The sequence below is a fragment of the Heterodontus francisci genome, chromosome 9 (assembly GCF_036365525.1).
Source record: "Heterodontus francisci isolate sHetFra1 chromosome 9, sHetFra1.hap1, whole genome shotgun sequence".
NCBI classification, from domain to species: domain Eukaryota; kingdom Metazoa; phylum Chordata; class Chondrichthyes; order Heterodontiformes; family Heterodontidae; genus Heterodontus; species Heterodontus francisci.
The window spans coordinates 32,112,481-32,256,659 of NC_090379.1; the positions used below are offsets into that span (position 1 = coordinate 32,112,481).

At 42.6% G+C, this 144,179-nt stretch overlaps 2 protein-coding genes across 2 annotated transcripts; one reads left to right on the top strand and one right to left on the bottom strand.

The window, feature by feature from the left end:
• Positions 1–20,415: 20,415 nt before the first annotated feature.
• LOC137373443 (ankyrin repeat and SOCS box protein 2-like) lies at positions 20,416–64,515 on the top strand. The gene is made up of 9 exons (XM_068038266.1): positions 20,416–20,735; positions 22,232–22,330; positions 23,267–23,433; positions 29,337–29,492; positions 31,995–32,240; positions 42,723–42,894; positions 49,814–50,369; positions 60,165–60,318; positions 63,781–64,515. Exons 1-9 carry the CDS (start codon positions 20,500–20,502, stop codon positions 63,924–63,926), a joined length of 1,932 nt encoding a protein of 643 aa, XP_067894367.1. The 5' UTR covers positions 20,416–20,499; the 3' UTR covers positions 63,927–64,515.
• Positions 64,516–72,618: 8,103 nt separating this feature from the next.
• On the bottom strand, positions 72,619–73,717 carry LOC137373444 (protein FAM181A-like). Its single transcript, XM_068038267.1, has 2 exons — positions 73,666–73,717; positions 72,619–73,579 (listed from the first exon to the last, which is right to left on the bottom strand). Exon 2 carries the CDS (start codon positions 73,501–73,503, stop codon positions 72,619–72,621), a length of 885 nt encoding a protein of 294 aa, XP_067894368.1. The 5' UTR covers positions 73,504–73,579; positions 73,666–73,717.
• Between the last annotated feature and the right edge of the window lie 70,462 nt (positions 73,718–144,179).

Consider the following 144,179-nt stretch of genomic DNA (forward strand, 5'->3'; position numbering starts at 1 on the left):
AGAGCAAACCCCCTCCAAGTGTAAATTGGCATCCTGGGGCCTGTGGAGCTAATTCCTAACCTTGAATTTCATTAGAAGGTTACAGAAAACCTGAAGCAGCCATGTGACCGCCCATCCATCTCGGCGGAAGCTGGTTTTTTTCCCTTGGACAAAGAGACAAGCAGTAACTCAAACTGTGCAGTGGAAAAAAGCTGCCTGCCTCCCTTTCTCTCTCTTTCTCTCTACCCAGATAACACAAGTTTGAAAACCATCTGTGACTGTGAATTCCTCCAAGCCTACAGATTGCTACAGACAGAAACCAGGGGAAGAGAACCAACTACAAGTCTGCCTCCAAGAAAGCCTTGAGCCAAGAGGGACAACCACAAAGTGCACTTTGACCAGCCGAGGACTTCAAAAATACAGCTTCAGCTGGAAGCCTACTGGAACATCCACTCCAATCCAACCACCAAATCTATTTTTCCCTCTGTAATCTATTTGTGTATGTGTGATTCTCGTGTGAATGTGTGTGTGAATGTGTATTTTGTTGTTATTTTTAAATCAGGGTTAGATTGTTAAGTATAATAAACTTACCTCTTTCTTATTTAAACTCAAGAAAACCTGTCCGATTGGTTCTTTCGCAATCACAGTAAAGGTAAAACGGTAAAACACTCACAGAGAGGGTAAGCACAACTACTGTTTAAAAGGAATAAACTTTGTTGCAGTCAAATAAGAGGAAGAGGGGTGACTGTGAGCACCTCCTCACTTGGCTGTAACAGAACTTTGGGGGCTAGAGTAACCCAACGTCAAATGAGAAATTGGAAGTGGAAAACCAAATTGATGCCACGTTAAAAAAAATTAAACTTGAGTACAAGTTTTCTTATGGTTTTCACTACTAGAATACTAATATGTCCACATACATGTCAGTACCTTCATAAGCCAGAGCGAAGTAACTTGGGATAGGTTAAATGCCCTATCTATTGAAGAGTTGAAGAATGTGTCTGAGCCGTTAGGGATTACTCCCATTCGAAAGCTAGGAAATCCGAAATCCTAAGACTTTTGGCCAACCATTTTTCACTTGAACCTGAGATTCAAAAACAGGGTTAGAGTCAGAAACAGACAGGATAATGTTAACAAACATACAATTAGAACATAGGAGACTCAAATTAGAATTCTAGAGAGAGAAAGAGCAGAGAGAGTATCAAGAAAGGAAAAAAGGGAAGAAAGGGAAGAAGGGGGAAAAGAAAGAGCTTTCCAAAGGGGGTTAAGGCAACTAGAACTAACTAGGGGATGACCCAATACCCCCTGTGAAAGCACGGCTAGCAAGGGAGCTACCCCTAGCTAAGGGCCGTATGCTGAACTCTTAAAGTTCTCCCAGTTGATTCCAAAGTTCAATGAGGGGGATGTGGAAGCATTTTTCATCACTTTTAAAAGCTTGTAAGACAGCTGAAATGGCTGGCAGAGAGCTGGACCCTGTTGTTACAAAGCAAGCTAACAGGAAAAGCCCATGAGGTTTATTCACTGTTGCCAGATGAAAGTTCATCATACTATGAGGTGACTAAAAGTGCTATCCTGGGGCCATATGAGCTAGTACCAGAAGCATATCCCCAAAAATCCTGAAAGCTCTGGAAGCAGCCTGACCAAACTTACCTCGAGTTTAAAAGAGTTAAGCAGCTTGCTTTTGACCAGTGGGTAAGGGCACTTAAGGTACAGCCCACATATGAAAACCTCAGAGAGGTGATCCTTCTCAAGGAATTTAAAAACTCACTTCCCCTTTCTATTAAAACCCACATAGAGGAACAAAAAGTTCAAAGTTCAAAGGCAGGCTGCAGTTCTGGCTGATGAATTTACCCTTGTACACAAGTCCTTACCCCAAGGGAAACCCTTCCCCAGTGTTATGACCGAGACAGGAGGAGTGCACTGTTTTTTCTAGTTCCACTTCTCCACAGGTCACAACATATATTTAAATGTTTACCCAGTTACCGATATGGTCAATCATAGACTATTTTTATCCCAGAATAAAATACACCAACCAGGTTTCTTTAATAAGCGACAAAATGATCCATTTATTATAAAACAATACTTAATCAGTAACGAAGCAAAGCATTAACACACATTGAAATATGAAAGTTCCCTTTTTACCTTAGTACCACCACCTCCCCCCCCCCAACCCCCTCCCACACACACACACTGGTTAACCGAAAAAAAGAGATTTTCTTTTTTGAGAACTCTGTTACAAAAAAAACCAAAAAAGAATACTTTGAACAAATACTTGCTAATTCTTGAAGAAAAAAGAGAAGATATGGAAAGATGTCAATAGTCTTTTTTTGGTTTGGCGTCCCAAATTCGCATATATGGCTGTCACTGGGATCTTTCTCTGAAGCAATTAAGTCAGGCTGTGTCGGGGATTTATCCAGCAAGTTTTTCCAGCACCTCAGGAGAAATGCAGCAACTGGGGTTTCAGGCAGGCCTTTCAGGAGGAATGCATTATCAATTTCTCTATTTCTTACACTTGCTTCTAAGAGCTTCTCAAAGAAATGGAAAAGCTGGTAGGCTTTTCAAACAGATGGAACAGGCTGAGCTGGGGTTTTGTCCTTCAGGTTGATTTTTAAAACTCCAACTGACTGTCCAAAGCAAAAACAAAACAATATCTCAACAGTCAAGCCTCCTAACCCCTATAAACCTTGACCTGTCACCTCTCTGTAAACATCTCCCCCAAGTCAAAAAGCCCCTGCTGGGTATTTATCTAAAGACAGGTGACTTCCAATATATACAAATCAAATCCAAAAGACCTTCCAATGACCCCTTTAAAAAAAACATGAAGTCCAGCATCTTTGGAATCCTTTTTTCAGTTTCAAAACACAATTCCTCAAAATTTAACAAAAAATGGAAGTACTTTCATAACACTAGTCACCCCCACAAACCCAAAAAGGATAAAAGGAGGGAGGGTGATAAGAGCCTGAACAGCTATGGGCAAGAAGGGAAAGCTGGACACACAAGGTGCCCTCCTCAGGCCAAAAAGGACAGTGCTGAGAGTAGCAGCAACACCCAAAGACCTGTGTGTTTCCATGTAACAAGGCAGGTCACCTCTGAGCTGACGGCTGGAAATTACAGGGAAAACCTGTAGGATTAATCAGAGCACACCAAACCAGTGCAGGAGAAGAGGCCCTGATGGAAAGCACAGCAGATCAGGTTGTGGCTTTAACTGCAGCAATAGGACCCGGTAAACCTACTGCTATGAGTGCGGAAAAACTTAACAAAATCCCTGAAAGTCATCAGGATACTGTATCCCAAGGAAAAGTGACCCCATACCCCTCAAGTGGGGAAAACAAGCCAATAGATATTCAGGGATACCAGGGCCACCCAATCCCCTCTGCTGGGAAAAGGCATGGCCTTTGCCCCAGAGAGTGCATTGAATGCTAGAGTGCCAGTGAATGGGATTGGAGGGCGGTATATGTCCATACCTTTATATCGGGTGCACCTGGAGTGCGACCTGGTTTCAGGACCGGTAACCGCGGGGATTGTCCCTAGTTTGCATGTGGAAAGGGTCAATCTGCTCCTGGGTAATGATCTGGTAGAGGCAAGGGTGGTAGCTTCCCCAGTGGTTTTACAGAGACCGAAAGAGGTCAGGGAAACAAAACAGTTGCAGGAGAAAGTCCCCTGCATTTTCCCTGATTGTGTGGTTACTTGGTCCATGGCCAAACATGCTCCATGAGAGGATGCTGAACTGGCACTGCAGCCAGATCACTCTTCTGTCTGATTATATGAAACCTTCTTTGGGACGTTAGAGGACCCAAAGGAGGGGTTAAACAGATCTTCCCTAGTTGAGGCTCAACAAGCTGTCCCAGTATTAAAGAAGTTAGCAGAGACTGTCCAAACTGAAACTGAAGCATAGGGAGTCCCAGAGTGCTACCATTTAAAGAATCAGGTGCTGATGAGTAAGTGGAGGCCTCGTCTCAGACCTGCAGATGAAGAGTGGACAATGGTTCACCAGATAGTGGTGCCACTGAGGTACCATAGGGAAATCCTAAAAATAGCCCACGAACTTACAATGGCTAGACATGTCGGTGAACGAAAAACTCAAGCCCGCATAAGACTGCATTTTGACTGGCCAAAGCTCCACAAGGATGTGGTGGAGTTCTGTAAAACTTGCCACATGTGCCAGGTTGTGGGGAAGCCCCAAACTGCAATAAAACCTGCACCCCTAATTCCTATACCGACTTTTGGGGAACCCTTCAGCAGAGTGCTGGTGTAATGTGTGGGACCCCTGTTGAAAACAAAAGGGGGCTATCAGTATCTTCTCATTATCATGGATGTGGCTACCTGATTCCCAGAGGCCATTCTCCAAAGAACTATCTGTGCCAAGGTAGTGGTGGAGGGGTTAACCCAATTTGTTGCCAGACATGGGCTGCCTGCTGAGATCCAGTCGGATCAGGGCATGGATTTCATGTCTAGAATCTTTCAAAAAATTATGGGTAATCTGGGCATAACCCTACCTCAGCCTACCACCCACAGTCACAAAGGGTTTTAGAACGGTACCACCAGACTCTAAAGAAATGATCAGGTTAACTTTCTGTGTTTCATGTACGAGAACACACAAATCCCTCTAACACCAAGATTGAATAATTTCTTACCATTTAAAAACATTCTGTTTTTCTATTCTTCCTATCAAAATGAATAACCTCACATTTGCCCACATTATATTCCATCTGCCTCTTTCTTTCCCATTCACATAACCTATCTATATCCCTTTATATACTCACTTAGCCTATCTATATCTCTTTGCATCCTCCTCACAGCTTAATTTCTCACCTAGCTTTGTATCATCAGCAAAATTGGATTTATGATGCTCGGTTCCTTCATCTAAGTCACTAATATGGATGGTAAAAAGCTAAGGCCCCAGCACTGATCTTTGTGGCACTCCACTAGTAGCATCCTGTCATCCTGAAAATTACCTGTTTATTCCTACTCTGTTTTCTCTCCTTCGACCAATCCTCTATCCATGTTAATATATTACTTTTCCAAATTACTTTTCCTTGTTACTTGTTCACTTTATATGAAGATTAAAATCCCCCATGATTAATGCATCAGCTTTGTTACAAGCTCTTCTTCTTTCTTGATTAATACTCTTCCAGCAGTATAGCTACTGTTAGGGAACCTATAAACTACTCTCATAATGCCCTTGTTATTTCTTATCTTCACCTATATTGATTCTACTCCCTGCTCTTCCAAGCCAAGATCCTATCTCTTCCTGTCCTTATGGCATTCATTATTATCAGGGCTAGCCCTCTCCTTTTCAGTTTTGCCTATCTCTTTGAAACATCAAGTACCTGGGAATATTTAGTTCCCAATTTTGGTCACTATGCATGCACGTCTCTGTAATGGCTATTCGATCAGCCCCATTTATCTCTATTTATGCCATTAATTTAAAATAAACACAGAAAATGCTGGAAATACTCTGCAGGTCCAGCAGCATCTGTGGCAAGTCAGTCACCTTTCATCAGAACTGCTGAGAATTACTTTCGAATACTATCTGTCTAATTTGTCTATCTTGTTATGACTGCTTTGTGCATTCAAATAAAGTGCCTTTAAGTTTAACTTTTTACCATTTTCCCCCAATTTGACTTTATTCACTGATGCACTATTACCATTAAACTCTTTGCCCCTTCGTGTCACATTTGCTTATCTTTACACAAATTGCTATACTGCTCTGTGGCCTTGACTTTTCTCTTTAGATTAAAATAATTCCCTTTACCTAAACCCTGCCCCCACCCAACTCTTTTTAACATGTGTAGTACAAGTCCTGAGACAGCCATTTCCAACATTATTTCAAGAGATCCTCAGCTGCTTATAGATTTTCAATCTTAAAGGATTTCAAACTGCCACTGTTGGTTCTTCACTGTGTGTTTCTTGCTGGGGGTCCTTCTAGAAGAAAGACGAGGAAGGGTAGGAGGAAGTTGCAAACAGCTGCAACTGGAGAAAAAGTAAGCAAGAGCCATGGTTTGAGGAATTCTTAATCTCCCAATAGAGATTATAAACCAGATTAATACACCTGGGGGCCATTTTGACTTTAGAGGACACTGCAAACTTCAATGGAAAAGAAAATTAGGAGAAGTGTTTTAAAGGGTGGCTGAGCTGATAGCAGGTGTTTTATAATGCACAACCAATTACCACAGTGTGACCTTTCTGGGGAAGAACAATAATAAATCACAGCCAATTACAAGTCACTGCTCTAGGCAGTGCTATTTCTCTGAGGATTGACCATAACAAACCAACAAATTACTATATGTCACCTCTCTGAGAAAGAATGATAACAAATCACAATCAGTTACTAGAGCATCATTACTCTGGGAAATGATAATGTCAAACTGCAAATGAGTACTGTAATACTCCAAGGATAAATGATAATCCAGTTGATGATCCTTTCTTTGGAAAGCATCAAATATTTCCTGAGGCTGTGTTTATACTGTAACTACCTGTCTGAGACTATTGGCTATACAGATGATCCCTACCTGGCAGTGCGTAGTTTCCACCTGCTGGAGAGCTCTGCACAATTGCCTGAACCAGTAAATATTGAACGTTTTGAGAGTACAGGTAGGAGCACTTGAAACTTCAAAACATTGCAGGGAAAGAAACTTGGCTTAAGTTTTAAACCTGGTTAGATGACGAGCAGAATTTATACTTAGGTCAGCCAGTTCTATCACATGTGGTGTAAGAGAGCCTCCCGCAGGGAATCTCACATCACTTCTCTCTGGAATCAGACCAGAAACTGACCATGAAGATATTCCCTCACTTTTGCATCACTGTGAGGTGGAAACCTTGACAGTAAGCGAAAGTGACAGTATGACTGCACCTTAAGTGATCGGATTCTGTGTTTTATACAATACACTGTTCCTACTTAACAACCCCTGCCCCCTATTCTTATCCAGAGGTGTTTCTGGAATTCATGGCTGCTCTTGGAAAGTTGTCAATAATTCTCAAAATGCCAAGGCCATGACGCATTGCAGTCTAGTCTCTGCTCTAACTTTAGAATCTTATTGCTCAGTCCACAAGCAATCAATGCTTAATAGATATAAATATATTGCATCAGATAATGCCTACATACAAAATCATTTAACTTCGAATTTATCTATTGTTACGACCGAGGTGGGAGGAGTGCACTGTTAATTTAGTCCCACTTCTCCATGGGTCACAGCATATTAATAAATGTTTCCCACTTACTTAAACAGCTAATTAGATGCTCCATTTGTCCCTGAATAAAGCACACCAACCAGGTTTCTTTAATCAACAACAAAATTAACTGTTTTTTATAAAACCAAGTCTTAACCAAAAATGATGTAAATCTATATGCAAATTGAGATATTAAAGCTCCTTATTTTCCCTAGCCCTCATGCACATGCACATACATCCAAAACTGGTTAACTGGGGGAAAAAAAGGATTTTTGTTTACAGCTGTTTCATGGGAATGAAAGGAATAAAAACACTTAGTCTGTCATGATCTGGAAGAAAGTTATTCGGTTTGGTGAGGTGTCCCAAAGTCAAATAATTGGATCCCACTCGAAGTCTTTCCAGGCAAGGTTGATGAACATTCTGTGATGGGTAGGAGTTCAAAAAACTTCAACAGTAGAAGGCTTCACATAAGGTCTTCCATCAGGTGTGCAGCAACAAGGATCTTTTTAGGTCTTACAGCAGCAGTATAACAGCAAAAAGTTTCTTCCAATATTCTGGATTTCTTAAACCCAGGAGGCAACAGTACAGCTTGATGCAGGGATTCTTCAGACACAGGAAGCAATAGGAATCTGCCACATTCGAAATGCAGAGTTTCTTCTCAAGAGATGCAGGATTCCTTTTTCTGGCTCTTCTTCTGATCTTCAGGCAGGTCAAAATCAAATTTCAAATGCCTGATTTTTGACCAAACTCACTGGCTTTTAAAGTTCAAAACTTAAAGCAAAGCCTTTTATAAACATATCACACGCCCAGTCATAAATTCACTCTTGTCATAACAGAGGGTAAGCTTTGAGATCAACCTCCTGCTGGTTTCCTTGAAAATACCTGCATTCCAGTCCTTGTTTACCAGTTCAGCTTCTGTTGAACTTCCTTTCAAAACATCCATAAAGTTCAACTATTTGCAGGTGTCTCAATGTCCACTGAAATCCTTTTTCAGTTTTTAAAAACACAGAATCCTAAGTTTGACTACAAAAAAAAATCCTCATAATAATATGCAGATTTTTTAAACTGCTAAAGCTCCTATAAGTGGCCCACATTTACCAGCTTGTAGAGTATGATATACCGTATCAAAGAAAAATAATAGGAGACCCTTCTCAACTGAACTGAATTTTAGCTAATAAATCAAAATCATGAGATTGTGTCTAACAAATCTGATTGAATTTTTCAAGGAGGGGACTATAGGTGTAGATGAGGGTAAAGCAGCTGATGTAGTCTACATGGACTTCAGTAAGGCTTTTGATAAGGTCCCACATGGCAGATTGGTTAAGAAGGTAAGAGCCCATGGGATGCAGGGCAATTTGGCAAATTGGATTCAAAATTGGCTTAGTGGAAGGAGGCAGAGGGTAATGGTCAAGGGTTGTTTTTGTGAATGGAGGCCTGTGACCAGTGGGGTACCGCAGGGATCGGTGCTGGGACCCTTAGTGTTTGTAGTGTACATTAATGATTTAGACGTGAATATAGGAGGTATGATCAGTAAGTTCGCAGAAGACACGAAAATTGTTGGTGTCGCAGATAGTGTGGAGGAAAGCCTTAGATTACAGGACGATATAGATGGGCTGGTGAGATGGGTGGAGCAGTGGCAAATGGAGTTTAATCCTGAGAAGTGTGAGGTGACGCACTTTGGGAGGACTAGGACCCTAGGGGGTACAGAAGGTCAGAGGGACCTTGGCGTGCTTGTCCATAGATCACTGAAAGCAGCAGGTAGATGAGGTGGTTAGAAAGGCATATGGGATACTTGCCTTTATTAACCGAGACATAGAATATAAGAGCAGGAAGGTTATGATGGAGCTAAATAGAATGCTGGTTAGGCCACAGCTGGAGTACTGTGTACAGTTCTGGTCACCACACTATAGGAAGGATGTGATTGCACTGGAGAGGGTGCAGAGGAGATTCACCAGGATGTTGCCTGGGCTGGAGCATTTCAGCTATGAAGAGAAACTGGATAGGCTAGGGTTGTTTCCTTGAAGCAAAGAAGGCTGAGGGAGGACCTGATTGAGGTATACAAAATTATGAGGGGCATTGATAGGATAGATAAGAAGAAACTTTTCCCCTTAGTGGAGGGGTCAATAACCAGGCGGCATAGATTTAAGGTAAGGGGCAGGAGGTTTAGAAGGGAGTTGAGGAAAAACAATTTCACCCAGAGGGTGGCTGGAATCTGGAACACACTGCCTGAAGGGGTAGTAGAGGCAGGAACACTTACAACATTTAATAAGTATTTAGATGAGCACTTGAAACACCATAGCATACAAGGCTATGTGCCAAGTGAAACAAAATGGGATTAGTTTGGACGGGTGCTTGATGGTCGGCACAGGCGTGTTGGGCCGAAGGGTCTGTTTCTGTGCTGTATAACTCTATGACTCTATAATCCTGACTATTATTTCAGACTTAAAATAGAGTAGAATGAAAGTAAAATGAGGAAAGTCTCACCATGTGAAAATAATATAGAAAGACCATTTACTTTGCATACTGTCAGAATTGCATTTCTTATTTGTTTTTGAGAAGCAACAACAACAATTTGCTTTTATATAGCACGGTTAATGTAATAAAATGTCCCAGGACTCTTCACCGGAGCCAAATCAGACAAAATTTGACACTCAGCCAAAGGAGGAGACATTAGGATAGGTGACCAAAAACTTGGTCAAACAGTTTTAAGAATGGTCTTAAAGGAGGAGTAAGAGTTAGAAAGGCAGAAAGAAAGAACGACTTGCATTAAATAGCACCTTTCATGACCTCAGGAAGTCCCAAAACACCTTACAGCCAATGAAGTACTTTTGAACTCTAGTCACTGTTGTAATGCAGAAAACATGGCAGCCAAGCACGTACAAACAGCAGTGTGATAATGACCAAATAATCTGTTTTTGCGATGTTAAGTGAGGGATAAGCATTAGCCAGGATACTAAGGATAACTCCCCTGCTTTTCTTTGAAATAGTGTCATGGGATGTTTTACATTCACCTGACAGGGCAGGCAGGGCCTGGGTTTAATGTCTCATCTGCAAGTTGGCACCTCCAACAATGCAGCACTCCCTCAGTACTGCACTGGAGGGTTAAGCTAGATTTTTATGCTTAAGGCTCTGGAGTGCGACTTAAAGCCAGAACTTTTTGACTCAGAGGGTGAGAGTACTACTGACTGACACAAAGGAGGGAATTTCAGAGCTTAAGGCCGAGGCAGCAATGAAAATCAGGGATTTCACAAGAGGCCAGAATTGCAGGAGTACAGAGATCTCAAAGGGTTGTAGGTCTGGAGGTGGGTACACACATAGGGAGAGGTGGGTCCATGGAGGCATTTGAAACAATGATGCAAATTTTAAAATCGTGATGTTGATGGACTGGGAGACAATGTAGGTCAGCAAGCATAGGCGTGATGGGTGAACAGGACTTGCTGTGAGTTAGGATATGTGGCACATATGGGTAGCACAGTGGCGCAGTGGTTAGCACCGCAGCCTCACAGCTCCGGCGACCCGGGTTTGATTCTGGGTACTGCCTATGCGGAGTTTGCAAGTTTTCCCTGTGACCGCGTGGGTTTCCGCCGGGTGCTCCGGTTTCCTCCCACAGCCAAAGACTTGCAGGGTGATAGGTAAATTGGCCATTGTAAATTGCCCCTAGTGTAGGTAGGTGGTAGGGGAATTGAGGAGATGTGGTAGGAATATGGGATTAATGTAGGATTAGTATAAATGGGTGGTTGATGGTCGGCACAGGCTTGGGGGGCCGAAGGGCCTGTTTCAGTGCTGTATCTCTAAATAAATAATAAAATAAATAAAAATAAATGTGCACAAGAGTTTTGGATGAGCTCAACTTAATGGAGAGCACAAAATGGGCGGCTGAAAATGAAAACATTGGAATAGTCAAGTCTGGAGGTAACAAAGGCATGAATGAGGGCTTTAACAGCTGATGAGCTGATACAACAACAACAACTGATATTTATGTAGCACCTTTAATGTAATGAAATGTCCCAAGATGCTTCACAGGAGCATTATAAAACAAAATATGACATAAGGAGTTATTAGGTTAAATGACCAAAGGCTTGGTCAAAGAGCTGGATTTTAAGGAGTATCTTAAAGGAGGAAAGCATGGTAGAGAGGCAGAGAGGTGCAGGGAGAGAATTCCAGAGCTTAGGGCCTAGGAAACTGAAGGCACGGCCCCAGTGGTGGAACAATAATAAGCACAGATATCTCAGGGGGTTGTAAGGCTGAAGGAAATTACAGAGATAGGGAGGGGCGAGGCCATGGAGGGATTTGAAAGCAAGGATGAGAATTTTAAAATCAAGATGGTGCTTGACCGGGAGTAGGTCAGCGAGTACAGGGGTGATAGGGGAACGGGACCTGGTGTGAGTTCAGATATGGGCAGCCGAATTGTGGATGACCTCAAATTTACAGAGGGTAGAATGTGGGAGACCAGCCAGGAGTGTGTTGGAATAGTCATGTCCGGAGATTTCAACGGCGTGAATGAAGGTTTCAGCAACAGATGAGCTGAGACGGGGGTGAAGTCGGGCAATGTTATGGTGGTGGAAATAGACGGTCTTAGTGATGGCACAAATAGGTGGTCGGAAACTCATCTCGGGGTCAAATGTGACACCAAGGTTGCGAACTGGTTTAGTCTCAGACTGTTGCCAGGGAGAGGGATGTAGTCGGTAACTAGAAAACGGAGTTTGGAGCAGGGACCGAAAACGATGGCTTCAATCTTCCCAATATTTAATTGGAGGGACAGAGTCGAGTGATAGTACACTTACGGATGATGTTGTGGAGGGACAGGATGTAGTTGAGAAATAGGAGGAGGCCAAGGATAGATCCTAGGGAATCTCCAGAGGGAGCGGGAAGAGAAGCCATTGTCAGAGTTTCTCTGGCTACAACTGGAGAGATAGGAACGGAACCAGGCAAGTGCATTCCCACCCAGCTGGGTAATAGAGGAGAGGTGTTGGAGGAGGATCGTATGGTCAACCACGTCAGAGGCTCTAGACAGGTCGAGAATGATGAGGAGAGATAGTTGAGCACAGTTAAATATACTTTCCAGTCACACTCCAGCTGACCTATCATGATTGGTCATGAACTGGTACAAAAATAGATCGGCTTCACTTGCATAAAGGGCAGGGAGAGGGGCAGGCAGACCAGACTGGGAAAAAATCAGGACCAACAAGAAAGCTCAAAAGTCTTCGGATAGGCTGTTAAACTAAAGATCAAAGAGGGATATTGAACTGTTGATTATAAGAAGCCCCGTGACGGATAAACGGTAATATCATTGCCAGAGTTTCTGATAAGATCATTGCAACCATGTGCTTGGTTGCATGCTTTTATTAATAAGAGTAAAGTGAAACTGTAAATTAAGAGTTTTATAAAACGCAAATGCCAACAAAAATGACGAGGCTGCAAAGATTTCGGCTTTAGCATTGTTCACTAAAATAGGGTTTCTTCGATCGAGATATCTAACTCCTAACTTTAGCGAAAACTTATCATTTAAATCCGACTGGTTAGATACTACATGCTTGTATTTTCACCATGTACAGGAGGCTGGGTATATCTGCTGTACATGGACATGTACCCAGGGGTCCGCGCCAGGCTCTTCAGCTGCAGCTTTACTTCTGCACTGTTTTCTTACTCTTGTTAAGTACATTTTGCAAATCCAAGCCGGCCACAGGATAGCCTAATGAGAGTTGGAAAACATTGCAGTTAAAATCTACTTCTATGCTACTCTGTGCATTCATTTCTAATATAGACAGCCCAGATAATTGCCAGCATTGAACGGTGATTGTTAATATTGAACCATTTCTTATAAAATAGTTTCCTGGTGAGATAGAGCTGAATACATTTTTTTATAAACCTTGTTTACCCCCGTGGTCCCGTTACGTAACACAAACATAGTCAGCAGCTTGAAACCTGAGGCAAGACGGATTGTACAGCGGTGATAAACTACTTCAGCAAAACCCTTTACTTAGGGACGACGATCTGTGTGTTATTTTTGTTATCTTGACTGACCTCTAGTTGCTGGGTTTATCTTTCCTTTTTTTTTGAACAGGGGTGTAAACATTTGCAATCCTCCAGTGCTCTGCACCTTCCCCGTATCGATAGAGGACTGGAAAATTGTGGACTGAGCCTTCAATTTTCACTCTGACTTCCTTCAGCAATCTAGAATGTGGAGGGGGTGACTTTTCAACTTTCATCACTGCCAACCTTTTAAGTACCTCATTATTTTTATCCCATGCAGTTTCTCAACTATCTCCTTGCAACATTGGCATCATCCTTTTATTTAGTGAAGACAGATGCAAAGTACTAACTTAGTACTTCAGACATACCCTCTGCATCCAGTCTGATTAGTCCCTAATCAAACCCACCCTTTTAAACCAAACATTTTCTTTAATAAAACTTAGAAAGAAAAATGTAACCCTGGCGTTCTACCAAAATATGGATCTGACATTAATTTTCACAGTTCTGAATAGCTTTCCCTGAAAGACAAAATTTATGTTGCAGACCGTGCAAGAATATCTCTCCCATAAGAATCTTTTTGAAGCATCCTCTTATTTTTCTGTTTTTGTGAAAGGGATTTGGTAAATATAGCTTTGCATCTCTGCTTCAGGTCCTCCTTCAAATCTAAATCTGGTACCTCACGTGCTAATTTTGAACCAATGAGCTGTTGTCAACTTAAATTCCTACAAAGAACACAGCTGTTCTGTTGGCAATGATTTTTGAATAGATGCGTTTGCAGGATTCAGGCACTTGAAATTGAGCATCCAAGTTGGCTTGAGGACAAAACGCTGCTTCAACATCATCCAAAATCTCTGCTTGAAGTAGTTTGTAAATTTCATTTGTAGCAGGAAATTCATAGTTATCCATCTCTGCATGATTCTGATGAGGATTCAGGAATGACAGCTTCACTGTTCAAATACTAAAAGAGTTCTAATGATCATCTGTCCATAGAATTAAAAGCCCTGCATCTAGCAGGTATGTGCCACATTTCAAAGTATCACATATGCAAAGTGTCTGTCATGCTTGGACCTGATAAATGCTACCTGTTAAGATAACCATGCTGACTTGCTCAAATATGAGTAGGTTCAAGCCAACCTTCTTTCAAGGGCCTGGGGCTCGAATCCCAGAATTAGCTACATCTTTGATCCCAATAGTTCCCAGGCTCTGTCCATAGGTGAGCTATCAAACTACAGCTTTTAAATACATGATTGAGCCCTGTAATTTCCTGGTCCTCATTGGCTGTATGATCCCCCCATATTGCCCCTCAATAAACTATGGCACTGATGCATGTACAGAGAGCCAGCATGGCCTCAATGGGCCGAATGGCCTCCTTGTGTTCTCTAATGGCACTATGATGCTATGACAAGTACTTGAAGGTGAACACAAAGTAGAAAGTGAACACAATGTTTTCTAATGTTATACAAATCTCTTTCAAAGTTTATTATAATAGGACAGTAATATTGGGATCTGGTTACACTTACAGGATACTTCAGAGCAAAGTTTCCCATTGTAATGTTACTGTAGAGGAGGTACACGTCATGCTGATGTATGCTGGCCTTACCGTTCATACAGTATTCACTGTCTAATGACAGACCAGACAACCAGCTGTCAAAATAGTGCATGCTAGTCTATTCGGGAAAATAAGACATTATGTTAGTCATTATCAATTAATCTTTTCTAAAAATGTAGCTTCACCCACCTCCAAATTCACAACCGCTAGAAAAGTTGGCACCTGTCACTAATACATCTGCATTAAGTAAACCAACTGTTTTCTTCCAGATAGAAATTATGATTTGTCAGTTCCGAGTATTGGTATATCTTGTGTCAGTTTGGCACAGTGGTAGCACTCTTAGCACTGAGTCAGGGAGCTTTGGGTTCACGTCTCACTCCAGGACTTGAGTAAATAATTTAAGTGCAATTCAGTATTGCAGGAGTGTTGTCTTTGAGATGTTAAATCAAGGTTCTGCCTATCTGTTCAGCAGGATGTTAAAGATCCTTTATTACTATTCAAAAAGCAGGGAGTTGTCCCTCAACCAACACCATCAAAATATATTAACTGGTCATTTATTGAAAATAAAAGTAAGGATCTTATGCTTCAGTTATAGAGGGCATTGGTGAGACCACATCTCGAATACTGTGTGTAGGTTTGGTCTCCTTATTTAAGGAAGGATGTGAATGTGTTGAAGTGGTTCAGAGGAGGTTTACTAGATTGATACCTGGAATGAGCTGTTTGTCTTATGAGGAAAGGTTGGACAGACTGGGCTTGTTTTCACTGGAGTTTAGAAAAGTGAGGGGAGACTTGATTGAAGTATATAAGATCCTGAACGGTCTTGAAAAGGTGGATGTGGAAAGGATGTTCCCTCATGTGGGTGAGTCCAGATATAGGGGGCACTGTTTTAAAGTTAGGGGTTGCCCTGTTAGGACAGAGATGAGGAGAAGTTTTTTCTCTCAGAGTGTTGTGCGACTTTGGAACTCTCTGGCTCAGAAGGTGGAGGATGCAGGGTCATTGAATATTTTTAAGGTGGAGGTAGATAGATTCTTGTTAGGCAAGGGAATCAGAGGTTATCTGAGGTAGATGGGAGTGTGGAATTCAAAACACAAACAGTTGTACTGGGCTTTAGTGAGACCCAGCTGGAATACTGTGCACAGTTTTGGTCTCCTCACTTAAGAAAGGATAAAATTGCAGTAGAAGCAGTTCAGAGAAGGTTCACTCGACTGATTCCTGGGAAGAAGGGGTTATCTTATGAAGATAGTCCAGGTAGCTGTGGGAGTCGGTGGGTTTATAATGGATATTAGTAGACAACCTATCCCCAGAGATGGAGACAGAGAAGTCGAAGAAGGGACGGGAAGTGTCAGAGATGGATGGGCCATGTAAAGGTGAGAGAAGGGTGGAAATTGGAAGCAAAGTTGATAAAGTTTTCCAGTTCGGGGCGGGTGCAGGAAACGGCACCGATACAGTCATCAATGTACCGGAAAAAGAGTTGGGAGAGGGGGCCTGAGTAGGACTGGAACAAAGAATGCTCGACATATCCCACAAAAAGACAGGCATAACTAGGACCCATGCGGGTACCCATAGCAACACCTTTTACTTGAAGGAAGTGAGTGGAGTTGAAGGAGAAGTTGTTCAATGTGAGAACAAGTTCAGCCAGGCGGAGGAGGGTGGTGGTGGATGGGGACTAGTTGGGCCTCTGTTCAAGGAAGAAGCGGAGAGCCCTTAAACCATCCTGGTGGGGGTTGGAGGTGTAGAGCGATTGGACGTCCATAGTGAAGAGGAGGCGGTTGGGACCAGGAAACTGGAAATTGTCAAAATGACGTAGGGCGTCAGAAGAGTCACGGATGTAGGTGGGAAGAGACTGGACCAGCGGAGAAAAGATAGAGTCAAGACAGGAAGAAATAAGTTCCTTTTGGAACGGTTACCAATAAAAGCAAGTCACGTTGTTGCTGAGGTTAATTTTAAACACGCAAGCAAAATAAGTTTACCCTGAGGTTCATGACATCCCATCAATTTATGTACTGTTACAAAGTGATAAACATATCAAAATATATTGGCTGCTGTTCCTTCTACACGTATGATTAATTATGTCACTGCAAAAAAATAATTTCTTAACCATCAGGCGGTATCAAATATCCTCTCATTGCCCATGTTTCTGAGTAGCGAGATGTTTAGCATTATTAAATGACACATTTGGCAATTGGTGAAATGAAAAACTAGTGCTAGTGCACTAATCTTAAAACAATAAAAACAGACAAACTTGTTTTTACCATTATGATCCAGTACAAACATTGTTTTATCCAATCTCCCAACTTTTTGGTGCATCAAAACAGTCATTTTTTGGTTAATAAATTGTCTGTATACTGCCTGATTTCCAATGTGAATGGAGCAGTGGGCAGATGTAGATGGACAATCTCCTTAAATAACGTACAGAAAGGTGATGAGAGGCAATTTTCCTGGGGTTCTTTTGAACCTAGTAGAAGGCTATGCTATTTTGCTTCTGGATTTTCTTTTGCCAATGGTAGATATTATGGCAGACAACAACAACTTACATCAGTGGGAGTGGGAGATCCACAAGAGGCCTGAGTTGGAGGAATGCAGAATTCTTGGAGAATTGTAGGGCTGGAGGAGGTTATAGAGATAGCAAGGGGTGTGGCCAAGAAGACAGTTGAACATCAGGTTAAAGCATTGGTAGGCCAGGGGCCAATGTAGGTCAGTGAGCACAGGGGTGATGAGTGAAAGGGTCTTGACGTGAGTTAGGGTACAGGCAGCAGGACAAGTTTACGTTTATGGAGGACAGAGGATGGGAGGCTGGCAAGGAGAGAATTGGAATACTTGAGTCTGGAGGTAAAGCTAGACAGGGTGATATTATGGAAGTGGAACTAGGTGATCTTTGTAATGGAGAGAATTTGGTTTTGGAGGTTCAGCTCAGGGTCAAATCGGACACTGATATATAAATAGTCTGGTTCAGCTTCAGACTATGGAGGAGGGTGGAATCTGTGGCAAGGGAATGGAGTTTGTTGTGTGGGACAAACATAAAGGCTTCAATCCTCGCAATGTTTAATTGGAGGAAATTGTGGCTCATCTGGAATTGGAGGGCAGACAAGCAATCTGACAACATAGAGGCAGTGGAGGGGTCGAGAGAGGTGGAATTGATGTAGAGCTGGGTATCATCGTCATACATGTGGAATTTGGCGTTTTTTCTTCAGATGATGTTGCTGAGGGGCAACATACAGATGAGAAATAGGAAGGGGCAAAGAATAGATCCTTGAAGGATACCAGAGTTAATGGTGCAGGGTTGGGAAGAGAAGATATTGCAAGAGATCCTCTAGCTAAGACTGCATAGGTAAAAGTGGAATAGGAAAAGGCAGTCCCACGCAGCTGAACAATGAGCAGAGTCATCAGAAGAGGATGTTGGAGGATAACAGACATGACTTATGGCAAATTATATGAATGGCCATATAAATTGTTGTTCTACCACAGGATTGGCTTTGATATTGAAGACAGGCGATTGTAACTGTGTGCTGTAGGGTAATAAAAACAAGCAACATGTACTGCCAGAATTCTAGTCAGCAAGAATGCAAGTCATAAATTCCTTCCTGTCATGCTCAGTGTATTTTTATGAGTAACACTGTGTCTCTAATCTCCAAGTGATACAACATTTCAAATAAGTACAGCAAGGGGGGAATTTGAATTTAATTCCAAATTTGAAGCGAATTGGTTGCTTCAGATTAATTTATAAAAATCCAAATTTTGCATAATCCATTTAATTTGGAATTTGCTTGTCTCTTTTAAATTGGCATTGCACATATGCAGAGAGTACAATTGCCCCTGCTGTGCAAGTAAACTTCTTCACCATTCAGCTACACAAGGTGAATGATGGATAAGATGGTGACAGCTGTGATTGGGCGATGACAACACATGATTTTATATATATATATAAAATAATAAATTCACTATTAAGCTGTGGCATTGTGGGTCCAAGGTCTGATACTGCATTTTCCCCCATGACTAGGAAAAGTGTGTGTTTATGGAGAAGATGCAACTTGCCAAGGCTCCTATGACAGCACCTTCCAAACCTGCAACCTCTACCACCTAAAAGAACAAGGGCAGTAGGTGCATGGGAACACCACCACCTGCAAGTTACCCTCCAAGTCACATACCATCCTGCCTTGGAAATATATCCCCATTCCTTCGCAATTGTTGAGTCAAAATCCTGGAACTCCCTTCCTAACAGTACTGCTGGGTGTACCTGCATCACACAGACTGCAGTGGTTCAAGAAGGTGGCTCACCACCACCTTCTCAAGGGTAATTAGGGATAGGCAATAAATGTTGATGTCTAGTGATGTCTACATCCCATGAACCAATAAAGAGGGGGTGTAATGGATCCCTCGCTTTGCTTGCCAAAATGATCAATCTGTATGGGATCCTAGTTCCTTCGAATGGAGAGGGGGAGACCTAGGAAGATTCATACCTGAGGTTTTTGGTTTCCCACGCCGAACTGATTTCTGGCTGCTAATTAGCATAAACCTATGTGAAGGTGCCACGATGTTACAGCTCCAAGACAATAAGATGATTAAATCATAGAACGTTTATGGTTCAGAAAGAGACCACTTGGCCCATCGTGTCTGTGCCAGCCAAATAATGAGCCACCCAGCCTAATTCCACCTTCCAGCATTTGGTCCGTAGCCCTGCAGGTTATGGCACTTGAGGTGCATATCCAGACACTTTTTAAAGAGTTGAGCGTTTCTGCCTCCACTACATTTTCAGGCAGTGAGTTCCAAACCCAATCACCCACTGGGTGAAAAAACGTTTCCTCATCTCCCCTCTAATCTTTCTACCAATCACTTTAAATCTATGCCCCCAGTCACTGACCTCTCTGCTAAGGTAAATAGGTTCTTCACATCCACTCTATCCAGGCTCCTCACAATTTTGTACAATTCAATCAAATCTCCCCTCAGCCTCCTGTGTTCCAAGGAGAACAACCCCAGCCTATCCAATCTTTCCTTATAGCTGTATTTTTCCAGTCCTGGCAACACCTTCATAAATCTCCTCTGTACCCTTTCTAGTGCAATTACATCCTTTCTGTAATGAGGTGGCCAGAATTGCACACAGTACTGAAGTTGTGGCCTAACCAATGTGTTATACAGTTCCAGCATAACCTCCCTGCTCTTATATTCTATACCTCGGCTAATAAAGAAATGAATTCCATATGCCTTCTTAACCACCTTATCGACCTGTCCTGCTACCTTCAGAGATCTGTGGACATTCACTCCAAGGTCCCTCAATTCCTCTACACCTCTCAGTATTTTTCCATTAATTGTGTATTTCTTAGCTTTGTTTGACCTCCCCAAATGCATCACCTCACACTTCTCCCAGTTGAACTCTATTTGCCATTTTTCTGTCCATTTGACAAGTCCACTGATGTCTTCCTGCAGTCTCCAGCTTCCCTCTTCATTATCAACCACGTGGCCAATTTTCGTGTGATCTGCAAATTTCTTGATTATGCCCCCTACATTTATGTCCAAATCGTTAACACCACAAAAAGCAGGCGACCCAGTACCTAGCTCGGCGGAACGCCACTGGAAACAACGTGTTAGCAATCTAGCAAATGTCTCAAATCTTGCAGCTCTGTTAATGGAATAAACACGCTGCATGAAGCAATCCAAAATAATCATATGCACCCACCAGACAAATTAGATCACGTTCATTTCTCTAGGACCTCCCAGATTCTTTTGTGCAGAACTGCACATAAATGGCAAGGAATGTGACAAAATAAACTTGGCGAGCACTGGCTTTTTAAAGCTTGTATATTTCTCCATCCACAGTCCCCCGACGCTGCGGGAGAATGGCGGCCGGAGTCACTTCCACTCCAGATTCGCGACGCACGTTTGGCCAAGAGGAATACAGTCTATACAGCAGCCTGAGTGAAGACGAACTCATTCAGATGGCAGTCGAGCAAAGCTTTGCGACGTCTTCTTCCTCGGGCCAGCCTCCTGGTTCAATCGCCCAGACTCCCCCCAGAACCCGAGGGCAGCCCCAGGTGGTTCAGAACGCTGTCTCACAGCCGTGTACCAAGAACAGGTAGGCGTCAATTCAGGCACAGTACTTCGGGCCAACGAGACCAGCACACACACACACACACATCCCAGACTGAGCGCCCCAGAGACCAGTTAATCCAGCACTCGCCTGCCTCATGCTTAAAATCCCAGGGGCCATGTTGGAAAGGGCACGCCTATTTGGATGGACATCACTAGGGCAAAGCCAGACTCGGCACGATTACTCCAAGCACTAGGCAGGCAGTCTGTGTTCTCTGGTCTTTCAATGTGTGTGTATCTGTGTGGTGCATGTGTGCAGTTAAAGTGCCCGTCTCTTTAGGTAAAGCCAATAGTAATAGAGACGAAGAACCTTGGCAGAAAGTGAACTTTTTAACTCTTCATAGGTTGCTATCTACTGGTCAGTCTCATGTTTGTATCAGACTTGCTGCTGATTCTGTCTAATTTAGCATTCATGTACTAATAGCGTTTGATGTGAAAGAAATGCAACATTTATAGACGGAATATAAAAGCAAAATACTGCAGATGCTGGAAATCTGAAATCAAAACAAGAAATGCTGGAAATACTCAGTAGGTCTGGCAGCATTTGTGGAGCGAGAAGCAGAGTTAATGTTTTAGGTATGTGACCCTTCATCAGAACTGGCAATCAAGACACAATCCTGGCACAGTACTGTCTAACAGTATTAGAGGACAAGGGATTGTTCAGCCAGTTTGAAGGAGGGGATTGAGCCGCTGACCCTGTGTGCCAGGCTGTTTCTTCTGGTGTATTTCCAGCGTTTCAGACCTGGATTAATCCAGTTCACCTTTTTTCTTTGGGGGGGGGGGGGGGGTCCTCTGGCTGTTTTAGTTCCTCGTCATCTTTTGTTTCTCCTGAGCAAATCTTGTTCACCATCTACCAACCTGTTGTTTATTTTTAAGCAAACCATTCAAGCCATGAACTCCCTCTCCGTCATGCGAATTTATGTTGTTCTTTATCCCGTCACATCCACTTTCTGATCCCATCGAGGCGCTTGTTTGTCTTTTCTTTGTCAGATCTGTCCCAAACCTCATCCTGTCCTGTTCACACAAACTCTGTGATCTGCTGTGCATTTCCACTCGTTTCTCTTGTGTTTCTGATTTTCAACATTTGCAGGTTTTCCTTTTTTTTTGCCTTGTGCGATTCATGTTTGCTTTGGGTTCCCAATTTCTTTTTTAAATAATAGGCCATCCTATAAGTAGGATTCAATAAATTATAAAGATACCATAAGCCAAATTCCGAAATGGACTGAATTAAAGTGATCGGAATCACTTGTAGATTCATTTTTCTGAGGCTCTGAGATGTGCCGCTCTCTTTGGAAGCCGCTTACTCTCTATTGTCTTATATGGTCAAATAGTCCCTCGGCGTCTCCGAAGCCAAAAATAAACACGTGCGAGAGCAGATTGGAGCCCAGCGACTTACACTCACTCCAAAAAGACTGCGGGCAAAATGACGGGCTTCTCTTATTCCGAATATTTTTCACAGTTTCACTCCCGTCGTTCTTCTAGGTCGCCCATGAGCAGTGCTGCTCCGACAGCGAACCCTCCGAGAACAACCTACTACAGAAGATACGATGGGAGGCTGTTTCGAACCACCAAGCCAGTGGTGTAAGTTTGTCTTTGTTTACAGCCGCGGGATGTCCTCGTTTATTGAGGGGCGGGGGGGAACTCTCCCCATCCTTTCTTTTTTAAAAAGCAGAACGAGTTCCAAGAAACAGTGTGTTAAACAAAATGAAGCGGAGAACTTAAGGGATCTAGCGATGGGAAAATAGATTGTAATAAACTGGTTCGGTTTATGATATATTAGATAACTGGCAGTCTTACAATTGCACTATTACTTTCACTTACAACACAATTCAGACACCTTTTACCACAGGCTTCTAAATTGATCTTTAACCAAATGGTCCCATTAAATAAAATTATACGACAAGGAACATAGGGAAGCAATGAAACAAGAAGATGGTACTTGACGGCTTCAGGCCGGGGTCAGTCTCAGGTCCACATATAAATAGAGAGATGAGGCTGTAGATGAAACTCACTTCTGGGTTGAAAGCGAAAAGGCATCGGGCTCTGAAATGTGTGCGTGTTTATTTTCCAGGAAATGTTTTGAATTTCTCTTGGTTTATTTTGTGCGGTTCCTTTCTCTCTACTTGTTGTGACATCGCGCCCCGAATGAATGACATTAGTCTTGTAGGTGGGGGGAGGGGAATCTGGCAATGCCTCTCAGCCAATCAGAAAGTATTATTATATGTGCCTACAGTTTAATCGAGGGAATAACTGGGGTTCCAGCAAAATGTTCCATTTCTAAAGGATGCGCGTTATTCATCTCAGCAAGGAGTCTTTGTCCATAAGTAATTATTTAATGACTGAATATGTCTCTTCAAACCTGAATATTTTACCGAGCTGGAAATACTCAGCAGGTCTGGCAGCATCTGTGGAGAGAGAAACAGAGTTAACCTTTCAGGTTCACCACTGGACATTTCTGGTGTCTGCTTTAAAGATTGCACTGTGGCGCATATTACATCGAGCCTGCTTTTCATCTAGGGAGCTTGATCCTGTCGTCATTGCGATCAAGAATGGTGATGAAGAAACCTTGTTAAATATGATCAAAGCCGGAAAAGCACTTTCTGTGCCAAATACGGAAGGCTGGATCCCTCTGCATGAAGCGGCCTATTACAACACACCCGGCTGTGTGAAATTGTTACTAAAAGGTTAGTAAGCGATCGGATAGCCGTAGGAACCAGTATACTGTACGTTATAAAAGATTAATCTGCATGGTATGCTTCTTGCCTATGGTCCAATAGTGCAATGAAGAGATTGTTAGACTTTTAATTCAGTTTGGGGAAGTGCAGGAACTGGGAAACAGCACAGTTGTCCTATAGTACATTTAACAGGATACTGAGTTTTCTCAAAATGTTCAAAAGCTGTAAACTGGTTTTGTGCAAGTTGTTATCTTCCGATATCTTTAGACTTGCAATTAGGTCATTGTAAACTTATTACTGGTAATTTTGTTGCTTGGCACCAGTTCTGTTAGTAACTCAGTTACTGATAAACACACCTATCAATTTGAATTGTTGTAATATGTTTGATGCATTGTGGCTTTTTTTGTCGAGCTGGCATTCATATCATTTCTCATTCTGTTGCTCTTGCTGTGTAATCTCAAGCTGGCCTAAACTGGGCAGCGAAGATAATTTAATAAATATGCCACTGCCCAGTGGGTGAACACGCCATTTGGTTGGTTACAGACTAGGAAGGTGCTGGCTTAAATCCCTGGTCTGAGCTGATTCAGCTGATGACAGTTGGGTGACAAATGGCCTCAGAATCATATGACACAGAAGAAGGCAATTCGGTCTATCGAGTCTGAACCAGCTCTTTTGAAGAGTAATCTAGTTAGTCCCACTCCCCACTCTTTTCCGGTATCGCTGCAATTGTTTTCCTGTTACCTGAACTGAGCTGATGTCCCTTTGTTTCTCATGAAAATCTTATAGTTCGTGGCAGCAGAATTGTACTCAGTCACAATCTGTAACCTCATGGCCCGGCATATCCCCCACTCTACCATTACCATCAAGCCGGGAGACCAACCCTGGTTCAATGAAGAGTGCAGGAGGGCATGCCAGGAGCAGCACCAGGCATACCTGATAATGAGGTGTCAACCCAGTGAAGCTACAACCCAAGACTACTTGCACGCCAAACTGCATAAGCAGCATGCGATAGACAGAGCTAAGCGATCCCATAACCAACGGATCAGATCTAAATTCTGCAGTCCTGCCACATCCAGCCGTGAATGGTGGTGGGCAATCAAACAACTAACTGGAGGAAGTGGCTCCATAAATATCCCCATCCTCAATGATGTGGGAGCCCAGCATATCAGTGCAAAAGATAAGGCTGAAGCATTTGCAACAATCTTCAGCCAGAAGTGCTGAGTTGATGATCTATCTCGGCCTCCTCCTGAAGTCCCCAGCATCACAGATGCCAGTCCTTTCAGCCAATTTGATTCACTCCTCGTGATCTCAAGAAATGACTGAAGGCACTGGATACTGCAAAGGCTATGGGTCCTCACAACATTCCGACAATAGTACTGAAGACTTGTGCTCCAGAATTTGCCGCACCCCTAGCCAGGCTGTTCCAGTACAGCTGTAATTCTGGTATCTACCCGGCAATATGGAAAATTGCCCAGTTATGTCCTGTACACAAAAAGCAGGATAGGTCCAACCAGGCCAATTACCGCCCCATCAGTCTACCCTCAATCATCAGTAAAGTGATGGAAGGTGTCATCGACAGTGCTATCAAGCGGCACTTGCTTAGCAATAACCTGATCAGTGACACTCAGTTTGGATTCCGCCAGGGCCACTCAGCTCCCGACCTCATTACAGCCTTGGTTCAAACATGGACAAAAGAACTGAACTCAAGAGATGAGGTGAGAGTGACTGCCCTTGACATCAGGGCAGCATTTGACCAAGTATGGCATCAAGGAGCCCTAGCAAAACTGAAGTCAATGAGAATCAGGGGGAAAACTCTCTGCTGGTTGGAGTCATACCCAACGCAAAGGAAGATGGTTGTGGTTGTTGGAGGTCAATCATCTCCATTCTAGGACATCACTGAAGGAGTTCCTCAGGGTAGTGTCTTAGGCCCAACCATCTTCAGTTGTTTCATCAATGACCTACCTTCAGTTATAAGGTCAGAAGTGGGGATGTTCACTGATGATTGCACAATGTTCAGCACCATTTGCGACTCCTCAGATACTGAAGCAGTCTGTGTAGAAATGCAGCAAGACCTCTACTAGCACCAGGCTTGGGCTGATAAGTGGCAAGTAACATTCGCGTTACACAAGTGCCAGGCAATGACCATCTCCAACAAGAGAGAATCTAACCATCTCCCCTTGACATTCAATTGCATTATGATCGCTCAATCCCCCACTATCAACATCCTGGGAGTTATCATTGACCAGAAACTGAACTGGAGTAGCCGTATAAATAATGTGGCTACAAGAGCAGGTCAGAGGTTAGGAATCCTGCGGCGAGTAACTCACCTCCTGACTCCCCGAAGCCTGTCAACCATCTACAAGGCACAAGTCAGGAGTGTGATGGAATACTCTCCACTTTCCTGGATGGGTGCAGCTCCAACAACATTTAAGAAGCTCGACACCATCCAGGACAAAGCAGCCTGCTTGATTGGCACGCCATCCACAAACATTCCACCACCGACGCACAGTGGCAGCAGTGTGTACCATCTACAAGATGCACTGCAGCAATGCACCAAGGCTCCTTAGACAGCACCTTCCAAACCCATGACCTCTACCAACTAGAAAGACAAGGGCAGCAAATGTTTGGGAACACCACCACCTGCAAGTTCCCCTCCAAGCCTCACACCATCCTGATTTGGAACTATATCACCGATCCTTCACTGTCACTGGGTTAAAATCCTGGAACCCCCTTCCTAACAGCACTGTGGGTGTCCCTACCCCACATAGACTGCAGCAATTCAAGAAGCTCACCACCACCTTCTCAAGGACAATTTGGAATGGGCAATAAGTGCTGGCATAGCCAATGACGCCCACATTCCATGAATGAATTTTTAAAAATGCATGACTCTGTGGTGGCGCTCCTGTATGTGACTATTTTGCAGAGTTATTGGGAAAAAGCTGGGCTGTGGAACTAAATTAGACTGCTCTTTCAAAGAGCCAGCACAGGGTCAATGGGCCGAATTGCCTCCTTCTGTGCTGTATTATTCTAAGTGGCACTTCTTCATTGAGAGCCCTCACAGCTGAGCCAGAAGGCTGTGATTCCAAGCTCCACTCCAGGGCTTGAGCCCATAATCTGGGCTGACATTGTCGTAGTACTGAGGGAGTGCTACGTGTGTAGTGTGATTTAGATAAGAAGAGCAGTGAATCTTTTCAAAGTCCTGGCCATGATTTATTCCCCCAATCAAACCATGAAAATACACTAACTGATCAATCATTTCATTGTTGTCTATGGGATCCTGCTGTATGCAAATTGACTACAGCATTTGTCTACAAAACTCTGTTTGTCTGTCAGAGGAAGGAGACTGATTCCACTGATGTTTCTGAGGAGTGTTTTGTGCTTTCTGAACGGTGAGCATTTAGGGGTGAAGGGAAACTTTGTAAATGCTGTGGGGGAGAAATTTGTTTACGTAGAACTGCCTCCAGTAGCAGGTTTACCTCAATTTCCCAGGCAGAGGCAGCACCCCGATCGCTACCCTTGTGACCAGTGTGGTATTTTTCAATGATATTACCGCCAGAAGTGACACTAACAAATTTCACCCTTATGACTCTTATGTGCATTTCAGAGGCAGCTGATATGGAGGGTCATGTCAACAGTTTGGGGAACTCTTAAAGACTTGCTTTCTGGTTCCCCTTATATCTTTGTTAACTATTCATTTTCTCCTTGTAATTTTGTCTCTGCTACTGTCAATTTTAAATTGTTTCAGTCTTTCATTGTTTCTCTTTGTTATTCTCTTACTGTCTCATGATTACGTACTCTTTCTCATGTTCTTCCTCTGCTTGTTACTCTCTCTTGCTCCCTATGTTTATCTCTGTTAAATTGCCCCTGTTACTCTCTCTTTCTCTCTGTGTTTCTCTCATTGCTGCTGTCATCCAGACCAGATCCAGAGAAGCAAATAGATGGGAGAGAGGCAAGCAACTGGGGCTGCTGTAGAGGGCAGGAAGAGATGGTGTTATCAGTGACAACATGTCTTTGACTGTTGCACATAGGTGTATGTTCTTCATGTTGGCCTAAGGACATTAGGCTGGGTTCTGGGTGCAGGCTGTGGGTGATTGCAAGGCTATCTGCTAGCTAGCTGAGGCTGTTGATTTTGCATAAAGAAGAGAAACACTGGAGAAATTGGTAAGTGGGATGAGGAAGTTTATTTTTGCAGATACATAGTGGGATGGCTGTATTTCAGAGATTCTTTTGCTGAAATGTGTTTGAGCAGAATTTTTTTCTTGCAATGGGATTGAGCAGATATTCCTCAGATATGATCAATGACTTACAAAATAGAAAATAACTAATTAGAGAGAAGAAATAGACTGTGACTTGACCAAGAACAAAATTGATGACACTAATGTCATGACATTTATTACAGACAGAAAACAACTTCTTTGTGTAGAGAGGGAGTGCGCAAGAGAGATAGATAATGGATATTTAGTATCAATGCCCAAGATAAATATTTAATATTCTGTCATTGGTTCTAGTTTATATGTGTATTAATGGCTGAAATGAGAGTGCCAGACTAATACTATTGTGTTATGGAGTGATCAGTTTGTGGTTGCAATTGTTAGTGTACTTTATACATTTAATTTTATTTTTAAAAAATGACAGTGGTACCTCTTCAATGGACTTTGAGTAGCGTTGAAGATGAAATGAAGTCTGCAGTAATGGCAAAGAAATTACTTAATGAAATACTGGAAAAATAGCTACAAATATTGTGACGTTTTGTTTACTAAGCAGAGTTGCATGCTACTTTAGTCTAGTGATACAATCATTTAAAACTAGCATTGAGCCTCCCAAGTTTAAAAAAATAAAAATCAGTGTGCCAGATTGCTAGGATGTTTTAAATTAATATTCTTTGCTTTCTATGAAGGCTGGCAAATATTTTTAAATAAAGCTAAGAGTAATTAAAATCTTGAACTGACAGGATATGTCAGAGCTTTTATTTGGTGGAGAAAACATGCTGTGTAGCCCTCAGGAGAATGTGGGGGACCATTTCCGTCGTGATGTTGTTATCAAATAAAAGATGTTTATTGCAAGATGTTGTGAGCAGATGTTGGCTATCTTTGTCACTTTGTTTCTTGAAGAATATTGTGTAACACTTGTAGAAGTTATTTAAAGTTGGCTCCCACTTCAATATCTATCTGAGCTAAAAAAAAAGTCCAAGTTCTCATGCAATAGCAGTCCTCCTTTTAAGTAAACAACCCAAGAAAACATGAAGTGATTAAAAAATATAAATGGAAAATGAAAAGTCTTGCTGGAAATCTGGAATAAAAATAATAAATGTTGAAATGCCTAGCCAATCCATCAGCATTTGGTAGAAATCATTTTTTGTTGGTGTGTTAAGGGTCACAGAACTAAGGCAGGCAGATGGACATAAGAAACAGACCAGCCATGATCTAATTGTATGGTGGAACAAGCTTGAGGGGCTGAATGGCCTTCACTTGTTCTTAAAGGTTAACATCTCAGGTGTGAGGCATCTGAACTGATCAGAATAGGGAAGTCCTTTAAGTTGCATAAGAAAAATTCAGGACAAGTTAAGAGAAGAACAGCACAAACATGAAATCTGGCAGTTCATGGGTTTGACAACCAAACAGATGTTGCAATACAGGAAAGAAGTGTAAAGAGTTGTATGCTATACAAATGTCATCTCAGCTGGTAGTCAGGTACACAGACCAAGTCATTGGATAGGCAGAGGGATGAATCAGACATGGTTCTAAAAATAGAAGGGAAAACAGATGAAATGGAGTAAAAGTGGAAGTAGTAAGTAAGAAAATCTGGATAGAGCTAAAGTCTGAAATGATTGAAATCAATGCTTAGCTGCAGAATGATGTCCAGAAAATGAGGTCCTTAAGTTTGCATTGAAATGTTTCTTTATTTTCTAATAGCTTATCCTGGAACTGTAGACTGTCGGACACTAGCAGAGGAAACTGCTTTATACTTAGCAACATCCAAAGGGTACTTGGAGTGCATGACTTATTTACTGGAAGCAGGAGCAGAATGCGACATCACTAGTAAGACAAAGGAAACTGCACTCTACAAAGGTAAAGTAAAACTGATGAAATGTAACTGCTTGACCTCAGTTAACTTACTGTGCAATACAATACATTCATGTGCACAGATCACAGCTGCTAGTATGGTAAATGCTTGAGATTTATATGGGCTGTGCCGGGAGCACAGATAGCAAAATTGTGCACTTCCAGATCACAATTTCCCATGCTAAAATCATCATAGAACCATAGAATCATAGAAAAAGCACAGCACAGAAGGAGGCCATTCAGCCCTTTGTGTCTGCGCTGGCCAAATAAACTATCCGCCCAAACTAATCCCACCTTCCAGCACCTGGTCCATAGCCCTGCAGGTTACAGCACCTCAGGTACATGTCCAGGTACCTTTTAAAAGAATTGAGGGTCTCTGTCTCCACCACCATTCCTGGCAGTGAATTTCAGACACCCTCTGGGTGAAAAAGTTTCCCCTCATGTCCCTTCTGATCCTTCTACCAATCACCTTAAATCTGTGCCCCCTGGTAACTGACCTCCCTGCCAGCGGAAACAGGTCCTTCCTGTCCACTCTGTCTTGACCCCTCATAATTTTGTACACCTCAATCGAGTCACCCCTCAGACTCCTCAGTTCCAGGGAAAACAACCCAAGCCTATCTAATCTTTCCTCATTTCTGCAACTTTCAAGCCTTAGCAACATTCTAGTAAATCTCCTCTGTACTCTCTCCGGGGCAAATAGGTCTTTTCTGTAATGTGGTGACCAGAACTGCATGCAATATTCCAACTGTGGCCTAACCAACGCTCTTTACAGTTCCAGCATCACATCCTTGCTTTTGTACTCTAGACCTCGGCCCATAGAGGAAAGCAATCCTTATGCCTTCTTCACCACTCTATCCACCTGTCCTGCCACCTTCAGGAACATGTGGACATGCACGCCAAGGTCTCTCACTTCCTGTACCCCTCTCAATATCCTCCCATTTATTGTATATTCTCTCGCTTTATTTGCCTTCCCCAAATGCAATACCTCACACTTCTCTGGATTGAATTCCATTTGCCACTTTTCTACCCACTCAACCAAAACATTGATATCATTCTGTAGTCCACGGCTTTCCTCCTCACTATTAACTACACAGCCAATTTTTGTCTCATCAGCAAATTTCCCAATCATGCCTCCCACATTTAAGTCCAAATCATTAATATATACCACAAACAGAAAGGGACCCAACACTGACCCCTGTGGAACACCACTGGAAACCGTTTTCCATTCACAAAAACATCCATCGACTGCTACCCTTTGTTTCCTGTCACTGAGCCAATTCTGGATCCAACCTGCCACCTTCCCCTGTATCCCATGGGCTTTTATTTTACTGACCAGTCTGCCATGCGGGACCTTGTCAAATGCCTTACTAAAATCCATGTAAACCACACCCACTGCACTACCCTCATCAATCCTCCTTGTCACTTCCTCAAAAAATTCAATCAAGTTAGTAAGACATAACCTTCCCCTAACAAATCCATTCTGACTATCCCTGATTAATCCATGCCTTTCTAAGTGACAGTTTACCCTGTCCCTCAGAATAGATTCTAACAATTTACCCACCACCGAGGTCAGACTGATTAGCCTTTAAGTACCTGGCTTATTTTGCAATTTTTCAGTGTACAATTTTACAATATGTACTATTGGAGCAGGTTAGCAGAATTTCTACACATAAACTATGGCTGGAATTTTACGGTGGATGGATGGTAGCTGGACTCCGATGTGAAGGTCGGTGGTGAACCTGCTTCCGCCGAGCCTGGGGATCCGTCCCGCATTTTACGGGTCCCTCAGGCTTTAGCTGTCTCAAGGCGGGACTTCCACCCACTTGAGGGAGGAGATCCTGCTCAGGGTGCATCCGGCCAATCAGCGAGCCGGTAGCTCTTAGTCCCAGCAGTGCCACCGGGAGCGGTGGCCACTGCTGGGACTGCAGCCCAGCCGATGCCATGGATCGTGGAGGGAAGGTAAGTAGGGGCATGCCTCACCAGTGGGATTGGTCCTTCCCTGGTGAGGCTGGAGTGGTCATTTGGGGGGAAGGGGGAGTCTTGGGTCCCGGGGTCAGTGGAAGGCGGGGGCGGCCCTCAATCGGGCAGCCTGTGCCCGACTGCCATGCCCCCCCTCCCAGGGCGTGGAAAGGCCAGCAGCTATCGCTGGGTGGCCTTTCACGTCCCCAGCACACCCACTTGCCACGGGTAAAATACCCGTGGAGGCAGGCGAGGGCCCTTAAGTGGCCATTAAGTGGCCACTTAAGGGTATTGATTGGCCTCGGGCGGGCGGGCCGTTTCCCACCATCCCCCGCCTGACGCCGTAAACTTGTCCAGAGGCGGAAGCGGGGCGGGTAGGCCTCCCGGAGCCAGCCGCTCAATTTTACGCCGCCCCCACGCCACCATCCAACCTGCTGGGGCGGCATAAAATTCCGGCCTATGCAACTATACAATTTGATCCTGAACCCTCAAACAAAATCCAAATTTCCTAAGCACATGATTTAAATTTAAAGTTACTTCTTTTAACAGCCTGTGAAAATAAAAATGTGGAAGCTGTTAAACTTCTGCTGAAATATCAAGCCGCTGTGAATCACCGTTGCAACCGTGGGTGGACTGCTCTTCACGAGGCTGTGGTACGAAATGATCTGGACATCATCGAAGCTCTAATCATGGCTGGTGCCAAGATTGAGGCATCAAATGTTTATGGAATCACACCTTTATTCGTTGCAGCTCAAAGTGGACAACTGGAAGCCTTGCGCTTCCTCACAAAGTGTGGTAAGAACAATTGCTTCTTGATGGTAAATTTTTAAGAAGTTGCCAATTGAACCATTGTATGAAAGGATGCTTTATTATGAGGATTTTTGAAAAATAATTCAGGAGAAATTGTTTTCAGTGGCAGGTGCTGTTCCAAAGGACACAGACTTAAGATCACTGGCAAAAGAACCAAAGGCATGATGAGGGGACTTTTTTAATGCAATGTTTTGTTATGATCTGGAATACACTGCCTGAAAGGGTGGTAGAAACATGTACAATAGTATCTTCCAAAAGGGAATTGGATATATATTTGAACAGGAAAAATTCCAAAGAAAGCTATGTGGAAAAGCAGGGAATTTCAAATAACTGATACAGGTGTGATGGGTCATGTGGCCTTCTTCCATGCTGTATCATTCTATGATTCCATAATTCTACATACATGCTGGCCCTGGACGGGCACGATACAAATCTGATATTATTTGTCCATAATCTGATGTCATGGAGAGATAAAAGTATTGGACTTAGGAGAGCTAGAAGGGGACATGAAAAAGTCTTGGCGGGTAGGATTAAGGAAAATCCCAAGGCGTTCTACACTTATGTGAGGAACAAGAGGATGACCAGAGTGAGGGTAGGGCCGATCTGGGATAGTGGAAGGAACTTGTGCCTGGAGTCGGAGGAGGTAGGGGAGGTCCTTAATGAATACTTGGCTTCAATATTCACTAGTGAGAGGGACCTGGTCGTTTGTGAGGACAGCGTGGAACAGGCTGATATGCTCGAACAGGTTGATGTTAAGAAGGAGGATGTGCTGGAAATTTTGAAAGACATCAGGACAGATAAGTCCCTGGGGCCAGACGGGATATACCCAAGGATATTACGGGAAGCGAGGGAAGAGATTGCCGCGCCTTTGGCGATGATCTTTGCGTCCTCACTGTCCACTGGAGTAGTACCAGATGAATGGAGGGTGGCAAATGTTATTCCCTTGTTCAAGAAAGGGATTAGGGATAACCCTGGGAATTATAGACCAATCAGTCTTACGTCGGTAGTGGGCAAATTATTGGAGAGGATTCTGAGAGACAGGATTTATGATTATTTGGAAAAGCATAGTTTGATTAGAGACAGCCAGCATGGCTTTGTGAGGGGCAGGTCATGCCTCACAAGCCTTATTGAATTCTTTGAAGATGTGACAAAACACATTGATGAAGGAAGAGCAGTGGATGTGGTGTATATGGATTTTAGCAAGGCGTTTGATAAGGTTCCCCATGGTAGGCTCATTCAGAAAGTAAGGAGGCATGGGATACAGGGAAAGTTGGCTGTCTGGATACAGAATTGACTGGCCCATAGAAGACAGAGGGTGGTAGTAGATGGAAAGTACTCAGCCTGGAGCTCGGTGACCAGTGATGTTCTGCAGGGATCTGTTCTGGGACCTCTGCTCTTTGTGATTTTTATAACTGACTTGGATGAGGAAGTGGAAGGCTGGGTTAGCAAGTTTGCCGATGACACGAAGGTTGCTGGAGTTGTGGATAGTGTGGAAGGCTGTTGTAGGTTGCAACGGGACATTGACAGGATGCAGAGCTGGGCTGAGAAGTGGCAGATGGAGTTCAACCTGGAAAAGTGTGAAGTGATTCATTTTGGAAGGTTGAATTTGAATGCAGAATACAGGCTTAAAGACAGGATTCTTGGTAGTGTGGAGGAACAGAGGGATCTTGGGGTCCATGTCCATAGATCGCTCAAAGTTGCCACCCAAGTTGATAGGGTTGTTAAGAAGGCGTATGGTGTGTTGGCTTTCATTAACAGGGGGATTGAGTTTAAGAGCCGCGAGGCTATGCTGCAGCTCTATAAAGCCCTGGTTAGACCACACTTGGAATATTGTGTTCAGTTCTGGTCGCCTCATTATAGGAAGGATGTGGAAGCTTTAGAGATGGTGCAGAGGAGATTTGCCAGGATGCTGCCTGGACTGGAGGGCATGTCTTACGAGGAAAGGTTGAGGGAGCTAGGGCTTTTCTCATTGGAGCGAAGAAGGATGAGAGGTGACTTGATAGAGGGGTACAAGATGATGAGAGGCATAGATAGAGTGGATAGCCAGAGACTTTTTCCCAGGGTGGAAAGGGCTATCACCAGGGGGCATAATTCTAAGGTGATTGGAGGAAGGTTTCGGGGAGATGTCAGAGGTAGGTTCTTTACACAGAGAGTGGTGGGTGCATGGAATGCACTGCCAGCGGTGGTAGTAGAAGCAGATACATTAGGGACATTTAAGCGACTCTTGGATAGGTACATGGATGATAGTAGAATGAAGGGTATGCAGGTAGTTTGATCTTAGAGTAGGTTAAAGGTTCGGCACAACATTGTGGGCCAAAGGGCCTGTACTGTGCTGTACTGTTCTATGTTCTTTGTATTGCGCAGGAAAAATACTGGGTGAGAGAAGCTTCAGTCCTGCTCCCTTTTGTAAGTGTGGCTGAGTGGTTGCCAGTGGCCTCCACCCTTGACTGCTGGAATTCAGGGTGGACTTAAGTAATTTGAATGTTTTCAGTGTGTACTCGCACCAGAATGGACACATCTTGGGTACCTACAACATCTTCAGGATGGTGTGGGGCTGGTTTGTTCAGTAAAATGGCATTAGATGACCACTTGCGTTGGAGTTCCAGTGAGGCCCCTTCTCTGTCACGTTCCCCACCCTCCCCCCACCCTAATTCCTCAGAAATGTATTCCAGATTGGCCTTTGTTTTTGGAGGGCAGAGCAAAACTGCAAATGACTGCATTTTTGGAGGTCTCACAGGGAATGACACCGGCTTGGAGATCCTGGTGGGCGCCACTTCCTCCCCGGGTTGATCTGTTGCCAGGCATTAGGGAGAACAATACTGAGAAAATTGCCAACAGGGGAAAACCCACACCTCTGCACTGCCCATTCTGACATTGTCAGCCCACGAAAATTTCCCCAGCTTGTGCTGCATTCCTTGATGACATCTGCTAGAGTGTACCTCTGGGCTCAAGGAAATTCAGGGCCACCACCTTTGATTGTAAAAGGACTAAATCTGAATATAGTCTTTGATGGTTGTCATCTCTGTGAATGTGAATTCCTAGAATCGATGCACATTTACCTTTTTGGTTTCTGATCAGAAAGTGATCTTCTAAAGTTGATTTTAGTGTGCATAACTGCTAACCTAAGTGTAGGTAGTAAAAGAATAACCTGAGATTTAAATTTCTGGAAGTCAGAATTTTCTGTTACTTTTGACTTGTGCTAAATTTCTCAAATTCCCTTCTTTTCCTTCCATTTCCCCCTCTTGGGTCTTCCAACACCTAGCAGCATCCCTGTCCTTAAAGTTGTGCCAGGCCTCTGATAATGCCACCTGAAACTAGCCACTGGGAAGTACACAAAAAGGTGCTGATTTTTCCTGTGTGGCAGAAGCTTCCTGTTTCTTTTGGGTGCTTCCAGACAGTAGTAGGGCTAAAGTTAATATATCATCTTATAATGAGACTTAGCCACAAACCCAAGTCCTTCCGCCCTGTGGCAACAACAACTTTGGGAAGCCACTTTACCACTGGGGAATGAAAGGGCAATCCGAGCAGTGCTTCAGAGGGATGCCAGGACAACAGTGTAGCTGCTCAGTTACTAACCTAATACCAGCAAGATGCCACTGAACTCCTCCAATGGCAAGAGAAAAGTGAGTCCTCACATGCCTTCTCCCTGAGTGGGGTAAGGTGTTTAAAGGTGTGGCCGCCCCTTTGGTGGTCTGCCTCTGCTGGGTATTATGTGCCAATTTGTCCTGCAAGAAGACAGAGTAAATGAGTTATGGGCTGAGTATCTGCCAAGTGGCTAGAGAAAGGTGAAGTAAGGGATGTGGGTGGAGGAAATTGTCAAAGTGGAAGAAGATGGTTTTAGGGTTGTGTATGTAAGCAATTGCTGTGAGGAAGCTGGGTAACCATAGTCCAGATACTGATTTACAGCTATCCCGTAACCAGAGTGGAATGTTAGTTGTGTGTTGCTTTAAGAGGGTAAAAAGCGTGCTGGTGCTGAGCAATGTTTACCTTGCCATCCCTAGGCAGATCATTGACTTTTTTCCAATTTTGGTTTGCAGTCTTGCAGGTGAGGGAGTTGTTTGCTCAGCACGAGTGCCATCTCCCTCCAGGTCGCACAATAACAACAACTTTCATTTATATATTTTTTTAGAACATTACAGCACAGGACAGGCCCTTCGGCCCTCGATGTTGCGCCGACCTGTGAAACCATCTGACCTACACTATTCCATTTTCATCCATATGTCTATCCAATGACCACTTAAATGCCCTTAAAGTTGGCGAGTCTACTACTGTTGCAGGCAGGGCGTTCCACGCCCCTACTCTCTCTGAGTAAAGAAACTACCTCTGACATCTGTCCTATATCTATCACCCCTCAACTTAAAGCTATGTCCCCTCGTGTTTGCCATCACCATCCGAGGAAAAAGACTCTCACTATCCACCCTATCTAACCCTCTGATTATCTTATATGTCTCTATTAAGTCACCTCTCCTCCTCCTTCTCTCCAACGAAAACAACCTCAAGTCCCTCAGCCTTTCCTCGTAAGACCTTCCCTCCATACCAGGCAACATCCTAGTAAATCTCCTCTGCACCCTTTCCAAAGCTTCCACATCCTTCCTATAATGCGGTGACCAGAACTGCATGCAATACTCCAGGTGCAGCCTCACCAGAGTTTTGTACAGCTGCTGCATGATCTCGTGGCTCCGAAACTCGATCCCCCTACTAATAAAAGCTAACACACCATATGCCTTCTTAACAGCCCTATTAACCTGGGTAGCAACTTTCAGGGATTTATGTACCTGGACACCAAGATCTCTCTGTTCATCTACACTACCAAGAATCGTCCCATTAGCCCAGTACTCTGCATTCCTGTTACTCCTTCCAAAGTGAATCACCTCACACTTTTCCGCATTAAACTCCGTCTGCCATTTCTCCGCCCAAGTCTCCAACCGATCTATATTCTGCTGTATCCTCTGACAATCCTCATCACTGTCTGCAACTCCACCAACCTTTGTGTCATCCGCAAACTTACTAATCAGACCAGCTACATTTTCCTCCAAATCATTTATATATACTACAAACAGCAAAGGTCCCAGCACTGATCCCTGCGGAACACCAGTAGTCACATCCCTCCATTCAGAAAAGCACCCATCCACTGCTACCCTCTGTCTTCTATGACCGAGCCAGTTCTGTATCCATCTTGCCAGCTCCCCTCTGATCCCATGTGACTTCCCCTTTTGTATCAGTCTGCCATGAGGGACCTTGTCAAAGGCTTTACTGAAGTCCATATAGATAACATCCACTGCCCTTCCTTCATCAATCATCTTTGTCACTTCCTCAGAAAACGCAATCAAATTAGTGAGACACGACCTCCCCTTCACAAAACCATGCTGCCTCTTGCTAATAAGTCCATTTGTTCCCAAATGGGAGTAAATCCTGTCCCGAAGAATCCTCTCTAATAATTTCCCTACCACTGACGTAAGGCTCACCGGCCTATAATTTCCTGGATTATCCTTGCTACCCTTCTTAAACAAAGGAACAACATTGACTATTCTCCAGTCCTCTGGGACCTCACCTGTAGCCAATGAGGATGCAAAGATTTCTGTCAAGGCCCCAGCAATTTCTTCCTTTGCCTCCCTCAGTATTCTGGGGTAGATCCCATCAGGCCCTGGGGACTTATCCACCTTAATGCTTTGCAAGACACCCAACACCTCCTCCTTTTTGATAATGAGATGACTGAGACTATCTACACTCCCTTCCCTAGGCTCATCATCCACCAAAGTCCTTCTCTTTGGTGAATACTGATGCAAAGTACTCATTTAGTACCTTGCCCATTTCCTCTGGCTCCACACATAGATTCCCTTCTCTGTCCTTGAGTGGGCCAACCCTTTCCCTAGTTACCCTCTTGCTCTTTATATACGTATAAAAAGCCTTGGGATTTTCCTTAATCCTGTTTGCCAATGACTTGTCATAACCCCTTTTAGCCTTCCTGACTCCTTGCTTCAGTTCCTTCCTACTGTCTTTATATTCCTCAAGGGATTCGTTGGTTCCTAGCCTTCCAGCCCTTATGAATGCTTCCTTTTTCTTTTTGACGAGGCTCACAATATCCCGTGTTATCCAAGGTTCCCGAAACTTGCCAAACTTATCCTTCTTCCACACAGGTACATGCTGGTCCTGGATTCTAATCAACTGACGTTTGAAAGACTCCCACATGTCAGATGTTGATTTCCCCTCAAACAGCCACCCCCAATCTAAATTCTTCAGTTCCTGCCTAATATTGTTATAATTAGCCTTCCCCCAATTTAGCACCTTCACCCGAGGACTACTCTTATCCTCATCCACAGGTACCTTAAAACTTATGGAATAATGGTCACTGTTCCCGAAATGCTCCCCTACTGAAACTTCGACCACCTGGCCGGGCTCATTCCCCAATACCAGATCCAGTATGGCCCCATCCCTAGTTGGACTATCTACGTATTGTTTCAAGAAGCCCTCCTGGATGCTCCTTACAAATTCTGCCCCATCCAAGCCCCTAGCACTAAGTGAGTCCCAGTCAATATAGGGGAAGTTAAAATCACCCACCACTACAACCTTGTTACCTTTACATCTTTCCAAAATCTGTCTACATATCTGCTCCTCTACCTCCCGCTGGCTGTTGGGAGGCCTGTAGTAAACCCCCAACATCGTGACTGCACCCTTCCTATTCCTGAGCTCCACCCATATTGCCTCGCTGCATGACCCCTCCGAGGTGTCCTCCCGCAGTACAGCTGTGATATTCTCCTTAACCAGTAATGCAACTCCCCCACCCCTTTTACATCCCCCTCTATCCCGCCTGAAGCTTCTAAATCCTGGAACATTTAGCTGCCAATCCTGTCCTTCCTTCAACCAAGTCTCTGTAATAACAACAACATCATAGTTCCAAGTACTAATCCAAGCTCTAAGTTCATCTGCCTTACCTGTTATACTTCTCGCATTGAAACAAATGCACTTCTGACCACCAGTCCCGCTGTGCTCAGCAACATCTCCCTGCCTGCTCTTCCTCTTAGTCTTACTGGCCTTATTTACTAGTTCCCCCTCATTTATTTCACTTGCTGTCCTACTGCTCTGGTTCCCACCCCCCTGCCACACTAGTTTAAACCCTCCCGAGTGACGCTCGCAAACCTTGCAGCCAGGATATTTGTGCCCCTCCAGTTTAGATGCAACCTGTCCTTCTTGTACAGGTCCCATCTGTCCCTGAAGAGAGCCCAATGGTCCAGATATCTGAAACCCTCCCTTCTACACCAGCTGCTCAGCCACGTGCTTAGCTGCACTATCTTCCTATTTCTAGCCTCACTGGCACGTGGCACAGGGAGTAATCCCGAGATTACAACCCTAGAGGTCCTGTCTTTTAACTTTCTACCTAACTCCCTAAACTTCCCCTGCCGGACCTCATCACTCTTCCTGCCTATGTCGTTGGTACCGATGTATACCACAACCTCTGGCTGTTCGCCCTCCCCCTTCAGAATGCCCCCTGTCCGTTTTAAGGAACATCTTAAAGGAGGAGAGAGAGCTAGAGAGGCAGAGAGGTTTGGGAGGGAATTTCCAGAGCTAATGACCTAGGTAGCTGAAGGCACAGATGCCAATGGTGGAGCAATTAAAATCAGGGATGCACAAGAGGCTAGAATTAGATGAGTGCAAAGATCTCAGAAGGTTATAGGACTGAAGGAGGTTACAAAGAGAGGGAGGGGTGAGGGCACAAAGGGATCTGAAAACAAGGATGAGAATTTTAAAATCGAGGTGTTTCTGGACCAGGAGCCAATGTAGGTCAAAATGCACAGGGTGATGGGTGAACTGGACTGAGATTGAGAAAAGACATGGGCAGCAGAGTTTTAGATGAGCTCAAGCAACACAGGTGACCTTTCTGAGTGGTTTAGTGGCACTCATACCCAGGGGTCTGTGGGCAGAATCTTACCCACTTTAAACATAATCGCTGGTCGGAACCATTTCTGGGCCTCGACCTCACACATGCTGGCAGCGCACCTGCCAATGTGAACCTTATGGTAGGCAGCCTCCTAATTGGCCGCCTCTGGTGTCTGCTGTCCAATTAAGGATGGGCAAGCGGATTTTGCAGCTACACACCCAATCAGAGGGCCTGCAGCCTGGGAAGGACGGCAGCCCCACTGGCAGATTCGGGCGTAGCTGCTGTAGGATGGGGTCTGTGAGGGTGCCTCCATTCTGAAAATTGATTCCAATTTCTAAAAAATAAACTGTGGTCACAACTGCCAGGAAACCCCTCCGCAGGATGGCCTGTGGCCGTAGCTGTGGCCCGCTGATCCGTGTGGCTCCAGTGTGGGGGGGGTGGGTGATGGAGGGTGGTAAGTATAGAGGTATAGACAGGTTGGATAGCAAGAAGCTTTTTCCCAGAGTGGGGGATTCAATTACTCGGGGACACGAGTTCAAAGTGAAAGGGGAAAAGTTTAGGGGGGATATGCGTGGAAAGTTCTTTACGCAGAGGGTGGTGGGTGCCTGGAACGCGTTGCCAGCGGAGGTGGTAGACGCGGGCACGATAGCGTCTTTTAAGATGTATCTAGACAGATACATGAATGGGCAGGAAGTAAAGAGATACAGACCCTTAGAAAATAGGCGACAGGTTTAGATAGAGGATCTGGATCGACGTAGGCTTGGAGGGCCGAAGGGCCTGTTCCTGTGCTGTAATTTTCTTTGTTCTTTGTAGGTCTCATGGGCCCCCTGCCAAGCCAGGCACCTGCCGTCTTTGGCTTCAATGGGGGCAGCAGTGACTGTCGCCGCCGTGAAGATCCTGGTGGCATCCCCAATCTGCCTACAAGTGGGCACTTACATATTTCAAGTTGGCTACCCGGCAGTGCCGGGTGGATAGCCCTTGCCGCTTCCACCTCTCAGATTGGCCCGAGGCGGGAACTTGTCGGCCCACCAACCCGACACCCTCCCATCCTACCTTCCTTCAGGTCCTGCCATCAACGTCGCCTCAGCAGGACCGGTAATATTCCGCCCTGTGTCTCCTGCCATTGATTTCCTCAAAGAGGTCTCGGATATTTGTATCAGTGAAATTCTGTGTTCTTCAATGGCTTGGTGCCGTGCCCTGCTGTCCTCCGAGTCCAGGTGGTGTCGGTGTACTCTTAATTCTGTACAAATATATAAAAGTATTGCTCACCTGTGCAGCAAAGTTATTAGAGAGTGAAATGAAAGCATTATTCCTCTCTCACCTGTTTGTTCCCACCCCCCAGTCTGCTGCTGAAGAATACAGGCTGAATTGTTTTTTTAAAAGCTGCACAGGAGTTTCCATGTAGTTCAGCTGCTTACACCTGTTTTACACAGGTTTTATTATGGCCCAGGTCATTGAGCTTTTGCCAGTGTTGCCACCTCCCCCCACGTGGCTTCAGAGACAGTTTCCTAAGGTTTCCTCCCACGGACACTCAGCAGTGAAGGTCAGACTCATTGAAGTTTTGTGCTCTTTTCTTCCTCCTTCCAATGGACTTCCCCCATCTTTAGGTCCTGTCCCTCCAGTTGAAAACATTCTTTAATATGGTCACCAAGTTACTAATGAGACACCAACTGATATTTTCACTTCAATCCAGTAGTCACTTCATTATTTTGCCACTGCTGCACTGTTCAGTGAACCTTGTTTTTTTTAAAAGGCTGCACCTGGAATTTGCCTCCCCTCAGTGCAGTATTCCTACGATACGTGGGAGTTGTGTTCCAGCAATGGCAGTGGATATCTAAATAAGCTGATCCCTGCCTTTTATTTCCCAGCTGAGGAGTGGATCTTTGGGACAACTGGCCTTATGGATTTTCTCACTGTGATTGTATTGCTTCAACTTACACTGGGTGCTATATTTTTTTTAGATAAACCTGATTTCACTGATGTGTTGTCTGCGAACGAACACAATGTGCTATATTTTATTGTCTCGGTGGCATGCAAATGAATTCTAGTCTGTCTTCTCATTTGCATTGTGCCTCGGAGCTTCGATTGTGCCACTCAGGAGGTGGCAAAGGGCAGCATGAATGCCGCTGTGATTTTAATTGTGGTTAACAAGGTGAGTTGGCATGGGCTGCCATGTACACATTATGCGACTTCAAAGCAGCATAACATTTCAGTCCAAATGACTTAAAAAATATCTTTTAAACAAATTATTTACAGCTCAGAATCACCTTGTTTAAAGATGTGACCACTCTAAAAGGAGTGGATTATTTATAGTTCTAGAAAATAGGTATTTTGAGATAGCTTTATGTTGAATGTATCAAATTGTCTTCTTGAACTTACAAATGGTAAAAATGGTGCAATTTTAAAAGAACAATCAAAGTTGTAAAATAAATAGAACACTTTAAGGAACTGCTACCATTTATGTTTTTCAAATATATATAGGATAAGATTAGTAAGGTATTTGACAAAATATTTTATCTGTTGAGTAACAATGCTCTATACTTTCTGGTAATAGCTGTATATTACAGTATGCTGTGCATTATAATCCTCAGGTGCAAATATCAATACCCAAGCCAGTGATAATGCCTCAGCATTGTATGAAGCTAGCAAAAATGAGCACGAAGACATTGTGGCATTTCTTCTTTCACAAAACGCTGATGCAAACAAAGGAAGTAAGGATGGCTGGCTGCCCCTTCACATTGCAGCTGCAAGGGGCAATATGGAGTAAGTTGTACAGGACATAACTTCCTGAGTTTAAAATGTTGCGCACGTTTCAATAACCTAGGGTTCAGGCCTCTGAGACTTAATTTGAACCTTGCCATTATAAGAAATAGCAGCTGAGGACTCTCTTATTGAGCTCCTTGATGTGGATCTGGTTTAGCAACTGTGTGGATTCCTGAATATATATGCTGACTTATATTAAAGACTTCCAGATCTTACCAATATTAAACACTTGCACACACGGCCATATACTTTGTACTGCTGGCTACTCTGTAAGTATCTAAGAAATAGATATATTGTACACTTCAGTGAATCTTATTGCTACCGATCCAGAACTAGTATTGGGTAAAGTCCTCACCTAACCACCTTAACTAATTCTATAATAATCTTAGCTCGAAGCGAGAATCAATGAAGAGGAGCTGGAAGTGCAATTCCCTGAGGCTCATGGCTTATATAGCCTGCTATTTAAGTTGGAAGCATTGGTCTCAAACCATACATTAGAAGAGAACATAAGGAAATTCTACCCTTATACCTGTTGCTTGGAATCACTGGCAATGAAAGTACTGTTTACCTGGGTTTTTTAATTTATTAAAGTTACAAATCTGAATTTGTACACCAGATGAAATCTACCAAATGCAGCTTTTTCAACTAAAAAAAAGCATTCATGACATAAACTTGTTTCATTGATACTGTGCTTTTGAGAGATAAATTATCTTCCAGTCAATGGCTTACCTCTAATTCTTTTCTTTTGGGCCTCCTTATCTCGAGAGACAATGGATACGCGCCTGGAGGTGGTCAGTGGTTTGTGAAGCAGCGCCTGGAGTGGCTATAAAGGCCAATTCTGGAGTGACAGGCTCTTCCACAGGTGCTGCAGAGAAATTTGTTTGTTGGGGCTGTTGCACAGTTGGCTCTCCCCTTGCGCCTCTGTCTTTTTTCCTGCCAACTACTAAGTCTCTTCGACTCGCCACAATTTAGCCCTGTCTTTATGGCTGCCCGCCAGCTCTGGCGAATGCTGGCAACTGACTCCCACGACTTGTGATCAATGTCACACGATTTCATGTCGCGTTTGCAGACGTCTTTATAACGGAGACATGGACGGCCGGTGGGTCTGATACCAGTGGCGAGCTCGCTGTACAATGTGTCTTTGGGGATCCTGCCATCTTCCATGCGGCTCACATGGCCATCTAATGACCTCTAATATCGTATATATTACTTGCATATAATTCCAATGAGACATCAATAGAGGAATCTATTATTCTAACTGCTGGACAATTATTCTTTGGGGACAGTGCAAATGTATTGGTGACATGATGAAATGTTTTTTCTAGGTATGCCATATTTTGGTATAGTTTATGTTGGCCTTTCTGAGTAAAAATAGATTTTGAGGCTTTCAGCAAAAAGTTCCCTGTGGTTAGTTAATGCCCATAAACTTGAACATACAAATCTAGAATGAACTGCTGCACCTTTTCCCCATTCCTGCCACTATTTGTTCTAAATGCAGAGCATCAGTCACCGAGTGGCATGATCCAACCACAGAAACACGTCCCTTGACTGACTCATTAGAAGTGTTACGACCAACCGCTCTGGTCAAAGCCCCCAATCAAAATATACGATTCTGATTGTGGTGAGAGAAACGCACTGTTAATTCAATCCTGTCCCTCCACAGATCGCCTAACATATAATTTTAAACTTTCTAAATTAAAGAAAGACCCAGCCAAATTGTACCATCCATTAACCCCCGAATGAGGCCAACCAAACCAGGTGTCTTTAAATCAACAAATTAACTATTTAATTAGAAAAACTAAATTCTTAAACACTACGAAGATTTAAGAAACATTTAAAATAGAAAAATTAGAGTCCTTGCAAATTTACGCTCCTGCCAGAGGTGAAAAAGTCCAAGGTTGCTTGAAGTCTTCACTGCTGTCCGATGGGGAGAAAACAGGTTCTTCAACAGTCGAAAGTCTGTAGTCTATTTCCAGCAGTAAGTGATGCTTCCCTTCTCCAGCGATGACCACAGTAGATCAACAACTCGCAACCACTTTCAATAGAATCAATCTGGTTTTAGAATTTTTGAGGGATAAAAGATTGTCACAGTCTAACTTCCCTTCCTTCAGTTTAAATTATCAGAGATCTCTGTTTTGGCTTGACTTCTCAGAAGTTTGAGAGAGAATAACAAATAAACAGTCTAAATTCTCTTCCTTCAATTTAAATGGGCTGAGAGCTCTCCTTTCAGGTGCTAACACACAGCTGTCTGTCCGTTTTCCTCTGTTAGAACTGGCTGTTTGCACTATAAGCCAGTTCAAAATTAAATTGTAACAAATGTATCTCTCGATGCTCAGTCCGAGTGGCTGTATTCAAGGTAACGAGAATGCACCCTTTGTATCGCAGTCTCCAAATGGCTGTATACAAGGCCACGAGAATGCATTCTTTGACTCAGTCTTTAGAGCTTGCTGCCTTAAAGCAGTACGGCTCTTTTTCCAGCCTTAAAGACACACCACATTCTTCCCAGAAAAAAACCTACAAGATCATAACAGAAGAGAAAGGTGGGGATAAAAAGAAAAATCAGTGCAAATGCTGGAAATTTGAATCAAGTGCTGATAGACCTGCTGTGCATTTCCAGCATTTTAGTTCTGATTTCATAGGGATGAATCTTATGTCTCAAAACAGGTGGGTTGCGGATGGGTCAGAGGTTAAAATTCCGAAAGTCTGGAACAGGAACTGAATCCGCCTCAAACTGACCACTTCCGGTTTTAACAGAGGCAGAACGGGAGGTGGATTGGTCATTTAACTATTATAAAGATACTGCCTGCCTTCATTTTAAGTCATTCTATTTTTTACTCATGTTGTCTGGGTTTCCCAGGCCTCCAGGAACCTGGCAACTGAAAGGAGGTGAAAATGGCTGAATCCATGATGTAATTGACTTTATAGCGCTGCTTGTGAGCTAGGAGAAGCAAGAGTGTTTCCTTTATCCCCAACATGGTACACAGTAAATCCTATCTCCAAGATTTGTCTGCGCCCCCCCTGACCACCATCAGACCCACCCCAACTACCATGGGACCTAACCTGACTATCACCAGATCTTTTCTGACCACATCAGACCACCACCACCCCCACCTTCCCCTCAATCGAAACCCCATCAACCAATATCGGACATTCCCCCCACTGTGGATGGGCCCCTCTCCCAACCATGATCCGGTTCCCCCAGCTACTGGGGTTCCCCACACCATATTTCCCAGTCCATCGCTGCACCCACCTGATCTCTTTGGCCGCATCCTTGTGTTGCAGGCATTCTTGCCCAACAAGCCTCAAACCTGCCAATCAGGCTGCCTGTGGGCGGCACCCAACGGAAAAAATGTAAAGACGCCCTGCAGTTCTTCCAGGTTTCCTGGTCTTAAAGCACGGCCCCACATGAATCTTAACTCTGGGCTAAAATCCAGGCCATTAACTCTACTTGGCTAACATTTCTTGAAAACAAAACGTAGGGTAATTTTAGCTGCATAGATACAAAATATTGTAGCTCAACAATGCTAAAGGCAAATCTATGAAAGATTGTGAGATATGCAAATTGCTGGAAGTGACAACTGCACAGCCATAGAATTCCATGGGGATTTGCAACAAAGATTTACTTTCAATGTTGAGATTTTTTTAAGCAAAGATGGTTAAAATGCTAAATGGAAGTTATTTTTCCCAGAGTCTAAAGAACAAGCAATTAATGAGCTGGTCCAGGCAATAAAAAAAATCACATACCCATTGTTTTGGAAAGACCTTTGATCCTTGTTTGTCTATGACCGAGATAGATAAAAACAGAAATAAAAGCACTGATAGGGAGACATTCTGAAATTGGAAGTCTATGATGCAAGCTGAACTTTTAAAAAGAGAGCTGTGAGACCTTTAGGCAGGCTCAGAAAGGGAAAAATGCTGGAGGAACCATTAGAAGTCAGGATGGGCTGGATTTTGTTCCCAGCCTGACGTCGGGTTCCGTGGCGGGGGGGAGCCGGAGAGTTGGAGCAGCAGCGGCCGCCACAGAACCTGGTGCCGGGACTTCCGGGCCGATCTTCCCAGCGGCGGGGATGCTCTGTGGCAGCCCCTCCATCGCTCTGCGACGGGACCCTGCTTTCCATATGCTAATTAGATCTTTGCATTAATTTAAATGTAACCTGCAGCAATCTTACCTCCAGTTGCCGATCTTCAGAGCAATGTGCAGCACTCACATGCCTTCACTTTCCCGTCCAGGGAAAGCTGGCACCACTGAGGTGGGGAATGGGTCAACTCTGCAGTATTTGTATAGGGAAGGGGGGAAGGGGTCAACTCTGCATTTGTTTGAACTGTCTGCAGGGCCGGCAGCCTTTTAAAAAGGACACGTTTGCTGACAACGCAACCACTAGGTGCTGCAGTACTGCAAATGCAGCCTCATCGAGTGAAATGTCGCTGCGACGTCTTAGGCAGCTGCCAGTAATAAAGATGGCGCTGCTGAATTTGACATAAAAAACCCAATTGAACCCAAACCCCCTCAATGGCCGTGATCACCACCTCCACGCCACCCCCCACCCCCCAACAACAGTACCCCACTCCCTCTCGCGATCGCCACTTCTCACAAGAAATAGGAGCAGAAGTAGACCCTATGGCCCATCGATCCTGCTCCGCCGTTCAATACGATCATGGCTGATCTTGGGCTTCAATTCCACTTTCTTGCCTGCTCCCCATATCTCTTGATTCCCTGCGAGACCAAAACTCTATCGATCCCAGCCTTAAATGTATTCAATGATGGAGCATCCACAACACTCTTGGGTAGAGCATTTCAAAGATTCACAACCCTTTGAGTGAAGTAATTTCACCTCATCTCAGTCCTGAATGATTGACCCCTTTATCCTGAGACTGTGTCCCCGTGTTCTAGATTCCCTGACCAGTGGGAACAATCTCTCAGCTTCTACCCTATTCAGCCCTTTCAGAATCTTGTATGTCTCAATTAGATTGCCTCTCATTCTTCTAAACTCCAGAGTATATAGACCCAATTTACTCAGCCTCTCATCATAGGACAACCCCCTCATCCCAGGGACCAATTTAGTAAATCTTCACTGCACTGCCTCCAGTGCAAATATATCCTTATTAAATGTGGAGACCAAAACTGCACACAGTATTCCAGGTGCAGCCTCACCAAAGCCCTGTACAATTTTAGTAAGACTTCTTTATTCCTGTGCTCCAATCTGCTTGCAATAAAGGCCAACATGCCATTTGCCTTCCTAATAGCCTGCTGCACCTGCATGTTAACTTTGTGCGTTCCTTGTATGAGTACGCCCAAGTCTCTCTGAACATCAACACTTACCAGTTTCACACATTTGAAAAAATATTCTGCTTTTCTATTTTTATGACTAAAGTGAACAACTACACATTTCTCTAAATTATACTCCATTTGCCATCTTGTTGCCCACTCATTTAATCTGTCTGTATCTCTTTGCAGCCTCTCTACATCCTCCCTGCAGCTTACCTTTCCACTGAGCTTTGTATCATCAGCAAACTTAGTTACATTACTCGCTCTCTCTTCATCCAAGTCATTAATATAGAGTGTAAATAGTTGATGCCCCAGCACTGATCATTGCAGAACCCCACTATTCACTGCCTGCCAACTTAAAAATGCCCCATTTATGCTCACTCTCTGCTTCCTGTCTGTCAACCAATCCTCTATCCACACTAATATATTACCCCCAACACCATGAGCCTTAATCTTGCCTATTATTTTTTTATGTGGCATCTTATCGAATGCCTTTTGAAAATCCAGGTATACTACATCCACTGGTTCCCCTTTATCTACCCTACTAGTTCAATCCTCAAACAGGATCTCCCTTTAGTAAAACCGTGCTGACTTGTTCGAATCATACAATGCTTTTCCACGTGCAATGTTAAGACTTCTTCAATAATAGTTTCCAGCATCTTCCCAATGACTGCTGTTAGGCTAACTGGCTTGTAGTTCCCTGTTTTCTCTCTACCTCCTTTCTTGAAAAGCGGCGTAACATTTGCCAGCTTCCAATCTGATGGGACCAGTCCTGAATCTAAGGAATTCTGGAAAATCATAGCCAGCACATCCACTTCCCTGCAGCTGTCTCTTTAGAACCCTAGGATGTAGGCCATCAGGTCCTGGGGACTTGTCAGATTTTAGTCCCTCAAGTTTCTCCAATGCTTTTTTTCGACTGATATCAATATCCTTAATTTCCTCAGTTTTTAGCTCCTAGGTTACTGCCTCCTGCTATCACTGCTTCTCTTCCCCGCTCCCTCCTATGCCTGTCTGCTTGCCGTTCCCTCCTGCTGCTCGCTTCCAGCCTGTGAATATGCTAAGTAGCAGCCTGCTGCAGAATCACAGTGGTACAGCGGCGTGGATCCCGCGTGGGGTGGCCGCCATTGCTCCCGGTGGCAGGACAACAAAAGCCAGCCCATTGTTTCAATGAAGTAAAATAATCTTCTAATGCAGGGCAACATGTTTTACTTTATTTTGTATTACACAAAGGTAAGTTGTACTGATTGAATTAAGTCGCTCTTATCTTAGCTGTTAGATTCTGTGCTCATTCACAGTTAAATAAAACAGCTTAATGATTTATTTCGTCAAGGGTTTGCTTGCTCAGTGCAAAGGACACAAAATCCAGTTCAGGTGACAAGGGGCTTTGTTTTACAACCCCAGTCCTTTTATCGTGCAAGCTGCATTAGGACAGTGTGAATCAACCTACATAACAGTGATATGATGACATCACTTCTAGGCACAACTGGTACTACTAAACCTGTGAATGCAGACACAAATTAATCACACCAACTACGTGTTGATATTCACACCTACTGAAAATGATATAATTTTTTTCTAAAGTGCTTGATTTTTCTGTCGCAGACCATTATCAATGCTTTAGCAGTAACACAAATGTGGTTTATTCTTACCCAGGATAGTTCAAATGCTGATTCCAGTTACCAGCAAAATCCGGGTGAGGCGCACTGGAATTAGCCCTCTTCACCTTGCTGCTCAACACAATCGGAATGATGTCATTGAAGAGCTGATTGAAGCTGGCTACAGTATCAATGCCCTTTTGTCACCTGAAAGATCTCGGCTTTTTGAAGACAAACGTACTTCTATTTTGTACTTTGCAGTTTACAACAACAACATAGAAGCCACGGAAATGCTGCTGAAGGCTGGGGCAAATCCTAATGTTGATCTGATAAATCCCCTTCTAATCTCCATTCGACATGGCTCCATCAGAAACATGCAGCTGCTCATAGAACATGGAGCTAACATTAATGCCTATATTCCGACACACCCTACTTCCTTCCCAGCAACAATCATGTTTTCTATGAAGTACCTCAGTTTGTTAAAGTTAATTATGGATTTTGGTGGTGATGGAGAGTCATGTTTTAAGTGTGAATATGGCAATCGTCAACATCCAGAACAAGAGCAGAGAAGAGACGAGGTACAACTGGAGCGTAAAATGCCCAGAACTGTACAAGTAAGTTCTGAAACTAACTTTACTTTTTCTATTGTCCTGAGGCACATGGATTGGCACATGGATTATAATTACAATATATGCGAATCTTTACGATAAATACACAAGTTAATTGTTATTCTGTAGTATGGAATGTAGAGCACTATTCTGCACTGACTGGTAATTAGTAGTGTTAGGAAAACCATTAATTACCAGTCTATACAAAATAATGCTATAAGGGCGCTTCAGAGGTGCCCACATCAATAGGGGCCGTGAAAATTGGAGTGGTACAGCAATGCTGCATGGGTGGACTGGAGACCTCGGAAGGTTGAAAGAGAAGGAGGTGAAACAATTGTAAAATGCTCTTACTGGAGCTTTTCCTTTTTAAGGTGATCGATCCCCAACCAGGTTTGATGACCTTTGGCCTGGACAGCCGTGGGGCCTTGTTAGGGCCTTCAGTGGACCTAGTGGCAGTTCTCAGCTGGCAAGAGAGCCTAACAGGGCATTTATTGGTGGAATTCCCAGATGGGTTGGGAACTCCCCCAGACTCGCACCCCCTTGATGTGGAGGAGCCATATAGGAAAATTGTCCACTCATCCACCCCCACCCCAGTTGGAATTTGAAGACATATTTAAACAAGATAGAAACTTAAGAGAAGATGGAGATTTTGTCCTAAATTCCACCCCTTCCCCTCTCCTCCAGCTGTGAGAGTTCTTCCCTCTCTCTGCTCTCCATGCCCCAAGAATTGCAGAATCTGTAACTTTGAGAATTAATCTAATCTATTACATATAGAATTTAAATATACCCAGTATTTCTAAATTCCCATATAACTGACTTCTGAAATCCTTTAAAGTAATGGCCAAAACGGATTCCATAACTGTTGCTCATAGGAACTTTGAATGAATTCTTTTCAACTCACTCGGACGTTCAGAAAGGTTCCTATTGTTTAGGTCTTCACATTTCCCATTACTAAATAAACATAGGCCACCCTTTGATTTGTAACCATCCTAGGTTTTTTTGCCAGCTTCTTAAACCCAGGTGTTTCATTTGTCTTGCATTTAAACAATTCAATTCCCAAATTAAAAGTTACTTCTAGAAAATTAATACAAACCATGGACTAGGTGATCGTAACAACAGTCAAGCAAGATGGTCAGACAGGATCTTCCCCATGTTGACCCTTGTTTACTAGGTTGTTATTGTACAAATAATCTTCAAGTTTACTCCTGATAATTGATTCCATTATTTGATATGATATTGAACTAAGACTGATAAATCAATAATTACCTATATCTCTCTTGTTATCTTTGTTGAAAATGGGCACAATGTTCTTCAAGGGTCATTCAAATAAATCACACAGGTGCTGAAAATGCAAAGGCTTGATTTCAGTGGCTATGTCAGGATTGTGTCTGTTAATGCTGTCCAGCACTGACTTTGCTGGAGGTTGTATAGTCAGCATGGGGCTGATGGGCACCTGTGCCTCTATGGGTGCATCTGTGGCATCTGCTGGTGCCATGCAGTTGGAAAATCTAGTGCCTGCATGGTATTGAGGGTGGAGGAGGGAGAATGCCAGGCCACCCTAATACACCTTGTGTTAGATGATTCAGTTTTCTTTTTAAAAATATTTATATATTTTCAGCAGCCTAAGTTGCTCGCTTTAGCTCAACCCACCCCACACCACCCACTGGGGCCCATTCAGGTCTATCTGTAGACCTGTACACCTCCTTGCACTCAGCATGCCATCCTCCAGGCCTAAGCTAAGGAAGTCGGAACTCCCACTGTGGGGAATGTCTGCTCCCCAAGAGGCAGCACTCTGATAAAATTAACCTTATAAAGGGAGGGTAGAAGCTCCTTCCCTTACAAAGCTGATTAAAGAATGCTGGATTTGGCCATTTTCCGATGGGTTTTCCAGTCCCTTGTCAGAGTTACAGAAGGAATCCATCAGAATCCCAATGAAATTCAGGCCAGATTGCCCAGATTGTGACAGACATGTTACTCTGATCAGTCCCTGGCTCTCACAATCCAGATTTGATCTTCCCTTGCAGAGGTAATGTGGGCCCAGAATAACAACCATCATGATTGCAGGAAAATACGCACTGGTATTTAATAGCTCCAACATTGCAAGGTTGCTGCACCCAGTACAGTGTCTCATTCAGTAGCACTCCCAATTTTCTGGACATTCAGTTTATTGACCCAGGAATCAGGAGCACTGTAAGTTAGGTATTGTGACTGCTGTATCAGATTCTGCAGTCTGTATCCTGCCAAGTAAAGGCCTGCTCGGGTCTGCATAAAAATCCCCACCCGAGCCCGACAGAACCACATCCGATCCGACCCGAGCCCGACCCGGCCAGAGTCCTTCCATTTCTTCCCACACCTGACCCAACCATCAGTTAACTTGCCTTCCGTTTTTCACTTTGTTGCTGATCTGCACGAGCTTAAAATAACTGTAACAAAACCACCTTGCTAGTCCAAAAATTAAATTAACATTGGAGCCACTTACCTGTGATAGAGCGTGTCTGACCTGGCCCGACCCGAGCCCAAATGCCGGACCTGGAAGTGCAACCCGACCCGCACCAGACATATGTCGTCGGGTCCCGTTGGGTTCGGGTCGAGTAGAAGGCCTCTACTGTCAAGTGAATTTCTGCACTTGGAATGGAGTGTCAAAACTGTAGGGTATTACAAACAGCATCTACTTTCACAACTACACAAATCTCAGGCAAACAATTGCTATTTATTGATACTTTATAACTTTATTTTACGATTTAACAGCACCAAAATTAGCACCAATATTAGACAATTGCTACAGAGCACAAGGCAATATTTACACTCATAGAGGACAAAGGTCCATTAGGGTCCATTGCTGTTTTTCTTCATCAGAAAAATAAAGTCTCTTAGAATGAAACCAGCACAAACTTGAATATTGGCCTTGTGAAATGCAATCCTCCCCTCAAACTTGGCTGCTTCCCAAATGACAGGTCAGAGGATGGCTGAAAAAAAAACAGAAAGTGCTGGAAATAGTCCGCAGGTCTGACAGCATCGGTGGAGAGAGAAACATTAATGTTTCATGTCTGCTTTTCAGACAAAACTTATGTTTGAAGTGGGATTCCAAATAAATCTTGACCTAATGCCATTGCCCACAGTGTCTTCAGTCAGCAGCCACCTTCAAACTTGTTGATCATCTGCATTCCAGCAAAGAGCTCACCAATTAAGTGACTGTAGGACTGGGCTCCCTCTGCTGGATATAAATATGTAACTTCATAATATCATTTTAAAGACCATAAGGATCATTTGTTTATCCAGGGAAAATCTAGGAGACACCATTCTGTGAATTACACAAATACAGTGATTGGAACACCTTTCATAATTCGCAACATTTAAAAATAGCATTACATGAAACCTGCATTTTTTTCTGTTTCTAAGCAACAAGTTGTTGCTCATTTTAAAGTTGACTTCAAACTCTGAATAATTGCTTTCAAATTGCTCCATAGTTTTTTTTTAAACCATCTTATTCAGTGCACTGTTAATCCCCATGCACCCTCTGCTGCTCTAACACTGAGCAACTCCCTGTTTCTCTCCCTCCACTCCATCATTGTGGCTATTCATTCAGCCACTCTGTTCTGTTCTCTGGAATTCCCAGTCTCGTTTCCTTCTGTCTTCCCATTTCCTTCCCTTCTTTCCAAAACCTTCCCAAAATCTTTCTCTTTGACTGTGCCCTCTTCACTGTTCCATTATTTGGCCTGCTTGGTGTACCCTTTTTTGGCTTCCAGAATGTAAACCACATGGAAATGTCTTCCTACACATTAGAAGTTGCAAATGGCCACTGTTGTATTCTTTTTTTGTAGATGGAATCAAGGCTTTAGCTATTGAGCATTTACATGGTACTTTGCTATTCAGCAGGTTCTGTTTGTATACTTCTGTACTTGTTATGATCCCTGTGGAGCCCAACAAACCAAAAGAACAGAATTTACCAAACAACCCCAATTAGAACCAAATGGACAAGATTTCACTTTTGTAACTTTTACTTTAACAATCAAACAAAGATCAACATAAATTAAACATAAATTACCAGACAAATCATGGTCAAGATATTACAAATTACACATTCACTAGCAGATACAAAAAAGGATGGCTCTCACAGATTTACTGGGCAGTCCATTCAGCATGTATGGCACCAAATTACAGTCATACAGTTCTTCAAAACTTTGAAATTCCTCAGATAGATCTCCAGATCCCTGTCTTCCAAGATGCTGCCATCAATTCCTGACTGACAGCAATTCCCCTTTAATGATTAGATTAGATTAGATTAGAGATACAGCACTGAAACAGGCCCTTCGGCCCACCGAGTCTGTGCCGAACATCAACCATCCATTTATACTAATCCTACACTAATCCCATATTCCTACCAAACATCCCCACCTGTCCCTATATTTCCCTACCACCTACCTATACTAGTGACAATTTATAATGGCCAATTTACCTATCAACCTGCAAGTCTTTTGGCTTGTGGGAGGAAACCGGAGCACCCGGAGAAAACCCACGCAGACACAGGGAGAACTTGCAAACTCCACACAGGCAGTACCCGGAATCGAACCCGGGTCCCTGGAGCTGTGAGGCTGCGGTGCTAACCACTGCGCCACTGTGCCGCCCATCTCGAACTCCACAGATACAGTCCTCACCAAAAAAATGGTGTACTTTTCCAGAACCTTCTAATTTCTGCTCACAACAAGCTTGATGGCGTGGATCCACAAGTATTACCTTTATCTATGCCCTTTAGTGATAACTGTATGCACTGTATGGCCGAGTCTGGTTAATCAGTTCCTCTAAATAACAAAAACCGCTCCTAGATCCAGTCTTCACTTTCTTCAACCTGGCTTTAAGATGCACCTGCCTGCCATCTGAGCGTGGATGGCTCTGTCTCCTATTTATCTAGTTCCAACCAGTTTTTGATTGCCTAGAAGCCTGATGTTTTTGTTTAAATTTCTGTTAGAACAATCTGTTGCTAAAACAAAAATCTTTGCAAAGGGTCAATGCACCAAACAGAACATTCGACAAGCCATCTTTTCAGAAATGCTCCCCAGGGTCTCGCAGACCGCAAATTCCATGACATACTATATATAGCCCCAGGACATTGCTACAGGAATTCCTTAGGGCCGTGTCCTAGGCCCAACCATCTTCAGCTGCTTCATCAATGACCTTTCCCTCCATCATAATGTCATAAATGGGGATGTTCACACATGATTGTTACTAAACACTGTGCATTCACAACTCCTCAAACATGAAGCAGTCCATGAACAACGTTCAGGCTTGGGCTGATAAGTGGCAAGTAACATTCATGCCACACAACTGCCAGGCAATGACTATCTCCAACAAGAGAGAATCTAACCATCTCCCTTTGACATTCAATGGCATTACCATCACTGAATTCCGCATCAATATCCTGGGGGTCACCATTGAACAGAAATGTAACTGGACTAGCCACATAAATATTGAGGCTACAAAAGCAGGTCAGAGGCTGGGAATTCTGCGGTGAGTAACTCACCTAATGATTCCTCAAAGCCTGTCCACCATCTGCAAGGCTCAAGTCAGAAGTGTGATGGAATACTCTGCACTTGACTAGATGGGTACAGCTCCAACAACACTCAAGAAGCTCGACACCATCCAGGACAAAGCAGCCCGCTTGATCGGCATCCCATACGCTCAGCCAAAATTTATACTTCTGCCGCTATAATTGGTGGTGGACGTAAACAATGGAAGTCCGCCCACATGGGCCCCATGTCGCGGAGCCGCCATGATATTAAATGCGGTGGCTCAGTTAAATGGCTGGGGCGGTCTGCCCCCAACCCCCGATGATGTGGAGGGGGCGGGCTGTCCGTCCCTGCATTTGTGTCAGCCACCTTTACGCAGGCGCTGATGCCATTTTTAAAGGGCTTCAACCCCTACATTCCAATTTAAATATTTAAAGATAGAGTGATTTAAAAAAATTAAATAAGTTGATCATGACCCTCTCCCATCCCCCCAGTAAGCATAGAATTAATTACCTGCCCTCACCTGCCCCCTGCAAAAGCACTTACCTTGTGCACCTGACCTTCCCTCCCAAAGTTCATAAACTTTAAACTTTACCCCTTTCCACCATTCCCTACACCAATGAAATGACTCTGATGCCGCTCCCCCACTCCCGCACTGAAAAGCTTACCTGTTCCCCGCTCCTCACCAGTGTTCCACCTCGGATCCCCTTCATTTAAATTAATATACCTATTTAAATTTGGCTCCTATTTCCAAGTGGCGGGGGGACCGCCATGAAGCCTCTCTGCCGCTGGCAATATCAGGCCGGGCCTTCCTGGTGTCAAGGCACGTGGCGGGCTCTGCCAGAGGCGTTTTCTGCCTCCCCCTCCCTACCACGACCCCCGACATCGGGGGTTCTGTAAATTTTGCCCCACCATCTTAAACAGTCACTGCCTCCACCACCGGTGCATCATGGCAGCAGTGTGTACCATCTACATAATGCTTTGCAGCAACTCAACAAGGCTCCCTTGACAGCTCCTTCCAAACCCATAATCCCAACTGCCTAGAAGAACAAGGGTAGCAGACGCATTGGAACACCACCACCTGCAAGTTCCCCTCCAAGTCACAAATCATCCTGACTTGGAACTATATCGCCATTCCTTCACTGTCGCTGGGTCAAAATCCTGGAACTCCCTCCCTAACAGCACTGTGGGTGTACCAACACTACATGTACAGTAGCAGTTCAAGAAGGCAGCTCACCACCAGCGTCTCAAGGGCAATTAGGAATGGGCTCCTTTATTCAAAGAGGGAGGGAGACAGAAAGCAGGAAACTACAAGCCAGTTAGCTTAACATTTTTATTAGAGAAAATGTTAGAAGCTATTATTAAAGACGTTATAGCAGGGCACTTAGAAAAATTCAAGGTAATCAGGCAGAGTCAACATGGTTTTGTGAAAGGAAAATCATGTTTCACTATTTTATTGGAGTTCTTTGAAGAAATAACATGTGCTGTGGATAAAGGGGAACCGGTGGATGTACTGTACTTAGATTTCCAGAAGGCATTTGATAAGGTGCCACATCAAAGCTTATTGCGGAAAATAAAAGCTCATGGTGTAGTAACATATTGGTATGGATAGAAGATTGGCTAGCTAACAGGAAACAGAGAGTAGGCATAAATGGGTCATTTTCTGGTGGGCCAGATGTAACAAGTGGTGTGCTGCAGGGATCAGTGCTGGGGCCTCAACATTTTATGTAAATGACTTAGATGAAAGGACTGAAGGTATAGTTGCTAAATTTGCTGATGACACAAAGATAGGTAGGAAAGTAAGTTGTGAAGAGGACATAAGGAGGTGACAAAGGGATATAGATAGGTTAAGTGAGTGGACAAAGATCTGGCAAATGAAGTATAATGTGGGAAGATGTGAAATTGTCCATTTTGGCAGGAAGAATAAAAAAGAAGAATATTATCTAAATGGTGAGAGATTGTCAAGCTCAGAGTGATCTGGGTGTCCTAGTGCATGAATCGCAAAAGGTTAGTATGCAGGTTCAGCAAGTAATTAGGAAAGCTAATAGAAAGTTAGCATTTATTGTGAGGGGAATTTAATAGAAAAGTAAGAAGGTTATGCTTCATTCAGTTATACAGGGCATTGGTGAGACCACATCAGGAGTACTGTGTACAGTATTAGTCTCCTTATTTAAAGAAGGATGTAAATATGTTGAAGGCAGTTCAGAGAAGGTTTACTAGACTAAGACCTGGAATGAGCAGGTTGGCTTATGAGGAAAGGTTGGACAGGTGAGACTTGTATCCGCTGGAGTTTAGGAGAGTAAGAGGTGACTTGATAGAAACATACAAGATCCTGAGGAACCTTGACAGGGTGGATGGGGAAAGGATGTTTCCCCGGTGGGAGAATCTAGAACTAGGGGTCACTGTTTAAAAATAAGGGGTTAGCCATTTAAGACAGAGATGAAGAGAAATGTTTTCTCTCAGAGGGTCGTGAGTCTTTGGAACTCTCTTCCTCAAAAGGCGATGGAAGCAGAGTCTATGAATATTTTTAAGGCAGAGGTAGATAGATTCTTGATAAGCAAGGGGGTAAAAGATTATCAGGGAGAGGCGGAAATGTGGAGTTGAGGTTCCAATCAGACCAGCCATAATCTTATTGAATGGTGGAGTAAGCTCGAGGGGCCGAGTGGCCTACTCCTGAACCTAATTCGTATGTTCGTAAATGCTGGGCTTACCAGCGATGCCCACCTTCTATGACTGAATTAAAAAAAAATATACATGAGTGGTTAGGAAGACTTTTAGTCCGAGTAGGGACAGTTTCATTAAACAGATTTTTTATTTCTTAACATGTTATCACTGGTGGATTCCATTAATGTTGAATAGAAAGGTGCCATTTTTTTTGAGAAATTGTATGTTGAGTAAAGTATTCCAAATAACCATAAGATCTCACAGAATATTGGATCTCATAGATCAGCGATGTACAATGTAATAGAATTTTGGATCGTGACAAAAGCCACCACAACCATGATGAAGGAAATTACAGAATATCGGACAGCAATGTAGGCCTCATGAAATATTGGATAGTAATGTAGGTCCCCACAGATTATGGATAATGAAATAGGTCCACACAGCATATTGGATCTTGATATAGGGTCTCATAGAATATTGAAGTAAAGCCTCACAGAATATCAGATAGTGACATATGGGGCTGAATTTTCACTTTGGAGACAGGAAACAGGAGCCAGGACTTTTGCCGGGTCCCGAACCTGTCCCCGGGGGAAATCAGTCACTGACCTGGGGCTTTCACAGAGGCAATTGGCGTGGAGAGAGGTTCCCTATCCAATTAAGGGCAGCAGGTGGGTTCTCAAAGCTAGAGGGCAAATCAGAGGTCTGTCAAGGGTGAATAACTAATCCGATGCTTCAACATGTCACTGCCCTCTCACCAACATTTTAGAAAATTTAAATTAAAAAAAAAACAACCAGGCGACCATTGCTGCAGGGGAGGGGGATGGGATGGGGGGGTGGGGTGGGGCAGATGTGGGGTGTGGGGGAGCCTCGGCGTTGTGGATGGTGGGGGGAATCCCTCCGTCCTTTGGCTGCACCCAGACCCAGGCAGGCAGGGAGGGCCTGTAGGCCTGTCTTGAGCACTGGCACCCCAGCCTGCCGCTGAGTGCCCACCACCAGGAAATTGAACTGTCTCATGTCGCACCGGGAAACTAGAGGCCGACTGGAAAATCGCAGTCGGCCTCCTGTCAGTACCCATAACAAGGCTCTTCATGAGCCTAATTGGCTACCCACCTCCCTAAAATAGCTGGCATCGGGAACAGTTTGTTTTCAAGGAATATTGAATAGTGATTGTGGGACCTCATGGATATTGAGTGATACTATAGGACTCCACAGGATATTGGGTAGTAATATATGACCTTATAAAATGTTGTTTAGGCCTCACAAAGTATTGGACAGATATCTGGGATTTAATAAGATTGTGGATGGAGCCATCACATAAGATAACGCCTCGTAGATTATCAATGACTTAGAACTTTGGAGGTACTAACTTATTTTATTTGTGTATGTGACACATTAATTGCAATGGCAGAAATGGCCTTTAACTGCTGCTAATCCATGTAGAAAGGAAATTATCCCAATCTGTGTCAGAATGGACAGCCTCAACACTGACACCTGCAATAACTGGGTAATTCAGGTTTGACTCTTTAGGCAAAATTGCATCACAAAATGTAATGCAATGTCAACATATCTCAGACTAATTATTACTGTGCCTTTGTCCAGAAGCAATGTATTTGTCTTATGATCTCATTTTCAGTTTTGTGAAATGGTGTCTACACCTGGACTCTACAGATGGGCTGGACCAATCATTGATGTCTTACTTGACTATGTGGGTAATGTGAATCTCTGCAGTAAATTGAAGGAACATCTAGATAGTTATGACGACTGGGCAAATATCAAAATAAAATCAGGCAAGTGTATATAAATAACTTCAAAATCTCAAAGAATTACTTTGTTGGTCTGTTGTAGCTTGATGTGGAAACAGTCTAAAATTAAGTGTTTTTTTTTTACTTACTCAACTTTTAGCAAGTAACCAGATATTTTAGTGAATAAGAACATTTTAAGGATGGTCCTCCACAATGGCACAGAATCTTTTCCACTGTCTATCCTAAGGTTGGCTCCTTATTGGCAGCAATTCTTTTCCAGTGAAGGGATAGAAAGACAAGATAACAAGTCAGCTCACAACACAAGAAGTCAGTGCCAAATTCTAGACAACATCAGAGACCACTTTCCTGCACACTGTCAATGAATATTGTGTGGTGCAGGGAGATCTAGAGAGGAAAAAAATAACAAAAGAATAGAGAGCAAGTGTACCTAATTTTACAACAACAACAAATTGTATTTCTATAGTGCCTTTAACACCATAAAATGCCCCAAGGTGCTTCACAGAAGTATTGTCAAACAAAATTTGACACTGAGCCAAATAGTGCTAGGATTCAAGGAATGTCCTAAAAGCTGAAAGAAAGGAAGAGAGGTGGAAAGGTTTTGGAGGGAATTCCAGAGCTTGGGGACCTTGACAGCTGAAAGCATGCCTGTCAATGGTGGAACGATTAAAATTGGGGATGCTCGAGACCAAAGTTGGAGGAGTGCAGATATTTCGGAGGATTGTAGGGCTGGAGAAGATTACCGAGATGGTGAGGGGCAAGGCCATTGAGGGATTGTAAAACAATGATGAGAATTTTAAAATCAAAGCCTTGCTTAACTGGTAGCCAATGTAGGTCAACAAGCACAGGAGTGATAGGTGAACGGGACTTGGTGCAAGTTAGGATCGGGCAGCAGAGTTTTGGATGCCACCACGTTTACAAAGGTTAACGTGTGTTGGAATGGTCATGTTTAGAGGTAACAAAGGAATAGGTGAAGGTTTCAGCAACAGATGAGCTGAAGCAGGGGTGGAGTAGGTTGATGTTACAGGGATGGAAAGAGACAATCTTCATGATGGCGTAGATATGTAGTCAGAATCTTATCTTGGGGTAAAATATGAACCAAGGTTGCAAACATTCTGGTTCAGACAGTTGCCTGAGGGAAAGGGATGGAGTCAGTAGCTAGGAAGCAGAGTTTGTGACAGGGTCCAAAGACAATGACCTTGGTCTTCCCAATATTTAGTTAGAGGAACTTTCTGCTCATCCAGTACTGGATGTCGGACATGGAGTCTGATAATTTAGAGAAAGTGGAGGAGTCGAGAGAGGTGGTGGTGAGATAGTGTTGGGTGTCATCAGCATACACGTAGAAACTAACGCTGTGTTTTCAGATGATGTTGCAGAGGGCCAGCATGTAGATGAAAATAGGATGAAGCCAAAGATAGATCCTTCGGGACCTCAGAGGTAATGGTGCGGGAGTGGGAAGAGAATCCATTGCAAGTGATTTCTGGCTACGAGTGGAAAGAAAAGAATGGAACCAGGCGAGTGCAGTTCAACCCAGCTGGACAATGGTGGAGAGCCATTCGAGGAGGAGGATTGTGTGAGCAACCATGTCAAAGGCTGCAGACAGGTCGAAAAGGGAGAGGAGGGATAGTTTACCTTGTCCACAGTAACATAACATGTCATTTGTGACTACAAGAGCCATTGCTCTACTTTTGCAGGGATGGAAACCCTTTTTAGAGGGATTTAAACATGGAGCTCCAGGAAAGATGGGTGCGGATTTGGGAGGTGGCAATATGTTCAAGGACTTTGGAGAGGAAAAGGAGGTTTCAAAATGGTAGTTTGCAAGGATGGAGGGTCCAAGGGTTGGCTTTTTGAGAAGGGGATGATGACAGCAGTTTTGAAAAGGACGGGGAGAAGGTTAGGTTTTACTGTAACATTCAACAACCATTTTAATGTTATTTTTCTAAGATAAACTCCATTTATTTCCCAATTCCATGGGCTGGCCATGCCATGTTCTAAATATAAGTGAGATGGTAGACTGGAGGGGAACAGCCAGTACAACTAATGGCTGTAATTCAATGTCTAACAACCTGTTATGGAATGGGAGACCCTGAGCTAAATAAAACTATTGGCTATTGTCTAATGGTTTATCCAGTTGTGTATTTCTATATACCAGTATAAAACCTGCTGGAAAACACACCGTAGCCACATTTGAGGTGATTGTTGACATAAGGCAAGTCCATAAGACAATTAGAATATAAACATGACACTTTACCATTCTTAGAGAGTCTCCTAATGGCAGATAAGCTTGTTTAGTTACACAGCTGAAGCAAAGAGTGGGAGCAACAGTCTTTTAGTAGCCCTGATTATCAATGTGTTCAAACTGGTTGGTGTAGCACAGCAGTTCACTCTATAAAATGGGTGAATAGTGATACAGTACTGTAGATTTGAGTCTCTGGTGCCCTGTGCAGTCTGCAACATTTGTTAGGAATTGGTTAATAAAATCTTTGAAAAAAATACTAAGTACATCATTTGTTGTAATTTCTAAATCACATTGCCAAGGAAGCCAAATATATTTTAAACTGAGCGTCTTATCAGGGATTTTGTTTTGGCATATGAAACAAGACAGCAAAAAATAAAGAATGTACTTACAGGCATATCTTTTTAAAACACTTGCCTAATGAGAAGGTTTTGTGTAGTTTCTGTTCATGTTAAGTCTGAATATGTTGATGTAATTTTTGTAGGCATTCAAAGATTATCAACTAATCTTTAAACCTGGCTAAATCCCTGAATTCCAAATAAAAATTGTCATAGTAATGAAAATTTATTAGCATAAAGCTTGGAGTAAAATGAACCTTTCAGAGCCACATTCATGGTGCAGGATATCTAGAAACTTACAAATATTGTTTAAACTGAGAATAAAATTCTATCTGTATATATTTATATATACATTATTTAGGTTTAGTATAATTAGCTCCCCATTAGTAAAATTCCAAGGACTTGTAAAACATGACATCTAATACATCAGTTGGCATTAGTTCTGCAAGATATCTGTTACCCACTGTCTTAATTATAGTTTATGTGCTATTTTGTTTTACATCATGTTTAGATATCTGGAAACAGCTGTATTGTAAAGGGATTTCGAGTATCAAATGTTATCAATAATTACTTTGTTCAAAGCAATAGTATTCCAAGGTTAGCCTTTCTATGCTAATGAAACTATGGGATATAAGTAGACAAACACTTAACATGCTGGCCTAAAATTCCTTTCTCTGCCATTTTAATAGAAGTATTAATCCATTGATTATAAACAGGTTAACACCTCTGTTTAAAATTACTCAGTGAAGTGTACTCCCTCCAAATGTGGCTGAGTTTCTATTGCAGTCATTCTTAATGTTGCATATATTCAATTGCTTGAGAAAGGATACAAAGAGCATTCATTGGCAGATTTTTTTTGTCACAATAGACATTGTTCCCATTGCTTATCATGTGTTCATTTCAATCTTTATGTAGAACCTCCAAGACCTCTTGTGCATCTTTGCAGAATTAAAGTTCGAAAGCTTTTGGGACATGAGAGATTAAAACTTATTGAAGTGTTACCTCTCCCTGGCAGGCTGAAAAGATACTTGGAGTACAACTGTCCTGACGATTTGATGTAAATTTAGCCATTGACAGCAAGTTATAAGGAAAGCAATTGCATATTACAGAGTGCAGAAAAAGGAGTCAGTCCAAAATCAGCATAGTGGCAACTGCAAATGCTTCACACTATAACGGTGCAACAAAACAAAGGAAACAATATTTCACGAGATAACAAGCATGGGGGTGAAAGATCCACTGAATGTGGACAGATTTCATGTCGCCTACAATTGAATGAGTCAGCACTGGAAGGTTGGAAAATAAGTCAAGGTCTTTGGATTTCATTAGTTTCAAGTAGAGGAACCTAAAACTGCATGTATTAAACAGAAATATTTTAGAAATTCACAGCATGGTAGTCAATATTGAAAAGAGAAAGGGTAAGCTGAAAATTTACGTACTTGAGTCTTGATGAAAGGTCCCACCGGAAATATCAGCTTCTCTCTCCCCTTCCGAATGCTACCTGACCTACAGTATATTTCCGGACTTTTCAAGCTTTCAATTCAGATTTCCAGCACTCGCAGTTCTTAGCTCTTCGATTTCAGCATTTTAATCTGTACATAAACAATGTAGAAAATGTACCAAAGTTCAAGTCAGAAATAACCTGTTGCATCAACATGTAAGATAAAGATTTTGTAATCATTTTTTCACAAAAGAATAGCAAAAGAACTGATTGTTCAGTTTTTCTGCAGCTCAGGCACAATTTATGCATGGAACTTGGCTTCAGTTTGCACCTTGTCTTGAGCATGGCAAGCTCAAAGCCAATTATAGTCAAAATGTTGATAGAAGTTTGATACATTATTTAACTTTTATGCTTTATTTTAATATAATAAACATTAAGCTACAAGATGTTGACCTGCAGCAAAATATCACAGATTGCCTTGGGTGTCTTGATTAAAGCTTTTTGTTGCATGGAACATCACAGCAGCTGAAGGGCAATTAATATTGTTGGTTTTTACTGCACTGATAGCAAATAGCTGTTGGAATATCTTCAAAAATGTTCAACTCTTGAGATATGTAGGGGTTCAGTGCACCATTGTAGGATTGAGCCATACAGACCAAGCAAGTCCTAATTTCATGTCATGGTCTGCGCTGAGTTACCTATCCAAGAGAGCAATTAGAATGTAGGAACAGGAATAGGCCATTCAATAAGATTATGGCTGATTTTTACCTCGACTCCATTTACCCATCTTTGCTCCATACCCTTTCATACTCTTACCTAACAAAAATCTATTGAATCCAATCCTGAAAATTTCAATTGTCCCAGCATCCATAGCCTTCTAAAGGAGAAAGTTCCAAATTTCCACCAACCTTTGTGTAAAAAAAGTACTTCCTGATTTCATTCCTAAATGACCTGGCTCTAATTTTAAGATTATGCCCCCTTGTTCTGGGCTCCCCGCCAGAGGAAATTATTTCTCTGAATCTACACTATCGAATCCCTTTATCGCTTTAAACTCCTTGATTTGATCAACCCGCAACTTTCTAACCTCTGCATTGCTGGACTAGGTAAAGGAAAAAAAATGAACCATGGTTTCCACTCCTGATTGGCATCCAATGACTCCTGTTGGAAAGTGAGTGCATGCCAACATCACCTAAGGTCAGGGTCAAGCTATACGGTCAAATATCATGCCAACATTCAATGTCAAGACCCACACATGAAGATAGGCCACGTGGGTGAAATGCTGCAGACCTGCTAGCATATACCATAGCATTAGACAGCAGCACCTTCAGGAGATAGGAAAAAATTAGGAAAAGATGTGTCTAATGGGAATAATAAGAACTCCTGTTTATCTAAACCAGGTTAGTTGCGATTCTGAATTTTTCATACATTTGGTGCATTTCAGTGTCAGCTTCAGGAATATTGTTGCATTTATCAGACAATTCCATTCTTTAAGCCACACTTGCAATCTTGAGGCCTGTTTGTACTGATATTGATAATGCAGGACAAATTCAGGATCATCTAATGCTGTACACTTGTACTAGAACCGTATTGGTGTTATTATAGTTCATTTTATTTATGACTCATACTCGGGTTGTCACCTTTTGCCAGTACCAAGACTGAACAGGGTTGGAGTAAGAGCAGGAATGTGGGAAGAAGGGTGGGGTTGTGGTGTGAATGCTCAGATTTTGTTTGCTGCTGATGAAAGTTCATTGAAAACTAATAACCTGGATGATTAATGTCTCTCCATCATGCTGAAACATAAGTAAGTAAAAATAATGGACTTGTTATTTTAAAATTTTGACTTGGAGTCCAGTTAAGACATTTCTGGAGAGGCAATTCAAATATTGGCTTGTTTGGATCAACACTGGATGGGTGATGATGCTGATCGCAACATCCATCAAAAGGCGACTATCATTTTCTCTGATTGTACTCAACCCTGGGATCCAGTGATAAACAGACATTACTTTAAAACAGTGTTTGGAACTGCAAGAATATCACTTAAGTGTATTTTTTGTAGTTTTATGCACTGGAATGTTTCTATGAATTTTATATATTTTAACTTTAATTTAAATATTATAATTTTCTGATAGTGATTCTAATAAAAATATACATTTGGACTGAGTTTTTGTAATTTGCTTATCTTCAAAATTAATCACTACACATGATATTTATCAACTGTGCCTCAGTTGGCAGCTCTGTCACCTCTGAGTTACAAAGTCCCACTCCACTCCAAGAATCAAGACTGACATTCCAGTGCAATACTGAGGGAGTGCTACACTGCCGGAGGTGCTGTCTTTCGAATGAGATGTTAAACCGAGGCCCCATCTGCTTGCTGATGTGCATATAAAAGATCCCGTGGCACTATCTCGAAGAAGAGCAGGGTAGTTATCCCTGATGTCCTGACCAATATTTATCCCTCAATAAACATCACAAAAACATGTTATCTGGTCATTATCACATTGCTGTTTGTGGAGCTTGCTGTGTGCAAATTGGCTGCCATGTTACTTATATTACAACAGTGGCTACACGTCAAAAGTACTTCATTGGCTGTAAAGCACTTTGAGATGTCCGGTGGTTGTGAAAAGTGCTATATAAATGCAAGTTTTTTTTTCTTTGATGCAAGGCTCAGCTGGAAGCACATTATTTTATAGACATTTTTAGCAAGAAATCACTGGGTGGCGCCATCGCTGCTGTAGAAGTGAGCTTGGAAACAGAGAAAGAGGGGCATACAATAAAAGAAAGAGAGATTAGTCTTGTACAGGGATATAGCACTAGAAGGTGGAGATTGGCTATTGAGAGATACCCAACAGGGAAACAAAGTGTCACTGAAAATGAGGACACCATGCTAAAGAGGGATGATTTGGTATGGAGAAGACATGGTGATTTAAGAAGATTCAGTGTAGAGAAACTGATGATGATGATCAAGAAGGGAGCAGTGGAAATGAAGAGGAAGATGCTAATGAAAGGGGGCAATATTGAATACAGGGAGTATTATAGTGAAAGAAGAGGGAATATATAAAAGACAGTGTGGCCTGGAGTTCCCTCCATGGGTGCATTTGAGAAATTCCACTCAAACTCAGCCCAAAGATATGCCTATCTGGCCAAGGTGAAATTGCACCCACGTGTCCACACAAACTACTTATTATAAGCCTGAGTGTAAAATCACAGATGGATCAGCGCAATTTGAGCCTTACTGCCTGTGAAAATATTCTTCCATTGGGGACACAGACAGTTCCTGTCCCCGATGGTCTGTGAGTCCCACCTGCCTGCGAAATCTTTCTGGAGGCAGCCAATTTGGAGGCCGCCCTGTCCAATTAAGGATGGCAGGCGGGTTCCTGAGGCAGCAGGCCCAATCAGAGGACTTGCAGCTTTGGACAGCCAATGCCACGCCCCCCCTCCCCTCCCCTCCCCCAGGAAAGGTGGGCGCTGCTCAGGCTTTTGTGTATTGCACTGAGTAATTCCAACATGTGGATTCTCAGCAACTGTTATTATTGGGCAAACTTTTTTTACACCTCCCCAACAAAGAGGGCAGCAGAGATTACACCTCCCCAACAGACAGGGCAGTGTAACAAAATGCTCAGCTATTACAATATACATAGGCAGTATGTGAGTAGTAATTTCCAGCAACGCCTCGGCTGCCGTTCCAACATCGACCTTTCCTATTTCTCTCCTGGTCCCGCCTCCAAAGCCGCCTCCGCGGGCCTTATGAGATTCCGCCCTTTATGAGCGTAATTAAAATGTAACTGGAATGAAGCCAATAGAGCTAGGGCGGAGTGGTATAAAAGGTGAGAAAAAATACCCCTTCAGAGTTAGGCTGGAGATTGCAGGTTAAGGGGCACTTACCTTTCTGTCCCGCACACGTTTACAGTAATTCATTCAACTTGCTCTGTAGAGAGTCTGAACTGTCTCGAGCATTTTCCTTCTTGCACATGACTGACAGCTTAGGCACTGGTGACAAGGTTGCCTGCAAGAGGGCCTTCAATTTTGCAATGAAAAAAAAAAGTTTGGTTCTTTGCACTGAGACATGGCAGTAAAAGAAGGATTGGTTGGGAATATGTAGAGATGTGTCATTGCAAGTCATGCTGCGTCTAGTACGAGGAAGAGAGTGGCAAAAAATACTAAGATGAAGAAGGAGACATTAGAACAAAGGCATTGCTGCCTGGATTAAACAGGGTAATTATTAAAACCATTAAACTTAAGTGGTCATCCTGTCGCATGGAGACTGGAGCTCCAGCTCTGAATTCTGGGTTGACTTGCATCCAATGGGTGCGGGTCATTGTAAAAGTTGTGGGAGACAATAATACCCTCTTGCCATATCGGACTAATCATGCAATTGGCTGGTATAAAATATGTCTATAATCTTGGAAGGAGCCTGACATTTTTAATAAGCCTGAGAACCCTTCCACTACTTCACACTACTCTCCAAGGGTGCTTGATTTCCGGAAATGCCCTAGAAAAGGAAGAAATCAGTTACACAATGCCAAGAAAAATGGTTGATTTGTGCTATAATCTTCCAGAAAATATACTGCATTGTCCATTAAACTTTTACTAGCATTTTTACTTGTAAACCTGTATGTAATGAAATCAAGGCAATAAAATGAAATAAAAAAGAATATAACAAACTTTCTCCATCACGTAGCCATATTATTCAGAATTTTCTTTTTATTTAATATTTTATTTTAAATATGTTCCATCACATTAAACTATATCAGTCTCTCTCTCGCGTACACACAGAGTAAAAAAAACAACTAATTTGTCACCTAACACAACGTGAAATTATAGCTTGAACCAGGAAATCAAATTCTATTTGACATCACTTAGAACTATTAATATAAATTTAGATAAAATGTTGTCACATTTTCACTGGATGTAATTTGCCTTCTGGTTAATGTTTCTCATTGTTAAAAGAAACCCCGCAAAACATTTGGTCTGTTACCATTAATATATTTGTACTTGGCTACTTCTTTCAATGCGTGCATCATAGTCTGCTTGCTGGTATGGTTATTACTGGGTGTTTAAATTTATCTCCTGTTCAATTTAACGAACTGGTTTAATACTTGCAAAAAGCTTTTTATTTCATTGACTGCAAAGTGCTTTGGAAAATCCTGAGGTCGTGAAAGGTGCTGTATAAATGCAAGTTTTTTTTCTATTATAACGTGTTTGGTAATAAATGGTTTTGCTTTGACAGAACTTGAAGTATAACTCCAAGGTTTCACAGTACATGGGGTATAGCTCTAAGGCTTGACAGCACATGGAGTATAACTTCAGTTAGGGTGTCAAACGGGATTTTAAAACCAAACTTTTAAGGGTACACTTACATTACAAATTTAGTGTGGGTGCAAGGCAATTCCCACCACACATAGTGTAAAACTGGAACTATGGCCCAGCCTGACCTTGGAGCCACGTGACACTCCTTTCTCCACTTCACGACATTTTAGAGTAGGTCCTGACTCTGAACTTTGGCTACATTTACTCAATAGCCGTAGCATCCATGCAAAACAAAACCACTTCTCACCAACGTTACAGTTCTAGTGTAAAGTCATCTGAATTCACTTGCACCCTTTAGACCTTCGCCAAACATTGAGAATTGAAGGACTTAAAACAATGGTCTGTACCTGCCTCTGAGCACGGTTTCGTTAGGGTGTCCTGTACACCAGGAGTTTGTGGATATCGGCAATTGTGCCCAGAATGCACTGACACTATGTTAGCTTTGCCAAGGTGAAGCTACACCCACGTTTCCGTGCAAACTCATTAGCACAAGCCTGAACATTATCTCCTATAGATCAACGCAATCAAGACTGGATGGGGTAGTGTAAAAGATAAGAGGGAAAAATCCCCTTCAGAGAGAGCTTGGAGACCACAGAACGTTATCTCTCTGTTTAAACTATTTGATGATTTCCGCAGAGCAGACCTGTAGCTTCAAGTCACTGCTGGTCAGGTAATGAACTCTGGTTTAACGTGACCAGAAGCCTGGGAATTCTGGCGCAATATGATGAACCACCTTGAATTAGCGTCATCGGTGGAAACTCACCTTTCTAACCTGAGGGGCATGGGGCAGTTTTGTGGGTGGAGACCACTTCGAGTGAAGGGACTGTTGAATTAACGTTAAGGATTGCAGATATTTTGGCAGAGTAATGGGCGCAACTCACTTACGCTTAAAATTCTCCAGTCTATTTGCGCAATTTGATCTTACTCTGCTCAGTTCAGTCGGCTGTCTGGGTGGAAATCAAATGGAATTCCCGGGCCGTGATTCTGAAAAGCCTAAACAACCATGCTAACTGAATGTATCAATGTATGCTTACTGCTCTGTGAGCAAAATGCTCAAACATTGCAATATGAGAATGAAGTAAAAGCATGGAACATCAGGTAACGTTTCAAGGCAACTTGTTTCTTCTTTAATAATAAATAAAAACAAGAATTGCTGGAAATACTCAGCAGGTCTGGCAGCATCTGTGGAGAGAGAAACAAAGTTAACATTCCAAGTCAGTGACCCTTCATCAGAACTCAGACCTGAAACGTTAACTCTGCTTCTCTCTCCACCGATGCTGAGGACCTGCTGAGTATTTCCAGCATTTCTTGTTTTTATTTCAGATTTCCAGCATCTGCAGTATTTTGTTTTTATTTGTTTCTTCTTTAATAGCAAGAAGATGTCTTTGCTTCTCATAGAACGTCTTCCATCCATCTTTGAAACTGTGCACGATGACCCTTTGAATTATAAAGGTGTTTTAATGGGTTTAAAGCGGCTCAGGGTTAGGGGTCAGTTGCATCACCAGTACCCCAGAAATACCACAGTGGCTCTTAAAGTGTATTTTTTCGTTTGATGTTAAAAGTCCAAGTGGGACTCCCTACACCGGCCGCAATGGTCCTTTCTGGTCTGATGATTGCAAAAGCCCTGGTCTTCGACATCAAAGAGACAAGTTGGGCATGTACACTTCTAGCAAAACTTCAACAACTATGCAGTCCCAATCATTGAATTTAGTAAGTCATATATAATTACATAAGGGACCCCAATAGTTTGTTTTCAGTGCACTTCAAGGCTGCTAAAAAAAAAACTGTTTAACAGCTGTAACTGTTGAAAATCCAAAAAACGATAGGAACCGACCCTTCCCTCAGAGAAAAAATATTTTTGAGCCTCGTTCCATGGCTTTTTGTTTTAAGTGTTTTTTTTTTAGTGTGGCACAATTAGAAATGTGAGCAGATAAAACACGATGCTAATTTCTTGGCTTGCAGACGGTGTTTCAGAAATACAATAAAGATTCCTGTTAGGAGCTACAACGAAACAGTCAATTGCAGCCTTATGACGGTCACTAAGTGGCCATGTGTGTATCGACACTTGCAGCGCTTCCACTTCGCCATCACAAACACATACTGAGTTTATAATAAGAAGACACGTCCCTTTTTTATTCAATAAAATTATATCTTCCATTACATTAACCGCGCGTAGACGTAAAAGACAAGTAACACACGAGTAAAACCATTCCTGAACCTGGAATTCACACGCAGTTGGACATCACTTAGAACCATCCCAAGACATTTTCACCGGATGAAATTCACCTACTGCTCAAAGTTTCTTTTGGCTGCCGGAAAAGCACAGAAACGTTGGTTCTGGTGTCCCCACCATATATTCAGTGAGCTGCTCTTCGCCTAATGCGTGCGTTGGCCTGCCTGCTCTTGAAATTATTTTGGAATGTTTTAATTCATCTTCTGTTCAGTTCGACCTACTTGTGCAAAGCTCATTACACCGCGCTTTTTAATGTTTACCAGATAGAGTTTGCAGCATTACCTGTTCGGAGCTGAGTCTACATTTAAATAGACAGGGCTGGATGGTTAGAATTACTCAGGAAAGGCCAAAAGATGAATATCTAAACCAGCACCATTACACAGACACATGAACACACAAAAGCACACAACACACATACACACGTAACCACATACGCACACCCATACACACGCACACACACAAACACGCACAAACACGCATACAGACACATACATACAGACACACGCAGAAAATGCAGACACACGTACAGACATACACATGCATAAACACATACACAAACACACACACACAAGCAAACACACATACACACATATACAAAAAATGCATACAAAGACACAGGCACAAACACACACTCACAATCCCGAAAGCTGCCTGCTCAGCGATTAAGTGAATTGGAAATAAATTGTAAACATTCATGTATCGCCAGCCTTGTAAATAAATGTCCCTAATGTAAGTCTGAAAGCTCACTCTTGCAGAAAGCCTGTTGCAACAGTAATCAAAGAAAGCCATACACGTTGTACAGAGGAGGAGGGACAGTGGGCTTGGTGGGGATGGGTTTCAAAACGACAGGTTTGTGAATTTTTTGTCCGTTTAAAGAGTCTTTAGAGTAAGCGTGGAGCTCGGCTGGCAAGTTCACACCTTTCCTCCACATCCCAATGTCAGGAATGTCGGAATGAGGCAGGCCCATGTGGCTCTGGTAAACCCGATGGCCATGGTACTGAAATGGACAGCAACTGCACAGATTCATTGTACGTGACAGGGAGGCAAAGTGGAATTTCACGGGCTCTCTATCACAGTCCTGCTGGACCACTGGAAGTGCTGGTGTGTGTTTGGGTGGGTTGGAGCATTCCTGGGCTGGTTTGCTCTCAGATCCGTGGCCATTCGGACCATCGGCTGCACCGATCACTTGTTCCACATGAAGTAGATTCAAGGGCTGAAGATTTTTAGGCGGTCTCGGTTCTTCCCAGAAGGAGGCAGGGAGCTGTCTTTTCCGCATGGGCACCTGATCATGTCTGCCGAGCTGTTTCCCTTCGGCTGTGATCGCTCCTGGCAAAGTTTCGCTACAATCTTGAGCGGCTGTGCAAGACAGCTTAGTACCAGGAGGTTTGAAATGTAAGTGAGAGCCCGCATGCTGCAGAATATAAGCTCGATTCTTGTCCTCTGAACCTCTCTTCGAACTAGATTCCAGCAGTCGGTTGGGGTGACACCGCGGAATGCGCGAGTATTTTTGCGAAAAACGTTTGAGTTGTTTCTGTAAATATTTCCTGTGATCGACCGAACGCCGGCAAGGAGCAGACTTGTCCAGGGCCGCCTTTATGTCACTCGAAGCCAGATTGACAAAGTTCAGCAAAGTTTTCACCTCGCTGTCCGCCGATGCCATATTAATCCTAACTTCAGGGCATGCGTAGCTTTGGCTGGCTTGCCATCAATAGTTCAATTTCTGTCTCTCTCCAAGACTGTAAGATAAAGAAGTGAGGTCATTTCACTAATAATTGAATTATGGATTATTAACCAGCAGAGTTGCTTCAGAAAAGTAATTTACCTCAATCACTGTCAGTATCATGAGTAAAAGGCTCCCATCAAACAATGTCAGCTCCTTTCAATGCTGTTCTAATATTTCACACGCTAAAGATTTCCACCATACGTGATTCTGTTCATTGATGTCAATCCATTTATTGCCTGAATTTCAGTAAGTACAATATTTTGTGCTGGTCCTTCTTACTGTTAAAATGACCTTTCATTGCATTGACGTATATATTGACGAGCTGAATGTAATGATTTCGAGCACACACAGTACTTCCACAAGCACTTATTCGGTCTTCATTTGATAATAGCTTCCTTGCAAAATCAATATCACCACATAAAAAGAATAAACATAAAGCGAGTTTTACTTCCGGCAGCATTCTAGGCACTCAAAACCTCCTTATTCTATGTACAAGTCACGAGTTTCAGCATGTAACATCCCTGGTCATACATTCTGTGCACTTCTGTTTAATATATTCCTGGTTGAAACCCGTTGTGTCTATATCTATTAACAATAATTAAACAAGAAAACACAGTGCTGGTTAAATGTACAGTACCTGTACAATATCTTCATCAATACCCACCCCTTGTTTAATCGCGTTTACTCACCTTTGAGACCTGCTGGAGAACAAATCTTGAAATTGCGTTCTATTTTCTCACTAGAGTAAGCTGAATGAATATAAACTGCCTGTAGTTAAGGCACTTCCAGACCAATCAGCAGCTCCTTCTTAACACAATACATCCCAATCAGGCGCTGGGCTGGCTTGTTCCACATTCTTTTGTATCACAAATTGTTGTTATGGAAACGCAAGAGAGAGAGAGAGAGAAAAAGGCGAGCCAATAAGTACAATAATTTTCAATGCAATTTCCCCATTCTCTCTCCCTCCCTCTCCTTCTCATCCTTACCCTTTGCTTTAAAACATGATATGCGGATAATGTACAAAGACACAGGGAAGTTTTTTTTCATGAAAAATAACTTAAGCTGTCTGGAGGCTTGCAATGGGCATGCTTCAGTGCGGTAACACAATGCTGGCTTTGCAAGTCTGGCTTGCCTACTTTTAACTGTTCTACTAAGGCTTTTTGGGGGGCTGATGTCAGAAGGAGAGGTAGGAGAAAAAACTGAAGAGATGTGCAGATATCCATGGATAGGGGGCTCGAGCGCTCAAGAATCTTGTCTTTATGTTTGCCTCCTCAATCGAGACACACAAAAGCTGAATTACCCATTCAAACCGCCCTGACAATGGGATCGAGTTGGATAGCACTCTTGCATTTGTAGTCAAACAGTTAGAGACTTAAATCGAGTCGTCATGATAGAGAAAGAGTTGGACAAAGCCCATAGAATATCCATCAGTAAACATTTTCCTATGTCATATTAGTGGGTCTCCATGGCTTCGCAGCGTCCAGAGACAATGGCACAAGTTTGCACACTCGACTACTGTCACCCTGCCAACGCATGCAACGGCCAAAAAAGGACAATCCATTGGAAACGATGAACTCTGTGGGGAAGGTAGGGCTGGAGTTTTTTTTTTGAAAAGCGTGTGAAATGCTAATTGTTCTGCTTCCTTTCTTGATGAACTGGACGTTGCTCAGCGTGTCCTTCCCACCTCTCGCTCATGCAAGGTGGCTCTTTTGAAAGGGACGAAGGTGAATGGACACTGACAACACTTCGCTCCCAAACAAGGAGGACAAGGCCTCTGCAGCCTGATGCAAGCTCCTCCTTCACCTGGGCTCAATCCCTTGGAGGTTCTCTATGGACTGTGAAATCAGGATAAAATTTGCGCTGCAGGACAACTTTTTTTTTGGTGCGCCGGGTTTCACAGATGTTGATGTAATCCCAGGCATTTTGAATGGAAATTGACATGTATTTCCTAGGACTCAATGCGACGCTAAGTTAAACAGTCGAGGCATTAAATTTGTCTCTATTATAAACATATATTTACGATTAAACTTTTGCTAAGATTTGCACTTTTGCAGGCATTGTGCTATATCAGATGTTCAAATGGCGAAAATATACATACCACTGCCTCAGAGTGTGCTGGAGGCAGATTCAATCGTGGCCTTCAAAAGGGAATTGGATAAGCACCTGAGTGGAAAAAATGCAGGGTTATGGGGAAAGGGCGGGAGATTGGGACGAACTAAATTGCCCTGACAGAGAGCCAGCACGGACTCGACGGCCGAGTGGCCTCTTTCTGTGCTGTAACCATTTGTTGATTCTGCATTTTCATAAGGCCAAGTATTATCGCCAGCTTCACTCTTTGCAAATAAAAATGGAAACAAGTTTGATGCCAACACCTCAACCTTGATCGAGCTTATTTTTCGTCATCACCTGGCAAAAGAAAAATTTCTAAGTGCGGTATTGTGCAATACCTGTGTTGAAAAGGCTCATGTCAAATATTGACTAACTATGGACTTATCAAACAATGTGATTGTTGATGGACTTTAATGCACACAGTAATTAGGACGGATGCAGATAATAGTGTTTGCTCACTGTATGACCAATTCAGGATTCTTGTGCATCCCTGATTTTAATACTCCACTATTGGCAGCTGTGCTTTCAGCTGCCAAAGACCTAAGCTCTGGAATTCCCTCCTTAACCCTCTGTGTCTTTCAAGTTCCTTTACCTCATTTAAGATGCTCTTTAAAATCTACCTCCTTGACCAAGCTTTTGGTCACTTGTCCTAATATCTCCTTATGCAGCTCAGTGTTAAATTTTGTTTGATAACTTTCCTGTGAAGTGCTTTGGGATGCTTACTAAAGGTGCTACATAAATGCAAGTTGTTGTTGTCATTGTATGATAGTGGACGAGTGAAGGAAGTATTTGGAAAAAGTGAGGACAATTCCAAATTTCCTGTTTATGCCCATCTTATGAATGATATGAGACATCAAATTTAGGAAAACCACTAATTAACATTAACTGATAGAATTTGCTGCACATCATTCCAAGTACCGGCAAATACGGACCCCAATTGAAACCTTTAAAGACATGATATTCAAATGCTTCAAAGTAAGTATTGCTATTTGCCTTTTATTAAAAAAATGTCAGTATTACTTGCCTTTTAAATGAAATCAAACATTTTTTCAGGATGACACTATGCACGTTTTCAAAAGTAATTCCAGAAAACATTAATTCACCAAAATTTGACATATTTTGGCGAACCTGTCCCTTTTTCCACCAGACCCTTACATACTAAGTACTACAAGTGAATGATGATCGAGTATAGCTTGTATTATAAATATTAAAAGTTCACACAGCAGGCTGTTATTTTCTTAATTTCTTGCTCGTGTTTGTGGAGGTCAGCGATCATGAACAACATATAAAGTGTCACTTTATCTTAAGGCCAGACAGCAAATATTACTGGAAAGAGACCACACAAACAATCTTGAAGTGACATTCTCAGCAGTACAGTTTGCAGCTGTACATTGACAAAATGTATCCCACTTTCTTCAGGGTCACTCTTAAGTTGAGCCGGCTGATGGCAGCCCGAGAGGCCACTGGAGGCTTTTATCATCGCCTGCTCTTCCTTGTACGTAACAATGTGCAACTGAAAAGAACAATTAAAAATAGGGCACTCCCCAAAGACCCCCACCCCCTGGCAGATGAATTGCATTTTGAAGTAGTTGGGATAGAATGTGGAAGATAAATCATTTACAGCTGTGAATATGTCAAGTCAAGACAGCAGTGGCAAAAATTACTCCACATGTCATCTCAGCATGCGGATAGGGTCCAGCTGTGGACCAATTTCATTCCTGATACATGCCTAGCTGTCAGGGTGCTGGGAATCATCAGTATGCATCGCTTCAAAAGTCTTAGTGAATATTCAGAATGAATGGAATTTTAGGAGTAAACACCTTTTATAGTAAATGTCCCGTAAGACACTATAAAATTGTTAGTCAAAGTTGAATGGATTTTGATTGATTAGTCCTTGACAGATTTGCAACAACAGTGCTAGATTTAAAAAAACACACATTTTCAACATTATGGTTATTACCTTTATATATGCTTAGAAAGACATTGAAGTTGTCATCAATCATAGAAACTGCAATATATCAAGGTAAATCAAATACAATTATATTAAATTGAAGTTGTACATTTGTTAAAAGTTCATACTCACCCTGAAATGACTTTAAAGAGTGTTAGTGGTGTGCAGCAATTACTTGTAATATTCACACAAAATACTTGTAATATTCAACATGTCTCAGGGATTTGTAATGATAATTGCAACATTGGAGTATATTGACTTTTTAATCCCATTATTTCTAAAGACATGCAATACTGCTTCAAATGTGAACTTATCAAGTAATTGTCAAAAGAACTGTTAGTAACATGATGTATAAATCACCATGTAGATAAAAGCACTCTATTTTGTGAAACAATGTTGTTTATATTTAAGGGTTGTTAATGTAGAAAAGCATGTCAGTGATGATTAAAGGCCAGTAAATAGGTTTATCCATATGAGGAAGAATGCTTTTTCACTGAGAAACCTAACTGAAGATGGAGAAATGTGCACTATTTGAGATAACCAATTTCAAGGGGCTTTAGCCGATAAGCGTACAAAAGATGAAATATTACAAACATTGAAATGTTTTCAATCAACTCTAATCACAGTGCTTAATAGATTTGTAGCTGTCATCAGTTTTTCCAAAGTTTTCAATGCTGTATTTTTTCAGCAAGAAAACATTTTTCATAATGTTTTCTGCCTGAATATTGGGAACCAAATGTCTGAAGTTTCACAATGAGTAAGAATCAAATTCCATAGGATCAATTCCAAATCATGTGTTTCAGATTCCAAAGTAGTGTTTTACAAAACTTTGCAAAAAAATTTGTTTAAAGAGTCTTATGTATGAATGAAATTGTAACAATATACTCAATTAATGAATGTGAAATATTATTTTTCAGTTTTTTTATAGATAAACCCTTTACATAAAAAAATGCTACCTGCCATATCCTATGAGAAAAGATAAATCCCCTGAGCTATATTTCCTTCAGCAATTTTATTTTCAAATTATTGGAAACAATTTGATGTTATGATCTCCTTAACTCTTTCAATGAAATTGGAAAATCTGACAAACTGTTTTGATAAATCAAGTTTTGACTTTTTTTTAAAATTGTTTTTTATAAAATTGCTTAATTAAAGGTGAATTAACTGCAATCTCTAAAAAGGATATAAGTCACAACCTTCACTATGGAATGCACAGGACATGGCTTTACAAATTCGATTTCTGACAAAGCCCGAGCACAAAGTGAAAGTTTACCCCCAAAGAAGAAGAAATCAGTGGGTTAATCAATCTTTGATGCAGGAGACAGGGAGCATATTGCCCACACCCCTCTGTCTGAAGGTGATGCATGGCATGCTAGGAAGGAGTGAGAATGGATGGGAAGAGACTGAAAAAGTAATATCCTTCCTCTTTTATTTTAGCTCTCTGCTATCAGCAGAAATGTTTGGGTGAAAACTTTTTGGCATTCTTAAACAGACTGTGACACATTTTGTTACATTTGTAAAAATGAGGGAACAAAGACTTTTACTAAACAGTCATTTCCTACATTACAAGAGTGGGTACACTTCAAAAGTACTTCATTGGCTGTAAAACACTTTGGAATGTCCTGAGATAGTGAAAGGCGCTGTATAAATGCAAAGTCCTTTTTATTGTTTCATGGAGGAACATGTTTTTTTTAGTTTTTCTCAGGATGTGGGCAATGCTGGCATGATAGCTTTCACTGAATGTCCTAGGTTGCCCCAAGCAATTGGTGGTGGGTCTTCTCCTTAAATGGTTGCAATCTTTGTGGCAATGTTGTTCTCATGATCATAGTGGGCTGAATTTTACTGACCCCCCCCCCCACCACCACCAACGTCAGGAGCCATGGCGGGGTGGGGCGGGAGCGCGGGAAATGCCTCTGGGAGAGACCCGCCACAGACCTCGATTCTGAAAAATTTGGCCCGATATTGCCAGCGGTGGCAAGGCCTCGTGGTGGCCCTCCGCCACTTGGAGATGGGAGCCCGATTTCAATATGTAAATTAATTTAAATACCGGAATTAATGACCGTCGTGCTCCCGCTGTCCATCCCAGAGCGATATTGGTGCCGGTGGCTGCCACGCCTGTGCCTTTGGAACAGGGAACCAAGGCGTAACTGTGGTGGAAAGGGGGGAGCAGGTAAGTTTTCCAGTGCGGGAGGGGAAGAAGCAGGGTCAAGCTCCTCTGATTGGTGTGGGTGATAGTGAGAAGGGTTACAGTGCACAGTTTGTGAACTTAGCGGGGAGGTAGTGTTTTGGGGGGAGAGGGCAAGTTATGCATTTTATGGTTATGGGGACGGGGTGGGAGATGGACAAATGAAATAGATAAAAATTTTTACATGAAACTTACCTTTAAATATTTAAATTGAAAGTTAGGGCTCGAAGCCCTGTAAAAATTGTATTAGCGCCTGCGCAAAGGCGGCAGTTGATGCCATTGACGGGATGGACCGCCCACCCCCTCCACATCATCTGTGAGGGGGGGGGCGGTGAAGTGTGCCCTGGCCATTTAAATGACCATGGCATTTAATATTGTGGTGGCGCCCGACATGCGATCTGTGTGGGCGGACCACCGTTTTTTTACCATGGCAATGTAAAATGCAGCCCATTAGGTAGGGAATTTTAGGATTTTGGCTCAGTGACAATGAAGAATCATGATATATGTCCAAGTTAAAATGATGTGACATCCATGATTCTGAAAGACATCTGGTTTGAAAATGCTAAAGTCTGCTCTGCTAAGTGCCTATGCATTGTTTTATGTTTTTTATGGGAGCAAAGGTGTCATATAAATACAGCTTCTTTCCTTTATGTGTAGTGGACACAATGGGGAGGAAAAGCAAGAATATATAAATTTTAAATTTTTGTTAGTGCCGAACATGTCCTTTAAAAACCAAAGAAAAAAATTAACACTGGGTTTGTGCAATAACGTGCATTAAACCAGTTTGGTCCTGGATGGAATTTTGGGAATATTATATTGCTAAAACACAAAATTATTACACACAAAGTCCAGCTTCATTTCCTAGATCTTAATAGAATTAATAGTGGAGTTGTATGGATTAGTACCATGTTTACATACAGTTTAGGTCAAAACTAGCAAGTGTAATTCATTTCCTGGGTTTTGCCTCCTTCATTGTTAAGCATTAGACGCCAGGAGAAAAAATATATTGCTCATGCTCTTATGCCCACTTTGTGTCCAGCCTGCCCTCTTGTGCATGGGCATGATGCATGTTCAAGTGCACATGACTGCATGGTTTCTTTTATTTCCAACATGGACAAGGTTCATTCTGCGTGGTATAGCTTGATTACTGAAAAGCACATGAGAAATGGTCCTCAAAAAGGAAGAATTAGTGCTGCATCATTGGTTTTATACTTCAGAAAAGGAAAGTAGGCGATTTCCCCTGACAAATTCTGGGAAAAGTATGGGATTTATTTTAATTAAAAAATGCTACTCTATAAGGTCAATTGAAGGTTTCTGTTGCATCTATTTGATTTTTACCTAGGCATTTTGCAACATCCACATCCACTTTGAAGTAGTAGAAAACATGCATAGAAAAAGTAGACATTACAGCTCCCAACTTCACAAGGGTCCATTTAAAAGAGCTTTTGGTGATATAAAATAATAATGATAGGAAACAGCCAAATTTGAAGAGAGAGAAAAAAGCAGAAAAAAATCTATTTATTTAACGGGAAATTCTTCATGAAAAGTTTCAAAAACAAAAAAATAATTTGCTAACTTCATCATCCAAAAGGATGAATTCCAATTCCAAAATATTTCTTGTTTCTTGTGGATGAGGGTGGAGAGCTGGGGTGATACACCAAATCTGAGTTTCTTCTGTTTAGCTGGTCAGTTTGATTTGATCCATGCTGATCTTTTTCAATTGATTCAATAAAATCCATTAGGTCACTGATTTGCCAAATAGATGAACAGTGTTTTTCTTTGGAATTTTTTCCGTTTAAGTTGTAATTCAACTTTGGAAAATTAAAGGACATCTACAGTGTTTTTACAGAGAGGAAGAAGCTGTTGAAATTTGCCTTTTCACAAAAAATGTCTGTAATTATCAATCCACAAACAAAATTGCATGTCAGAAGCTACATGTTTCTTTTTTATTCATTTGGGGGACGTGGACCTCACTGGCTATACCAGCATTTATTGCCCATCCCTAACTGCCCTTGAGAAGTAAGCTGCCTTCTTGAACCGCTGCAGTGCTTGGGTTGTAGGTACACCAACAGTGCTGTTAGGAAGGGAGTTCTAGGATTTTGACCCAGCGACAATGAAGAAATGGCGATATAGTTCCAAGTCAGGATGGTGTGTGGCTTGGAGGGGAACTTGCAGGTGGTGGTGTTCCCATGCATCTGCTGCCCTTGCCCTTCCAGGTGGTAGAGGTCACAGGTTTGGAAGGTGTTGTTGAAGGACCCTTGATCAGTTGCTGCAGGGCATCTTATATATGGTACACACTGCTGCCACTGTGCATCAGTGGTGGAGGGAATGAATGTTTAAGGTGGTGGATGGGGTGCCAAACAAGCGGGCTGCTTTGTCCTGGATGGTGTTGAGCTTCTTACATGCTGTTTGAGCTGTACCCATCCAGGCAAGTGGAGAGTATTTCATCACATTCCTGACTTGTGCCTTGTAGATGGTTAGCAGGCATTGGGAGTCAGGAGATGAGTTACTTGCCACAGAATTCCCAGCCTCTGATCTGCTCTTGTAGCCACAGCATTTATGTGGCTGGTCCAGTTCAGTTTCAGTGACCCCCCAGGATGTTGGTAGTGGGGGATTCAATGATGGTAATGCCATTGAACATCAAGGGGAGATGGTTAGATTCTTTCTTGTTTGGAGATTGCCATTGCCTGACATTTGTGTGGTGTGAATGCTAATTGCCACTTATCAGCCCAAGCCTGAATGTTGTCCAGGTCTTGCTGCATATAGACACTGACTGCTTCAGTATCTGAGGAGTTGCGAATGGTACTGAACATTGTACAAACATCAGCGTACATCCCCACTTCTGGCCTTATGATGGAGGGAAGCTCATTGATGAAGCAGATGAAGATGGTTGGGCCTAGGACACTACTCTGAGGAATGAACCAAAGTCCTGAGACCAAGATGATTGGCCTCCAACTAGCACAACCATCTTCCTTTGGGCTGGGTATGACTCCAACCAATGGAAAATTTTGCCCTTGATTCCCATTGACTCCAGTTTGCTAGGGCTCCTTGATACCAACTCAGTCAAATGCTGCCTTGATATCCAGGGCAATCACTCTCCTCACCTTTTGAGTTCAGGTCTTTTGTCCATGTTTGGACCAAGGCTGGAATGAGGTCAGGAACTGAGTGGCCCTGACGGAACTCAAACTGAGCGTCAGTGAGAAGGTTATTGCTAAGCAAATGCTGCTTGATAGCACTCCTTCCATCACTTTGTTGATGATCGGAAGTAGACTGATAGCGTGGTAATTGGCTGTGTCAGATTGGTCCTGCTTTTTGTGCGCAGGATATACCTGGGCAATTTTCTACATTGCCGGGTAGATGCCAGTGATGTAGCTGTACAGGAACAGCTTGGCTAGGGGCGCGGTTAGTTCTGGAGCACAAGTCTTCAGTACTATTGCTGGAATGTTGTCAGGGCTCATAGCCTTTGCAGTATCCAGTGCCTTCTGCTGCTTTTTGAAATCATGTGGAGTGAATCGGATTAGCTGAAGACTGGCATCTGTGATGCTGAGGACCTCAGGAGGAGGCAAGATTGATCATCACTCGGCACTTCTGGCTGAAGATGGATACAAATGCTTCAGCCTTGTCTTTTGCACTGATCTGCTGGACTCCCCTATCATTGAGGATGGGGATGGATGTGGCGCTTCCTCCTCCTGTTAATTGTCCACCACCATTCAGGACTGGATGTAGCAGGACTGCACAGCTTAGCTGTGATCCGTTGGTTGTGGGATCATTTGGCATGCAAGTAAGCCTGAGTTGTAATTTCACCAGGCTAACACCTTATTTTTAGATATGTCTGGTGCTGCTCCTGGCATGCCCTCCTGCATTCTTCATTGAACCAGGGTTGGTCCTGCGGCTTGATCGTAGTGGTAGAGTGAGGGATATGCGGGGCCATGAGGTTACAGATTGTGGTTGAATACAATTCTGCTGCTGCTGATGGCCCACAGCGCCTCATGGATGTCCAGTTTTGAGTTGCTAGATCTGTTTGAAATCTATCACATTTAGCATGGTGGTAGTACCATGCAATACAATGGTGGGTACCCTCAGTGTGAAGACGGGACTTGGTCTCCACAAGGACTGTGCGGTGGTCCCTCCTATCAATACTGTCATCGACAGATGCATCTGCGACCAGTAGATTGGTGAGGATGAGGTCAAATAGGTTTTTCCCCTCTTGTTGGTTTCCTCACCACCTGCCACAGACCCAGTCTAGCAGCTATGTCCTTTAGGACTCGGCCAGCTTGGTCAGTAGTGGTGCTACTGAGCCAATCTTGGTTATGGAATTCAAAGCTATGAATTCCTATGATTTAAAGCTATGAATTTCTACAATTTTGTTTTCATGTCATTAATTACAGAGAAAAACAGGCATTCACCCATTTCCTATTAAAGGAGGAATTTCACACAAAGTAAAAGAAAACTAAACTTAAATAGACTGTCTGTAATGAACTGGTGAAAAGGTAATCATTTGTTATCAGAGGGGAACATAGAATACGTGAAGTTACATTGTTATTAGGGCTTCCATTAACTATAGTTCACACGTGGGACTGAAAATATACTTCTAGTTTGGAATGATGACCTTCGGCCCACCATCTTCCCACCCCCACCCCTCCAAGGAAAGAAAAACTGAGCTAAAGCCAAGAGGATCCAACTCACTGTGAGGGAAGTTTACCTAGTGGGTGAACTCTACAACATCTATTTATCCTTTACACAGTGACTGGTGTTATCTACAATGCATGGTTCTCCATTAACTACTGATTAAAGTATTCCAAATGGGAATATATATCTGGAAAAATTTGGCTTAATTCAATGCAAGAGAATGCACAATGATCAGTAACTGGACTTTTTTCCAGGGCATCTAGACAAGGCAGCCACAATGACAGCATGGCACCAAATCATATCACGCAAGCACAAACTGAGAGAAAACCCCCCAGAATTTTAGAAAGTAGGGGAAAACAAATAGAGAATGAAAAAATATGATTCAGAAGTCAGACACCTTTTATTGTGTGCACTGTTTTTAATAGTTATAAGATATTCCAATATTATGGCTATCATTTTCTTTGCTGCATTTATTTGCAATGTATTGAACTTTAGACCAAGGCAAGTGCCTGTGATTATAAAGTAGCAGTACCACAACACTCATGATGTCAAATATAATTCAGATTAAACCGCCTTTGGTCACTGTGGTCCAATATATAAAAGTGAATGGCAGATATAAAGTGACAATGCTTCAAAGATTCTGCATGACAATAGCTGCCTATAAAAGGCTGAAAGCCTAAAGTGTGTGAGAGCTCAGTGATAGCATGAATGAGTTAGGATCCTTAACACTGACAATGTAAAGATAATTCCAATGCTCCTCAGAAAAAGATGCTTCACTCCTGACTGACAGTACCATAAATGTCTCATTCATCAGCTTCAGCAAACGTGTCACTTCTGGGGCCCAATAATCCTAACTATTTTTCTGACATATTGACAGGCCCTGTGTTTAATACTCTTTTGAGAATAAGGAGTCTAACTGCCCAGTATATGGTCTGATATACTCTGTTCTCCAAAATGCTCGGTGTCACTTTTTGCCTAACTTGCAGTTATTGTCATGCAGCTAATTGAAGTGGAACCTCATATAAATGGCAGGTTTTATATGAATGAAGAAGGAGAAAGGTATAATCATAGACCAGATGTTTTCAGCCTTAAAAGGCAGAACTGCCCCCGAGGAAACAACATTACTCTTGGCAGTTTGACCCAGAATTTCAGCTGTTGCACATTTCATCTTATTTTAATATCAACAACAGTAATAGCAACTACTATCCAGACAAAGAATACCTCAGGAAAAAGCCTTGGGCTGACAGGTCATTGATGACAACAGAGTGACTGAGTATGGGTCTACATAATAATATGCATTTAAACATTGGGCAGTAAATAAGGAGAATTAATGTGTCATTACTTGCCAATAAAGCAACTGCCATCCAGCTAGGGGAAAAGTTTATCAGAGGTCCCAAGTTGTTGCAGAATGCACCTTTTTAGAGCACCCAGTTTGTGATAATAAATGGATTTTTGGAAGTACCTTATGTAGCAAAATAGATGCACAAGTGTAAAATGCAGCAACAATCATCGTATGAATATCCAGTAATACTGTCTATTCAGATGAGATCAATAATTCCATTATGCATTATTCACTGACATCCTGCAATGAAAATTAGTTAAAGCGTAAGGGAGAGTTTAGAATCCCTAAAGTAATCAAATTAATGAAGACACACATCAAAATCTTTAGAATGCAAGACCGAACTTGGACAAGAGAATATTTCCGATCAGTGCATGACAATGAAGTTTGTTGCTCACTATAAAGCAATAAGCAAGTAAGGGTTAAAGGTCATTTATAATTTTAAGCAGCTTCTCATCAATGCTGACATATAAAATTTACATGCCTCCAATAATAATAACAGTTGTAGTTTTTTTTTAAATCAATGAATACTCTCCATATCCCAATCTATACTATCATTTATCTCCTCTCTAATTTTCAGCATATTTTCAAGCTTAAAATACAACAGTGTGAGAAGGGGCGCTGTGCATATTACTATTGCTGAATTATTACTTACATATTTAACTATGTGTATTTGTGAAAAATGTGTATCACTCAATGTCCAGCTTTACCAAAGTTGTACAGTAAGTACCAATTTATATTGAGTATCCTTACTATGCTTGTAACCACAATAGCTTATCTCTTCAGAAAATACCTGTATTGAAATTTGAAAAATTATTATTCAAAAACATCTTTACATTCATGTAAATAATATTGTTGAAAAAACAATGTTATATTCAAAACTGTGTAATATAAAATATAAAGAGATCAGCATTGCATGAAAGGGGCAGAAGCGAGGACACAACATTGGGTATAAATGCATTCTTACAAATTACTATTGAGTACCAGAGCGCGAGGAGTGGAAAATGTAAGCATAGGTCAGGGCAAGAAAGACAGTCAGTGCCAAAATAAAAATAATCCTTTGGATTGGAGGAAAGCAACATCTTAAAGGCTTTAGCAAGACAATTTGTATGGTTGCTGCTTAGGGTCATAAATATGAGTTTTAGCTGTGTTCCCTAGAGAGTTACTCAGAAGAGTCAATCCTCTCAACTGCCTCCTTTAGACTCATGGCAGTGATTAAAAATACAACTAAGAATAAAAAATAATTATTTGAGCACTACAGGAATTTTCTAACATCCTGGGAGAAATCAATTGTACCCATACACTCCTGAAAGTACCTACAGTCAGTAAAGCTGTGTTCAGAATTAGGAAAGGACATTTTTCAATGAGTCCCCAGGCAGCATGTACAGCCAAATGTTACTACGGATGGCTTTGCCAATTTTCTGTGCTCCTGCTACGACTCCTTCATACTCTCTCAATAATCCTTGTGCTGATTGTATGTGATTAGATTTCTGTCTGGCAACTAGCTATTTGGCAAGTAATATCTTGTTTCTAGAGCCATCGTTTTTCCATGAGATTATATATATTTCCCTTTCTGCAGGTGACAAAACTTGTAATTTGAAGACTTGGCTCATAACTCCAGCAGAAAATTCACAAAGAGCAGACCAAGGACAATGTAATCAAACACATCAAGCTACATCATTAGTACTGCAGGTCATCTCTGGTGCGTTATGTGCCAGATACACTCAGATAGCTTATAACACAGTGCTAAGGAATTCTGACAAATCTTCACCACAGCATGATTAACATAATGTTACTACTAATAGACTATCTGTGGGTTTCTGATACATCTTTCAGTAAGAAACAGAAATGGATCAAGAAGCAGAAGCAGTGGACGAATAGAGATCAACATTTGACTGCTCTGAGCATGTGTCATCATCACACTTACTTTATGTAACAAGATTTGGGCAAATGTGCATCCTGTCACGATGCAGGTTACAAGTTATTTTGAGTGGCATAGTTGAGCATTAGTAGCTGTGATTGTTTTATGCTGCCTTTATTTTACGCCTTGATGTACTACCAACAGTATTTTAACAGGACATCTAAAACAGGTGTTGGGCCCCTTCAAATACAAATCAGAGGCCTAATGCCTGTTGAGGGACCCCATCCAGAAATTAGTTGGTGATGAGCAGGGCAGGTGCTGGACTTGTTCCACTTAAGTTTCTTCAGCAAGCCATCAACTCCAGGTAAGTTTAGAAATAATTTTTTAAAAGTGAATAACGGTCCTGTGGAGCCAAGAGGGGTAGAAGTGGTCCTCCAAGTTGCAATTGCCTCCCTGCCCGAGCTTGCTCTAATTCCCCCTCCCTGAGGGCTACAACTCATGAAGCAGGCAGCCTGACATTGATGTCTTCGCTTGGGCAAGCTGCCTGTGGAGGTGCGACCAGCTGATGAGACCCAAGAACCAATTTCCATCGATCCTTGGCCTCTTGGTTCAGGTGGACTCTTGTTGCACAGCCTGCGTCTGGGCCCAAGTACACTTATTCTATCAAAACAAATTGATCATTTTAATTTAGAAGCCAATCATAACTACTGCTTTGCTAAACAGTCAGGTCTAACTATTATTCAAATGTTAATAAAATAAATTAATAGCTTTAATAGCAATGGTCATAGCAGCTTGCAGAATTGATAATCTACAATGAATGTTAAATACATATTTTGTCTTCCTTTTGCACATCTTCACTTAATGCAATTCTTTCTTCCTGTAGCCATTATATTAATAATGTATAGCAAACATTCTGAGAAAAGAATTTAATGCATTTAATACAATTAAGACCTGAAATTATGGATAACTCTTGAAACCTATTTAGCCTTTAACTTTGAAACATCCAAAATTTAAGTAAAGTAAAAAGCTGAAGGCACTGGATTGTTAGGGGTAGATTACATAATACAATAACTGCCAGGGATTGGACCCATATCAGTGAGGTGGTAGATACATTCCCCTACTTCAGATATTTCACAGGTCAGCAGAACACTAAGGGCTTGGGCACAGATTATTGCTCCCTCCAACCAGATGCATTTTGAATATTCTTCTACAAAACCGCCTGGGGAAGGGAGTGCACTCCATCATTAGACCACCAACAATCAGAGACTGAGCAGTGAAATGACAGATTCCTCATCCTCCTTTACTATACACCCAAGGAGAAAACATGACTATAAAAAAAACTTGGGGCTGTGGCTACAGTTATCTGCCACTGGCTCCGATAAGTTTTCTGCAGATGTGGAAATGGTGATGGATGTACATGATGGAACATTTTGTCTGACTGTGGATTCTTACCAATACTTTTAATAGCACAGAACTATCTTGAATTTAAAGATTAGCCCAAATTCAAGTATTTACAAACAAACAAGAAATATTCATATTTAACAAAATTGCACTGACAACTCAACCCTGTTCAACATTCCCTTACAAGCAGATCTTGTATCAGATCAGATGTAAAAGGAATGTCTTGAATCTATCTTCTTTAATTGCTCAGTGTGGCTATGGAATCGATCATTTTAAGTCATTAAATATTTGTTATCAAAATACATTGTGTTTCACCAGACCCTAATTTAGATGCCCCCTGAGTTTCAAAGGAGAGAGATTCTCTGCCGAAGCCTATCATTTGAGACAGATGGTGTACTATTATAAATTAATAGCTCCTGTCAGCATCACAGCATGAATTTTACAATTGTGTTGCTTGTGAGATTGTGTGTAGTTGGGAGACATCTGCTTAGTGTTATGAATCTTATATTTTTCTTTAAAAAATGAGGAAAACAACAGAATATATTGTGAGTTCCCTGGCAGCAGTGTGAAAGCATACATTTGCAGAAAACTTCTTACAGTAGCTCACTATGTGAGCCTGCATGCAGGCCTCTGCTACAGAATTCTAAGGGTCCGATTAATGTTTCCATAGCAACATGATTGTGAAAGACTGGAAAGAACAGTGAAATGCTAGTTTATAACCCTATGACTGTCTGCACAACACAAAGATAAATTCAGAAAATAGTCATATAACCTCCATAACTAGTTTCATAGCAGGTGGAACAGGGTTTTCTTTTGCTGTGTTGTAAACTGTGAAGTAAATAGGGTGTTATTTTAACATTTATTTTTTATAATTCACTGTCCTTATAAATTACTACATTTGTGATAACTCTTTTCAGGATTGGAACAACAATTTTGTACCAGAATTGCCACAAGTATTGGAAAATGGGATTAGAATAGATAAACTTGATGGCCGGCATGGACACGGTGGGCCGAAGGGCCTGTTTCTGTGCTGTATAACTCTATGATTCTCTATGACGCTAAGTAGTTGTTTCAAGTTGCAGTTTTCTATTGTTCATGTAATATGGTGAAAAAAAGAGCTTTTTTTCTATTCCAATGCATTTATTTACTTCTGTAATCGTCTTTAGGCCATGTAATATATAACTTACATTTAGATTTTCATTGCCTCCAAGATCTTTTATGCGTCATTCTTCACCAGACCTTAATTTAGATATATTTCAGGTTTCAAATTGTGAGGCTAATTATGACTTTGAATGAGAATGTAAAACAAGTGGTATTGATCAAGCGGCCCATTATATCTCTCTCCTGATTTTTATTGGCATAGGCGTCAAAGTAAATGAAAATCAGGAGAGATACATATCAGGCATCTGAATTGATACTGACCATTTTACATTATGATCCAAAGTCAAATTTACCACCCCACCATATTCATAGCATTTCTTGCAGGATTGCGTGTCCTAAAATTTGTACATTTATGAGCATGTGTGGAGGTTCTTACATTTGATATCACCTTCTTGAGGCTATCCTGTGTTATTCTGTGTATGATGTCAGGGATGGGATGGTGCTGCCGAGCATTAGCACACAAATATTCAGAAGGGGAGGAAACAGGTGGAGGCTCAATTCCTGTCATGTTTAGTTCATGATCTGAGTGGCATTAAGCACGACAACAAAGAGCTGGGCCCACCAGCAAGGAGAGGGAATTTCAAGTCATATTTTGATATTCCCTGCCACCTCCTAACAGCTACAAGGCAGAGAGGAGAGAAGGGATGATAACAGCCTGGGAAGAGGCTGTTCTTCCTCTTCACTGCAATATGTCAGACCAGTCAGGACAAAATAGAAAAAAATCATGGATAAAAATAGGTAAATTGATAGGTAAATTGGCCATTGTAAATTGCCCCTAGTGTAGGTAGGTGGTAGGGAATATGGGATTACTGTAGGGTTAGTATAAATGGGTGGTTCTTGGTCGGCACAGACACGGTGGGCCGAAGGGCCTGTTTCAGTGCTGTATCTCTAAATAAATAAAAAATAAAATAAAATGGAAGCAGAAGCTTACCTGGAAAGAAAAAGTTTGAAGTGTTGATGCCATTGGTTTATAGCTTTGAGAGGTGATCTCATTGAAACATACATGATTCTGAAGGGGCTTGACAGGGTAGACACTGAAGGTTTATTTCCCCTGGCTGGGGAACCTAGAACACGGAAGCACAGTCTCAGGATAAGGGGTCAGTCATTCAGGACTGAGATGAGGAGAAATTTCTTCATTCATGGTTGTGAATCTTTGAAATTTTCTACCCAAGAGGTTGTGGATGTTCCATCGTTGACTATATTCAAGGCTGGGATAAATAGATTTTTGATCACTCAGGGAATGAAGGGATATGGGGAGCGAGCCAGAAAGTGAAGTTGAGGCAGAAGATCAGCCATGATCATTTTGAGTGGCAGAGCAGGCTTGAGGGGCCAGATGGTCTACTCCTGCTCCTATTTCATATGTTCCTACATTCTCATGGGAGGGTGCTTGATAAAGTATACCATTATCAAACATTTATGAAGCCCTGACTCAACTTAGAAACTTTGAAAATAAATCTAAATAAATTGATAAGGTAAATCTTTATTCTATAGAGCTTCTCCACCCTTGCTTATCCAGTTCTTAAATGATTCCCCATTCTTCTTTGTTCTCTCCCCTGGCTTTAGGCAAACTTCAAGACTATTAGTGCTTCAGTTAGGATTTGCAACGCACATTTGTTTATTGTGATATTCTGTGAACTGTTACGTGGGTTTCCATTTTTTGTTAAAACGTGAGAATCTATATTTTAAAAACTGAAAAGGATTCCATGGATACTGGAATCTTGAAGAGTTTGGGTGTTTTTCTTAAAAGGAAGGTCAACAGAAGGTTGACCAGTAAACAAATCTTACTGGAAAGCATCTGTTTGCAAAGAACCCAGCAGGGGGCTATGTTATGACCTGAAGGGACAGATGTTTACAAGGAAATGACAGACCATGATTTATAGCTGTCATAGGATTGCTGCTGAACAGTTTTGGTTTCATTTTGAACTGTTAAAAAAGCCAGTTGGTTTGGCTAAACAGCAGAAGGTTGGAGTCTGCTTATTGACCTGCCAGGAGAACAGAAGATCCAGCCAGCCCATCTTTCTCTTGAAAAGCAAATCTTGTGTCAAGTATGTTTGCTGTTGCCTCCTGTATTTGAAGAAATTCAGAATGTTTGCAGAAACCTGGCATCTTTGAAAGAAATTTGCATCAAATGTGTGAGAATTGAAACTTTAGTTGCTGCACATCTGATGTAAAACCTCTGTGAAGCCTTTTGTAGCTGCATCTCTTGAAAGCCTACCCAGATTGTTTATCAACCGCGCCTGGAAAGAACTGTTCCAGGGAGATTCCTAGTGGCAGCTGCCTATTCGCCTTTAGGACACCTTGCCAAAACGAAAAACTTCCTTTCATACCTTCTTTTAAGCCTAAATGTTTTTTTTTTATTCCTTCTATTTTTTTGTAACAGCTGTAAACAAAAATCCCTTTTCTTTCCCGGTTAACTGGTTGTGTATGTATGTGTATGTGCGTGAGAGTCAGGATAAGATAAGGGGCTTTAATATTTCAATTCGCGTGTATGTTTACTTCATTATTGGTTAAGACTTGCTTTATAATAAACGGAAAATTTAGTTGTTTATTAAAGAAACCTGGTTGGTGTGCTTTATGCTGGGGGAAAAATAGAGTATCTGATTGATGGTTTCAGTAAGTGGGAAAATTTAAATAAATGTTGTGACCTGTGGAGAAGTGGGACTGAATTAACAGTGCTGCCTTGGCCGTAACACAGCATAATTCTCCTGATTGGTCAAGGGGGAATCTTCTGATTTATAATTAATATTAGAAACATACAGTCAATGTTGTGGGTATTATCTGACAGGAATCTGTGTAATTTTCAGAGCTGCAATAACAGTTTCAAAAAGTTAGATGTTTCCTGAAGTAAAATATATTTATATAAGATAAAGTTATCAACTAAAAGCAGCAAAATCTTGGAAATGTGTAGGATATCAATCAGCATCAGAAAGAGACAAGGGGGGCTAAATTGGATAGCTTCAAAAACAGTCGTGGATTGCGATGTGCAATTAACCCATGCCCATTCAATGTAATGCAGGCAGCACACCAACTTCAAGATCAGTGACTGTATCTTCAAATGCCATATCCTACCAATTGCACTACATTTACTGACATACTTCCCTCTCTCTGGCAGGTCAAGGTGGTTCACAACTGGAGACAGTAGCAGATGACCAGAGGGAAACAGGCCTCTATGCATGTCTTAACCCCAATGGAGGAGTCGGTGCTGGTCCATTGCTGAGTCTGTGACCGGCAGCGGGGCTGAAACCAACGAAGATGACAGTATTCCTATACCTAATCCTCATTCTTGCCTCTAATGCCCCTCATCTCATACTCTCTTTTGGTTTGCAAGCTCCAGATCATGTAAGATTTTTTTTATTCTTTCATGGGATGTGAGCATCGCTGGCAAGGCCAGCATTTATTGCCCATCCCTAATTACCCTTGAGAAGTTGGTGGTAAGCCATCTTCTTGACCGCTGCAGTCCATGTGGTGTAGGTACTCCCACAGTGCTGTTAGGAAGGGAGTTCCAGGACTTTGACCCAGTGTCAGTGAAGGAACGGTGATATAGTTCCAAGGCAGGATGGTGTGTGATTTGGAGGGGAACTTGCAGGTGGTGGTGTTCCCATGCATCTGCTGCCCTTGTCCTTCTAGGTGGTAGAGATCGTGGGTTTGGAAGGTGCTGTTGAAGGAGGCGTGGTGAGTTGCATGCAGCTCTTACTCCCATCCCTGCCACACCACCGCACACTGCCCCACCCCCATCTCCCAATCTTACCCTTGTGCCTTTTTCCTCTCAGATACCCAAGAGGTGCAACCTGAACAAGCAGTGGAGGAACACCAAGAAGAATGTAATGATGAAGACACAGCACCATCACTTGATTTCACACTTTCAGCCACCAGCTCAGATACTGACATTGCACATATCCTAGAAGATAGATTAGAGGTGGGATCTGCATGTGGTGAAATACTGGGCAGGAGTGGGTTACAGACAGCTGGCAGCCAACTTACTGGAAAATTAGGTCACACATGGGTTCTGCTGCACAGGATTCAGATGAACATGTTGATGGGGGAGCCGACAGAAGAACAGTGATGGGTATTCACAATGAAATACTTGATACAAGTCTTCCAGGAGGCCCACCATCAAGGTTTTGGAACATGGAGGAGTCCAGCACAAACTTTTCATGGGGTTTTGCACAGAGCTTTCCTTTCCAGCATGGAAGTGGTGGCCAACTCCATTCACAAGCCTGCGGACCCAACCATGATGCAGCATCTGATGGCAAATGTCGCATCTTCCATTGCAGCATAAGCAGAAGCCACCCACCATCTGAGTGCTGCGGTGGAAGCTCAAAATGCTGTCAAGCAAGGTCAGCTTTCTGCCATGCAAGCTCAGACTGCTGCCATCAATGCTCAGAGGGGCTTGCAAATTACAGATTACGAGAACTGCTGAAGTGGCAGTGGTTCCATGGGGAACGAACCTGCTGTCCTCTCAGGATACCAGTGTCCATCATTCCACCAGTGCCCTTGCTGTTGCCTGTCAGCCAGCCAGCCCACACTGTGACCGCTCACGCCAAGGTGGTGCAGTCTACAGTCCAGCCTTCTGGGCCCAGAGCTACTCAAGGTCGTCCTGCAAGGGCATCTGCAGTCTCCTCCACTGAAAGTCAGCTGCCTTCCATCAGCCATGCTGCAGCCACTGTAGTAGCACTATGTAGGAGCAAAGACACACCGTAAACAGTCACTAAGGGAATGCACAAGGGTGATTAGGTGACCTTTGTATGCAATATGGTATAATTTCATTTATAAATTTGGCTTGGAATGTTTATTTCGTGATAGCTTTTATTTTTGCGTTATGGCCAAGCAGAATCTCTGATGGTCAGTCACAGAGGGAAGGAAAGGTGTGGGACTGTTGGTGAATGGGGAATTCAGGACAAAGCAGCCCGCTTGATCAGCACCCTTTCCACCACCTTCAACATTCACTTCCTCAACCACTGATGCACTGTGGCAGCAGTGTGAACAAGATGCACTGTAGTAACTCACCAAGGCTCCTTTGACAGCGCCTTCCAAACCCATGACCTCTACCTAGAAGGATAAGGACAGGAGATGCATGGGAACACCACCACTTGCAAATAGTCTTCCAACTCACACACCATCCTGACTTGGAAATATATCGTCGTTCCTTCATTGTCATTGGGTCAAAATCCTGGAACTCCCTCCCTAACAGGACTGTCGGTGTACCCACATCAGATGGACTGCAGTGGTTCAAGAATGCAGCTCACTATCACCTTCTCAAGGGCAATTTGGGATGGGCAATGAACACTGGCCTTGTCAATGATGCCCACATCTCATGAAAAAGCATAATAAAAAAAATTGGGATTGTGGTTACTGGCATCGCACTCACATGAGTTCTTCATGAACAGCCTGGGCAGAAAGGGGCTGTCCAGATTGCCTGCTCCCTTCCTCTTACTCCTGTTAATATTCTTCCTCCTCCTTCTCATATTCCTGCTCTTTAGCTTCTCATCATGTAGCTGGTGGCAAGGGCTGTGCCCTCATGATGTTGAGGTTGTGCAGCATGCAGCAGACCGCCATAAATCTTGACACCTGCTCTGTCGAGTACTGCTGGGCTTCTCCAAAGCTGTCCAGGCAATAGATGCATTGGCTGAAATTTTGTTCTTGGGGTGGGATTCTGCCAACGGGCCAAAATTGAGGAGGGAGAGTTGCCCCACTTTGGTATTCTGTGGGATGCGGGGGAAGGCAACTAGTCGGTTGCCATCGGGACTGCCATCCCTATTAAAGATGGCCACCTGCCGACAGGAGCTGCTGGCCAATCGGATGGCTGGAAGCTCAGCAGTCTCAGCAGTGTCACTGAGAGCAGTGGCCACTTCTGGAACTGCACCTGGAAGAGAGGATGACATGGAAGGATGACGCCCTCACAACCAGGTAAGTGGGTTTGGGGGTGCTGGGGCCAATCAGGCAGGCCTTGAAGAGGGGTGTGGTTGGTTGGTGAGGGCAGGCAATGCTGTTGCTTTAGAGGCATCCATTGCCGCCAGGTGGCTCCTCCATGGATCAAAGAGTGCTCGAATAGGAGGACCCCACTCTGAACCAGGGTTTACCAGGCGTTTCCCCATGTGGCAGAGGGTCCACCCACCGCTGGTAAAATGTCTGTGGTGGCATGAAGAGGCCCTTAACTTGCCACTTTAGTGGCTCAATTGGCCTCTGGGCGGGAAGGCTATCCACCACCGTCCCTGACACTGGCAAGATGGCATGGTGGTGGGAAGATGCTGGACACTCCACCCTGCCTTCCCTCACCAGTTTACAGATGTGCCGCCCCTCCCAGCACTCTTTGATCCATGGAGGAGCCACCTGGCGGCAATGGATGCCCCTAAAGCAACAGCATTGCCTGCCCTCACCAACCAGCCATTCCCAGAGCGCTAGTAAAATTCAGCCCCTTTGTTCAGCATGCCATTGGTTTGCTACATCACATGTCATGTAGAAGCATGGCTTTCATTGTATATACTGTACATGTATACATGGATTTCCCATGGGCATCATTGGCCATGCCATCAGGGGCTAGTCCTTGTCACCCAGTAGCCACCCTTTTGTTTTGCTGTGGTGGCTCAAATACAGCTGGCACAGCAGACTGGACCGAATAAAGGCATTATGACTGCTGCCAGGATACCAGCACTGACCTACATGATTCCCTGCATATGGTGACACACCAGCTGGATGTTGAGGAAGTGAAATGCTTTCCGGTTGTGGTACATGGCAGAGCTGATATGTGATGTCCGCAACGCAATGTGTGTGCAGTCAATGGCACCCTGTATCATGGAGAAGCTTGCAATCCTAGTGAAGAGGCATGCTCATGCTGCCTGTTTGTCTCTGGCAAGAGAGAATGAAATGTTGTTAACTCTCATTAAATAGTGAGCTTCAGTGACCTCCTGACTAAACAGTGGACAGCAAACTGCAAGACGGTGCAGATATCTCCAGCTCCAGTTTAGAAGAAACCGGAGAAATGAAAGTTCATAACCATGGTCACTTTCACAGGCACTGGTAATGCAGTGCTTGCTTTGCTCTGAGTTATGGCTGTAGCAGGTGGCAGACTTCAATGAGGATGTCCTTACATTCAGGTAAGAGCGTCGCTCCCTGAACACATTGGATGGAGATGGCCTCCTGCTGAGAACCCTTCTCCCCCTATCTTTTTTTTTTATTTCCAAAATATACTTTATTCATAAAAATCTGTAAAAATTACATTGCCAAACAGTTTTCAAACAGCACCAAAAAATACAAACATTGCAAGGGAGATCAGTTTCCTTCAATACTGTCATGAGTTTCTTCCCAACCCTTCCGTTTCACAATTGTCATGTCAATTACAGTTTTACATTTACAGCAATTGAGAATATTAACGATACAGTTCGAGGGGTTTCCCATGGATCCAGCCCCTCAGTCCAGCTTGGTGGGGGAACCTTACACTGTGGTCTTTCCCCATTGAGCCTTTGCTGCGGCTGCCCCAAGCTTTAGTGCGTCCCTCAGCACGTAGTCCTGGACCTTGGAATGTGCCAGTCTGCAACATTCGGTGGTGGACAACTCTTTGCGCTGGAAGACCAGCAAGTTTCGGGCAGACCAAAGGGCGTCTTTCACCGAATTGATAGTCCTCCAGCAGCAGTTGATGTTTGTCTCGGTGTGCGTCCCTGGGAACAGCCCGTAGAGCACAGACTCCTGTGTTACAGAGCTGCTTGGGATGAACCTTGACAAAAACCACTGCATCTCTTTCCACACCTGCTTTGCAAAGGCACATTCCAGGAGGAGGTGTGCGACCGTCTCTTCCCCACCACAGCCAACGCGGGGGCACTGTGCGGAGGGGGCGAGACTTCGGGTGTGCATGAAGGATCTGACGGGGAGGGCCCTTCTCACCACCAGCCAAGCTACGTCTTGGTGCTTGTTTGAAAGTTTTGGTGATGAGGCATTCCGCCAAATGACTTTGACGGTCTGCTCGGGGAACCATCCGACAGGATCCACCGTTTCCTTTTCCCGTAGGGCCTTGAGGACATTCCGTGCAGACCACTGCCTGATGGACCGGTGGTCAAAGGTGTTTTCCCGCAGAAACTGCTCCACGAAGGATAGGTGGTACGGCACCGCCCAACTGCATGGAGCGTTCCGCGGCAATGTGACCAGGCCCATCCTTCGCAACACCGGGGCCCTTACAACAGCTTGTCCTGCTCTGCAAGCCATCTACTTATTCTCCCTGTCATGCTGTATTCCAAGGGGAATGCCTACTATTGCAGTCATGTCTGAGGGCAACTGGTTTGCACAGAAAGTATCAAAGACTTGTATGATCATAGCAAAAGGCAGTAGAAATCAATCAACAACTAACCTCAAAGTAGTTTGATGATTCCTTTAATTAGAAGGAGTGTTGCATTCCGAAATGACACCACTGTTATCAGATCAGCATTGCATGCCGATTGACATCATTATCTGCCTGCTCTGCATTCTTTCAGCAGTTGTTCACTGCGCATGCACAAACGCTCTTGCCAAACAGGTGCTAATGAGCCCAGTTCCTCACCCAAGATATGTTATTATTTCAGGGCTAACCCTTCAACAGAACAAAATTATTAACTTTATATTGGTAAAGATAGCACATTACGGAGGAACAATTGCTGTGCACATTATTGGTAACCCAAGTTTTAATTGCACATTAATGTGTAACAACTTGGTGTGCCAGTAGTAACTGTGATAATCGCTAACTTTTAACTATGCAGTTGAAATTTCCACCTTCCCCCCACCACCGTCCCCCCCCCCCCCCCCACTGCCCCCACTCCCAAGGCGCACAGCATCCTTGCTAGAATATATATTACCTTTTCTTCATTGTCACAGCATCGATATCCTAGAATTTCCTACCTAATACCATTGAGAGAGCACAATCCCTATCACAAGGACTGCAGCAGGCCAAAGAGAAGGCCCACCATCAGGTTATCGGGTCAACTATAGATGCGCAATAAATGTGGTCTTGACTGCATATTGCAAGAAAAAATAATTTTTAAAAACTATACTGAGTCGAAAACCCTTGGCCCTACTTCTGCAGTTCCATCATGCCTAAAGGTTCCATTCTTACATTTGATTTTCCGTGGGCAGATCTTTTGATTGCTTAAAACCCAGCAATTTCTGGCAAGGAAGGGATATGCATGAGTTGCAAGTGGCCGCTAATTGCTGGACAATTTGCGTCACCTTGCCGATAGCCTCACAGAAACTGGATCTCACTATCAACCTCCCGATTGGCATCTATTGAATGCCAAGAAATTGCTGGATTAGTGCTGTAAATGTGAATTACTGTCAATGCAGCCATTTGGGGATGGTAATTCCTACTGCAAAAAGTCTGTTACTGATGTGATTTACGGTCCTGAAATTCCACTCAAACTTGGAGGCCCAGAAAGGGAACAATGGAATTGTGAAGTCTCACGCCCACAGGTAATAAATTGTTCTTAGAGATTTAAAATATTTGAAATTTTCTTTCATTGTTTTTCTTTCTGAATCAGAATTGATTCCAATTCACCTTATTTCCTTCTCTGGCATTCACTCGGTTTCTTTCTCTATCCTTAAATTTTATTGGTTAAGAGATAGATCATTAAACCTGATGTGTATGAGGTCCCAAGTGCCCCATTGATGTCCCTGTGCCATTATAAATTTGCATTTGTGGTGCAAGAATAATGCAATCTGAAGCCATAGCATACAAGGCTACGGGCCAAGTGCTGGAAAATAGGATTAGAATAGATAGGTGCTTGATAGCGGGCATAGACACGATGAGCTGGAGGGCCTGTTTCTGTGCTATGTAACTCTATGACTCTAAGCATGAGTTAAAAAGTCCAATTCACACACTCGCCACAGGCTGCAGCGCTCCAGCAAGTTCTGGGTATATTTTAGCCTGCCAGCAACTCCAGAGAATCTCCTGTCCCCTAGGTTAATCAATTTGTAAGATTGTTGTTCACCCACAGGGCTTGAAGGTTTTCTTTGTGCTTCAGAGTCCAGAACTGAGTGCAATATTTAAGGCGCAGCCTGACTGGAACATTCTACAGCTTCAGCACCATGGTTTCAGACTTAAAATCTGCCGGATTGGCAACCTCAACACTCCATTTACTTATTAATTGCTGCTCGGCAATGACTGGATCTGCTCAGTACTAACAATCTTCAACCTCATCCTCTTCCTTAGCTAGTTCAACACAATCCATCCAGCATACCAGCTGTGACTCAGTGATAGTACTCTGAGTCCAGAAAGTTGTGGGTTCAACTCCCACTTTGGAAACTTGAGCAGAAATTCTAGGCTGACATTCCTAGTTGGATGCGTCATCTTTCAGATGTAGATGTTAAACTGAGGCCCAGTTAGTGGATATAAAAGAACCGATGATATTATTTTGAAGAGCAGGGAGTTCACCCTGGTGTCCTGGCCAATATCAGTACATCAACCAACATCTGAAACAGATGATCTTTGCTGTTTGTATATGTGCTAAAATTGGTTTCCTCATTTCCTTAAAGTGTTTGCACTTGATACCAAAGCTTTGGGGCATCCAGTGTGAACCTTTCTTTTTTCATTAAGTTAACACATGGCCCATTTTTTTTCTTCCAATGTAAGACATGGATTATATCTGTATTGAATTTCGTCAATTCTGCCCACTTGTAAATTTTGTCAAGGTCTTGCTTCGAATATCGCCAGACCCGATTCTCCCATACTTTAGCCATATCTGCATGTTTGATCAGCTCACATTGCACTTCTGAATCTGGTCATTTATGTAGATATAAAGTATGTTCTTTATACTAAATCCAGTCCTTAAATCATGACCAGTTTTAGTGATGGAGAATCCGACAGTCAGCATCTACCAGGCAAATAAGCTGGTCTGCAGCACGCTGAGGGTTAAAACATTTTTTGTATATTCAAATAGAAACATAGAAAAATTTACAGCACAGAAGGCAAATGTCTCACAAATGTAATAGTTCACCTGAAAAGAAACGAATTGAGACTGTCTGAAGATTTTCTTTCATTGTGTACATAGCACGTATATTCTGCTCAGTCTTTTATTGTTTTGAATTTTTTAAGTCCATTTCAAATAACTTGCAGCTGCCTATCCTTCTCTAGCCAAGAGGATGAGGCAATCTGGGTGCCAGATTTTTCAATGCTACTCTGTGATCAGGCAGCTGGAGAGGAGATTCAAATGGTGCAAGTCACACATCGGTTTATCCCTCCCCTGATCTGTCACCATAATGCAGTTCTTCTGAGAGCCCTAGCGGGAGCTCTCTAAATCCACCTTCGTAAAGAAAGTGAATGACAGGTCTTCTGGGACATGAATTTGTAACCTCCTAACTGGAAATCATGTACTCAACTGCTTGAGCTAAGAGAGATTCCTAATCAACTTCTCAGAGGTATAGAGAGAATAGTTTCTGTCCCATCTATTTACTTTAGAAAAGGAAGTTTAAAAATTGGTTCCCAGAAAATTTATTGAGGGAGACTTTCTGTCAGTAAGCGCAATAGCATGCTCCAGATAATGTAAAAGATGCTGCAATGAATGGATATGTTTTCCACTGCCAGTGCTCATACAGCTTGGGTGGAAAGCATGTTAGCAGCATCAGTTTGTGATTTTATCCATTTTGTGTTTGCTGAAAAATAAAAATAATTATTGTAACATTGTGGCATTATTTTAAACCTACTGCTTTCAAATGTCAATTAATGATGTGATAATGGATCTTACTGCTGACTGGTGCTGTTTTCCTTTGAGTGCAATAAATTTTGCAGTGCTATTCAGTGAGTCTGGCCCGAGTTGGAGTCCTTTATATCTCCAGGATATGTATAGCAGCCACCCTGCAAAATCAAAGGTGATAGAGGGCATGGTGGCCGTGAAGGTTTGTAGGAACATTCACAACCACCTGCACCAATTATCATTGAGGTCTTATGACCCATGTGAAGAAACAGCTATCTGTCCCTCAAGGAGTGGGTTCAATGGTTGAGATTGTTGAAGAAAGTGATTTCTTGTCACTATGATTTCCTGAATGGCAAGGTGCAAGAACAATCTTCAATCAATGGGCTGAAATTTATGTTTATATGTAAACAATTGCGGTCTGCCCACGCAGGCTGCACGTTGCGGAGCCGCCGCGATATTAACGCGGCGGCTCATTTAAATATCCGGGGCTGATTGCCCACCTTAATGACGTGGACGGGGTGGGCTGTCCGTCCCTGGCAATGGCGTCAGCCACCTTTGCGCAGGCACTGATGCCATTTTTAAAGGGATTTGAGTCCTACATTTCAATTTAAATATTTAAAGCTAAATTGATTTTAAAATATTAAATAGGTTGATCTTGTCCCTCTCCCAATGCCCCCCCCAATAACCATAGAATTAGTTCCTTGCCGTCTCCGCCCCCCAAAATACTTACCTTGTGCACCTGACCTTCCCCCCACCAAAGTTCATAAACTGTGCACTGTAACCCTTCCCACCATCCCCGACACCAATGAGATGAGGTTGACCCTGCTCCCCCGTCCTGCACTAGAAAAAGTACCTGCTCCCTCCTCCCCACCAGTGATCTGCCTCGGATCACCTGACTGGGATTCGAAGGCATGGGGTACCGACCACTGGCACCAATATCACTCCAGGACGGATGACAGGAGCTCCCGTTGGCGAGCGGCGGGGGTCCGCCACGAGGCCGTGCCACTGCCGGCAATATGAGGCCGGGCCTTCCTGCTCTGTGGCAGGCCTCTCCCGGAGGCATTTTCCAACCACCTGCCACGACCACCGATGTCAGGGGGGTCTGTAAAATTCAGCCCCATATTACTTGCTTGCTGACAGTCAAGGTAATCATGACTCTCAATTAAAGGCCTGCTACCCGATCTAAACCTGAAGGGACCTGGGTTCGGTTCGGGTCAGGTCGCACTTCTGGGTCCGGGTTTCAGGCTCGGCTTGGGTTGGGCCGGGTTCGGGTCGGGCTGGGTCCGGGTCGGACACACACAGTGAGTATTACATTTTGCTCTGCTGAGAAGTTGAGTTTAGTAAGTGTCAAAAGTTGAAAAGCCTACCTGAGCTGGGAGTCCAGGACATCAAGGAGGGAAACTCTGAGTCTGCACAGTGAGCATGTGAGCGTCTCTATGACATCATCGCGCTCATGTTGCAGCTTCCTGCAGATTCAGAATGGGAAGGTAGGTAAAGTGAACATTCAGGTGGTCGGGTCAGGCTTGGGCATGGGTAAAAATGGAAGGACTTGGGCCTGTCGGGTTCGGGTCGAGTTTTTTTTCCTGACCTGAGCAGGCCTTTACTCTCAATCTCCCTGCTTGCCTGCCTGCCTGGAACGCCCTGCCTGCAACAGTAGTAGACTCGCCAACTTTAAGGGCATTTAAGTGGTCATTGGATAGACATATGGATGAAAATGGAATAGTGTAGGTCAGATGGTTTCACAGGTCGGCGCAACATCGAGGGCTGAAGGGCCTGTACTGCGCTGTAATGTTCTAATTCTAATTCTAATTCTAACACCATTGACAGCTTTCAAACCCCAACAGAATAGGTCATTTGGCCCATTGGGTCTTTGTGAACTCTTTCACTGAAGCTATCTAAAATAAGCCCGGGGTAGCCCCATTCTCAATCTGGAAAGACGGAAAGCAGGTGACTCATGTTATTTGACCCTGCCTGTCAGTACATCAACTTTAGTGTGGAAAGCACCTACAATCCAAAGGCAGCAAAGTTTACACAGTTCCCTTGAGTTGAGGGAATAATCTGATGTACTCAAGTTGCTGTTTTGGCACCATCCAGTGAGGATAACATAAAAATTGAAAGGGAACATGCAGATGGAATGTCATCCTTGATTGCAGATCATGTACTTTATTGGACACTTAAGATCAGACCTTTTAAAAAAATATTATTAAGTATGTGGGCATTGCTGGCAAGGGTGGAATTTATTGCTCATCCCTGGTTGCCCTGAGAAGGTGGTGGTGGGCCATCTTCTTGAACCGCTGCAGTTTGTGTGGTGAAGGTGCTCCCACAGTGATACTAGGTAGGGGATTACAGGATTTTGACCCAGCGGCAATGAAGGACCTTTCACCTGTGAAGAGAGCACATGGGACAAAGGAAAGCATATTAACATTACTGAGCAGTTGTAACAGTATATGTTGCGTGAATTTTTTAATGATTAATGCTGTGAAACTTTCCACAGATGCACTATGCTAGACATATTCCACATCCCTATATGTGGTTGCTACCTCCACAACGCCACCTAGCAAATCACGATGCCTCTTTTATAAAGGTGTAGATTTTGTCAGGCAAGACGCAGGGAGTAGAGGTGAAAACGTCAGCTTTGGACATCACTTAAATCCTATTTGCATGCAGCGGATGGGATTGCCTGAGCACCAGATACAGCCCACACTGTGGCTGGAGGAAAAGTGTAATGGGCTTTTTGACTGGCAGGGAGTTGGCACTGGGCCTTTGCAGCCCAATTGTCCTTCATTGTCTGCCTAAATCCACCACAAAATGAGCAGCAGACAGAAGGAATATCTTGGCCAGTTTATGTAAGGAAGGAAAGACCCAGCATAGCTGTTACGTTGTGATCAATTTCCATCTCCTTTTGGGAATTAATTTTGTTTCTGTGTCATAATTGGCCACTAATTGTATATGCTACTGATAAACTCACTTCTCTTTTTTAGAAACCTCTGGTAAAATAGAATCAAATCAATTCATAGTGACTTTTGAAGAAGAAAGTAAGTCATGTCATTGACAAGCCTCAGTGGAAACTCTCAAATTAATGTTAAATGGCAGTGACTCAACGGCTGACTTTGATTACTCTCGGCAGATGGAACCGAAATAACCAGGTTTGAAAATGCTGGAGGATTGTTTTACTTTTGTTTCTTGAAATAAAAGTCAGTGTTCTGTTTGCACGATAAAGCGTGTGACTATGGTTGCTGGAGCGGGGAGATTCATCTACTTCAGGCGTATGCTGGGAAATCGCAAACTCGCTGCCCCCAATGTGCACTGCCTATAGTTGAGGTTCCCTTCTGCTTGGGAAATTACCTCCATCTGTACCAGTTCAGCTGAGAGCTGTCATATTTAACTGATATTAAAATACACTCAATTCTTATTCAGCTGTCACAAAATTATATTCACATATTCAAAATTACATTGAAATATTGGTAAATATTCTTGCAAACGTTTCCTTGAAAACTAAAGTTTTCCACAATGTAAAACATTTCTTTTATTGCTGAAAATAGAGACATTTTGTCGAAGCTTTTCATCTTGCACTCATCAAAACAATTCGCAAGAATATCAATGTAAGGGAAACAACAAATTTATACTGAGAGTGCTGATTGGTTGGCAAGTGGACTCTGATTGGTAGAAGCGTTGCCGTGGCGAATGCACCAGTTTATGGTGACTGACAGTTAACTGCCAAGCTTTGTTTGAAATTTAAACCAGGCAGCTTGACTTTGATTGGTCAAGGCATTGCACTGAGGAATGAACCAGCAAATGGTTGTCACTTATTTTGTTTAGCTGAAACAGGCTCGATGTGTGTACAGCATTTCTTGTATTTCCATTCCCACCCAGCAATTAGTTTCCCTCTTCTGAAGGAGTTGACACATAGGGCTGTATTTAATGGGACGCCAAAGGTGGGCCAGGAGATGTGGTGGCCCAAAGAATTGTGACGGGAAGTAGAGGGCCCATCGCCTTCCCATCGCTCCGCAATTAAGTCAGGAGCGGGAAAGGCCAAAGATGGCCTTCCCACCCAGTGGCCAATTGAGGCCAATTATTAGCCAAGTAAGGGACTCTTCCTGTTGCTGCTGGAATTACACCAGCGGCAGGAGGGGCTTCCACCACATGGGGAGGTTGCCTAGAAAAATGACGCGACCACCCTGCATGCTTGTCTGGGGGTGGAGGGGCTTCTCTGTGGACAATCTGTGGCTCACGGAGGGCTCTTGACGGCAAAGGCTGCATCTGCAGTAACACCCCCACTCTGCCCCTGCCCTCGTGGTCCACCCTACCACCCCTCACCCATCATTGGGGCCTGCTGGACTGGCCCTGGCTACCCTGTCTCAGTTATCTCGTCTCCAGGTCTCCAGCACTGGGCTTTCTCCCAGGCCCGATGCAGTACTGGCAGTGGCCACCACTCCTGGTGGCACTGCCGATACTACTGAGCTGCCAGCCCTCTGATTGGCCAGCAGCTCTTGGAGGCAGGATCCCTGTGCTTAAAGGGACAGGGATCCTGACACTGGAAACTTAAGTGCCTGAGCACTATTGAATCATGCTGGGGAGATTCCGAAAGACCAAGATAGGTTCCCTTTGCCTTTTTGGATCGGCGCTGGGAGCTCCACCGTCACAACTATGTTGTGTGATTGCCTTTAAGAGTAATGTGCCTTTAAGATCTTAATATGCTAATGAGCTAAGTACCAGGATGGAGTCATGTGACTACATGCCAGCCCCACTCTGCAACTGTAACACCAAGAGGCAAGTCCTGTAAATAATTAGCTCTGTACTGTATATAATTGCTAGCTGTTTAATAAACCTGTTTTGAGATCTTCAATCAACCTGGACTCAACGCATCTCATTTATGTTGCATCAGACAACACAAAAAAGGCTTCTCAGTTCATTCTAAATCCAGCCCATACTAAACGCAGTGCCACAGCTACTGACAGCCTCCACTATCTCAACTTACTGGCCATTTTTTGTGTGCCAACTTGGGCAATGAGTGTGCCAAGCTATTAGAGTCATAGAGTTATACAGCACAGAAACAGGCCTTTCGGCCCATCGTGTCCGTGCCAGCCATCAAGCACCTATCTATTCTAATCCCATTTTACAGCAATTGACCCACAGCCTTGTATGCTATGGCGTTTCAAGTGCTCATCTAAATACTTCTTAAATGTTGTGAGGGTTTCTGCCTCTACCACCCCTTCAGGCAGTGTGGTCCCGATTCCAACCACCCTCTGGGTGAAAACATTTTCCTCAAATCCCCTCTAAACCTCCTGCCCCTTACCTTAAATCTATGCCCCCTGGTTATTGACACCTCTGCTAAGGGAAAAAGTTTCTTCCTATTTACCCTATCTATGCCTCTCATAATCTTGTATACCTCAATCATGTCTCCCCTCAGCCTTCCATGTTCTAAGGAAAACAACCCTAGCCTATCCAGTCTCTCTTCATAGCTGAAATACTCCAGCCCAGGCAACATCCTGGTGATTCTCCTCTGCACCCTCTCTAGTCCAATCATATCCTTCCCATAGTGTGGTGACCAGAACTGTACACAGTACTCCAGCTGTGACCTAACTAGCGTTTTATACAGCTCCATCATAAGCTCCCTGCTCTAATGTTCTATGCCTCAGCTAATAAAGCCAAGTATCCCATATGCCTTCCTACCACCTTATCTATCTGTGCTGCTGCCTTCAGTGATCTACGGATAAGCACACCAAGGTCCCTCTGACCCTCTGTACTTCTTAGGGTTCTACCATCCATTGTATATTCCCTTGCCTTGTTAGTCCTCCCAAAATGCATCACCTCACACTTCTCAGGATTAATTCTGTCATTGGAGGTAACCATACCAAGCTTGATTTGGTTTCACCTGACATCCACACCTGATTGCATTCTGACAAACATCACTGGACAGTAATCAGGACAGGACATATTTCTTCCCTTGTTTAGACTTGGGACATCAAAACCTCATTGCTGGACCAGCTGAGAACAGCTTACACTGCACAGACCAGCGATGAAATTGGAACCTTTGCTGCTTAATGGGGCGGCACAGTGGCGCAGTGGTTAGCACCGCAGCCTCACAGCTCCAGCGACCTGGGTTCAATTCTGGGTACTGCCTGTGTGGAGTTTGCAAGTTCTCCCTGTGTCTGCGTGGGTTTTCTCCGGGTGCTCCGGTTTCCTCCACATGCCAAAGACTTGCAGGTTGATAGGTAAATTGGCCATTAAAAATTGCCCCTAGTATAGGTAGCTGGTAGGGGAATATAGGGACAGGTGGGGATGTGGTAGGAATATGGGATTAGTGTAGGATTAGTATAAATGGGTGGTTGATGGTCGGCACAGGCTCGGTGGGCCGAAGGGCCTGGTTCAGTGCTGTATCTCTAAACTAAAACTAAACCTTTCTGGCCTATCTGACTCAGTACCAAGCTTCAGTGCCCATGTATCCACTGAGACATCAGGTGAAAACTCTAGTCAATTTTGATTTAGGTGATTGCAAATATAATATGTTACAAATTTACATAGACAATGACTGTGCAATATAGGCAACAAAGTGTAAAATGCATAACATGGGTTAAATGAATAACAATGGTTGGCTAGGACTGATCACCAATAGTCTCATCGAGGGGTTCATGCAACATTATAAGCTGCTTGTTTATAACCATTTCTTTTTTTTTCAGTGGTGAAAGTTATGGTGAAGCTCGATGGTTGAGAAATGCATACAGTTAATCTGTACAGATATCCTCAGTGATGAGTAACGACTACAATGTAGGTGGGAGGTGGGAGGGCAAGTGAAATGGCAGGAGAAGGGGTCGGGAGGGGAGCCCGCCATCTTCCCGCTGCCATGCCATTTGCCAGCGGTGGGAAAGTTGGCAGCTTGGCTGCCTGCTGGGTGGCCAATTGAGCCACTTAGTGGCCAATTAAGAGCAACTCCCCGCTCTGAGTGGGTTCTGGCAGGGGGACCCTGCCTTTATGGGCAGTCCAAGGCCCAACAGTGCCCTGGTGCTCAACCTCACCCCCCCCACCGCCCCACCCTGCACCTCACCGCCAATCGCTGGGGCCTGCATGCCGATTGCTGGGGCCTGCCTGCCTGGCCCTGGATGCCCCCAATCACATTTAACCCTCTTCAAGAGTGCCCACCATTGAAGCGCCCTCTTCCTGGTGTTGCAGCCACAACAGTGACCACCACTAGTGGTGCGCTACCAAGCTACTGACCCTCTGATTAGCCGCGGATGACAATATGCCCAGGTCCCACTGGCAACCAAAGTGGGGTCAGCTCCCACATTCAGCCTGGGCAGCGGAACCACACCATCAGCCACAAGATTCAGCCCATAGGACAATAAACTGCAATTGGATATGAGAAAATGTCAGTGTTAGCATCTATTACATAAGTTTTATTATATAAAATTACAGTTATTAAATTTGACTTAAGCTGCATTAATAATAGTGACTGTGTATGGAAAATGAATTTAACTTTTTAGTTTGTGTTCAATGAGCTCAAGTATTAATTTAGCAGGTGTTCAGTTAACTGGATTGATTACTGCATCAGCACGCAGTGAACAGCGAAGGGCAAGTTACATTGCTGTTCTTCCTTTTGCATATTCCATCACTAAAAATGAACTAATACATAAATCACATTCCATGTTTGGCATGTGTGTGTATGTGTGCATTTTTGCACATGTATGAATGAGTATGGAGGCCTGTTATTGACTTCTTTGGCTGAATTTTACCAGCCCTCTGATGTTGGGGGTCATGGCGGGATGGGGCCCGGAAAATTCTTCCAGGAGATGCCCGCCTTGACCCCCAACACCAATAAGGCCCTGTCGCATTTTACCAGTGGCGGCGGAGCCTTAATTCGCATAATACCTGGACTGGGTGGCCCACGCCGATATTCTGGCTGGTGGTCCGAAGTCCCGCCCCTTCGGATCACTGTTTAGGGACCTGAGGTAAGACACTAGTGGGGAGGGGGGAGGAGTGAAATTTTCAGGGCGGGAGTGGAGGGGTAGCAGGAAAAACACTTTATATTGGCTGAGGGGGTGGTGGGAAGGGGTTGAAGGGCAAAGGTAACGAGGTTGGGGGGTGGGGGTAAGTTTGGGTTGGGAATAAAGGTTATTTTGGTTTGATAGGCCCAAAGACAAACGGGGGGGGGGGGGGGGGGGGGTTGGGAAAGGGCCACCAGCTTTTATTTAATTTTTAAAAGACCATGTGAAATACTGTTACTTTAAAAATTCAAATTTCTTCTAAGGGCTTGAAGCCCTTTAAAAATGGTGTTTGCGCCTGCGCAGTAGCGCCGGACGCCATTGCCAGGGATGGAGCGGCCGCCCCCTCTACGTCATCGGGGCGGCCGTTCGACTCTTCCATTTAAATGAGCACCTACATGAAATATCATGGGGCTCAACGACTGCCAGTCCACGCGGGCGGACCGCTGACTTCAAAATGCTTCCACGATTTGCAGCGTGCTAGTAAAATTCAGGTCCTTGTTTGATGTCATTGGATTCAGAAATTAGATCCACAGGATGAATACATGCAGCAACCTGATACATTTGGCCCAGATTTTGCTGTAGTATTGATGGCGAAACAGTCAATGTAATTGCACTAGAGAGGGTGCAGAGGAGATTTCTGAGGATGTTGCCAGAATTGGAAAAATGCAGCTATGAGGAAAGATTGTATCGGCTGGGGTTGTTCTCCCTGAGAAGGCTGAGCTGGAGATCTGATTGAAATGTACAAAATTTTGAGGGGCTTGGATAGAGTGGAGGTGAAGGGCCTATTCACCTTAGCAGAGAGGTCAGTGACTAGGGGATATAGATTTAAAGTGATTGGTAGAAAAATTAGAGGGGAGATGAGGAAAGCCTTTTCCAGCCAGAGGGTGGTGGGGTATGGAACTCACTGCCCGAAGGGTAGTTGAGGCAGAGACCCTCAACTCATTCAAAAGGAGTCTGGATATGCACCTCAAGTGCTGTATTCTGCAGGGCTACAGACCAAATGCTGGAAGGTGGGATTAGAATAGGTGGATCGTTTGTCAGCCAGCACAGACATGATGGGCCAAGTGGCCTCTTTCTGTGCCTTGAACTTTTTATGATTCTATGATTATCCTTTTGAAACTAACAGCAAATTCTGGAGTCCGCTCAAATGCAGTTAAAAGTGGAAATCCAGAAGTTGCTATCATTGATTCTATACTTCTCCATAGGATGTGCTATTGAATTCCCCGCAGACTGCAACCAACTATAAATCACTGAATTGATGAGACTTTCATTTTTTACGCTGTAACATCAAGGTTAAACACCACCTTCCCCCCCAAAATGCTACTCCTTATTAATAAGGTGTAACTGAATTTTTAATGATGTACTAAGTCATAACTACTGCTGAAGATCCTTTCCGGCCCTGGAAAACTAATTTTATCTTGTGCCACGTCAACTGTTTCCATTATGATAACAATTCCAAATGTTTTAATATAATAATTTTTTGAAGTTTGTTTTAATGATATTTCAACTTATAATGTGTATGCTCCAATCATTTATTTCACCCTGTGTAAGACTAAGTAAAGGATAATCAGTGCTTTTAACTTTCTGGTTTGCTGTTGGTGAGAGTACTTCAGTGTTGCAAGGTTGCTTACCTTGTTTGATGGCAGCACTGTTGCTGGTTACCTGGAGATCCCCTTGACTTGGCACCAGATTCAAACTAACATCAGGAAAGGTGAAATCCATGCCACATAGATTGCTAGGTCTTTGTGGGCAGCTTTCTTTGAGATCAACGGCGAGTACCATCACTTTGCAAACTCAGGTGAACAGCTCACAGGGAAATGGTTATTGCACAATAAATGGCGAGCATTTAAAAAATTGCCATCTGAAGGTGAATCTTGCAAACTACTTATCTTCATTTTGTAAAGATCATAATTTAGTTTTGTAACTAGGCTGTGATACAAAACAGATTAGGGAATTCAATAATGGACTTCTGAAATCATAAATTACCTTTCTGTAGCAATAAATATTGCAAATGGTATCATAGTGTCAGCTTTTCTATAATTAATATCTTATTATTTCCTTCATTAAACTGAATAACTTTGTACATGTTTATTATGGAAATCCATTATCTGCTATAAAAGAAGAAAATTTATGATCTTGGTGGAAATAGAAATTGATGAATAATTGTGAATTTTAATTTTATATGTAGAGTACAGCAATGTAAAAATAAAGACAGGTCACAGTACAAATGGAATAAATTACAAGTGGATGAGGTAGCCTAGTGATTATTGTACTAGGCTGGCTAATTTAGAGGTTATGAATTCAAATCCCACCCCACTTTAGCACATTGTGATATTGAACACAGCAAGGTCAAGCTCAAGATTATTTGAATTCATTTAATCTGGTAATATGTTGTCTAGCACCAGAAAATGATGAAGAAAGCTACTGGATTGTTGCTAAAATCTAACTGGATCATTACTATCTTCGAGGGAAGTAATACTGACACCCCTACTTGGTTTGGTCGAAACGTGACATCACCTCCACACTACAGGCTTGTTTCTTAATGGCTTCAGGGTAACTTGGATTCAGAAATAAGCACTGTGTTGCTAGTGTCACTCACATCTCAAGAACAAAGTAATATTAAAAAAGCTTTCTTGTGCTGGGAGGCTGATGTGGGTCAGAGGAAAAGATTTTCGTTTGTGGGATGTGGATCGAGGCATTGTGTTCTGACTTCTACAGTCTGATTCGGGCACAAACCGTTTTTAGTAAATGCATGTTCCCTAACCTTGATTGTGCTGTGTTCCAATTTGCTGCTACATTTCACTACATTGCAACAGGGACGTTATCTGTTAAGTTATTGGCTGTGATGCATTTTGGGACATCATGTAAGGTGCTATATGGGGGCAAGTTTGCTCTTTTTTTCCTCTCAGCCCTAGCCACTAAGCTGTGCTATCAGACTAAGACATAATGATACCTTTTATCTTCCCTGTGGTGTGTTGATTTGAGGTTTGGAGGCACAAGCATTTATCAGTGTGGGGACAGAAAATTGGGGGCACAAAAGCAGCGGGGTGGGGGGTGGGGGGGAAGGGGTACATTGTGTGGCAATGTCAAAGTAGCTGGAAGCTACTACTGTGACAATGCATATGCCTTGTTACAGACTCAAAAACGATGAAACTGTATTTTCTGTACTTATGCACCTGCTGTGCATCATCATTAATTTCTGCCTCTATAAAGAGCCCCTCAGAATCCAAAGAAGGCATGCAATCTTTGCATTACCCATGAGATATGTGGCACTGTTGTGCAGTCTTTCTTTGCCAGATTCCTTTACATGTGCCAACTTCTTCTGCATCTGTTCCCAGGTGCTGTATGTAGTGTATGCAGCATTTAAGCTAGTAACCATCTATTGCCAGAAATGCTGGATTGTGGAGGGTGCCCTGATTGAGCAATGCTCCATTTACCCAATTTATGAAGCTGTAAGCCAATTTAACCCACTATCAAAGAGGCCATAGAAGCACTGTACCATTCTGCCACTTAACCACAGAATCCGTTGTGTGCCTCCAATTGGGTTTCCTTTAACTTCATTTATGCCTGTCACTTTTTGACCAAACCCTTTCCCAGCCTTGGTCAAGATTGACAAATATCTAAAATTAACTTTGAAACTTGATACAGGTTAAACAAATATTTGTCCCCATTTGAAGCCACATCTTTTAAAACCAATTTAATTTGGAGCTGCTGACCAGATTTTCCACTACCTCCATTATGATGGCTCCCTGCACAAGACCAAAGCTGCATTGTCAACTATCAATAATTATTGAAGTGAGGCGAGGTGGAAAATTGGGGCAGTCAGTTCACTGTGCTGCTAACCAGCTTTCCTCTAGGAAAAATTACTCTCATAGTGGAAAATCAGCCTTTTAGATTTTCAAAACTTAGTTCATAATAAATAAGAGGCCAAAATCAGGCAACCCATGGCTGGATCTATTGATTACTGCTGTCCATTTGGAACTATTAGCATCGTTAACAGTTTTATTATTATCTGCTTCAAATGTTCAGTGAGTTTTGTGTTCATCAAGGTGAGGAATGCCAAAGCTGAGCAACTAATTTTTAAAAATAGTTTGCATCCATATTGACATATAACTATCCCATGTCAAATGTTATATGAATTAGATGTGGTGTTAATCTCCCTCTACGTTGCCACAACAACATGCCAACCTTACAACAACCCCTCAAAGCCATTGCAAAATTTTCTATTCCCACACCATTCATCCTTTTGGCATCGCTGAGTGAGACTGTTTAGTGCCAAATTATCAACTGTTAATTTGTTGTGATATCGCACAACTAGATTGAGGCTGCTTGGATTAATTTTATTGAAAATCCTGATAGCAAAAAGGAAACCTTCAGTTAGGACTCGATTAATAAACACAGATCCTTGAGATTCATATCATACAAAACATCAAGATAGATGATCTATGTCACATGAGTCTAGGAAAAGTCCTGTCTTAGAATTTAATCACAATAATAAATTGTGGACAGTATAAATATATTTCACCAGCTATAATCATTAAAGGTTTGTTAGAACATCAAATTAAACTACAATGGAACAAAATTTAATTTGGAAATACAGTAATGATTCAATCCTGATAGTGCCACCACTGCCTAGTCCCTCAGCAGTAATATCTTGGTAGTCACCATTGGCCAGAGGCTTGACTGCACCAGTCATTTCAACACCATGGCTACAAGAGGAGATCAGAGTCTGGGGAATCTGATGAATGATTTGCCTCCTGACCAACTCAAAACTTCTCCATCCTTTACAAGACTCAAGTCAGGATTGTGATGGGCCACTCAGTACTTGCTGGGGTGGGTGCAGCTGCAACAGCATTCAAGAAGCTTAACACCATCCAGGACAAAGCAGTCCATAGAACTCAATATACACTCCCTCCACAACTGGCAGACTGTTATCTATCTACAGGATGCACTGCAGCAACTCAGTAAGGCTGCATTGACAGTACCTCCCGAGTCCTGTGATCTCCACCAACAAGAAGGACAAAAACAGGAATGTCATGGAAATGCCATTACTTCCAAGTACCCCTTCAAGTACACACCATCCTGTATTGTACATATAATGCTTCTCTTTTATTGGGTCAAAATCCTGGAATTTGTTACCGAACACCATCACCACAGTGACTGCAGCAGTCAAGGAAAAGCCCATCACATTTCTGTAAGATTAGATAAGATTGGAGTGTTTTATACCCCCTTTCTAAGATGGGAACAGACTTGGCAGCACAAAGCTTGTTACGAAATGACTTTATTGAGATAAAAGTAAGGACATATTTATTAAGTTTTCAGATAAACTGTAGTCACAAACTCAGGCAGTAATTAACAGTCTAACACAGATACTACCCATATTAGAGACTGGACGGCAGAGCGCACGACTCTTTCTCTTGAAGTTTTTGGTCTTCAGGTTTTCCTTGTCAGTCTCTCTCTCTTTTGTCTCTTGTTGTTTGAAAATTCTCTGCTGTACAGTATCAAAGACAGGACTTATTTTATCCTGGAAGCTTTCCAGTTAACCCTCCCCTCTCCCCAATCAGTGATTAGTATTATATTAAAGGATGCCTTTCCTAACCAACCAAGGATCATTTTGTGATGGTTGCTAACCTTTTGGATTTGTGCAAGTAGTACCCCTTTGTGTTGACTACTTTATCTCAAAGCTTTTACATTTCGAGGTTCCTTATCTCATCACAAGGCAAATCTACACAGAAGCTGTTTTCACTGTCTGCTCTCAGGGTCTGACCCTTGTTACTGCAAGTAAGCGTTTTAAAACTTTACATAATCTCCCAGACTTCTTCTGCCTTGACATCTTTTCTATACTGTGCACTATTTCTCATGTTTTTCCACTTTAACTATACTACAAAGAAGGGTTTTAATAAAGCTAAATGTTAGTTTATTACAATAAGTTAGTTGTTAGTTTATAATAGCTGGATTTTAACAATTAGTACGGTGGTTAGTAACTTTTAGTAACTTAATAATCTTACATTTCCAAGGGCAGCTAGGGATGGTCAATGAATGTGGCCTCGCCAGCAATACCCACATGACGAGGGAAAATTAAAAAAAACATTAGGTCAAGTTCAGGATTTACATGTAACATGGTGAAATGTAAATTAATGTTAGCTGCTACCTGATCTTATTATAGGTACGCTATCTGGTCTGTCTCAGAAGCTTGAACCTTAAAAGTTGTTGGAGGTACAGGGGAAGATAATGTGCATTATACACATCAAATAAGTCTATCAATCCAGTGATTACTCCATCTGGGATTATGTCTGTTTCAAGTAAGCTTATCCATTACACAAGTTTTGTTTAGACTTCCTTAATGAAAATATATTTTCTTGGATTGTAGTTCTGCTTGGTGACCTATCTTACATAATTTTTCCTCCATATGTAACTAAGCTGCCTCTGAATGTCTGCTTTTACATTTACTACAGTGCTCCAAGTAATGGAGGTAGCCTCAGTAGCAAAAGTCGTAAGAACAACTTACCATCATATGTGCAAATTTGAGGTATGTGTTAACAGCAGAAATACAAATTCCTGTAAGAGTCATTCTTGTTAAGAGCTCTTACACTGTTTTTCTCATGTCTCATTCTCAAGAGGGATTACTTATGTTTTCATACCATCATACTAAGATTTAAGCAGAGATCACTTTGCACCAGTAGAGGGTGCAGCTGTTTCGAATTTGACCATTTCTACCATTTATTGCAATATCCACATTAATCTTCATCAATCACATATAGCAAGAATATATTAACATATGTTTATCCTTGGCAGGATCATGTTTCTTCCTCCAGATGTCAGTTGGTTAAAGTTGATTGTGTTGGACTAAAATGATCTTTTAAAATCACTTAATTCTATTGTGAGCTCTGTCCTTTTCATTGTGTGGTGGGCAATTTATTGTCTTGCTAAAGGGACACATTATGGAAGCGATTAAGGGTTTGCCCCTTTGTACATGAAATAAATGCTAATATAATTGTAATGTTCAGCACCTCAACATAGATACTTTGAAAACATTGCTTTTTAAAGAAACTACCTGAATTAGCTATGATTCAGGCAAAAGAGTCAGATACATGGACAATCACGACACATTTCTGTAAATCTTGATTGCTACCAAATTTAGATGTGACATCAACAGAATCAACACTAAGTGTTACTTGTGCCTCTATTGTCTCTCTAATTTGTGTTACCAAACAAACTTCATATGATTTCAGCTGATCATCACTCATTCAAAGAGGGAAATTAAATTGATTCTGAAGTAACCAAGCCTCAAATTTTATGTTTGCAAATCTTGCATATTGCACTTTCACAACATGATTCATGTTATTGCTTATTTACAAACAGAGCTCCAAATTTTACAGGTTACAATGCCCTTTTATTTGGCTAAGTGGTGGTGTCATTTTAAGCAATTTGATGCTTTTTTTCAGATTTGCCTAGCCCCACTCTTTGTGGCTACAGGTCCGATCCTTATTAGGAAAATAAAAAAGTCAGAATGAGTAAAGGCCATTTGGCCCATTGAAGCCTATCACTCTACCACCCTGATTGGAGTCAGCTACATTTTGAGCTTCAGCAGTGCTATTATCTGAACTATTCTAAAGGGTTGATTATTTTTCACACATCATTCTTTGATTAAAGACTGTTAATCTAATAAATCTATTTATATTTAAGTTTTTTGATCCCACTTCTCTGATTTACTTTGAATCAATATTACCTACCTACGTTGTCTGGCTTAATTTGAAATGATTTTCTCCTACTTATGCCATATTTCTTCATGTTTTGTTTAGGAATTGCTAACTAAGGCTGGAATTTTATGCCCCCCCCCCCCAAAGAGCAGGATGGTGGCGCTGGGGGGGGGGAGGTGGGGGGGTTGTAAAATGGAGTGGGAAGCTCGGGGGCCCCACCCCGACCCGCTCCCGCCTCTGCCGCAATTTTACTCGGGGCAGCAGGAAACTGTCCGCCCGCCCCAGGCCAATTGACGGCCACTTAAGGGCCTTTGCCGGTCACTATGGGGATTTTATCCTTGGCCAGTTGGGCGGCCCAGGCCTGACAAAAGCAGGCAGCTGTCTGGTGGCCTGGGATGGGGGGGCCCTCCTGGTCAGGCATGCTGTGCTAGAGGCCTGCTACCCGACCCGAACCCGATGGGACCCGACAACGTGTCGGGTTCGGGTCGGGTCGGGCCCATCTTCTGGGGCCGGCTTTCGGGCTCGGGTTGGGTCGGGCCGAGTCCAGGTCGAGTCGGGTCGGGTCAGGTCGGACACACACGGTAAGTGCTCTGCTGGTAAGTATTAAAATTAAAAAATCCTACCTGAGCTGGGAATCCGGGACGAAACTGAGTCTGCGCCGTGAGCGAGTGACGTCACTATGATGTCTCGCGCATGCGCTGCAGCTTCTTGCAGGTTCGATGTCAGGTGGTAAGTAAACGGATGGTCAAGTCGGGCTCGGGCCCGCTGTGGCTTGGTTGGGTTTGGGTCGAGTTCTTTTTCCCGACCTAAAGCAGGCCTCTACGCTGTGTCTCACAGAGGGCCTTCCCGATGCCCCAACCACACCCAATGTCCAGCACGCCCCTTGCCCCCACAATTGACCACCCTGGCCTCGCCGGGGTCCGACTGATCATCCCCAGTGAGGTCCCAAAAACGTACCTTTTCACCGGGCCATCCTTCCTCTTCTTCGCAAAGCTGGGTTGCAGTCCCAACAGTGGCCACCGCTCTCAGTGGCGCTGCTGGGACTAAGAGCTGCCGGCCCGCTGATTGGCCAGCAGCTCCATTAGGTGGGATTTCCTGCCTCAATGAGGTGGAAGTCCTGTCTCAGACCTATTAAGGGCCTGGGGACTGTAAAATCCGGACTGGATCCCCAGGCCAGGCGGAGGCGGGATCGCCACCGATTTTTCGGTCGGTGGATGGCTCCAGTCCGACGAGGGTAAAATTCAGCCCATATCTAATGCTATATATTCAACTTACAACATGGTGAGACTTATTTATTTCGTCAAGCCTGGTACTCATGAACTAACTGTTAAACAAAAATATGAAAAATAACAAAAAATGGATAAAAAGGTTATCATAATTCTTTGTAAAAGTTAATTTTTTAAAAAGCCTGCATGGTGCAATATTTCTTCTGCAAATCCTATTGGTAGGATAAATAGAACATTATCTTTAAGAGAGTGTGAGTATATCCTTTCTTAAATGTGGAGACCAAATTGTAGGTAATTTTAAAAAGTACTTTTTAAAAACTTTTTCTGTCTGTCTCTTTTCTTTCTCTCCCTCTCTTAATCCCATCTATCTTTCCTGACCTTTGTTTTGCTTTCTGTACATGTAATTTATATATTATAATATCATTTATACTCCGTGCTTTGGACTTCATGGGCCTGAATTTTTGCCACCGAGGCAGGAAATGGGATCCAGGTTTGTTTATGGGTCAGGAAAAGTCAAAAGAAGTACTTTTTAAAATTACTAACACTAATCATGCAGCAGGGGCACCTCTCTGTTCAGCGTCATCTCCCTCCGCCTCCACTTCCTCCTCCTCTCTCACTTCCTGCTCCTCCCTGTCTCCTTCCAGGGCCTCACCGTCCTCAAGGTCCACACCTCTCTGCAGGGTCATGTTATGGAGAGTACAGCAGACCACAAACAATAATGACCAAGACCCTTGCAGGAGGGTAATGTAGGGCACCACCCGACTAGTCCAGGCACTGGTTTCACATCTTCAGAAGTCCGATGGCCTGTTCAATGGTTGTCCTACTGAGCAGGTGACTTTGGTTGAATTGCCTCTGTGTCTCTGTCTAGACTCTCATAGAGGGGTGAGCAACCTTGTCTTCAAGGGATATCCCTCATTCCCTGGGATACATCCATGCACTTTGGGGGTTGGAGTGAAGATCTGAGGCAGCGTTGACATACGCATATGTGAACATACGAATTAGGATCAGGAGTAGGCCACTCGGCCCTTCAAGTCTGCTCCACCATTCAATAAGTTCATGGCTGAACTGATTACTCCACATTTCCATCAACCCCCGATAAGCTTCCACCCCCTTGCTTATCAAGAATCTATCTACCTCTGCCTTAAAAATATTCAAAGACTCTGCTTCCACCGCCTTTTGAGGAAGAGAATTCTCAAGACTCATGACCCTCTGAGAGAAAAAATATCTCCTCGTCTCCGTCTTAAATGGGTGACCCCTTATTTTTAAACAATGACCTCCCTCCCCGTTCTAGATTCTCCCACAAGGGAAAACATCCTTTTCACATCCACCCTGTCAAGACCCCTCAGAATCTTATATGTTTCAATCAGGTCACCTCTTACTCTTCTAAATTCCAGCAGATACAAGCCTAGCCTATCCAATCTTTCCTCGTACGACAGCCTGCCCATTCCAGGTATTAATCTAGTAAACCTTCTCTGTACTGCCTCCCACGCATTTACATCCTTCCTTAAATAAGGAGACCAGTACTGTACACAGTACTCCAGATGTGGTCTCACCAATGCACTGTATCGCTGAAGCATAACCTCCCTACTTTTGTATTCAATTCCCCTCACAATTAACAATAACATTCTATTAGCTTTCCTAATTACGTGCTGTACCTGCATACTAACCTTTTGCAATTCATGCACTAGGACACCCAGATCACTCTGCATCTCTGAGCTCTGCAATCTCTCACCATTTACTTAATATGCTTCTTTTTTATTCTTCCTGCCAAAGTGGACAATTTCCAACTTTCCCACATTATACTCCATTTGCCAGGTCTTTGCACACTCACTGAACCTATCTATGCCCTTTTGTAGCCTCCTTATGTCCTCTTCACAAGTTACTTTCCTACCTATCTTTGTGTCATCAGCAAATTTCGCAACCACACCTTCAGTCTCTTCATCTAAGTCATTTATATAAATTATAAAAAATTGAGGCCCCAGCACTGTGGCACAACATTTGTTACATCTAGCCAACCAGAAATGACCCATTTATGCCTACTCTCTGTTTCCTGTTAGCTAACCAATCTTCCATCCATGCCAGTATGTTACCCCCTACACCATGAGCTTTTATTTTTTGCAATAACCTTTGATGTGGCACCTTATCAAATGCCTTCTGGAAATCTAAGTACAATACATCCACTGGTTCCCCTTTATCCACAGCACATGTAACTCCCTCAAAGAACTTCAATAAATTGGTTAAACATGATTTCCCTTTCACAAATCCATGTTGACTCTGCCTGATTACCTTGAATTTTTCTAAATGCCCTGCTATAACATCTTTAATTATAGCTTCTAAAATTTTCCCTAAGACAGGTGTTAAGCTAACTGGCCTGTAGTTTCCTGCTTTCTGTCTCCCTCCCTTTTTGAATAAAGGAGTTATATTCGCTATTTTACAATCTAACGGAACCTTCCCTGAATCTAGGGAATTTTGGAAAATTAAAACTAACGCATCAACTATCTCACTAGCCACTTCTTTTAACACCCTAGGATGAAGTCCATCTGGACCTGGGGACTTGTCAGCCCACAGCTCCAACAATTTGTTCAGTACCACTTCCCTGGTAATTGTAATTTTCTTGAGTTTCTCCCTTCCTTGCATTTCCTGACTTACAGCTAATACTGGGATGTTACTTGTATCCTCAATAGTGAAGACTGAGACAAAATATCTGTTCAATTCATCTGCTATCTCCTTATTATCCATTATTAATTCCCCAGACTCACTTTCTACAGACCAACGCTCACTTTGTTAACTCTTTTCTTTCTTAAATATCTATAGAAACTCTTCCTATTTGTCTTTATATTTCTAGCTAGCTTTCTCTCGTACTCTAATTTTACCTTCCTTATCAATCTTTTAGTCATTCTTTCCTGTTTTTTATATTCTGTCCAATCTTCTGACCTGCCTCCCATCTTTTCACAATTAAAGGCTTTTTCTTTAAGTTTGATACTATCTTTAACTGTTTTAGTTAACCACGGATGGCTGGTCCCACCCTTGGAATTTTTCTTTCTCGTTGAAATGTATCTATTCTGTGTATTCTGAAATATCCCCTTAAATGTCTGTCACTGCATCTCTATTGACTTATCCTTTAACTTGATTTGCCAGTTCATTTTAGCTAGCTCTGCTTTCATGCCCTCATAATTGCCCTTATTTAAGTTTAAAATACTAGTCTTGGACACACTCTTCTCTCCCTCAAACTGAATGTAAAATTCAATTATATTATGATTGCTGCTACCTAGGGGTGCCTTAACTATGAGGTTATTAATTAATCCTATCTCATTGCACAATACCAGGTCTAGTATAGCCTGCTCTCTGGTTGTCTCCAGAATGTATTGTTCCAAGAAATTATCCCGAAAACATTCTATGTACTCCTTATCTATGCTACCTCTGCCCATCTGACTTTTCCAGTCAATATGTAGGTTAAAATCCCTCATAATTATTGCTGTACATTTCTGACAAGCTGCCATTATTTCTTCCTTTATACCCCGTCCTACAGTGTGGTTAATGTTAGGTGGCCTGTACACCACTCCCATAAGTGACTTCTTGACTTTATGATTTCTCATCTCTACCCAAACTGCTTCTACATCCTGGTCTCCTGAACTTAGGTCATCCCTCTGTACTGTGCTAATACCATCGTTAATTAACAGAGCTACCCCTCCACCTTTACCTAGCTTCCTGTCCTTCCTAAATGCCATGTACCCATCAATATTCAGGTCCCTATCTATGTCGGCCTGTAGCCATGTCTCTGTAATGGCGATCAGATCGTACTTATTTATTCCTATTTGCACTCTCAGTTCATTTGTTTTGTTTCGAATGTTACTTGCATTCAGATACAGAGCCTTTAGTTTTGTCCTTTTACTATTTTTGTAACCTCTAGCCTTATCTGTTGTTACACTCTTAGATTTGTACGCTCTGTCCCTTCCTGTCACAGTCTGTTTATCATTTCCCATATTAATACCTTTCTCTCTTGCCTTATCTCCACTCCTTGATTTACCATATCTTCCCAAATTTGATCCCTTGCCCCCACTATTCAGTTTAAAACCCTTTGTACTTCCCTAATTATGCAGTTCGCTAGAACACTGGCCACAGCATGGTGTAGGTGTAGACCGTCCCAACGGTACAGCCACCACTTTCCCCAGTACTGGTCCCACCACTTTCCCCACTTCTACCACACCAGTCTTTGAGCCACGCATTAATTTCTCTAATCTTATTTGCCCTATGCCAATTTGCACGTGGTTCAGGTAATAATCCAGAGATTATTACCTTTGAGGTTCTGCTTCTTAATTTGGCGCCTAGTTCCTCATATTGACTATGAAATTATAGGCCGGTGAGCCTTACGTCAGTGATAGGGAAATTATTAGAGGGGATTCTTCAGGACAGGATTTACTCCCATTTGGAAACATACAAACTTATTAGCGAGAGGCAGCATGGTTTTGTGAAGGGGAGGTCGTGTCTCACTAATTTGATTGAGTTTTTTGAGGAAGTGACAAAGATGATTGACGAAGGAAGGGCAGCGGAAGGGTGCTTTTCTGAATGGAAGGATGTGACTAGTGTTCTGCAGGGATCAGTGCTGGGACCTTTGTTCTTTGTAGTATATATAAATGATTTGGAGGAAAATGTAGCTGGTCTGATTAGTAAGTTTGCGGATGACACAAAGGTTGGTGGAGTTGCGGATAGTGATGAGGATTGTCAGAGGATACAGCAGGATATAGATCGGTTGGAGACTTGGGCGGAGAAATGGCAGATGGAGTTTAATCCGGACAAACGTGAGGTAATGCATTTTGGAAGGTCTAATGCAGGTGGGAAGTATACAGTAAATGGCAGAACTCTTAGGAGTATTGACAGGCAGAGAGATCTGGGCGTACAGGTCCACAGGTCATTGAAAGTGGCAACGTAGGTGGATAAGGTAGTCAAGAAGGCATACGGCATGCTTGCCTTCATCGGTTGGGGCATAGGATATAAAAATTGGCAAGTCATGCTGCAGCTGTACAGAACTTTAGTTAGGCCACACTTAGAATATTGCGTGCAATTCTGGTCGCCACACTACCAGAAGGACGTGGAGGCTTTGGAGAGGGTACAGAAGAGATTTACCAGGATGTTGCCTGGTCTGGAGGGCATTAGCTATGAGGAGAGGTTGGTTAAACTCGGATTGTTTTCACTAGAATGACGGAGGTGGAGGGGCGACATGATAGAGGTTTACAAAGTTATGAGCGGCATGGACAGAGTGGATAGTCAGAAGCTTTTTCCCAGGGTGGAAGAGTCAGTTACTAGGGGACATAGGTTTAAGGTGAGAGGGGCAAAGTTTAGAGGGGATGTGCGAGGCAAGTTCTTTACACAGAGGGTGGTGAGTGCCTGGAACTTGCTGCCAAGGGAGGTGGTGGAAGCAGGTACAATAGCGACGTTTAAGGGGCATCTTGACAAATACATGAATAGGATGGGAATAGAGGGATACGGTTCCCGGAAGTGCAGAAGGTTTTAGTTTAGGCAGGCATCAAGATCGGCGCAGGCTTGGAGGGCTGAATGGCCTGTTCCTGTGCTGTACTGTTCTTTGTTCTTTGTTGTTCTTTATGCAGAATGGTACATACATGGACCACGCTGATTGGTTCCTCCCCCTCCCATTGTAAGTTCCTCTCTAGCCCTGAACAGATGTCCTGAACCCTGGCACCGGGCAGGCAACACAGCTGTCTGCACTCTCGCTCTTTGCTGCACAGAACAATGTCAATCCCCCTAACTATACTGTCCCCTACTACCACTACATTCATTTCTTCTCCCTCCATTTGAATGGCTTCCCGTACCATGGTGCCATGGTCAGGTTGCTTATCCACCCTGCAGCCCCCAACTCTCATCCAAACAAGCTGAAAGAACCTCAAACTTGTTGGACAATTGCAAAGGCTGAGGCTCCTGCACTCCTGCCCTCTGGGTTCCCTTACCTGCTTCAGCTGCAGCCACACTCACCTGTCCCTGACCACTGACCAAATCAGAAGACCCTATCCTAAGGGGTGTGACCGACTCCTGGTCCAAAATGTCCAGGTAATTTTCCCCCTCCCTGATGTGTCGTAGTGTCTGCAGCTCGGACTCAAGTTCAATGACTCTGAGCCGAAGCTCTTCGAGCTGCAAACACTTACTACAGACGTGTTTGTCCTGGATCACCCACATGCTACATCCAGGAGCTCCCACATGCTACAGCTATGACACATCACCTGTCCTGCCATCCTTAATGTGTTTTAATTGACTACTTAATTATTTTATTCAAATTTTTATTTTATTTTATTTTTTTTCATGTATTTTATTAAGCTTACCACTTGTTCCTTTAATATTTTAAACATTAAGTTTAGAATGGACCTTAATCACTTAGCAGATACTCACCAAACAGGTAGCTTCTTCCCAAGCCAATCACCTATCTGCTTGCCTGTGATGTTTGATACTATGTTTAATTTAAGTTAAATTAAATGAAAAGCTTACCTGTATACTCACCACAGGGGCTTTCTGTTTCCCTGCTCTCTTCAACGGGAGAATGAAGGATTCATGGAAGCTGTCAGGAAAGTGAGCGCACACATGGAGGAAGCTCTTGTTATGGTTGCAGACCTTTTGAATGTTGAGAGAGTGGAAGCTCTACCTGTTGATGAATCTGACTGGCCTGTCATTAGGTGTCTTTATGACCACATAGATGCTCAGCATTTAGGGGAATCCAGAAATGGCAGCAAAACCCAATGCCCTCTGTCTCCACGAGGCCACATCTGTCATGAGATGAATGTTCTGTTCAGTTCTGGCAAAGAGGGCATCAGTGACCTACGAGGCGCAGTGGTGTACAGCGCTCACGAAATGCCGCTGAGATCCCCACCTAATCCTTGGAAGGAGCCAGAAACGAAGAATTTCAAGGCCGCTGTGACTTTGATGGGTAATGGCAGGGCATGGCAACCAGTACTGTGAGGTGCGAGGTCGTCGGTAACAAAATCACAGATGTTTGTGACCATCTGACTGGAGAGTTGCAGTCTCCTGCGGCACTGGGTCTCAGTTATCTCCAGGTTGCTCTGTCTTCAGTGGTAGATCCTGTGATGGCCTCCGTATCCTTCCTGCCCCTCTTTCCTCTCCTGTGTCCTCCTGCTGTTCGGATTCTGTCTTTCCTGTGGGCGGTGTTGTTCCTCATCACCAATGCGCCCAAAATCTGACAGTCATGCCAACTCCAACCTCCCTTTTGGACAGGCGGACGCCCAGTTGTCCTTGGCAGCCTTGCCCCCTGCTCTTCTGCCCCTGCAATGTCAGGGGTGATGATCCCGTTGAATGCCTGAGTGCTGAGTGTCCGCTCTCCCTGCCACCTGTACAGAGTCAAGGGCACCTCCTTACCAAATGCCGAGTCCCCCTTTGGCCCACTGATCCTCTTATGGGGCTGGGGTGATACCCTGGGGCAGCCATGACTGGTTCCCCATTCTGTACCCACTTCGTTCCAGCAGATTTGCAACAGATACCTCCTGAAACCTGTGCACCCCACTTCAAAATTCCACCCTGCCCCTCCAAAAAGCTCTTAATGAGCATTTTAAATACTTTAATTGCCCTCACTGGAGAGGATAGCGGGATCCCTGTCCCAACCTCTCCCTAACCTGGTTAAAATTGCTGGCACTGGGAACGGCTTCCTTAAGCTGACACCTTGGCTGGCAGTGGTATTTTCGGCATCCCCAGCCTCTGTTCCCGACCTCAGGGCAACCTGAAAATTCAGCCCCATGTGTCCCAGTGAGGATTCTTCAGTCTGATTCACTGTTTCTTGAAACTGTCAGCATTCGCCGTTATAACCCTGTGAAACTGACAGCAACTGCTGGCATCCATACATGCTCTGTTAAACACAGAAATCCAGAAATTGCTGTCAGTAATTTCTTCCTCATCTTCCACAAAGTGCCCTGTTCAAGGCTTCACAGATGGCAATCTTTTAGAAATCATTAAACTGACACAAACTTCCACTCTTACATTGCTATTCTTACTGTAAAGACCCTTGAAAACGTTACGCCTTGTTGAATGAGGTGTAACTGGGTTTTTAACAGCATACTAATTACTTATGAATAACCTCTCTGGCTCTGAAAGAGTAATTCTATATTAGTGGAATGTCGAATTTATCCATTGTGATTTTAAAAAACATATACTTTTAAAATAATAAAAATTATTAGGTTTAATGTTTGTTGATGATATTTCATCTTCTACCTTAATCCCATGTATATGTCCCAATTTCTATTTTGCTCTCTGAAAAATGATTAAAAAGTGAAGGAAAATCAGTGCCTTTTACCTCCTGGTTTGCTCTCTGTGAGAATTCTTCAATAAGATTGTTGCTTGATGATATCACTGTTGCTGGACACGAGAGATCCCCTATAGCTGGCGGCAGAATGAAATTAACGTTGGGAAGGGCGAAATCCAGATCAGAGAACTCGCTAGATATTTGTGGGCAACTTTCTTTGGGTTCCATAGCGAATGTCATCACTTTGCCACTAATCACAAAATCCGGGCCAATCTGTCCCTTTTTCCTTAAGACGGAGCATGGAAATGTGATAGAAGTTGATTAGTACAGAGCTCCAAGTACTATAGTGGGAAGAAGTAAGTGATTTACCACAGTTATACTGGGAATAGTAGTTTAACACACAGCTTTAGATTCAATATAATAGTACCAACAGATTGGCATGTTGTTACGATCGAGGTTGGAAGAATGCACTGTCTTTTTCTAGTTCCACTACTCCACTGGTCACAACATATATTTAAATGTTTTTCCCAGCTACCGATACAGCCAATTATACTTTATCGATATTAGTTTCAGAATAAAAATCCGCCAACCAGATTTCTTGAAGAAACAACAAAATTATTGATTTATTATCAAACAAGACTTATTCAATAAAGATGCAAAGCTTATTAACAAACAGTTTGAAATATGAATGTATAAATATCCCTTCTAAAATAACCTAACACATATGCACGCATACGCACACGCGCACACACACACACACATTAAAGAAAAATTAAAAAACTGGCTCTGCAGGGATCAACTTTTAACAAAACATACTTTGGCTTCTCAATTCTTGAAGAAAGGGGATAAGATATGGAATGTTCCAGATGGCCGGGTACACATAGACTGCTGTCACTATGATTTTTCTGGAGCAGTTCTGTTCAGGAGACATCGAGGAGTAGTCTTGCAGGCTTTTCGGGAGAATTACTGCATCAGTGGTTTCAGCTATCACACTGGATTCTCAGAAGATTTCCCAAAACAGATGAAAAAGGATGAGTTGGGTGGCTTCTCTTTTAGCAGGATACATACCAACTGAGCATTCTAACTGTCCACGCCCAAATCAGAAAGCGAAAAACTCCTGACAACCATAAACCTAGACTTCTGACTTCTCTGCAAACAACTCCAAGAGCTGCAAGGCTCCTTATGTTTATTTAGCTCTTCATTATCTCTTCTAGTAAGTGTTTTTTAAAAAAACTCAAAGTGTTCTTCCAGTAACCTTCCAAAAAAAAACAAATCCAGGCATCTCCTCAGTCTTTCAAATGAACCAATTTTCATAATCTTTTTAACACGAGTCCTCAAAAAATATTAATAATGGAAGCACCTTCATGACAATGTAAAAATTTGTATGTAGTTATTTTAACCCCTGAGACTTTTGTACCACTCCACTGTTTCCCTCACTGAGACAATACATCAGTTAATTATCATAGTGCTGCCCCTTATATAATTAATGGCATGGCCAAGTTTGTTGAATTAATGTGTTTGCTGCTGTCACTTAGAATATTGCAAAATGTTGCTCGTGGGATCAGTACATTTGGTGCATTCACATCTATCACAGTGTACTGTTTTAAGAATAATTGTGTCACCTTAGTTATGTGCTTATTTTTATTTTCAATGGTACAGTTCTGACAATGTTGTGGGTCATTGGCGAAAATTGCAAAATAACAGAATTTATATATATATCTAGGGGGATCAAGTTGCCTTGAACTACCATCTGAATGTGAAATTTTATTGATTTTGGTCATCGGTGATCACAATAGGCCTTTTCACACCTTGTTACTGTTGAAATAGAAAGTCAGAAATAGCATGAGGATTGCAGACTGCTTGAGCAACTGAATTAATAATCAGTGTATTCTAATCAGTTCTCCAGCAAATTTTGCCGTTTGCAGCTGGGGGATTGGGGCACACATCGGCCTAAAGTACGATGTTCGTCACCAGTATCACCATTGCAGCAGATCCTGGGTCATTTCAACCTTAAATGGAGAAAGCTGCCCCCTATGGTAGCAGCATAATATGACACAGCTATCCCAATGACCCCAAGTGAGATTGACTGAAGAGTACTGAATTATGAGTTTTGTTCTGTGAATTCATATCCATGGGAAATGCATTCAAGCTGGCTAAACTTGATAACATTTAAAAGGTGTCTCAGAGAGAAGCCTTTCATTGCATCTGTCAAGACGGGATTCAATCCCAGGTCCCAGAGGTAAAAGGACATTTTTCTAAACCATCATATCACCTAGTCTTTTAACGGTACAAAATTAATATATTTCATAAATCTGTAACAGAATATATAATCAAGTGAATGTTTACTGTTCAAATTGATGAACAGATAAGATAGATCACTGAATGACTTTTATTGTTTTTTATAGGGATTTGATATGTCGCAGTGAATTCCTATCTAACCAAATATCTTAGTAATCCCTATATCATCTGACCAGTGCTTAGTTGGATATCTGCCATATAAGCATCCAATTATTACATGTTTGTAATTGATTAATTTTAGAGGTTTATGAACATAAACTGCAATCAGTTAAAAAACTTGCAATTTCAAAACGTTCTATGATATTTAAAAATATAAACAGCCACTGGCAACAGGACAGATGTCTAACTTCCTTTTCAAGTACATATATTTGGAAATAAGGGTTCAGATGATAAAAGCAAATTGAATGGTCCAGGCCAATCTATTACTTGCAGCATAAACTTCCCATGTAGAAAACAGTGAAACAATAACCAATTTTCCAACATGGGTTTAGCCACAGAAGTGATTAAAAAAAAACTAATCTTGAACAAGTATAGAAAAAGTATAATAAAGAACAATTGTGACTAAAAAAAAATTGATTTCCTGTATTGTAAAAAAAAACTTTAAAAGTCACTCAATGCACAATGTTAGAAATAGAAATCACAGGAAGGATTTTCCATAACTGTGGAATGACAGATCTGTTGAATTGTTTCCCTAATAACTCTGAATGCATGATTCACAGAGGACTCGAAGGAACCCTGGCTGTAACATTTCAGAGTTGTGGAGTAGGTGGTGGCCAGTTGTGAACTTGTGCAGTCAGTAAACTGATGATTGGATCCACTTGCATAGATAATTTTGCCCAGTAATTTGCATATTACGATATCACAGTACCTTTTGATATACCTTGCACAACACCCAAATAACGTTTGGTTCCTGTGTGCTCAAGGCATTTTTTCTTTCCTGTTGTTTCAAGGTGGTTGGTCGCAGTTCTCAATCCCAATGGCCTATCATGGTTTCCAGATGCTTGACAGATGATCTTATCTTTTGTGACATTCTCCCTGCTTTCTCTTTTTCCAGCAGGGCAACACTCCTTGAATGTTGCATATACAATAAAAAGATTTCAACACCTCTTACATCTTAAATAAAAACATGAGGGAATTAGAATAGTAAAAAGCAACTTGGCTCCTCCCCCTCAGTAGACTATTTAACCCAAAGGTGTACAATTCACTTGCATGACTTTTTTTTAAAGGCTTTTGCCCTAGTATTTTATGTGGCACTCATGTCAATGCTGCAATCTATGGTAGTACACAGCCAAATCTTGGCTTTACCTTGAATGTGTATCCACCTCCAAGATCCAGGTAAGGATATAAGAGACTCATGGAGTTTATCTCTCATGAAAGAGGATTAGGACCGTTGCCCACTGTCACCCATTTCATTCAATATTATCATCAATGATGTGGTCGATGGCATTATAAGAGACAACTTTGTTTTAGACATTTCTGAAATAATGCAAGTGCTCCTTCTCATAGATGATATTGTGTCATAAATGGAATCACTTGGGGATTTAATGCAGTCTACTCATCACCTTCAGCAATAGTGATTTATGTCCCTAGTGCAATATTATGGTTCAGCACGTTTAATATCTGACCTATTTTGATTTATTTCAGTACCTTTGAGTTCCTGGTGGATGCCAACCTCAGCCTGGAAACTCCTTTGGGACTGCATTGAGAGGGACAAAAAGCACTTCGGTCTTTCTCATTTTTCTTGATAGTGACAGCAACTCCCAGTCAAGATTAAGCTGTTGTTGTATAAGACATGTGTCTAAACAGCTCTCTTTGATGATTCCCAACTTGCAATGGAAAGGCTTCCTCAGGCCCATGTGCAGAGTGTCTGGGCAGAAATTTACAGCCCCCCAAGAAGTGAGCTGACAGCGGGGTGGGGGAAGGGGGGCCGAAAAATTGAGTGGGAGGCGGCGGGTGCCGTTCCCGATGCCGTCCCGCCTCCTCTGCAATTTACACGGGGCGGCGGCGGTGAGAAATGGCCTGCCCACCTAAGCCAACCAAGGACCTTAAGTGGCCAAATAACTGCCACTTAAGGGCCTCCTCCCGCCACTGCTGGTATTTTACTTGCAGTCGGTGGGTAGCAAAGGCCTCAAGAACACTGCCAGGTAAAACCCGGAGGCCTTCGTGCGGGCTGGGGGGCCCTCCTGATCAGGCACCCTGTGCCCCATGAAGGGCCAACCCCGAAGCCCCAACTGCCCCCAATGCAGAACACTCCCCACACCCACACCTGACCCCTCTTGCCCCGGCAAGGCACCAAAACCTTACCTGAGTGGGGCTATCCTTCCATTTCCTGCTGAAGCTGGGTGTCGTCCCAGCAGTGGCCACTACTCCCAGTGGCGCTGCTGGGACTAAGAGCTGCCGGCCCACTGATTGGCTCCATCAGGTGGGACTTCCTGCCTCAAGGAGGTGCAAGTCCCACCCAAGGCCAATTAAGGGCCTGTGGAGCAAAAATGCCCGGCGTGGCTCCCCAGGCCTGGCACAGGCAGGGTCGCCCCCGACTTTTCGGCCGGTGAGCGGGTTCACATTAAATTCCAGCCTATTTCTCACATACTTTTCCTATCTTTTTATGGAGCAAATTATCTTCTTTCTTACCCTTAGTGAAAACTTGGAATCATTTGTATTTGAGATGTCTAACCAGAGTAATTAATTTTATAGCTTGCTGCGTCTCAGAGGACTTACAAGAGTCTAAGGCCTCACTCGATGTGGCCCTTTCATCCACAAAGGAGCCGAAATCCCTTTGTCCAATTTCTTTTAGCTTTATTCAGTTTTTCCGAAGGGCAGTAAAAATCCATTATTGACTTCTGTTAGATTTTAACTATAGACCTTCTTCAAATATCTCACTCCTTTCAGATCACTGAGACATTACTGCATCATTTCAAAATAATAAAACTAACAGCATTTCAAAAAATAGAAGTGATATTAATTATTAAAATGAATATTTGATGGTTAATGTTTTATGCAAATCATCCATTGTACAATAAGAGAGGGGCCATGGTTTCCAAAAAGTCTGACTTATCTGTGCAATCTTCACACTGAAAAATATATTCACACCAGTGATTTCTTTTTTTAAAAACTATATATATTAAGTTCAATAGATCACAGGAAACAGTGAAACATGATGCACATCTTGGCATTTCAGATTGACTAACACTCAACGATGCCCTTACCACCCATGAATTTCTGGTCAGCTTGACTCATATTTTTCTTACACCTCACTGCTGACTGTGATATCCCCTCTGCATAGAGAAGACTATCAGAGTGAATCTCTGCTGTTTGTCTCTGTCATAATAGACTTTCCATGCATAATTTATTAATAACATCCTTCAGGATGTTTAACTTATTGTTAGAGAGGCTGGGAAGATTTTAATCTTGCAAATTATGTTAAATAAATGCTTAGTGTTCAGTTATTATGAGGAACAAGTCATTAATTTGTATAAAAACAAATCACTGCCACACAGACTGTAACATTGGCTGAGTAATAGCTCACAGCACAAGACTGCAGGAGACAGTACAAATCTACAGGAGACAGTCTGAAGATAACTACCTCCCAGCATCATTATACTTGAAAAGCTGCGTTGTCGGACTTTTTCTCTCCTGGGAAACAGCACTCAGTTGCACAATATCTGATTTGTTTCTGCTTACTATTTGTCATTTGATGGTTAGTCCTGATACATTCTCCTACAGAATACAGCCTGGTATCAAATGAATTGCAAAAAAATGAATCCTAACCCTTCTATTTTCGGGTTGATCTCAAAATTCATAGCAAGTATATCTTAAGAGCCAGAAGTAGAGTTAAAAAAAAAAAATTTAAATATATGTGCTGCTTCCTTATCTAGCAAGATTGGATTTTGGTATTGAGGGCTACGCTGTTGGCATCTGCCTTGCTGAGAATGTGAGATTGATGTCTCAGAGAGGCACAGGACCTCTGGAATTATCTATACTGAATTGATGCAATGAATAACTAACTCCCTGCGATTGCTGGCGTTCTGCTGCAATGCATCTGTGGACGGGTCATCATGGTGCTCGTTTAAAACAATTGTATCAACAGAACAGTAGCAGTACAGCCCTGGAAGTCACTTGAGACTTTGTGGTTGATGGGCAGCAATGAAGAACAGCAGGAGTGTTGAGGGAATTGCCTGTAATTAGTAATGATTGTGTGGCATTCTGCTGACTTTTAACAGAACATATCAAGACTTCTAGAAGGTTTATGGATAGATAGGTAGATAACCATAATTGTTTAGAAGGATAAGCATCAAGCTGCATAAAAGCAAGAAAAAGTGTCAAACAAGGGAAACATTTATATTTTGTAAAGCTGTTCAGGATTGGGAACTCCATGACTACTGAGAAAGGTTACAGAGTAGTTCGTAATGTGTATTGACAGACTGGAATAGATGACCTTTTGAGGTGAGAGAGAACCATGACCTAAGTCATTGTGGAGCCAGAGAGACTCCAAAATAACAGGGCTACTATTTATTACTTATATAATTTAGGTGCCAGTCTTGGTTCAATAGTAGCACCTTTGTGTCTAAGTCAAATGATTTTGGGTTCAAGACCACTCCAGGGCTTGAGCAATTAGTCATAGCTTACACAACAGTGCAATACCGAGGGATTGCTTGACTGTTGAAAGATGAGACATTAAACTGCAATCATGAAAGGCACAATATATAGATACAAATCCTTCTTCTCAATTTATTAGTTATTAAAGCTTCTCTCAAAACTTTGTTTGGCATCATCTTCTCCATGCTCCTCACCTACACCTTGCCTGCAGATATGGAAGGAGTCCACTTGCACACTAGGCCAGACGGCAAGTTCTACAATCTATCAAGGCTGAAAGCAAAGACAAAAACACATTGCGTCCTGATCAGAGAACTCCTCTACGCTGATGTTGCTGCACTAGTGGCTCACACGGAAACTCAGCTACAAAGACTGTCTTCCCATGCCTGTAACTTGTTCTTCTTGACTATAAACATCAAGAAAACTGTGGTCATGGAATAAGGTGTTGCATTTCTGCCCGATCACACTAAAATACACCCCACTGGAAGTGGTCAGCAAATTCTGCTACCTTGGGTCCACGGTGACAGACAATCTGTCTCTTGATGCAGAGCTCGATGCACATATAAGGAAAGCAGCCACCACCTTTGGCCAACTTGCGAAATGCACAGGGGATAACACCAAGCTGACCCTTAGGACCAAGCTGATGGTTTATAAGGCCTGTGTTCTTAGCACCTTGCTGTATGGCTGTAAAACATGGGTGGCGTACAGCTACCAGGAAAAGAAGCTCAATAATTTCCATCTTTGCTGTCTGCGGCACATTATGGGCATATCCTGGTCGGATAAAATCACAAATGCGGCCGTCCTGTCAAAGGCAGAGCTCCCATGAGTGTTGGCACTAATCAAACAGAGGTGGCTTTGGAAGGCTGGGGGATGGTCGTATACCCAAGGACCTTCTCTATGGTGAGGTAGCCAGGGCCAGACAACCAATGGGGTACCCAAAGCTCCGTTTCAAGGATGCTTGCAACATGTAACATGAAGGCCAGAAATGTCGACTATCACACCTGGGAGTCACTAGCTGACAAAAGAGTGAAATGGCGACACATCCTGTGGGCTGGTGTGCACTACCACTATGACCAGTTGCTACAGCAGCTTGGCTAGGTCAAAAACAAGAACTCACAGCATCACTTGGCAGCTTCATGTGCAGCTTCTTGTGGCAGAACCTGCCTCTCAAGGATTGGCCTTCACAGCCTTCAGCAAAGGTGCACCAAGAGAAGACATCCCACGTAAATGGATTGTTTGCTGCGTGTCATCATAGATGGAAGAACGCCAACCAAAGCCGCTCTCAAAAATATCAGTACTTCATGCATCAAACTATTTTCCCATCCCAGTACTGTACAGAAAACCATTCTTTAGGGTTCGGAGTCACTTGTAAATTCATAATCATCTTAATTATATATACTTTTTCACACTAACATACCATGGTGGTATAACTGTAATTATTTTAGATACGAGGCTTTTATAAATATCTAATGAAATTTGGATTTGATAAATCATTAGATACTGTCCTGTTTGCATATCTTTTTAAGCCTTTATGGCTGGCTTGCAATATTTCTTGTTTCAGCACTAACCTCTGTTAACTTGTCTTACACAAATGTTTTAAGCTATTGTCTGGCCAGTAACCTCATGAGTGAACAACAGCAGCCAAGATTTGTGAATCATTTTCCAAGCCTTCTTCAGGTGGTGTTCTGATTGGTTTTGTTTTGAATCTTTACTAACCTAATTTCAAACTTTCTCCAACTTTTATATCTTAATCTTTTTGTTAGAATCACATGGTTCATGGTTTGTATTAATTTTCTAAAGGTAACCTTTTAATTAGGGAATTGTTTTTTAATGCCAGAAAAATGAAAACACCTGGTTTGAGAAGCTGACAAACAAACTTAGGGTGGTTACAAATCAAAGGGTAGCCCATGTTTATTTAGTAACGTCATAATAAGAAGTGTGGAGATGATGTGTCTGCAGTTATCTCAGTCAGGGGTTTAAATTATTCATATGATCTCCCAAAACAAAGTTTTGAGTTGGAAATAATTAACTTAGATTACTACCTGGGACATGCCACGTGTACCACTAGGTTATGGCGATAGATGTTGCTATGGAGAGAGGCATTTTGAGGTCAGGTTTTTTTTTGGATGCTTGCTGACAGACAGTCAGTCAGTTGGCTTTGAGGCAAGCAGTTGGCTTTGAGAGAAGTTATACTCAGGAGCAGAGAGGCCATCAGGAACAAGCAGTGTTTCCATTTTGAGGCAGGCCCCTGCTCAAGCTGGGAAGTCCAGATTCATGAGGTGTTGAAGATGAACTGGAGTATATGCTTAGCTGAAGGTACAGGGAGAATGCCCAGGAAATCTCAAACCTCAGAAGACAGCTGAGAAACAAAGGAAATTGAAGTGGATTCCCAAGAGCTTCGGTACAGTTCGTATTGGTCCCAGGTAAAGTGAACAAACCACCACGATCCTGTAATATATAGGGGAATTTTTGGGGTGGAAGTAAAAGTTAAATGGGATTGTTCTGTAAGATATTTAATTTTAAAATATAAATGTCTCAAGTTATAGTGTTAAGTTGGCAGTATTTTGCTTTGTTTAATTCTTGTACAGTAAAGTTTTTGTTTAAAACATGAAATCATGTGGTGTAATTCTTTCAGTAATAACTGGGAATTCAACTACCTCTTTAAAAATTAACGGTCCCTAACAGGATTGTACATTTTTGATCACTAGCAAATTACTATCAAGGATCAAAACTCTGCAATCCTCCTGGTGAAATCCTGTCACAACTCTGGTGGGGATGCGGTGAAACTGCTGCAAATTAGGCGAGGACTCCAATACACTGCCATTACATTAGGGATTCTGTAGAGCCTCTTCCCACCATGCAATATGAGATGTGTAAGACGGGCTAAGGATGTCCAATGTCAGGTGATCCTACGCAGTCATCCACTCAGTCACCAGCCCAATCATTTGTGGCTAGTTTGCTGAGTGAGAGCAAGTGCACTGGTCGCATTGGTAGTGGAAATGGAGCCCATTTTGGGGTCCAAGCCTGGATCATGACTTGGACATTTTAAGAGGAGACAAATTTTTCTATAATTTTGCAGTTCCCATAGAAAGAAAACTTTATGCGCCCCTAGTAACAGAAGCATCCACCCATCATACTTAAATTAAGGCAGATCCCCTAACCCAACCAATTTTGTCAAGGTCATTACTAAAGGTCTCAGATGGCAGGATACAGACCTTGCAGATTTTCAGTTTGTAACTATCCTGAGCATAAGATTCCTCTGGTTGTTATGTGTTGCAACATGATAAAAATGTTTACTGAATTTAGTCAAATTGTAAACTCTTTGTTTTAGAATCTGTTTATAATTCACCTAGAAATAAGATGAGAACAGAGACACATTTATAATTTCCTTTCATAAAGCGACCAGAGGAATTCTTACAGCCTGGTTCTCTAAATTATCACAGTTAGTTACCGGACAGAAGGGTTCTGTTTTTTGGATTTAATGTTATGTATTCTACTTGGGCTCAGAATTACCAACCACTCCTGTAAGCAGACCCTACAAACTGCAGTGTACCATTACCTACCCAATATCAGGTATATAATATTGACATTAAGGGATCAAACAGGGAACGTTTGTCACTGTATTCTGACTTATTAGAATGCACCATGTACCCTCACGCTATTCTCTTTATCTTTGATAGGTGGATGAACATTTAGGACTATTTATTATTAGCAATTGAGTAATGTTGTGTCTGGGTTTGCACTGTCAAATGGATAGGATAAGCATTGTTGGGTTTTCTGGTTTTTCCATGTATTTTGTTTGATCTTCACTTTTTAAAATTCTTTTGTGGAAGGTAAGCATCGCTGGAAAGACCAGCATTTGTTGCCCACCCTTAATTAACCTTGAAAAGATGGTGGTGAGCCCCCTTCTAGAACTGCTGCAGTCCATGTGGTTTAGGTACACCCACAGTGCTGTTAGGAAGGGAGTTTCAGGATTGTTGTTGGGGCTGCACTCATCCAGGCAAGTGCAGAGTATTCCAGCACACTACTGACTTGTGTCATGTAGATGGTGGACAGGTATGGGGAGTCAGTAAATGAGTTACTTGTCACAGAATTCCCAGCCTCTGACCTGCTCTTGTAGCCACAGTATTTATATGGTTGGTCCGATTAAGTTTCTGGTCAATGGAAACCCCCAGGATGTTGATAATAATGCCATTGAATGTCAAGGGGAGGTGGTTAGAATCTCTCTTGTTGGAGATGGTCATTGCCTGGCACTGTGTGGCATGAATATTACTTGCCATCTATCAGCCCAAGCCTGAATGCTGTCCAAGTCTTTTTGCGTGTGCTAACGGACTGCTTTAGTATTATTCTGATTAAAGAAGTCTTAATATTGCACTTGGAAAAGCATAGTATGCTTTGAACAAGTCAGCATGGTTTTAGTTTAATTTAGTTTACAGATACAGCACTGAAACAGGCCCTTCGGCCCACCGAGTCTGTGCCGACCATCAACCACCCATTTATACTAATCCTACACTAATCCCATATTCCTACCACATCCCCACATGTCCCTAAAGTTCCCTACCAGCTACCTATACTAGGGGCAATTTATAATGGCCAATTTACCTACCAACCTGCAAGTCTTTTAATAAAGGGTGATCCTGTTTGATAAATTTATTAGTGTTTTTTGAGGATGCAACTAGTAAGGTAGATAAAGGGGAACTAGTAGATGTAGTATATCTGGATTTTCAATAGGCATTCAATAAGGTGCCACATAAAAGAGTAATAGACAAGATAAGGGCTTATAGTGTTGAGGGTAATATATTAGCATGGATAGAGGAGTGGTTACCAGACAGGAAGCAGAGAGTGGGCATAATTGGGGCATTTTCAAGTTGGCAGGCAGTGAATAGTGGGGTGCCGCAAGGATCAGTGCTGGGCCTCAGCTATTTACACTCTATATTAATGACTTGGATGAAGAGACAGAGAGTAAAGTATCTAAGTTTGCTGATGATACAAAGCATGGTGGAAAGGTAAGCTGCAGGGAGGAAGTAGAGTGGCTGCAAAGAGATACCGATAGGTTAAGTGAATGGGCGACAAGATAACAAATGGTGTATAATGTTGGGAATTGTGAAATTGTTCACTTTGGTCATAAAAATAGAAAAGCAGAATATTTTTTAAAAGGTGTGAAACTGGTAAGTGTTGATGTTCAGAGAGACTTTGGGGGTACTCGTACAAGAAATGCATAAAGTTAACACGCAGGTGCAGCAGGCTATTAGGAAGGCAAATAGCATGCTGGCCTTTATTGCAAGGGGATTGGAGTACAGGAATAAAGAAGTCTTACTAAAATTGTACAGGACTTTGGTGAAACCACACGTGGAATACTGTGGGCAATTTTGGTCTCCACATTTAAGAAAAGATATACTTGCACTGGAGGCGGTGCAGCGAAGATTTACTAAATTGGTCCCTGGGATGAGGGGGTTGTCCTATGATGAGAGGTTTATATTCTCTGGAGTTTAGAAGAATGAGAAGTTATCTAATTGAGACATACAAGATTCTGAAAGGGCTTGATAGGGGAGAAGCTGAGAGACTGTTCCCACTGGTCAGGGAATCTAGAACATGGGGCACAGTCTCAGGATAAGGGGCCAATCATTCAGGACTGAGATGAGGAGAAATTACTTCACTCAAAGGGTTGTGAATTTTTGGAATTCTCTACCCAAGAGGGTTGTGGATGCTCCATCATTGAATACCTTTAAGGCCTGGATAGATAAAATTTTGGTCTCACAGGGAATCAAGGGATATGGGGGCCGGGCAGGAAAGTGGAATTGAAGCCCGAGATCAGCCATAATTGTATTGAATGGCAGAGCAGGCTCGATGGGCCATATGGTCTACTTCTGCTCCTATTTCTTGTGTTCTTGTGTTTAGTGTCTGAAGAGTCACGGATGGTACTGAATGCTGTGAAATCATCAGTGAACATCCCCACTTCTAACCTTATGATGGAAGAAAGGTCATTGATGAAGCAACTGAAGTTGGTTGGGCTAGGACACTAGGAACTCCTGCATTGATGTCCTAGGGAGTATTTACCCATGATTCCCATTGACTTCAATTTTGCTAGGGCTCCTTGATGCCACACTCAGTCAAATGCTGCCTTGATGTCAAGGGCAGTCACTCTCACCTCACCTCTGGAATTCAGCTCTTTTGTCCATGTCTGGACCAAGTCTGTAATGAGGTCTGGAGCTGAGTGGCGCTGGCGGAACCCAAACTGAACATCGGTGAGCAGGTTATTGCTGTGTAAGTGCTGCTTGATAGCACTGTCGATGACACCTTCCATCACTTTGTTGGTGTTTGAGAGTAGACTGATGAGGTGATAATTGGCTGAATTGGATTTGTCCTGCTTGTTGTGGACATTTAAGAGAATGTATAGGGCACTCCTTCAGTTGAACAATTTAGGATGTTAACTTAGATGATCCTGCTGTGGAAGTCAAACACATAGCCTCCTGATCCAAAGAGAAATGCTAGAAACTGAGCCACATTAGTAAAACTTCATTATACAATGGTTATCACAATGCAACCAAATTCCTTCCCTTATTGAAGTGATTGGCTATGTGGAGCTGATGCACTTACCCGATTTTTCCTATAGTCTGTTGCTTACTGGATTAAATAAATAATCGCAACATAATAAAGACACAGTTCAGCTCATCCAATCTCTATATGAGTCCTGATTTGGGAATTACTTCCAATCCTTAAGTATGCTCCTTACAGCCTTCAGTTTTTCACATACTTGAATATTTAGATTATAGGGGAAACATTTTCATGAACAAATGTTCTTTTTGTTTATGAACATACACTATTATAGTATAAATACATAGAAACATATCACTGTGTCAGTCATGGAGGCCTACCTCCTCACCTTGCCCACACTTGAGGAGTGGTGACCTCAAGCTATACATCACCAACTGTCTCTCTCTAATGGGCAGAGATACCTATGACACTTTGGGAATGTGGCTACAGCAAACTGTTTGGAAATAGTTCTTAATATTTCCCCTCCCCATAGCAAAAAATGACAAACAACCTTTTCACTGTACATTTAATATTGAATGTTGTCAACAGCACATATACGAAAATTAGGACATACGAAATAGGAGCAGGAGTAGACAATTTGGCCGCTCAAGCCTGCTCCTCCTTCAATAAGATCATGGCTGATCTGATCATGGCCTCACCTCCACTTTCCCGCCTGACCACCATAACCCATGACTCCCTTGTAGATCAAAAATCTGTCTAACTCAACCTTGAATATATTCATTGACTCAGCCTCCACCGCTCTCTGGGGAAGAGAATTCCGAAGATTAAAGACCCTCTGAGAGAGAAATTCCTCCTCATCTTTGCCTTAAATGGGAGACCCCTTATTTTTAAATGGTAAATATAGCAACAAAGTACTTTAGTTTTGTAGCACATTCTTGATTATTAAAGAAGATAAAGCTTCCTAAAAATGTGCGAAAGAAATAATAATGGCAACAAGAATGGAAATTCACCCTAGCTTTTAACTTTGTTATAATGCAAAATATTGAATAAACATTTTCACCTAGATTATTTTGCCTCTTTTTATAGTGTAGGTTGAATGCACCAATTATGGATTGTTCATTTAGTGGTAACATAAAGGTTCATAACTCACTTTCATGAAAGAACAATCACAATGCACTACAATTAGCAATTAGATTATCAATAAAGAATACGACACTGATACTTTAATAACTTAAAACTAGTACCATCCTCAATATGAGTTGAAAGCAGAATCAGAGCAAAAGGTAGTTAGGAGAGGAAAACCCTTAATTTTTAGTGTTTTTTCTCTTATTAATAGCAATAATGGAAATGTGGGTTAAAATGATATGCAAACATACATAGCGTTCAGAAACAATAGGGAAGGAAGAAACGGATGGTAGTACTGATTAGGGAAGACACTGCAGTGTTGAAAAGAGAGGAGGTCCTTGAGGGGGCAAGGACAGAATCCATTTGTTTAGAGTTCAGAAGCAAGAAAGCTATGATCATGCTACTGATGCTATCTTATAGGCCTCCAAATACGAGAGTAATTAACAAAGAATATGGGATCTTAGGCCTCATAAATAGAAGTATTGAGTACAAAAGCAGGGAAGTTATGCTGAATCTTTATATAGCTCCGGTTAGGCCCCAGCTAAAGTATTGCATCCAATTCTGGTCACCACACTTTAGGAAGCATGTGAAGGTCCTTGAGAGGGTGCAGGGGAGATTTACCAGAATGGTTACAGGGATGAGGGATTTGAGCTACAAGGTTAGGTTGGAGAAGTTGGGGTTGTTCTCCTTGGAGCAAAGGAGATTGAGAGGAGAAGTGATAGAGGTGTACATGTTAATGACAAGTTTAGATAAGGTAGACAAAACAAAGATGTTCCCATTAGCTGATGGTAGAAGGACTAGGGGACACAGATTTAAGGTTTTGCGCAAGAGATGCAGGGCGGGATGGGAGGAAGACTTTTTCACACAGTGAGTGTTAATGACCTGGAACTTGCTGCCTACAAGAATGGTAGAAGCAGAGATGATCAATGATTTCAAAATAAAATTGGATGGTCACTTGCGGGAAATAAACTTGCAGGGCTATGGGGATAGAATGAAGGAATCTCGGTGTCAGCATCCTTCCATCTACATGAGATATCAGATAATGGGACTTACTGTATTGCTTGACAGAGAGCTGGCATGGTCTCAATGGGCTGACTGGCCTCCTTCTGTGCCGTCATGACTCTATGACTAATCTGGTTTTCAGAATGTGAGATTAAAAGGGAAGGTCACATTTTGAAAGCAGTAGAACCCTTCTACTCTAATTATTGTCACTGCCTCTTCAGATATTAAAAGTATAAGATGATGGTATTAGAGAAAAAAATCAATGTGTACTTACAAGCATATTAGAAATATTAGATTTTTCATTTGGGAGCTTTATGATTCAGCCTGGAAGTTCATCATGTGTAAAGTAATAACCAGGAAATGTGGAAAGGTTACTCTTTTGTAACAGTATATACGTTTAGGCATTATTTAATGACCCAAAATGTAACACAAAGTCACAGATAAAATAATTTTTATTTCAAAATGCAGCCGCTTTACTTATAAAATTACATTTTAAACATATCTTTTGCAAGACAATAATAAACCCAACATTAGAAAATATATTTCTTGGATTAAAATCAGGCTTATTTAGAAATCTCTAATGTCACAGTGCTTGTCTTTTTCCATTATCAGTAATTCAGTATTTATGTTGCTTCCAAAAAAGCTCATAGCATTGATTCCATGACATTTGTTTGGCTTTATCTATTTTGTTCTTTTATTTGTTGTAATCGTAAGGAAGATTGTAAATTTAAAAAATGAAATGCTATTTCTCTTATTGTCTCTGATTCTCTATTATGTTCCTCTTAAACAAACACTGACCTCATGGTGCTAACCCCTTAGGTTAGCAAGGCCAACCATAACTTTACCCTATTGAGTACTGGCATCTATCCCATTCGCTCTTTTGACTGATTGATGTGAATTCACAAGAGGCCTCAAGTCGAAAGCTATCATGAGCAATCCAAAAATGAGAAATCTCTCCCGTGTGACACATTGCAATACAACTGGGGTTAAGTATGAGAATACTCCGAAACAAAACTGCTTGTAGTTCCGTGCCCATTTAAGCAATTTGCTCTTTCCTCTCCTGAAAGCATCAGTTCCTGCTGGGGCAGGATTCCCTGGGCAATGATCATGTTCCGATAACTTGACTAACCGGGCATTCATCATGTGTGAACCCACACAGTGAGTATAGGCATCACAGCTGACCCTGATGCTAGCCAATTGCAGCACCCCTATTTGCATTCTGGTTCAAATCAGCGAACTTAGCACAAGCCATGGTGGAATTCAAATTTGGGATTCTGCAGTCTGCAGCTGTCTTTACCTCCTGACTGGGAAGCTCACATCAATGTAATTTTAAAGGAAGAATGAGCTAATTAATTTATAATCAGTAACTTTTTTTATACTTTCACGGGATGTGGCATTTATTGCCCATCCCTAATTACCCTTGAGAAGGGAGTAGTGAGCTGCCTTCTTGAACCGCTGCAGTCCTTGGTGTGTAGGTATACCAACAGTGCTGTTAGGAAGGGAGTTCCAGGATTTTGACCCAGCGATCGTGGAGGAATGGCAATATAGTTCCAAGTCAGAATGGTGTGTGACTTGGAGGGGAACTTGCAGGTGGTGGTGTTCTCATGCATCGGCTGCCTTTGTCCTTCTAGGTGGTAGAGGTCGCGGGTTTGGA

Bases quoted from the DNA above. Each gene is read 5' to 3' on its own strand.
- LOC137373443 (XM_068038266.1), top strand. From the start codon at position 20,500: ATGGCGGCCGGAGTCACTTCCACTCCAGATTCGCGACGCACGTTTGGC. The intron at 29,493-31,994 runs GTAAAGTAAAAC...TTCTTTTAACAG, and splicing joins GGAAACTGCACTCTACAAAG to CCTGTGAAAATAAAAATGTG. The intron at 42,895-49,813 runs GTAAGTTGTACA...ATTCTTACCCAG, and splicing joins GCTGCAAGGGGCAATATGGA to GATAGTTCAAATGCTGATTC.
- LOC137373444 (XM_068038267.1), bottom strand. From the start codon at position 73,503: ATGGCATCGGCGGACAGCGAGGTGAAAACTTTGCTGAACTTTGTCAAT.